The 127,639-nt window shown below is 44.4% G+C and overlaps 1 protein-coding gene across 1 annotated transcript; it reads right to left on the bottom strand.

The window, feature by feature from the left end:
* Positions 1-36,557: 36,557 nt before the first annotated feature.
* On the bottom strand, positions 36,558-87,157 carry LOC122173455 (disintegrin and metalloproteinase domain-containing protein 21-like). Its single transcript, XM_065583704.1, has 8 exons — positions 87,107-87,157; positions 74,881-74,970; positions 72,814-73,006; positions 70,216-70,321; positions 53,002-53,185; positions 41,720-41,797; positions 37,207-37,318; positions 36,558-36,619 (listed from the first exon to the last, which is right to left on the bottom strand). The coding sequence occupies exons 1-8, from the start codon at positions 87,155-87,157 to the stop codon at positions 36,558-36,560; spliced, it is 876 nt and encodes a 291-aa protein (XP_065439776.1).
* Between the last annotated feature and the right edge of the window lie 40,482 nt (positions 87,158-127,639).

Below are 127,639 nucleotides of genomic sequence, written 5' to 3'. Positions count from 1 at the left end.
TGATATTAAAGCTATGGTCAGTCAAGTTAATACAAACCAGGCACAAGAGAGGATTGATCCTAAGGTTGTGCCTATGGAGGGTTTCTCCAAAAGTTTGTCTTTGGAAAGTAGCTGTTTGGCTGTGAATGAAGTTTCTGAATGTCTATCTAATGTCTCAGAAGTAAATCTGGAATTAGATCAAGTGAAGGGAGAGGAGAACAAGGAGATTTTGGATGAGCCTAGGCAGTCTTGTGAGCTGATGGCTTTATCTAGTCAGCAGTTTGGGAAGGCAAGGAGAGTGGAAGATGGGTGCCCCTATACCTTATCTGTTTCCTGTGCGAAGAATAGTGACAGTGAAGGAAATGTGCCTGTGTCTGTCAGGGGTGTTGACTTGCCTATGGAGGAAGCTACCCCAGTCTCCAAGCAGTTGTCTGTGAACAGCCCGGTGTGCTGGGACAAGGGAAATGAAATCCCAGACAGTATGTCTAGTAAAGGAAAATGCGTCTCCAACTCTTTTTTGTCTGTGGAGCAGACAGAAGGTGCCTTTCGGCCTGTGATGGTTGAGAGTAATTTAGTTGTCTCAGAGTTGGTTCTGGATTCAACCAAAGCCCAGGAAGGAAATGGTCCTAAGTTTGCATCTGCTGGGGAGAATGGCCCCGTAACTAGGTTGCATCCAGTTAGTGGCTTAGCAAAATCCCAGAGACCAAACAGTTCTGGTGCTTGTATTTTGCCTGTTGCTCATGTGTGGTTGGAGAAGGGTGTAACAACTCTGTCTGATCAGGGTGATACCCTAGCCAGGGCACAAGGAGAGCAGAAAGGTAATTTGGTTGTGTTACCTACGGACAGTTTAACAACTTGTAGCAAAAAGGAAAAAATTCCTAAGCTTGTGTGTGGCAAAGAGAAGGGAAGTATTTCTAACCTTTTATCTAGGAAGTCTATGGGTTCGCCTGAAAGGGGATTGTGTAGAGATCTGCCTGATGGGCCAAAGGTGATCCTGAATATAAGTAAGATCCAGACAGAGTCTGTTGTTGCTCAGGAAAGTGTGCCTTTAGAGCAAGCCCTAGGTGAAGAGGGTAAGGGCAGAATTTCTGTGAGGGGTGAATTGCTGCTTAGAAAAGCTCCTGGAGAAAGGAATCCTCATGGTACTCGGTGCAAGCAGTTCCCTGCAATTGAAGGGTGTGAGAGTGATTTAATCAAGGAAGTTTCAGTTCCTAGCAGCCAAAAATTGTCTGTTGTGAAGGGATCCACTAACTTTCCTTGTAAAAGATCCAGTGTGGGTAGCTTTGAGAAGGTCTCAGAGGAAGTAAAAGTTGTTAAGGGATTGAGGCATCCCTATAACCAAGTGGCTGTGTGGGGCCAACTTGTTGGGGAGACAATGGTGTTGGAACAGGAATGTCTCCTTTCTGATTCTTTAAATGAGCAGTTTGTGCTTCAGGGTTTGAGGACAGATTTGGTTACTGATGTGTCAGAGCAGAGCAGTTTTATGGCTAAATGCTTGAGGATGCGGGGGAGAGGAAGCAAACTCTCACCCGCAGACTCTTTGGATTTGTGTGGTATCTCTTTAAGACAGAGTCTAGCCTTGGAGATGATAGCAGTTACGAATATGAAAACTGGTGGACTGGCTCTGGTCTGGGGTAGTGCAAATTACTTGCCTGGCTGGGAAAGGAAGGACTTGCTAATAGCTGTTAGCAAAGAGGGCCCACCCCATCAGCCAGTGAACTCTGTTAAGCAAGAGAAATCAGGGTTTGATCCTGCAGGACAAGGAGGAAAGAGAAAACTGAATTTTGCAAAGGGAAGGCACAGGTTGACCCTAAAATGCCCAAACTCCAATGGTATTGAGCCAAAGGGGTGGCATGACAAACATGACTGTAGATGGACACTTGCAATGAACTTGCTGTTATTGCTAAATTTTGTAATTAATGTGTTGCTATTGCCACAAACGGTAAAAATATACAATGTGCCTAAGCTTTTGGAGAATTCATTGAACATGTTAAAAGGAATACATGAAAACACACGTTATGTTAAAAGGCCTTGTTACACTGGGGTTTCACAGGCAATGCATATAAACAATATGGGAACTTTTCACAGGGGAAAGGACATTCCAGACCTAATGTGCTGTATGAAAAGGAAGACTGAGGCACACTACCATATTGCTTTCATGGCTAAGTGCCAAGATTCCTGGACTATGAAGAACATTAATATCTGCATTTATGCGATGTTAATTGGGTTCCAAACATTGGCCCGAGCTTGTATGGATAAAGTAGCAGTTTTCTTTAGCTCTTGGCAAGATCACATGGCACATACAGGAACCATGCTGCCAGAGCAGATCCAGTCCACTATTGTTCTAACTAAGTGTTACCTTGAGTTTGTAAAGAGGTTCAATCATGTTATTGAACATGACTTTGATGAACCATTTCTGTTATACACTGGTATGGCTTCTAACCCAATACTAGCTGTAGTGAGACAGAACCCAGGATGGGGAGCTCTTGGGATGCAGTCAGTGATGTTTGTGTCATCCCTTCCTGCATCAATTTTGCGTTGGGGGTGTGACGTTATTGACATAAACTGGGACCATATAGATCATTGTTGCAACCAAGGTCCTGTAGTGGCACCCAAATCTTGTATAAAGGGGGTCAAATGGGGTGTCTAGGACAAGGTTATGGTTTACTGGTTATGATTATGCTGTCTATATGTGTGTATCAGTTTTGCGTGTATCAGTTTTGTAGCTGAAGTTATGAATATTGGCTCTATACTGTCTGTATGGCAAACTTATGCTATGCTTCTGGGTGACATCCCAGACAAGCTGAGATTAGCTCTGCCTAGCCTGCTTGATGGCCCATTAAGGACCATCAGCTATACAATGGACCCATTGAGAGAAGGCAGATACGCCTTGTACCTCAGCAAAGTATGCAGGGACTGGCCCATGTGACTCCAGACTCCATGTTGCTGTACTTTTCCACAGTAAGAACAAAGAGGTGATCTTACACCTGGAAAAGACTATATAAGGCTGATGCCTGATCTCCATCTTGTCTTCAATCCTGCTTCTTACCTCTGGAGGAACTTTGCTACAAGCTGAAGCTTTGAACAAAGGACTGAGGACCCATCCCAGCGGGGGATGTATTCCAGAGACTTGATCTGAACCTGCAGTTTATTCCATCGCAGCTGCAAGCCTGAACCAAGAACTTTGCCATTACTGTATGTAATTGATTCCATTTAACCAATTCTAACTCTCATCTCTATCTTTTTCCTTTTATGAATAAACCTTTAGATTTTAGATTCTAAAGGATCGGCTACAGCGTGATCTGTGGGTAAGATCTGATTTGTATATTGACCTGGGTCTGGGGCTTGGTCCTTTGGGATCAGGAGAACCTTTTTCTTTTACTGGGGTATTGGTTTTCATAACCATTTGTCCCCATAACGAGTGGTACTGGTGGTAATACTGGGAAACTGGAGTATCTAAGGAGATTGCTTATGAGACTTGCAGTTAGCCAGTGGGGTGAGACTGAAGTCCTCTTAGTCTGGCTGGTTTGGTTTGCCTTAGAGGTGGAAAAAACCCCAGCCTTGGGCTGTAACTGCCCTATTTGAGCAATTTGTCCTGAGTTGGCACTCTCAGTTGGGTTCCGCCAGAACCGCATTGTCACAACTTTTCAGAGTGAATTTTGCTTTCCTCACACAGGGTCTTCTAGAAAGCTAACACAAGTAAAGCGTGTACTGTTTCTTTATGTTCTCACATTTCTCTTGTTCACAGTCTATCAGGATCTGGCATTTAGTGCTCAAAGTCATACTCTGTTCAAAAAATGATTCCACTTTTCCAAAGAGATAGAGTGTAACTGCACAACTGTGTCATCTTTCCCGTTTTATCTTTATATAGAGCTCTTCTTAAGTAGTGTCACTTTATAGCATGCTGACTGATTTGGCAGCATTCTTTGCTAAAACTACATATTATACTGTGTTTTCTTTATACAATTTATATTTGCTCCACCAAAAAATTCAGTACAAGAAAATTAAAGTTGTTCCATTTGTCACCTCAAAGTCAAGAAATGAAAATTGTTAGTGTTAGAAAAGCCTTACAACAGTGATCCTTAGGTTTCAGAGTTAACAGGCAGTTGAAGAATTGAGGTCATTTTCATTTCTCAGAGTGATAGTTTCAGACTGTTTTTCAAATTTAGGACAACATTCTGTTAATTTTTTTAAGTTTTCTTTTAACCATAAGGGCAAGAAACACAATTTTAATAACAGTCCATAATCTGAAACATTTTGTACAAACACCTCTGGAGTCCGCTGTCTTGAACAAGATGCATACTTCCTTCCACAGGTACAAATCCAGAAGCACTGAATTGATGTGATTTTCAAACTGTCATAACACAACCAAATTGAAATCAGTTTTCACTGGAATGCTGAAAGGACCTTCCCTTCCATACCAGCTGCCTCCATGCCCAATTTTATTTTGATCCCTCAAACTGTTTCAGTGATAAAGTTGCTCTGAAAAAGGCTGCAAAAACTTTCTTATAACATTCTGAGCTCCGAGAAGGTGAGACTATTAGAGTGATTTCATTCTGGATAAAAAAAATCCATTGGTTAATAGCTTCACAAAACAATGGTGTGGATCTGGCACCTTTGATATGAGGCAGAAATGTTTGACAAGGCTTGTGTATGGCTAGGAGCTCCAGGACACTGATATGGAGTGATGATTCTTTCTCCAACCACAGAGCCTGTGGCTGTATCTCCTCCAGATGAGCTCACCACTCTGCGGGAGACGTGTCTGTACTCAAAATCAAGATGGAAGAGAAGTGGAGTAGAGAACTCTCCTGTCAATGTTGGTTGTATCCTTTTGCCAGTTCAGCAAGGAAAGTACCGTGGCAGGAACATGAATCAGCATATCCAGAGGATGTTTGGTTGGATGATATGCAGACTTCAGCCACTCTTGTAGCATCTGAGGTAGTCTGGCATAGTGAACAATGTAAGTGACAAATTACATGAATTTTACTCATTGAATCCCAGATAATGTAATCATAGCTAGAAGTGCTTGGGGCAGGGCCGGCTCCAGGCACCAGCTTGTCAAGCAGGTGCTTGGGGCGGCCACTCCGGAGAGGGGCGGCACGTCCAGCTATTCGGCGGCAATTCGGTGGACAGTCCCTCACTCCGGCTCGGAGCGAAGGACCTCCCACCGAATTGCCGCCGCAGATCACGATCGCGGCTTTTTTTTTTTGGCTGCTTGGGGTGGCCAAAACCCTGGAGCCAGCCCTGGTTTGTGGGCAGGGGGGTAGATATGCACTTTTGTAGACTCAAGTAGAGTACACTTTTCTGCTAAATAAATCTAGCTTCTCTGTCTCTTTGTTTTGGTGTGGTGCGGAAGAATTCCTGGCGCTATCATTTGTTCATGGCCGTGACTACCGGGATGTCTGGGTGGGATGCAAATTGAACTGCTCATAACCCTTAGAGTTGACATGCTAGCTTTTTCAGTTCTTTTCGTTGTCATGAGATTGGCTGGAATCTGGCACAGTGTGGCAGGATATAATACTGTCTCGTTAATAGGCACTGCTACTGTGCCTGGTCCTGAAGTCAGTTTTCAAAATCATCTGGTAGTGGGATTGAGAATTCTGGAACAAGGGCCTCATCATGATTATTACAGACTGAGAAGAGGCAATAATTCCTCTTGTTGAGATAGATCTTGAGGTGGGCTTAGGTCTTCAGGCTGTACAGAAGCCTGCTCAGGATTGTCCAGTTATTGTGAGACCCCTGGAAGTAATAGATCCTCCAAAAGAGACAGAGGTGGAGGAGGTCTATGTCTGGAATGAATAGTCAAATCCATCTTTGTCGATTGAGGGACATCCCAGGGTGTCCTATAAGGCCAGCGTGGTGATGGCATGGATGACCAGTGAGATGAGCTCCAAGGAGCTCTCTCATGAGTGTCTTTAAGTCTTCCAAGAATGAAATCTCAAATGTCTATCAGAAGAGTAAAGCCAATAACAAGGGTCTCCTTGACCTGCTTGGTAATGATCCTCTGCTATAATCTTCAGCTTGTTCTTCACTTTCTGTTCCAATGTTTCTCCAGTTTTGGGCCAATTTTCACTTGGATTCTTATTTTCACATTCTCCATTGCCCAACTTTCCTCCAAGCTTTAGTTATCTAGTATCCACATCTTTTCTGCTGAATTTGCAGTTTCTGGATGATGTTGATCTGGGTCACCTTGTTTCTAAGTTTCCAAGAAAAAGGTTGTTTTAAATTTATCATTGCATGTTTGTATCTCTTGTTTACATCTTCCATCACTACACATAACTTATCTTACCAGCATTATCATGTTAACTAAGTCAGCAAATTATATTGAAGGAAACCAACAAAATACATTAATGCCAGGCAGAGCCTGGTGGTGTTACCTTATCTCTACTTAGTCATTATCCATAATTATAATTATTAAAAATATAACTAACAAATGTTATTGTAGTGAGTCAGTGTGGCTCCCCTCCTGTCCAGCAGAGGGAGTGCCCTTACAGACACCCAAGTGGGCGGAGCCCCCGCCGCCTATTCCCGCCCCCCAGAAGTCAAGGGGCGGGAGAGGAAGTATAAAAGCCGGCCGCCAAAGCTCAGTGAGGCCCCAGCCACCGCAGGGAGCAGACGTGCGGCCGGGAGAGCTCCAAGGCCCGAGGCCGTTGCCCTGTCTGGCCGGAGCTGCCCCGAGCCCACTACAATGAGGAGCCACCAGAGCCCACCCGCACCTGTCATTGGGAGGAGCCGTTGGAACTCCCACACACCAACCCCGAAGGCGAGACGCCACCAGAGCCCCTCCATCCCTGCTGTTACCCAGAAGAGCCGCCCGACTCCAATTGGCCGGATTTCCCCAAGGAGCTGCCGGAACTGCCACCAAGCCCCGGTTGGGAGGAACCCATGCTGATGAACTGGACTGGGCCTGGTGCCACGGACGAGGTAGGCCCTGAGGGGGAACCTGGAAGTAGTCCGGGGGTAGCCGACCCCGGTCAGGCTGCAGTCATATATGAGCCGATGTCAGTGTGTTTCGGTCAGGATACTCCACTGACCCGCAGAGGCAGCAGCCGCTGCTAGAGCCCTGGGCTGGGACGCAGTGGAGTGGGTGGGCCTGCGTCCCCCCCGTCATCCCCGCTCATGGGTGGCAGGCTTCCCCCTCTTCCAACGCTCAGGTGTAGGGCCCCGGGCCCCAGAGGGCCTGAGCCCCTTAACTGTTGTATTGTTGCTCAGCCCCTGCACCAGAGGGCCTGAGCTCCCTGACTGCTGTATTATTGCTCAGCCCCCGCACCAAAGGGCCTGAGCTCCCTAACTGTTGTGCTATTGCTCAGCCCCTGCACCTAAGGGCCTGAGCTCCCTAACTGTTGTATTGTTGCTCAGCCCCTGCATCAAAGGGCCTGAGCTCCCTAAACTGTGTGTCGCTCAGTCCGGTACCAAAGAGCCTGGGCCCTGACCCTGCGAACTATACCGCTGTCCACCCGGTAGTGAGTCGGCGTGGCTCCCCTCCTGTCCAGGAGGGTCGAGCCCCGGCGCGAACCTTCCACAGTTATCATTAGCAATCCTTCAATTTAGTGTTATAGTTCAGTATGTGTATATTATTCTCCCCCTTAATCTATTCAAAGCAGGATTTTGGAGAGCACACTATGATTCTTTAATGTCAACATTTCTTATCCTATGCAACCACAAATTTGTTAGAGGATTTTTATTTTACTCAAAGTCCAAAAACTTTGTACTTTTGTATGGCCAAGTCTTATCAACATTTGCCTTGTTACAGATTTTAGGTCCTTTGGTTTTGGAGCCTTGGTTTTCAGTTAATTTTAATGGAACCTCAACAAGTTATTATCGTCAAAGAGACTGTCAAACAAGAAGGTTATTTCACCTTTAAACACTCTCTCCAGCTAACTGGAAAGGGAATAAGCGACATTGTTAAAATGAATGCCTTATTTAATGCTTAACATTTCAAATGCTTTAAATAGTTTTCCTTCTTTTCTTTGTCTTTAATAAAACGGGGATTTTATTTGTGGGTTTGCTATATTACTAAGCAGGCTGAGGTTGCTGTATACCAAACCCCTGTTTTTTTAACACCATTTAATGTTGGACAGTGACTGGGTTACATTAGCACTTTTAGCCAATATATTCCATCAAAATTAATACAACAGTACCCATCATTAATTGGCATTTCTGCATCACAGTACAGGCAGATCTGGAATCCTAGTGATTTAACTTTGGCCATTTTGTGTATAGGGGAGTCTAGCCCTATGACAAAGGGTGGGGAAAGAAAACCTATCAATACCATGGAGTAACTAAGTACTTTAAAAAACAGTGGTGTAAATAAGCTTACCTGAATAGCTGAAAATTAACTCTAAACAAATCTTTCTATGGGTGCAAGAGATGCAGACACCACAGGGTTCCCTGTCACTGCCAAGGGTGATAGGAAAGGTACTGAACAGCAGAAATTGAATGGCAGTTAAGACCATCCTGCCCGTTATACTCCCAGCTATGATGGTTGTGAGGAATTCCAGGGTGCAGATGAGGCCCCAACAAATACTACTATTAAAAAAGAATCCAATCTTGTGAGCATGGGAGGCATGCACACACAGTGTGACATCTGTGTGGACAATCACTTCAAGAACTGGGAGACTTTTGTTTGATTCTGGAGACTAAAACCAGGAAAACAAAAAATGACTGAAGGATTACCCCAAATTAAACCAAATACTATCAAAAATACAAATGTATCAACCCCTGCCCAACCCCCCACCAAATAACCTACACTAACAACCATTCTAAAGTTAACTCTATACAAATTGATCAAAACACGACCTACACAAGTGTGCTAGAGTAAGGACCCTGCTAACCATTTCAATCCCTCTGCATCAGTGATAGAAAGGAACTTGAGAGGCAGTTGGCCCCTGTGACAGTGTAGTCTGCCCATGAGATTACAAAAAGAACATTCACAGATTGCCTGGTTAAAATGAAAATTAGAGACTACTTTGGTGAGACATTTCAGCTGAGACACTAGGGCTACATCTTCACTACGGGGGGGGGGGTCGATTTAAGATACGCAAATTCAGCTACGCGAATAGCGTAGCTGAATTCGACGTATTGCAGCCGACTTACCCCGCTGTAGGGACGGCAGCAAAATCGACCTCTGCGGCTTCCCGTCGACGGCGCTTACTCCCACCTCCGCTGGTGGAGTAAGAGTGTCGATTCGGGGATTGATTGTCGCGTCCCCTTGGGACGCGATAAATCAATCCCCGAGAGGTCAATTTCTACCCGCCGATTCAGGCGGGTAGTGTAGACCCAGCCTAGGACTCTTAACTCACCTGATCATTTGGCCAGGATAATGGCAACTAAAAATGCTACCTTTATAGAGAGGTGGAGCAGAGAGTAAAATTGTAATGGCAGTCCCATCAGCTCTGATAAAACCAAGTTCAGATCCCAAGGAGGGATAGGAACAGATTTAAAGATTTTATTAAGATGATGTTAAAAAAAAAAGTGAACGGTACAGAGTTTAAGCATAGAAATTTCTGATTATCAGGGAATAACGTACAGATTATCGTGGGTGAAAAGTCTGGTTTAAGATCAGGTGGCATAAGGAATACATAATCTGCAATATCCCCGATTGGGGGTAAAAGGTTGATGCGTCAAAGTACAGACATTGAGATATGAGGGTATGAGGTTCATAAAGTGGCTATGTTCGGGTGTGGAGTATAACGAGTGGATATGATGATGAGGACGGATTGACCCTCATTTGGTGAGATTTAATGTTCAGGGAGTTTATGGTTCCAGTTCATATGATCCAACGGAGAAAGTCTCTTGGTCTCTTTCTCGTAGTGGGAGAACGATGTCACTCTGGCTCACGCCTCCTGGTACTGTCGGTGGCTGGTGATGTGCTCGATGTAGATGTCCCTGGACAATAGGATGGTGTCTGAGACCATGAGGCACCGCATGAGCTGTGTGTAGCATCGACCGATCCCGCAGGTCCGCAGCACATGTTCGTTGCAGGGGTCCCAGGCGCCCAGGACTCCGACGATCAGGGCATCCATCTGCACCTCGTAGCCCTTCGCTCTCAGGGTGTAGGCCAGGGGGGTGTACTTTTCCAGCTTATGAGCTCTGGCTTTGCGAAATGCCAGGGTCCTGTTCTCAAAGGAGACCGTGACGTCGACGAGGATGATCTTTTTCTGGGCCTCGGCGGTGATGACGGCATCAGGTCGTAGCTGGCTGTCGGTACAGGGGATGGTGCAGTTTACAGCAACCTTCCCCAGGCGTGGTGTGATGGCTTTCACCAGGCGGTTCTGGATGGCGTTGTGGCGCATCTGCCAGGCTCTGGAGTGGGGTTTGAAGCTGCACAGGACGTGGGGCAGGGTCTTGTTGGAGTAGCCGCTCATCCTGCAACACTTGTCTCGGTTCCCGTGGCGGACTGCTCCATTGAGCGGGACGCAGTTGAGCCGGGCACGGTGGATGAACTGCCAGTCGGCGAAATGGGTGAATCCGCCCCCGGCGAGGAAGTGGTTGCTGGTGTCCCACTTGCTGGTAAACTCAAAGGCTTTACCCTGGTCCGGTTTACGCTTCAGGATTTCCATGTACAGTGAGTGGATAGTGGTCTTCAGAGTCCTCTCCAGCAAGCCCCTGGCGCTCAGGGTGACGATGGTGTTGTCGTCTGCCAATCCACTTCTCTGTCGCATCACGCAGGGCATTCACCGCAATGTTCCTTACCGTGGCGTCGGGACACGTCAGCAGGCAGAAGGCGTTGGGTGATCACTGCGACGTCGCACAGGTCACCCATGCAGGGGACGTTGGCGCCGCCGTGCCTGTGGGCGATGTAAACCAGCTCATTGCTGGCTCTCTGGGGAAGGAACAGCCACTTCTTCACCAGTTTCCAGATGATCTTGTCTGCCTTGTTGAGGGGCACCTTCGCCACGGCAGATCCCCTTAGGGTGAACAAGATGCGTGGGATCAGGAAGGTGTTCAGGGCGTTTATCTTCTGCCACGGTGCCAGAAGGGAGGCATCAATCTTGGTGGCGTCCTGCAAGATCTCCTGGATGGTGTCCTCGGGTGTCTGCCAGACACGGAAAAACTGTTGGCGTTACAATCTGACTAAGCCCTTTAGGAATTTGGTGATGATGGGGTTGGAAAAATGGGATCTATTATCCACCAAGGTGTGCAAGGCCCAAATAGCTGCAATATGTATTTGTACAGAGCTAATAGCCAAACTCTAATATTTTAGGTATAGAAGGTAGTGCAGTATGACGTTCAGGGGTGCCTGCTCCGGAGATACTTCTTTCTGATAGGACTAAATGGAGAAGCACTTCAACTTAGCCAGGTTGCAGGGAGACCCTAGTGGGAGGACAGAATCTAGAATGGCCACTGCTTTGGGCCTGGGACTTATCCTTGACCAGGCCATTGCCAGTGTTGAGATTCCTGCATAACCCATGTTTCCCATGTCTCTGATGAAGCGTGTGCCCTCGTTCTTGGATGGGACACAGACAAATGCATTTCTAAGTCTGAAGAAGAATCAAACGAATGACAGCTGGGGGGCAGAACCAGTTGGAACTGTGGACATGTAACCTGAACCTGGGGATGTTGGTGCTAGGGATATCTTCAGAGGCTTGCCTTTCAACTGCACTGGCCTTTGCATAGGCTTGGGTGGCAATCATACCACGGGTTCCTGTTGTGATGAGGTAGGAGCTGCAGGTTTCAGAACCGACCATAAGCCTTCCTACATCGCCTGGGATACTGGTACTGAGTGGATAAGCAGATCCCTTGTGGCTGCATATGCCTCTAGGGTGGTTGAGAGTGGCAATGACTGATGGCTGTACCACAGCAATTTTTCAGGGAATGCCCTTGACAGACCTGGCACAAGCTCCAGAGGTGGGGAACCCTTCTTAGCTGAAGAGTGCTCTAGCAAGAGTGCTCTAGCTGAAGAGTGCTCTGCCCCTACTTGGCTTCGGTACTAACATACCCAAGCAAGGTACCTAGCCTGAGGAGGGCCTAGGCCTTTTCTTCAGCACCAGCGAAAGGGACCGAGGAGCTGCAGACATCTCTGGTGGGTTGCTCCATACCAAAGCTGATGTACTTGGAGCGCTCTCCCTATGAGATGAATCCCATGGAGGCTAAAATGCTGCTTCCATGGGTAAACACTTGAGAGTCACCACTCTTTCTTTCATTGAATGGAGCTTAAATCTTTTATAAATGTGACATTTGTCACTGATGTGGGATTCTTCAAAACATTTTAAGCAGGCCAGATATGAAGCCTGGTACTAAAAGATAAAAACTTGTTTAAACTAAAATCTAGCAATTAAAACTAACTTAAACTTAACTAATATATATATATATATATCTCACATCATAGGATTTTAAAAATCATCAACTTCACAGTTTCAGATATTTACATCTGAAATTTCATAGTGTTATAACCTTGTGGTGCCGACCCAAAAGAGGATTGTGGGGCGGGGTCGCAAGGCTATTGTAGTGGGTCACGGTATTGTTACCCTTATTTCTGTGCTGCTGCTGACATGCACTGCCTTAGAACTGGCCAACTGGAGAGCAGCAAATAGCACAGACATGAGGGTTGCATGGTATGGGAGGGTCATCACTTTTTGGGGGGTGCAGGGCTGGCCTTACAAGTAGGCAACTGTTCTGTGATAGGGGGGCCTTGTGGTCCCCCTCCCACAGCCAGTCCAAGGCCCCTTTAAGCCCCAAGCACTGGGTCCAGAGCCAGGGAGGGGCAGCTCCGTGATTGCTCCCTATATAGTGACCCCTCCCCCTGTAGCTTGGGAGCAATGGGGAAAGGAAGTGGGATGGGAGTGCTGAGCTTCCTGTAGCCAGGGGAGGTTCCTGGAGGTGGGTCTGACCTGGCTCTGGGAATGGCCCTTGCAGGAGAAGAGGAAGTCCAGTCCCTCCCCAGACCTGCCAGGACTAGCAGCTGAAGCCCTGTGCATGGTAGGAGCCCCAGCTGGGGTGCCTCCAGCTTTGCCCTTTCTTGGCATATTTCACTGGGGAGATTTCATGGTCCATGATGTGTTTTTCATGAGCGTGAATTTGGTGGGGGGACACAAACACAGACACACACACACAAAGGCATTAGGGAAGCACTTATTCAAACACGTTTGAGATTGCTTCCAAAACCACCACTGGTGGTAAGAAGGGACTGAGTGAGGTTGGGAGCTGCTCCACCCTCTTATGCCAGCCTGCAGTGGTGTGTGGCAACAGAGGATGCTCAAGTCCCCCAGTGAGGGAAAGAGTTCTCTGAGAACTGTACTTGAGGTGTGTATACACATACAGTGGAAAGCACATGTGAATGCACTCACAGAACAGCTAAGTTTCTGCTTCCGAGGCATAGAGAGTTCTAGGGATAAGTCCTAGGGATACAGAGGACAGAACCAGCTTAGAAGCAGGATGAGATTCTATGAAGCTCTGAGAAGACACTTATGTGAATACAGAAAGAAAAGCATAAATAAGGACAAAACCTGTTTATTTAAATAAAGTGGAACAGAAGAACAAAATAAACTGACAATTTCAAAAATAGGTAATTCTCCATAAATCCCACGTAACTGGGAATTTTGACACACCACTATCTCAGCAGGGTTCCACATGTTCTTTCAGTGGCTGAACTGATAAAAACAACATTGTTTTTTCAATCTTCCAGTATCCTCTGTTTCATTAAACAAATAGCTTCCCCTCTACTTTTTAGACCGAATACTGCTTTTCTTCTTCACACTCTTCTAAAACAAAACAAAACAAAAAAACAGTACAATGATTAAAGCATGGTCTATGTAACTGGCAAACTTTATGTAACCACATTTATCCTGCCCACAGTCATTCAGGATCTGGCATTCAGAGGTCTAAGCTGCAATATTCCTTTGGAACTATTTCTGAAGAAGCAAAAGTTTGTACAACATGGAAACATTATTTGGAAAACTTACCAATTTCCGTGTGATATGTATTACTATTCCAAAACATTTCAAAAGAGACCTCAAGCTAAGCCCTCAAGTCAGGACATTTTATTTATTTCTTTAGATTTATAATAAGGGTCTCACTATTCATCCATCTTATCCCTTAGAAAACTATTGCAACATTAAAATATAAATAATCACGAAGTCCAGGATTACTTGAGATATAAATAAATAAATTGACAACAGAAAATCCTCATGCCTTCAAGCCTCAGCCAGTTGCATAAACAACCTTAACTATGAACCTTGTGAGAGTGCTTTGGGATATTGCATCACATGCTCACATGCTGGTTTTCAAATTTCATAGATCATTGCACATTTTTTCTACGACCGTGTGTGTGTGTCTGTGTATAGCATCTTGCAATGCATTTTTTCACTCTTGAGTACTTACACTGATTTAGTTGTAAAATTTCCAGTATAACTTGATTCACTTAGGTCCCAGTCCACTAAGTAGCTCCATTAGGGAGAATCCCACCCTATCCCCAGTGAAACTCGTTGCCAGGGGATGTTGTGAAGGCCAAAAGTATAACCGGGTTCAAAGAAGAACTAAATAAGTTCATGGAGGATAGGTCCATCAATGGCTATTAGACAAGATAGTCAGGGAAGCAATCCCGTGCTCGGAGTGTCCCTAGCCTCTGATTGCCAGAAGCTGGGAGTGGACGAGAAAGGATATCAATCAACGATTGCCTGTTCTGTTCATTCTGAAACATCTGCCACTGGCCACTGTCAGAAGACAGGACACTAGACTAAATGGACCATTGGTCTGATACAGTATGCCCACTCTTATGTTCTTAATTAGGTAGAATTTGAAGAGCAACTAGCAAAAGACCCAGAAGTTAACAGCAAAAAATTGCTAAGTACATCAGAAGCAGGAAGCCTGCCAAAAAATCAGTGGGGCCACTGGATGATTGAGATGCTAAAGGGCACTCAAGGAAGACAAGATTATTACAGAGCAGCTACATTCATTCTTTGCATCAGTCTCAGTGACTCCAGATTGAACATTCTCAGTCAGACTGCCAGCACCATAAACTCCCATGGTATCTGAACACCAATCTGAGATCTTTGCTCAAGTACCAGCAACGTGTCTTCAGAACTTAGTTCAAAGTTCTGCTGATGCGTGATTTCTCATAGTGATGTTGTCTCTGCTGGGCTATGAAGGGCCACAGAGTAAAAACTTAGTTTGGTCAGGAACATCTTTTGCTGTGGCTGGATATACACAGGAAGCAAGTAAGAAGGACCTGTTTTTACATAGTCAGTTTTCAGATGATCATTTCCTAACTCAAAGAGTATTGAATCCAGCATGGGGGATTTTTTTATTATACCTCATCATGAAAAAGAAAAAGGAACTGATCACAGAGCTCAAAATTAATGGTAAATTAGGTACAAGAGATCATGACTTGGTCTCACTAATAATGTGCAAACAGAATAAAGTCCAGACCAGTCACATATATATTTGATGCTTTTGTAACCCTTCTGCTGGGTGGAGCCAGGAGCAACAAGGGCCGGGTTCAATATCTAAGTGTTCCTTTTCAACAATACAACACAAAACCGGCTCGAGCCCCCACCCAGTGACCTGGGATAATTACACACCATCCCTGGGCACCTGTAGGAGGCAATACTTCCACTCTCGCAAGCACAGAGTCTGAGCGTAGCAAAACTTTTAATAAAAGGAGGTTATTAACTCAGCATTAATTTGGGAAAACACCACAACTAGGTATCATAAACACAAACCATGAGCAAAAGACCCACCCCCAAGTAAGTAGGGCAGTGTTCTTTTCTCCTCAGAGTCTTAAGGCCAGCAACCCAAAAGTCCTTTTAATGTGCCCATCCCTTCTCTGTACCCCACTCACAGTTGCTGTCCTTGGCCAGGCCAGCCGCAGAGTCCAGAGGTTCATCTGCAGAGGTCACCTCCCACCCTGTGTGGAAGGCAAGGGGGGTAAGGAGGCACCTTACACACTGCACTGCATGGGCACTTGCTCATTGCCCCAACGGCTAATTGCCACACCTCTGTAGGGCTCTTCTCTGACGCTCTCCACCAGCCGCCCTGCTGGCTGTGCCTCTCCACCAGCCACCCTGCTGGCCGCTTGCCACATCTCTCCACCAGCTGCCCGGCTGGCCACTTGCCAAGATGTCTTCAGGGGCCCCCCACACACACTTAGCACAGCTCTCAGTGATTTCAGCTGTTAGTGGGGGAGCCTCACTGCTGGTGCACACTGTGCAGTCTCTTGCAATAGAGACACTGCCCAAAAGTAGGTCTAATACTTAGACCTAGGTATCAGTGATTTCAGCTCCGCAGTATGTAACAAGACTTTCAATTGCATCTAAATTAGCTCTTATTATACCATGGAGAGAGAGAGAGAAAGGCTCAAATGGTGCCTAGGACCCTTAAACATCTCCAGAGATGTACCACCTCCCTGGGTGATGCTTGCATATATTAGTTCAAACTGGATTCTCCAGAGGTCAATGGACAAAGAAAGGACTTTTGGATAAATAGCCTGAGTTTAAACTGACTCAGGCATTTCTTTCTGATCTAGCAAATGGACAGGACCTTTTGTGTCCAGTAGGTGGGGGTAAGATTTGAAAGGACTGATACCTGCCATTGGGGTGGAGTTGCAGTGGGGTGACTGCTGGGAAGATTTTTAGCATGTGTCTGTTAGTACTTGTATTATTTTAATCTGTGTTTTTAATGCTTTCACCTTAAGAATAAATGTGCTGGCTTACCGGGGAACTCACAGTGTAGACAGGGAACAGTGTGGCCTAGAAAAACCCCGGTCAGGATTAGGAGAGATGAAGATCTCTGCCAAAGAGAGATGATGGCTGAAGAGCCAGGAGCCTACAACGGGTGCCACTGCTGGACAATGAGGGGGAAATACAGATGCAGTTGCCCTAAACAGTGACTATTTTGATTTAAAATCTAGAAAGATTAACATGGCACACATCAAATGGATTAAAAGCTGGCTAATGATTAGGTCTCAAAAAGTAATTGTAAATGGGGAATCATCAAATGGGTGTGCTTCTAGTGGGGTCCCACAGGGATCAGTTCTTGGGTCTAATTTAACATCTGTATTAATGACCTGGAAGAAAATATAAAATTACCACTGATATAGTTTACAGATGACACAAACATTGGGGGAATAGTAAATAACAAAGAGGACTGGTCACTGATACAGAATGTTCTCAGCCACTTAATAAGATGGGCACAAACAAACAGTATGCATTTTTAATATGGCTAAATGTAAATGTATATATCTAGGAACAAAGAATGTAGGCCATAATTACTGAATGGGGGATTCTATCCTGAGAAGCAATGATTCTGAAAAAGATTTGGTGATCATGGTGGATAATTAGCTAAATTCCATGTCCAAAAAGGCTAATGTGATCCTGAGATGGATAAATAGGGGAGTCTTTAGTAGGAGTAGAGTGGTTATTTTACCTCTGTATTTGGCACTAGTGCAACTGCTGCTGGAATACTGTATCAAGTAGTCAAGAAGGATGTTAATAAACTGGAGAGGGTTCAGAGAAGAGCGACAAGAAATGATTGAAGCATTAGAAAACATGTCTTATAGTGACAGACTCAAAGAGTTCAATATATTTAGTTTAACATAGAGAAGATTTAGGGGTGACTATATGTATCTACACAGGAAAGAAATATTTAATAGTAGGCTCTTTAATTGATCAGAGAAAGATATAACACAATCCAATGGCTGAAAGTTGAAACGACACAAATTCAGACTGGAAATATGGTGTAAAGTTTTAATTACTTTCGCTGTTAACTATTGGAACAACTTACCAAGGATCCCAGTGGATTCTCCATCACTGACAATTTTAAAATCAAAATTGGATGTTTTTCTACAAGATCTGCTCTAGGAATAATTTTGGGGGAAGTTCTGTGTTATACAGGAGGTCAGACTAGATGATCACAATGGTCCCTGCTGGCCTTGGAATTTATGAATCTATGATTTACTCAGAGTAGTTTTGATAGTATTTCTTAGTTATTAATTTAAAAAATAAAAATGAAATTCTATAATCTGGATCTATTTTTAAGACATTTCAAGGGTCTCCTGTCCCGAACATGGTGTAAACTCAGTGAGGCATTAGGCCTGATTCTGAACTGAATTCTACTGTTATGAATCCAGAGTTTCTGTCATGCTACACCCATATCAAAGCTTTCACTGAAAAGCACTTCTCTCCAAGGACTATTTTCCTTCCAAATATCAACTTGCTACCCCAAAATGTTTCTGTGCTACAATGTAATACTGACAGATGCCGGTTGTCAGCCGGCGGGATTGAACATGGAACCTCTAGAGCTAAACGCATGAGCCTTTATTGCATGAGCTAAAAGCCAAATGGCGCTTAGCTAACACTATAGAACAGACTCATTAATCTTTCTCTCTCTCTAAAGCTAGGTCTACACTACCCACCTGAATCGGCGGGTAGAAATCGATTTCCCGGGGATCGAATTATCACGTCTCGTCGGGATGCGACAATTGATCCCCGAATCGATGCTCTTATTCCACCACCGGAGGTGGGAGTAAGCTCCTTCGACGGGGAGCCGTGGAGGTCGATTTTGCCGCCATCCTCACAGCGGGGTAAGTCGGCTCCGATAGGTCGAATTCAGCTACGCAAATAGCGTAGCTGAATTTGCGTATCTTAAATCGACCCCCGCCCTGCAGTGAAGACCTGCCCTAAGTGGTCTCAGTGCCACTAGATAGGATGGAACTCCATACCCAGGAGGTGTGTACGTTACAATCACTGTTCAGAGAGATAGCTTGCAGTGATTTTCTGTGTTGGGAAAGTGTATTTCACTCTCATTCTCCTTGCTTGTAAAATAGCTCAATAACTTTTTTGCTTACAATTCAACAAAACAAAACAAAAACATATCAACTAAAATAAAAGCAAACTGTGAGCTTCAAAAATTTCATCCCCAAAAGTGAATGTTATGGAAAGCTAAAAGGAACTAAAAATAAAAGATTAAGGCCTTGGCTATACTGGCAATTCACAGCGCTGCACTTGCTGCGCTCAGGGGTGTGAAAAAACACCCCCCTGAGCGCAGCGACTGCAGCGCTGTAAAGTGCCAGTGTAATCAGCACCTGCAGCGCTGCCCGCTTGCTCGCAGCGCTGTAAGCTATTCCCCTCGGAGAGGTGGAGTACTTGCAGTGCTGCAAGAGAGCTCTCGTAGCGCTGGAGGTGTGAATACACTCGCGCTTCACAGCACTGCCGCGGCAGCGCTGTGAATCCACGAGTGTACCAAAGCCTAAGATGGGATGGATTTGGGAATCTTATCTGTAGTAGTTGCAATACTGGTGCTCCTCCTGTCATATTCTGGCTTTACTATTTTCAGATATGCATGATCATTTTTTCAAATTAGAAAAAAAGGAAGAGAAGTTTTGATTATCTTCCAGACTAGAAAATGCTCATATGCTCTTCACATATTTGAGAGTAACTGAAGCAATCCATATGAAAAACACTTACTTTGTCTGCAGCACCAGAATCACGTTGTGTTGCCTGTCTTTTTCTGGAGAACCTACGGTACAAACCACATACGATTTAGACAATACAGTTGGTGAACAAGCTGAAATTGTAATTATTATGCATGGTTTTGAGAAGATGCTTATTAAAATCTATCAAACCAGCTGTGTTACATGACAGCTGTGCAGAACACAATGCCATCCACAGCCTCAGGAACAACTCTGATATCATAATCAAAAAGGCTGACAAAGGAGGTGCTGTCGTCATCATGAATAGGTCGGAGTATGAACGAGAGGCTGCTAGGCAGCTCTCTAACACCACATTCTGCAGGCCATTACCCTCTGATCCCACTGAGGGTTACCAAAAGAAACTGCACCATCTGCTCAAGAAACTCCCTGAAAAAGCACAGGAACAAATCTGCACAGACACACCCCTAGAATCCCGACCAGGGGTATTCTATCTGCTACCCAAGATCCATAAATCTGGAAATCCTGGATGCCCCATCATCTCAGGCATTGGCACCCTGACAGCAGGATTGTCTGGCTATGTAGACTCTCTCCTTGCCCTATGCTACCAGCACTCCTAGCTATCTTCGAGGCACCACTGACTTCCTGAGGAAACTACAATCCATTGGTGATCTTCTAGAAAACACCATCCTGGCCACTATGGATGTAGAAGCCCTCTACACCAACATTCCACACAAAGATGGACTACAAGCCGTCAGGAACAGTATCCCTGATAATGTCACGGCAAACCTGGTGGCTGAACTTTGTGACTTTGTCCTCATCCACAACTATTTCACATTTGGGGACAATGTATACCTTCAAGTCAGCGGCACTGCTATGGATACCCGCATGGCCCCACAATATGCCAACATTTTTATGGCTGACTTAGAACAATACTTCCTCAGTTCTCATCCCCTAGTGCCCCTAGTCTACTTGCGCTACATTGATGACATCTTCATCATCTGGATCCATGGAAAAGAAGCACTTGAGGAATTCCATCATGATTTCAATAATTTCCATCCCACCATCAACCTCAGCCTGGACCAGTCCACACAAGAGATCCTCTTCCTGGACACTACAGTGCTAATAAGTGATGATCACATAAACACCATCCTATATCGGAAACCTACTGACCGCTATACTTACCTACATGCCTCCAGCTTTCATCCAGACCACATCACACGATCCATTGTCTACAGCCAAGCTCTAAGATACAACCACATTTGCTCCAATCCCTCAGACAGAGACAAACACCTACAGGATCTCTATCAAGCGTTCTTAAAACTACAATACCCATATGCTGAAGTGAAGAAACAGATTGACAGAGCCAGAAAAGTACCCAGCCGTCACCTTCAGCCCCCAACTAAAACCTCTCCAGCGCATCATTAAGGATCTACAACCTATCCTGCAGGACGATCCCTCACTCTCACAGATATTGGCAGACAGGCCAGTCCTCGCTTACAGACAGCCCCCAGTCGGAAGCAAATACTCACCAGCACCACACAACAAAAACACTAACCCAGGAACCTATCCTTGCAACAAAGCACATTGCCAACTCTGTCCACATATCTATTCAAGGGACACCATCGGAGGACCTAATCACATCAGCCACACCATCAGGGGCTTGTTCACCTGCATATCTACCAATGTGATATATGCCATAATGTGCCAGCAATGCCCTCTGCCAGGTACATTGGCCAAACCGGACAGTCTCTACGCAAAAGAATAAATGGACACAAATCAGACGTCAAGAATTATAACGTTCAAAAACCAGTCGGAGAACACTTCAGCCTCCCTGTACACTCAATTACAGACCTAAAAGTTGCAATTCTTCAACAACAAAACTTCAAAAACAGACTCCAACGAGAAACTGCATAACTGGAACTAATTTGCAAACTGGACACTATTAAATTAGGCTTGAATAAAGACTGGGAGTGGATGAGTCATTACACAAAGTAAAAACTATTTCTGCATGCTAATTTTCCCCCTACTGTTACTCACACCTTCTTGTCAACTGTTTGGAATCGGCCATCCTGATTATCACTACAAAATTTTTTTTTCTCTTGCTGATAATAGCCCACCTTAATTGATTAGTCTCATGAGAGTTGGTATGGCAACCCCCATTTTTTCATGTTCTCTGTATACATTATATATATTCCGATTTTATTTTCCACTGCATGCATTTGAAGAAGTGGGTTTTAGCCCACGAAAGCTTATGCCCAAATAAATTTGTTAGTCTCTAAGGTGCCACAAGTATGCCTCATTCTTTTTGCTGATACAGACTAACATGGCTACCACTCTGAAACCTGTCTTAATGAACCATGTAATCATGTTTCTGTATTTCAGATTAAACCAGTCTGGATGAATGGGTTGCTCTTTCATCTTCAGTAACTGGCACCAATTTGCAAATGCTGCCTTCTGCCAACCTCTATCTCTCTGGCATTTCTCACTCCAGGTTTTCCATAGCACTTCATATAAACTTTGATCCCTGAAAGGGGACTGAGGCTAAATTGAGGTTTGGCCAAAGGGAAAAATGCCAATAAACCCACCGAAGGCACCAGAGCAGCCTACCAACTGTGGAAGACTTCAGGCAGAAGGGAAACTGTGGCAGTTGAGGTACCCAGTGCTAGATCAGATAAGATGTTCCTACATCCTACAGCCAGCATGGTTAAGGACAATAAGAAGGAGTTTGGAAAATATATTTAGAATAAAAAGAATCCAGACAATTTCAGAGTAGCATCTGAAGAAGTGGGCTGTAGTCCACGAAAGCTTATGCTCTAATAAATTTGTTAGTCTCTAAGGTGCCACAAGTACTCCTGTTCTTCTTAATCCAGACAATGGTATTCGTCCATTACTAAATGGAAATTAGAGAATTATCAATAATAAAGCAGAAAAGGCAGTTATGTTCAATAAATATTTCTGTTCTATATTCACGTAAAAACAGGTATACAATATCATCATATGGTGATAGCAACACTCTTTCCATTCCACTAGTATCTCTGGAGGCTGTTAAACAGAAGCTACTAAAGTGAGCCATTTTAAAATCAGCACGTCTGACAATAGTGCCTCATTACCAAGTTCCGCACTGGATCTGGTAGCCTGGATCAAGGCACAGTGCTTAGAAAATGTATGTAATGGAGCCCATGTAGGCGCCCTAAATATCTCAGATACTGGAACATTTTTGAGTAATGCAGTGGATATTGCTTGTCATCTGGTAGAATGTGCTATTACCCTTTAGGGGAGTTGAGCACCAGCTGAATCATAGCATGTGGTGATACACCCAGAGATGCCCCTCAAGAATCTCTGAGCAGAGATTGTAGACTTTCTGGATTTGTCTCTGATAGATACAAAAAGTCTAGGTGATCTGCAAAATTGTTTGGTCCTATCTAGATAGAAGGCTAACATCTAGGGTATGAAAAGAGGTTGAGACATATTTTTGGGGGAAAACATCTGTAGATGAATGGACTGGTTAAGATGATATTCTCATAGTACCTTAGGTAAGAATTCAGAGTGTGGATGTAAAGAGATCTTGTCCTTGAAGACCACCTGAAGCCCAAAGTGATGGCTACTAAGAGGGCAGTCTTCATATAAAAGTGAAGATGCCATTGCTTCAAATACTGGTCTCATGAGATATTAAGTACCAGACTGAGGTCGCCAATTGGAGTGGGGTCCTTAACCTGGAGGTAGAGGTTCCCCAAACTTGAAGATACAGAGTGAGAAATATAGAAAACTGTGCTATTGGACGATGAAAGGCTGATACTGCAGCCAAGTGAACTTTATTTGAGCTAACTGATAATCCTGATTTCTTTAGGTCCAACAGGTAATACAGGATCACTGACAGCGACACAGATCCTGGCAGATGCCAGAGGTATTGACACTAATTGCTGAATCTATTCCACTTCTGCAGGCAAGTAATTTGGGTTGACTCACCTCTACTGTTCAGTAACACTTGTTTACTTCTGGAGAGCAGGTGGATTATAACCCGGTGACTCACAAGGAGCCATGCCCTCAGGTAGAGGATATATAAGTTAGGGTGAAGTACATGACCTGCTTCCTGGGAGAGGAAATGGGGAATGATCGAAAGTTTGGATGGACACGTAGCTGAAACTGGTAAGGACACCAAGCCTGTCTCAGCGAGGTCAGTACTATAAGTATAATACTGACATTGTCCTGCCTGATCTTGTTCAACTCCCTTAGTCTTAGCAGTGTTGGAGAAAACACATAGAATAGTCACTTCATCCATGACAGGAGAAAGGCGTCTCCCAAAGAGTGGTGGCCTAGATCGCCTCTTGAGCAGAATAGAGGACACTTATTGTTTCTTGAGGTGGCAAACAGATCCACCTCTGGAAGTCCCCACTTTAGGAGCTGTGTATTCCTTGGAGAATTCTGTGCCAAAAAATTGAAAATTCTGCAAAATTCTGCATATTTTATATGTCAAAATAACGCAATATAATCACTCCAGTTTCAATTAATTTGGTAATTTAATCTCAGAATATCTATCAATAATACACACAAGAGCAAAAAAGATTCCCCCAGGAGTAGAGAGTTAGAGAAACCCCTATAACAACCCAGTTCCAGTTGGAGTGTGCGTGTGGGTCCACGGGGCCCAGACACCTGCAGTCGCAACCCCTCAGAGCCCAGCTAAAGGGCAACCCCTGACCCAAACACGCACACCACCATCCCCCAAGAGCCGAGCCATGGGGCACATCCTGGCCCAGACACCAATCTCCCCTCCCCATAGAGCCTAGCCGCAGGTCAGCCCCTGACCCAGACACCAGCACCCCCCCCTACAGTGCCCATCCATGGGGCACCCCCCCAGACACCAGCCCTCTCCTCTCTACAGAGCCTACCTGTGGGGCAGCTCCCAGACACCAGCCTCCCGTCCCAACAGAGCCCAGTCCTGGTGCAGCCCCCAGATGTCAGCCCCCCACTCCCCACAGAGCCCAACCATGGGGCAGACCCCAGATGCCAGTCCCCCTTTCTCCACAGAGCCCAGCTGTAAGGCAGCCCCCAACCCAGACACCAGCACCCCCAGAGCCTTTATTCCCCCCCAACTTCTTTACTGAACTGCCAGGGGACATGGTGTGGTGGGGCCCTGCCCTTCCTCACCATTTGCCATAGCTGGCTGGGTCTCCGAGGTCCTCTCCCCTCCTGGGAGAATGAGGATCAAAGAGCGTGCACCCTCCAGCCCCACCAGGCTGGGTGCTCTGCTCACTGCAAGCTGGGCTCTGCAGAGTCCAGCAGCCCCTCATGGCAGCCAGAAATTCTGCAGGAAAAACAGGGAATTCTGCATTCCGCAGTAGCACAGAATTCCTCCAGGAGTAATACAATGGAGAGTTTGAGAGGCCAGATCCCATTCATAGTCCTGGGAGAAGCACCTGCTGAGAATATCTGCTGTGGTGTTTTGAACACCCAGAAGGTAGACAGCTGAAATTTGGATCTCGTGGGCTATACACCAGTTCCACAGCTTTGTTGCTTTAGCACATGGAGATGGGGACCTTATTCCTCCCTGTTTATTGATGTAGACTATGCAGGCCACATTGTCCATCATGATCTAATTGATTTGCCCCGATGAGAGGTGAGAAATGATGGCAAGCATTTCTGACTACCCAGGAGTTCAAACAGGTTGATGTGGAGACTGGTTTCCTGAGGTGACCATCTGCCCTGAGTTGTGAGAGTACTGAGGTGAGCTCCCTATCTCAAGAGAGATGTATCCGTTGTGAAGGGTGTTGTTGGACGTGGGAGAATGAAAGGAATGTCAGCACAGACATTGAGTTGATTTTTCAACCCATCTAGGATGAATAGTTTTGCATGATCAATCACGAAGGTGCAGGCTGACATATGACCCAGGAGCTGTACACAGTTCCTTACTGAGGTTCATGGACTCCCCTGAATGGTCCTGGCTACATATGCTAATGTTATGAATCCGTCTGTGAGGAGGTAGACCCTGACTGTCAATGAATCCAAGTATGCCCCTATGAATTGTATTTTCAGTACAAGGTGGTATGTTGGTACTTGGGAAAAAGCCAGTACAGAGGACGAGTGGGATACCAAAAGACCCTGCCTAACTATGAGCAGAGGAGACTTGGATTCATCTGAGACAAAGAGGTCTTTAGGGAAGCTAAACTTCTCCAGGACCAGAGGTCAACTGAAAAGAGGAGAGACCAAGCTGAGAGGGGTCAGTACCGGTGCTACTCTGGTCTTTGTGGGCTTCTGGCGATCTAGCTGCACAATAGTTTTCTGTGATCCAGAGGCCATGGATGGTGCGGAGGGTGCAGAGGTCAGTACTGAGACTTTAGAAACATCAGAGTGTCTCTTGTATTGCTACATTCACCCATCTCAGGCCAAGACCATTGAGCACTAACTGAGGGCAGATCATCTGATACCAAAAAGGCATCGCTATCCAAAATCTCCAATCAAAGGCATGTTCACACCTGAAGTAGAACACTCATAGGGTCATTACTTGAAAAGAACAAAAAAATCCCCAAACAGGACAAAGGGACAAAGGTCAGATAACAGGGCTTTAAAAAGGACTGCCAGGAGGGGAAAAAAGGAAGGCTATTGGACGGTGTAGCAGGGTGCTGGTGCAAAAGTACCTAATTAGCCCCTGCCCGGTCAGGTCCAATCAGGGGAAACAGATTGGGGCTGACAGAAAAGGCCTGATGCCAGTCTGAGGATTGGCAACACCTGCTGGCCTGACAAGCCAAGGGCTATAAAGGCTGGGAGGGAGCCAGAAGGCAGGGGACAGCCAGGGAGGGAAGTGGAGGCCTCCTAGCTGAAGGCTGTCTCTGCCTGTAAAGGAGGTGACTAATCCTGTAAAGCTTGTATATAAATAGACACTGATGGTGGGACAACCTTAAGTAAATAAAGACACAGGTGTTGCGCAACCCTGAAGACTCTCTGAGCCTTATTGGGGGCAGCAAGCAGGCCCCAAGAAGAGGGTGGGTCGTGAACCCTGTTACAGAAGAACAGAAGTTTTGGGAATGAGACAAAGAGACTCATCAGCCATATGACTGCCTTGGGGATGAGTAAGTTTTCCCCTTGTCAGGTTTTCCCTCTCCATAGCCTCACTGACCAGTCATTCAGGTTTTTAGGTGGCTCCTCTTTTTCTTGTGACTCAACCTTCTGGCCAAGTCACTCTTTAGTCTCACCCCTTTCAGGGTAAGTCAGCGTGCACTCCAGTAACAGTCTGTCAGCCTTGTTCCAGAGTTCTAGACTGACTTTAGGTCCACTAGGCCTTATGACACTTATCCAGAGCCTTTGTTAGGGTTTCCCTTGGTGATCTGTAAGGGAACTCAGTCCCACCCTCTACCCTAGGTTCCAGCCCTAAGGTCCACTTCCTCAGACCTCCTGCTTCTTCCATGGACGTCTTCCTACTGTGGCCTGCTTAAAAATATTCTTCCCAAGCCCTTTTAAGGCCTCAATGGAAAGATAACAAAGGAAAAACACAACAAAAATAGTCCTAACAAGTCCCTGGCCTCCCTCCTTTCAGGATATACCTGACAAGCCGTAGCCCAGCTCAGTATCCTCAAAGGCTACCCGGAAATGTTTGCAGAACTCCCTTGGCAGTACCATCCTCTACAGTACTCCTTTCTGTGAGCTAGTGGGGAGAGATATGTCCACCTCCTATGGCTGGGTCTTTTTAAATTGAGCTTCTCCCTTTTTAATCTCTTGCTCCAAGATTGGCATGCCTTGCAGGTTTAGCATGGTGGGGCTGCCTGAGGCCAAAACTGCATTTTAACCCCTTCCTGACTGGTGTGGAGGGTGTATACTCCATCACATGCCAGGAGACAGGGAGAGATGGGCATGCTTTCATAGCGGGGACAAGGGGGAGGAGAATCCAGTTTGTGAATCAATCAATGTCAGAAACAGCTAGCTTGGATGAAAAGGCTCCAAGAATTTGAAGAGAAGTCACGAGCTGCAGGGGAAAGATTCTAGACACCACAGAAAACTCTGCCCAACCCCAAAGTATCAGAGGGGTAGCCGTGTTAGTCTGAATCTGTAAAAAGCAACAGAGGGTCCTGTGGCACCTTTAAGACTAACAGAAGTATTGGGAGCATAAGCTTTCGTGGGTAAGAACCTCACTTCTTCAGATGCAAGGGAAGAAGTGAGGTGCATCTGAAGAAGTGAGGTTCTTACCTATGAAAGCTTATGCTCCCAATACTTCTGTTAGTCTTAAAGGTACCACAGGACCAATCCCAAAGAAAATTCACAGTGGTGAGGAACATGACACAGGGAAACACTTTTTGGAATGTCTGTTATTTTGTATAGATCTGGTTTTCTCATAGTACTAAGTAAAGAGTAGTGGTGTTTTGGAATGCTGTGCAAAGTTTGTGTATGTCTGTTGGCTTTCACTAGAGGTACCCCTGAAGAGGTAAACTGTAAACCAGACAGCTCACCCTTTCAGTGGGATTCTGAGGAATGTGCAAAAGCTGTTGGGGAGACTGCACATTTCAGCACCTCGGCATTTGGACTGCAGGGGTCATCTCTGCCAAGAAAGGTGTCAGACTTGAGATCTGCTCCAGCAGGGTTGAGCTTAGGTACTGTGCCTCTAGCCACACAAAGCTAGGAACAGTACCTAAGCTCAACCCTGTCCCAGCAAGCAAAGGGCACGTGTGAATCAATGTGTGGTTTAGAACTGGGCAAAAAGAGGAAGTGTCTGTGTGTGTGTCTGGGAGGGTCGGTCTCTTTTTGTTAAAACTGTCGTGGTTTTGAGAAAATGTAATCCCAAAGCTGGACAGAATGTCAAAACCACCAAAAAATTGCAGAAAGATTTTGAAGAAAAATTCCACTTTGGGACAACCAAAACATATTTTTTTAGCTCCCCAGCTACATTCAAGGAAGGCTCTAATCAATTTCACAAGCCCTGCTGCTGGAGAGGCAGAAAGCCCCTTCCCTCTGCTGCCCTGTCAATCCCCTCGAGTTCCCAGAGCAAGTAAGGTGCTGTCCTGGTGCTCTGCCTGTCTGTCCCCTAGAGTCAGTTGGGAAAGTGGGGAGGCAGAGCTTCCGATGCTCTGCCTGCCTGCCCCCCAGTAGCTATGGGAAAGGTGGGAAGGTAAAGCACAGCAGTCCTTCCCCATCCCTTGGCACTGTGGGGAGATGGTGATTGATGAAGGTTTAGTTGCATCTGTACTAGATTTGATGAAACATTTCATTCTGCCTAATTGACATTTTCTGACTACACTCAGTTTTGGAAGAAAATTTCCAACACGGTCTAGTTTGAATTTTCTCACAACAGTCAGGAGAGCATCCAGCAGCCGGGAGCCCAACCAGACCTGTGGCAGTACCCTAGGCTAATAATGGACCAGTTAGTAAATATAACAGAGGTGCTTTTGCAGGTGGCCAGCAATGCGTGGCAGGCTTACTGCCAAGTGTAACACTGGGGGAACTGGGATTAGAAATCTTATCATGTAGTGTAAACATGAATGAAATTTTACTTACCTACTAAAGACCCGAGCAATTTGAGCTCTTTTATGCACAGCAAAGCTGAGAACCAGAAGAAGAAGAAGGATGCTTCCTATTGCTATTCCCATAATGACAATCTCACTACTGGACACTTGGAAAGAAACAGACACAGAACATTACACTTTGTTTGCACTTAGGACTTACTCATATAACTGTAACAAACATTTCCTTAGAAACTCAGGCTTGTCCCTGTATGAAGTGTTCATGGATCACACACACATCCAGCTATCTCATATGTACATTCTCTAACAATACTAGCAACGAGGCCTCCACATTTGTTTTGTCTGCACACAAGGTTCCAGCACTGCTGCTTGTTTCTGCTGTGCATTCTCCCTAATCATGAATACCACGTGTTGTCAACAGCTGGGTAGGCAGTGTGACACAGTCACATGGTTGTCATATTGCACATGAATTTGGGATGTAATATAGCTGCCCCCATCCCCCCAAAAGGCCTTGAAGTTTCAGGCCGTATATGTACAAGCATCAGACCTTGGAGCAAGGCGGGAATACTTCTTTCTTTATGGGCCTAGAGTCACCACACCTAGAATTGTGTTCATTTTTCAGCACTACAGTGACGGAAATATATTTAAAAATTAGAGGGAGTAAAGAAAAAATAACAAAACTATCAGGGATCTAGAGGGCTTGATTCATAAGGAAAATATAACAGATAAAAACGTACAGCTTGGTTGAGCAATGACTAATGAGGGACATGATAACAGTCTACAATTATGTACACATTCTCAAATGAGAATGATCTCTTTCTACCAATCATGGTAATTCTACCAGAGTACCCCAGCTAATGCTAAGCTGCCACTGTGAGAGAGCCTGTCTCTCAAACACTTGTGTCCCGGGCTATATAGAGCTTTAAAGATCATACCCAACACCCAGAACTGCAGCCACAAATGAACAGATACCCAGTACAGATCACAAAACATTACTGTGATATGCCAATAGCTAACCCATTCAGTTCAAGAAGAGACCCACTGTACTCTACACCTACTACCTTCTGGAGGCAGATTCAGACCCACAGGAAGCATGGAAGCTACAGTGCAACTCCATGGTAAAGGAATATATGGGCCAGACAGGGTCCCCCCAGTGACCATCCCATGGACATAGAGAAGCACTTCTCTATGGCTCTGGCACTAACACTCAAGGCACCACATGGGAAAAGGATTCTGGGACATACATATACTGCAGAGCAACAGCCTTCACTCATGTATCTGGCTGCCTCCAGGTATCTCCATGATGTTAGCAGCACCAGAGTATGTGTAACTGCATATTTGTGCAGGAGAGAAGTTTCTGGAGGAGAGGCTAGGACTTGTTGTGTGGAGGGAGAAAGAACATTTATTGGCCTTAAAGTAACTGTGGTTCAGGATGTGTTGTCCCCATGTATTTCACTTCTGGTGTGCACGTGCCTCATGCACTCAAGACAAGACTCTTTTGGCCAGCACTGTCTGCTGAGGCTGTGTCTGCACCTATGCCTGTTCAGCCCATCTTGCTCAAGGGTATCAAGGGTGGACTGGCCCAAACCATCCCTCAGCTCCTTCACCAGTACAGAACGCAGCTGTTGTAGGAGTCCATAGAAGTGGAGGAGGGCAGGTCATGGAATACATGTGGACAACACATCCTGAGGAACTACAGTTAGTGTATGCAAAGTAACCGTTCTTTCCTCTTTCATGTTTGCAGTATTGTTGTAGCCATGCTGGTCCCAGGATATTAGAGAGACAAGGTGGGTGAATCATTGTCTTTTATTGGACCAACTTCTGGTGATGAAAAAGACAACTTTTTCCAGGAACTGAAGAAGAGCGCTGGATAAGCTTGGAAAGTTGTCGCTTTCAACAACAGAAGTTGGCCTCACTCACCTTACTCTTTCGAGTAATTATCCAGAAGCCGTGACCTCATAGATAGGAGGTTGGTGCTCAGAAACTACCTAAATAAAGATTGAAGGATAGCTTTGCCAAAGTGGGCATCAGATTTTGAGGCCTCAAATAGGGAATAGTCAGGGACTAGACTATCATTTCTCATCACATGGGGAGAAATGATGTGAAGGTTAAATGAATAGTTCTGAGCTCTAGCACATTTATGTGAAAGTGAGTTTCTTCAGGAGTCTAGTGGGTTTGGGTCTGAATGTGGTCCAGGTGAGCTCCCCAGCCAAGTGTGGGAGCATCCATCACCAGTTTCTTGGTAGGTAGAGGTGAAGAAAATGGTACTCCTTTGCATACCCAGAGAAGATCCTTCCACTAAGTTAATAATGAGAGAGGATTTCTCGGCAGACCTGCACTCTCGTGTCAATGTAATGTCTGTTGAGTAGATATAACAATTTCCCAATTTAACAATCCCTGCATGCAGAACAGGTAAAGGCGAGCATGCTGTGTTACATATATGCAGGGGCCATATGTCCAAGAAGTCTGAAACAGACTTTTCTCCAGTGTTTGAGGGTAAGCTGGCAGCTGGCTGAGATCTACTATGGTGTTGAATCCATCCTGCGGCAGATAAGCCTTTGCTATTGTGGAATCTACTGCTGTGTGAACTCTGTTCTCTGAGTTGAGAATAAAAATAATTTCCCACTGTTGATTCCGAAGCCTAATGTGATGAAAAGTTGCAAGATCTGATGGATGGAGTCATTTACCTACTTTGCTGATCTTCCTTGAATGAACCAATCATCAGTGTACAGGACTACCCATAGGCGTGAGAACTAGGAGTGTGGGGAGTGCTGCAGCACCCCCAGATTTTACTGCGAAAAGTTTGCTGGTGCTGTCAGAAAGAAATTAGCATTATTTTGCCATTCTTGAGAATCTCAGAGCTGTGCTGCACCGGTGTGGTGTGAGCAGTAATTGCTCTTTTTTCACATTGCTTTTGAACACAAAGGGTTCACAGTTTCCTTAGCTGGCTTTCAGCACCCCCTCTATAAAATGTGTTCCAGCACCACAGGGAATACCTGGATCCCCTGATTTCTCAGGTGAGCAGCCACTACTGCCAAGCACTTGGTGAAAACACTTGGAGTGGTTGCTAGACTGAAGGGCAGGACTCTGTACTGATAGTTTTCGCAGTTGCTCTCGTCCCCTAACGTCCCTACTCTACTTGCGCTACATTGATGCTATCTTCATCATCTGGACCCATGGAAAAGAAGCCCTTGATGAATTCCACCATGATTTTAACAATTTCCATCCCACCATCAACCTCAGCCTAGACCAATCCACACAAGCAGTCCATTTCCTAGACACTACTGTGCTAATAAACGATGGTCACATAAACACCACCCTATACCGGAAACTCTCTGACCGCTATACTTACCTACATGCCTCCAGTTTCCATCCAGGACACACCACACGATCCATTGTCTACAGCCAAGCTCTAAGATACAACTGCATTTGCTCCAATCCCTCAGACAGACATAAACACCTACAAGATCTCTATCAAGTGTTCTTAAAACTACAATACCCACCTGCTGAAGTGAAAAAGCAGATTGACAGAGCCAGAAGAGTACCCAGAAGCCACCTACTACAGGACATGCCCAACAAAGAAAGTAACAGAACGCCTCTAGCCGCCAGCTTCAGCCCCTAACTGAAACCTCTCCAGTGCATCATCAAAGAGCTACAACCTATCCTGAAAGATGATCCCTCACTCTCACAGATCTTGGGAGACAGACCAGTCCTCGCTTACAGACAGCCTCCCAACCTTAAGCAAATACTCACCAGCAACCACACACCACTGAACAAAAACACTAACTCAGGAACCTATCCTTGCAACAAAGCCCGATGCCAGCTCTGTCCACATATCTATTCAAGTGAAACCAGCATAGGACCTAACCACATCAGCCACACCATCAGAGGCTCGTTCACCTGCACATCTACTAATGTGATATATGCCATCATGTGCCAGCAATGCCCCTCTGCCATGTACATTGGCCAAACTGGACAGTCTCTACGCAAAAGAATAAATGGACACAAATCTGACATCAGGAATCATAGCATTCAAAAACCAGTGGGAGAACACTTCAACCTCTCTAATCACTCAGTGACAGACTTGAAGGTGTCAGTTTTGCAACAAAAAAACTTCAAAAACAGACTCCAAAGAGAGACTGCTGAACTCGAATTAATATGCAAATTAGACACAATTAACTTAGGTCTAAACAGAGACTGGGAATGGTTGGGTCATTACACTAATTGAATTTTTTCCCCCCATGTTAAGTTCTCCTCACACCTTCTATGGGTCATCTCGATTATCACTTCAAAGTTTTTTCTTCTGCTGCTACTGATAGCTCATCTCAATTGATTGGCCTCTTACAATTGGTATGCGTACTTCCACCTTTTCATGTTCTCTGTATGTATAAATATCTTCTGTCTGTGTGTTTCACTCTATGCATCTGAAGAAGTGAGCTGTAGCCCACGAAAGCTTATGCTGAAATAAATTTGTCTCTAAGGTGCCACAAGTACTCCTGTTCTTTGTACTGATAGTGAAAATTTCCCATTTGGAAGCTCGGTGAACCGTGAAAATATGTGCTTTGCAGGTTGAGAGCTGAAAACCAGTCATGAGGAGAGGCTAGGGTTACCATCCTGAACTTGAAATGGTAGGTGAAGGCACTGAGCCATCTAAGTCCAGGAGTGGATACCAGCCCCCTTTCTCCTCCAGGACTGGAAAATAATGTGAATGTAATCCCCAAGGAACTTAACTAGGTTCCTGAGGCTCTGTGTGCTTGTAATTCAGGGAGAGACATGCTAGCCCTGGGAGGAAGGGGAAACCCCAGGGCAGATTCACAGTCTGCTAGGCAACAAAGAGGGTTTCAGAGGTCAGAGTGTGGAGGGGAACCCTGACAAAGGTCTGACCTCCTGTATAGTACAGGACACTAACACCACTTGCCATCCCCACACCAAGCCCAGCAACCAGAATTAGACCAAAGTATTACAGGCCTCAGGAGATTAAAATATTGTGTATGTCACAGGCAGAGAAAAAGCTGTTAGAAACCTGTTCGGTAACTGTTGTTCTTTGAGATGTGTTGCACATGTCCACTCCAGTTCAGGTGTGTGTGTGTGCGTGCCAGCGTCCTGAACCCAGAGATGTTGCATGATTGAAATATGACCATCTATATCATTGATATTGCCACCGTTAGACAATTGCAACAAATCTTGTACAAAGCATGGCATGTAAGATGTCAATGGAAAAGATATGATTTGCTAAGTATGATTATCCTGTTTATATGCATGTATCATTTTTGTATATGGAGCTATGAATATTGGCTTATTTGCATGTATCATTTTGTATATGGAGTTATGAATATTGACTATGCACTGTTATCTTACATATGTGCTGTATTCCTGGGTAACACCCACAAGAGAAGATGTATATCAAGGCTAGACAGCTTTGAGTTGATGGCCCATTACAGACAGTTACCTCTCACAATAGGCCATAGAAGAAGCTCATTCTGCCCACACAGTTCTTCTGACCAATAGCCTCCAAGGGGCCAATGGCTACCCTCTGTGAGTCATCAAGCCATATAAGGACATGTGATATGTTCATGTGACCCTGGACTCCATCTTGTGCCAGTAACTTTCCACAAACTGGGTGTGAGCCTTGTTTGAAACATAAAATTTCCAGGCACATGGCAAAGCATATAAAAGACCTCTGTGATGACTCCATTTTGTCTCTTTCCTGCTCTATTCTCTGGATTTACAACTAAAAGGAGCATATTGAACTATGGACTGAGGACCTTCTAATCTTTTGAAAGTTACCAGAAAGACTTTACAAGCCAGCAGTCTATAACATCACTGCTACAAACCTGATATAACAACATTGTGATTATTTTATGTATATGATCTACTAACCCTGTAACTCTTTTTTATTAATAAACCTTTAGATTTAGTTACTAAAGGATTGGTAGCAGAGTGATTATTGGAATATTCACCTGGCTAAGTGGCTGATCTCTTGGGATTAGAAGGACCCTAAATGTGATGAAATTGGTTTTCAGTAATCACTCATCATACAGCCCAGTGTCTGTGTGGTGAGATGAACGCTAAAATGCCTAAGGAGACCGTATTTTGACTTCTTGTTAACCAATTTGGTGAGACAGAAATTTACTTTGGTCACTGGGTTAGTATGTCTAATAATAGAATAACCACCTGCTTAGGGTGATTCTGCCCTATTTCTCAGCTGTTTGTTCTGAATCTGATATTCTCAGCTGTGACCCATTGAGGCACAGTGACACCTATGTATTCCTGAACAGGAGACATAAATTAACATTGGTAACAAAGAGAAATAGTGGGATTTAATTTGGATTTAAGGTTTCATTGATTTGCCTCTTTCAACGAAGCTCATTGAATGACTTCTTTTGAGTAACCGATTGAAATAGATTTTTTGATTTCAAAGGACGTAGTTAAGATTACTCACTTTTGTCCATTTATAACCTGTTATGTTATCCGTGATAACTCAAAATGGGCTCACTTGCCCTTAAACAGAAGTATTTTGCCCATCTATAAATGGTTTTATTATCTATGATACACTAAGACAAGGCTCACTACCAATTTTGGGGAACAAGGTACTTTGGCCCCCTTCCAAGGGTAGACCAACTCTGAAAAGGTGTAATCTCTGTCAAAAGCTCTCCATAGAGAGATATATGGACAAGATTGTAACTGAAGTAACCATTGTTTATTGTTTGTGTTCTGTTTTGGTTTTAATTTTTTCCCTTTCCTTAACAATAGTCACAGTTAATAATTATGATTATTTTGCTTGTCTTTAGTTGTGGTATCTGCAAAGGCCTGGCAAAGAACCTCATATGCCTAAACAATGGGAGTCATGTCCCTGCACTGGCATTAAGAGAGACATTTATTATGATTTGGCCTATTATTTTCTATTACTCAACACTATGAAATTTTAGTCATTTTAAAGATTAAATTACTTGGTGCTCAGCAACTTGGAACAGTCCTTTCTACCCCACATGCACCCCAGAAATGGACTATATGTGGACAATCACTGGAAAAATTGGGGAGATATGGGAATTCAGTGAGTTTATAAAAACTGGAAAGTAATAACCAGTTAAAAGGAATGGGTGACTACTAGGGCTGGGGGATTTAGGGTTATGGTAAAATGGAGAAATTCTACATAAGGAAGAAGAAAAATTCAAGGGGTTTGGGTAGGAACCCCCTGGAAGGTAGGCAGGAAAAAAGTGCATCACCTTCTTCACACTATTCTTTTGCCTCTGACGTCTATTTAGGGCCAGATTTTGATACACTCATTCATTATGAATAGTACCTTATCTCCACAAGACCCCACTGATCCATTTGTAAAGTAAGGTGCTACTTGTGTAGCCTAAGGGGCTAGCTTTAGCATTTATTTTATTTGGCAGTAATGCAAGGAACCTACAGGCCTGTAACCTATAGCATAAATGGCCTAACAGTCACCCCTAAGTTTTGGAGAACTAGAAATAGTGTGTGTAAGGGGGGATTTTGTCCATAACGACACCAGCCAACGACAGGAACATGAGCTAACACTGGCTTTTGGATAGAACATCTGCAGATATCTGACCACAAGAGTGCCATAGCAACGAACTGATGTATATGATAATAAGTTGAGATCATTACTATACTAACCAATAGGAGAAGGGCACCTTAACACTAGTAGGGTGAAGGAATACAAATAAAAAAGAGGTGAGAAACCCCTATTGAATATGCATTAGATGTAGTGGCATCAGTGTAATATATTATAAAAGTTCCATTCAAGGCTGTGTGTGGGAGAAGAGAGAGGTGTAGCCCTTGGGAGGTGCCAGGATGATGGCCACTGGAGGTAATGAGGACGATGATGGTGAAGGGAAAGATAATGGCTAACATTTTCAGGTTGTTCTGCCAGGGATGGTGTGAGTATATGGATGTTCAGATGTACATTCTGTATTATCTCTATCCACTTTACTGGGTTCAAGTGTTTGTGACTTTTCTAAATGTATTAATAGACTATTGTAGAAGGGTTCTTACAGTGTGAGTGTTGCAACTGTGCACATCGGAGCTCACAGTTATAGAGTAATTTTAATAATACTAGGCCTGATCTTGGAACAAAAACTTGTCAAATCTCAGAGTGATAACTGAGAATTCTTAAGTAATCAATATAATTAATACATAATCTATGGATCGGGCTACACTTGGTATGAGTAAGGATATCAGAATCAGGCCTTTTGAGTGTTATATAAGTAATGACTTCAAGCTCCTTTCAAGGGCTGCTCCAACTGACCACATTGCTGTAGCATAGCCTGGATGTGACAAAGGTGTGGGTAACAGCTGCATGGACCACATCAGAATACAGGTTATAGGTTCCTGGCTTTAGACTAAGAAACAGGATAAAATATAAAGGTCTTAGTTTTTCACAGCACTTACTACTGGCAGTCGGAGGGGGTCCACTGTCAACACTTCCTCCAAAGCCTTTTAATTTACAATCTGGAGGGGCCCAACCAAAATCACAATGGCAGTTTTTCTTACTGTTGCACAGCTGAAATAGAATAAGGGTATAAATAACATGAACCAAATGAGCAATTTGATGAAAATACGGCCTTTCTGAGCTCTTAATACAGTCTAACTGCCCTGTACTCTATGGCATCATACTAAAATAAAAAACAGAATGGTAGTTTCTTAGCTGATACTTTAAGTTTCTCCAACTCCCTTGATAGGAGCACCAAGATAACTAGTTATCCAGAGTCTCCATTTTTGGTGGGAGGAGTCAATATACTGACTTTGGTTTATTAGTGTGCAATCTTATCTAGTGACTGACCAAAAGATCTAAAAATGGAACCAATTTCTCTAACCACTTAAATCAGTTCTCCTTTAGTTTACATTCTATAGGGCTATATTTTGGAGCTGAAAGACAAAATGTAATGGAATCACTGCATACCCACTCTGGTAGGTATCACCAAGCTTTTGAAAATAGAGTACATGATAGAGCAAACTTCTCTTCAGATGAGCAAATCCAATGTTTAGAATTATTAATTTATTATAAAAGACATTTTAATGTTATTGAAACCCTTAGTGAAATCACGTGTCAAGCCTCAAGAGGAAAGATAGGGAGCAAGAAAGCAACAGCAGATTCCATATGGCAGAGTTGGTTTCTTCCTTCTCTCTGGCCTGTACTATAAAAAGTAGAGATCTGGACATTCTTATCCTGGAGGAGTATGTTTTACCCTCAGAGCCAGGGGAAGCTGGTTGTATTAACCTGTAAGCCTTGAACACCATTTTCAGCCATGCAAATGCTATTGTTTCTATTTTTGCACTACACCATGTGGTGCTAGGAATGCAATTTGAAAAGCAGGTGTTGGCTCATTGGCTGACGTAAAGTAGAGAAGGACTCATTGGATTATAAAACAGGTTTTCTACTTCTAGGAGTAAATTGACGTCAGGACACAGTGCTCATTATTATAATTTAACATTTACTTTGCAGTATTGCCTAAAGGACAGAGGAAGGGTGGGCTCCCATTGTGTTAGTTTATGCACAAATATGTGATAAATGACAGTTTCTGCCAAAAAAGCATGGTTAGAAGTTGGTTCAGCTCAGGTTAATGCTCAGTAGTATAGTGTCCTCAGGCAGGAGCGGCACCAGGATTTTTGGTGCCCTAGGCAGGGGTCCTTCTGCGCTCCCAGTTGTCGTCGGCAATTCTGCAGCACAGGGGTCCTTCCATGCTCCCGGTCTTCGGGGCACTTCGGCGGCGGGTCCCGGAGCGAGTGCCACCCCACCAAATCCTGGCGCCCTAGGCAACCGCCTAGGTCGCCTAAATGGAAGCGCCGGCCCTGTCCTCAGGTCAGGCCAGAAATCAGCCAGATAGGTTTTTATACTGTAGAACTAGGTTTTAAGAAACATTCTTAGTAAATATTTTTTGTTTCTAGAATTTCATGCACCACATTTATTTTTTCTAAGGTTTCTCAATTAAAATCTCTCCATTCCCTTTAATCAGGACAGCTGAATAATCTGGGTCTTTTCTTCAGGGTGTTAAAGAAGAGAGTGATGGTCCCATTTTCAGGCTCCAATCCACACACAAAATCCTCTTCCCTCCATTTGGGCAGAAGCCGTGCTTCCTTTTCCCAGGAGCACCTGCTTCCTACTGAACCCCTTAATCTCTTATAGCTGCCTCTGTCAGTACCATTCAGCCAGCTAATGTGCGACAGCCCTCACATCTTCTTCTCTAGCCTGGTACTTAAGGTGATCTTTACAGGCTGGGCTCTTCCACTCAGCCTACTGAAGAGTTTAACTGCCTCACAGTCCAGCTAAGACTAGGGCACGTATATCTTGGGCTTCTTGTTCCAGCTTCCCATTTGTGTGTGTTTGATTTAAATAGTAATTGCATCTGTGGTCTGCATAGATCACCTTACAGACGGGCATCTGACTGCTAGACACCAACTCCTGAGAATGTCGGGTGCTCAGGCTGAACATTGTCTAACTGGTTGATGGGTAAGTAATGGACTGACTGTCTCATGTTGCTTTTTTAATGAGCTTCACAGTTCCATTAGTAGCTACTACAGGAGATCTCCTTTATCACAAGCTGTAGAGACTTAGATTTTTTTGGAGCCAGAGGATCAGGGTTCTAGTCCCAGCTCTCCAAGCCTTATAGTTATGTCTAGGAAGTATCCTATCTAGTCTGTGTTACGCTGGGACTTTGGACAGTTTACCAGGAATCCCAGTGACTCCACTGCCATTGAAGCGATATTTAAAACTTTGCTGCAGTGATATACATAGATATTGCATTTCACTGGAATTTGAGGGCAAGTTAAGTCATGCTGTTTCTCAGTTATTTCAAATCCTTTTGGAATGAATGACAATGTTCATCTCTTCCTGATTCCTCTCATTAATTTTGGTGTGTAAGCTAAGCTACTGCCTACAAATAACAACCCTTCATCCTGCAGAGCAAATTTCTCCTTTAAAGTTAGCACAGGATAGACTTAGGCTATGTCTACACTATGAATCTTACAGCTGTACCATTTCAACTGTGCCAATGTAAGGTCTCCCGTGTAGCTGCTCTTTGCCAGCAGGAGAGAGCTCTTCTGCCAGCATAATTAAACCACCCCTATGAGCGGCATTAGCTATGTCAGCAGGAGAGGTCTTTAGTTAACCGATATTTGCAAGCCTCACACCCCTCTGTGAGGAATATGGGTTTTACTGTATCCATTAGTAAACCAAGGAATCCCAGGGGATAATGATAGTTGTAAATGTTTTTTGTTTTTTTTTAATCACTGTCTGTGGTCCTGGAGATTATAATCTTTGCTGTCAGATGGAGACATCAGCTCAATTTTTGGCTGAGCAAAGTGAAGTGGTCCTACACTCAACTACACAGTATTTCTCTTCCTTCCTCTCTCTGTGTGTGCAGCCTCCCCAAAGTCTGTTCCATAGTTGTTGTTGGGGAAACAGATCCTTCGGGGAAAGGGGGAGAAGAAAGAGCCCCTGCCACAGGTGGAGTGGGGGGAGGAAAGGCACAGCATGGGGGGTAATACAGAGCCCCTGGTATGAGGGAAGGACAGGGGGGTTGCAGTGACTTCCTAAAATAGAAGTGGATTGGAAGGTGGCGCATAGGGAGCTTATAGAGAGAAATGGAGGACTTGAACCGGCAGATTCTTGCTTGGACCAGGAGGTTTGCCAGATAATCATTAACATACTAATACTTAAAAAGGGGTGTATGATTATTTAGTTTTTCCCCATTGGTTTTTCTTTCTTCTCGTGACAGTTTCTGGAGCTGTTTTTCCCTAGCTACTTGTAGGAATATAGACTTGGTGAACAACAGTTTTAAATTGAATTTGAATGTTAGTGCCAGTGACAGGCCAAAAGCTTGTGACCAAACACAATGAGAAGAAAAGAGGCTGAAATGAGAAGAAAGGATGTTTGTGTTAAATTTATAGTGACCCTGGAAATAACAGTATTATCTTATTTAAGGTTTTGGTTCAGATGCAGTAAATAATTCTTTAAAAATAAAGAAAACATCATTAACTGGGTACCAGGTGCAGTAAAGTATTGATTATATATACTGATTTATTAAAAAGAACTGCTTAATCCAGGAGCTGGGAAGGTATCACCCAAGTCTGATCCTATTGTGCATATTTGGGCATGCCTTATAACTATATTTTTTTGCTAAAAATATAAATGTGTATATGCTGGTATTTGTATTTTGAATGTACCAGCTGGCCTTTAGACTAATAAAGGAATACTTGAATAGAAGCTAAATTATGGTGAACGTTAGTAAATGTATTAGAAAAATTATTTCCAAAAGTACTGCTTCAGCATCTCAGTCTTCTATAGTGTCACCACACCTTTCTCTCCTTCCTTAGAATGAATTATATCTAGCTTATATAGGTCTAAAACTCTCCCATACCCATCAGGCTCTGAGGGGACTTCTTAACTGGAGACAGCTGCTTGGGTTTTTTCCCCCCTTCCCCTCTGCAGCAGTTCACTCTCTAAAAAAGGGATGCAAGATAGTGCGAGCACTGAGCTTGCTTCTGGAAGCAATGGAGTGTGCAACCCTCTACAATTTCTAAATCCTATCATGTATTATGCTCCATTAGGGCTACTGTTGAAGACTCCAAGAAACTTTAATCTTGTGCTATGAGAATGTAACACCTGAGTTTCTTGTTCTGCACTGACTCCCCAGCTGACTGTCAGTGCAACATATAGAAATAATTTATTGGCAATTAAATCCCATGATATTTTGTATCATGTGTCATATGTGGCTTTACATCAGATGGTGTATAGTTGATAAGATTCCTTCTCAAAATACTTTAATTACTGCTTTTTAAGATCTTGTCCAACTAAAATAATCTTATTAAGACTAATGTGAAGCATCACTTGTAAGAGACTAAGTTCAGTGCTCTACGTATTATACTCTGAAAATCTGAGGATGTTAAAATCTTTCCTACTTACCCCTCTGTTACTGCATTTTGTGTAATTACAATCGTAATCCAGAATTTTTATATTGACACATGTCCTGTTTATACATATCTGTAAAAGTTCACAAATAGATATAAATTAGATAATAGGATGACATTAGGAAAGCCTGTATTCTGACTGGTTATTAAATGTGGAAACCACGGTACAAGATGAAAAGAAAGGTTAATGGTAAATAACTGTTTTTTCAAAATTTCGTAGCACAGAGTCATACTCTCGAGAGTGTGTATGACCTTGGCATCACAGTCAAAACCCTCTAGAAAGCAGGAAGCAGTAAGGTCATGTATGTGCTCATTTGCAGAAGAGAGTTACTTCCACTTCTTTAGAATCCATATCAGAGACTCTGAAGAAGTGGGGAGGGTGGATCTATTTGGACAATCTACTCAATGAGTCAGTTTCAAGCAAATAGCATTTCTCCTTTAAGCATTTTTAGTGTAAAGCCTTGCACTATTGCTTTTTTGAAATAGGTATCAGCTGCCAGTCAAGACAGTAATGCTGGATGAAGGTAGGAATTAAGTTTTAAGGAGCAGCTATAGGTGGTAAAAGCTAAAAGTCATCCATAGCCTCTTGACTACTGCAATATCCTTTTTTCTAGTATCTCCACATTGCTCCCCTTGCATTGAAAATTATCGTCGTAGCTCATTTTTCTCCCCCTCCTTTGTATTCCTCTACTGCCTCCCCTTTTATTCATTGCATTGCATTTACATTTCTTATCTTCACCTGTTACCTTGTCACCTGGTCAGATTTAATCATTTTGGCCATATTTCCAGCATTACTCAATAGACAACTAGCCTGTAATTTATATCCTATGCCTTTTGCAGGATTAAGGAAAATACTTGATGGGGAGATCCCCAATGAGCAGCTGCACAAAAGAGAATCTCTTGACTATCAAATGGACATTTGGGATTAAGATTTGTGCTTTATAAATCAATCCATGGTTGAAGATTATATGGGAGATGTGAAAGCAAGGAAGTGAGTAGCTACTGAGTCAGATGGGACATCATCCTGAAATTCCTAGGATGATGGTGGTAAACTGAGATGAGATCAAAACAGGTAGGTCCTACTTCAAACTACAGATTTTCTTTGATGCTGTTGGGGAGAAAAGTTACCAGCGCCAAAGATAAAGAAGCTGTACAGAAGGAGAGATCACTCATCTTGTGCAGTAACTACAGTTCTTCAAGAGTTGCATCCCTATGGGTACTCCACTTCAGTTGTGCATGCACCCCATTTGCCTTTGATTGGAAATATTCAGTAGCTGTACCCATTCGGCCCCCTCATGTGCTCCAGACATCCTCGTGCCCTGTACCAAGGATACATCGAGCTGTGCTGGGGAACTGCCCTCAGTTCCTTCTCTACCATGAAGGCCCACAAGATGAAAATCAGAAGCATAGATGAAGGAGGGAAGGTAACGGAGCTTTGGATTTGAGTCCTATACTGAAGACACAACTTCATTGCCAATAGCAGTATGTGATCTGGTTCTGCGTGAACCAAGGCACAGTGTTGGCTGCTGCTCCACACATTTCAGCCACCAGAACATCTTTCAATAATGCTCTAGATAGAGACTGGGATCTTGCAGAATGGGCTAGCATCTCAGAAGAGATCCACCTTGAGAAACTTTTAATGGAGACTGTGGATTCCCTGGATCTGTCCATAAATGAAACAAACAGTCTGGGAGACTTTCAAAAGGGTTTAGTTTTGTCCAGACAGAAGGTTAATGCCCTTCTGACATCCAAAGCATGGAGAACAATTTCCTCCCTGGTCTGGTATGGTTTCAGGAAGGAGACTGGAAGCTGAATAATCTGGTCAATATGGAATTCAGAAGATACCTTTGGGAAAAACTTAGGATATGGTCATAATGAAACTTTATTCCTGAAGAATACTGTAATGGGAGGGACTAAATTAAAGCCCCACTGTGACAGGTTCCCTATGTACTCGCGGCACCTCCTGCTGGTCGCTCTCAGCTGCACCCTCCTCTTCTCTCTGTAGGCAGCCTCTCTTGCTCTCATTGCTGCCACTTCCAGTCCATGGCTTGGTACTCTGGACAAGTTACCAAATCCCTCCCCTCCTGGGGAAATCAAAGTCTTTCCAGGCCAGCTGTCTGGCAGGCATCTCCTGCGTCCCGAGTCACTACCCAGTGTCTGGTACGGGAACCCAGGCCCACCCTCCACATTGGGTTCCAGCCCAGAGACCCTATTATATATAGCCTAGGCCTGTCCTGCCTGTGACCTTGCTGCTGTTTCTCTGAGCTTTTTCCTACCTAACTGGCTCCCCCGTTCTCTGGGTTCGCCATCTTCCCTATTACCTCCTCTCAGGAAGTCTGAGCAGCTTGCCTTCCTGCAGCCACAAACACTCCTTCCTTCCATGGAGTGACTGCCCTTCCCTAGCTGCCATGCCCCTCTCCAGCAATCTAGCTTTCTAAAGACTGCACATGTCCTGTCCAGGTGAGCCTGTTCCTCATCAATTAACTCTCTTCCTTGCAGCCTAATTAGTAGCTTAGGACCATCTGGTCCCACCCCGCTCTCGCCGGGCCAATGTGGGGTGCATGCCCGGTAACACCCCTAGTTCCCCAACTCTTCATGCAGAAGTGGTACCACCCTGAAAGCCATCTTCATGGCCAGGTGATGGCTCAAGGGGGGGTCCATGTGACAAATTAGGACCAAGTGTAGATCACATAAAAGGGTGGGCTCTCTAATTGGTGGAGAAATGGTTCATCAGCCCCTTAATTAATCTTGCTGTTAGGGGGGTGAGGAAACACTGAGAATCCCTCAACGGAGGAACGAAAGTCAGTTATTGCCACCAAGTGAACCTTGACACAACTCATGGAGAATCTTGACTTTTTCAATTCCAAAGATTAATCAAGACCAGCATAGAGAAAAAGTGTGAACAGGGGAAAACTATCACTGGATAAACCTGTGGTGAAATCCCTTCCATTTCTGAAGCTAAGTGTTTTGTGTGGACATCTTCATACTGTTTAACTCTACTTGTTTTACCTCTGCAGAATGGGAAGCCTCTATCCCCAAGAACCATTGAATAACCAAGCTCTGAGATGAAGAATTCCCAGATTGGGTTGAAGAGTCCAAATGGGGTCTAAGACAACAGGTGGGGAATGGACAAAAAAGACAACACCAAGAAAGAGGCAAAGTGAATCAGATAAGGGTACCAGACTTGTCTTAGACACCCTTGGACAACTAAAATGGCCCTGGCATAGTCATATTTGACCGTCTTAAACACTCTCAAAATCAACAGTAGTGCAGGATATGCATTGAGAAGGCCCTTCGTCCAAGGAATGAGCAACACATCCCCCAGTGAGTGAGGACCCCTCCCTCCTCTCAAGAAGAATGTATTGCACTTCCTGTTGGTGGCTGTGGCAAAAAGGTCCATCTTTAAAAACCCTAAAGTCACAAAAATGTAAATCCAGCTCCCATTCGTAATCCTGGAATAAGCGCCTGGTGATATTGTTGGTCATGGTGTTTTGTGAATCAAAAAACCCAACAACCCCCAAAAGAAAAAAGCTGCAGGAGTAAAAAGAATGCATGCAGAAGTCCAGCAGGAGAGTGGGACTATCCAGTTTATTGCATTGAATTCAGCATGTAGGATTACCTTTTGGGCAGGTAGCATATGTGTGCATCAGGTGCAAAAAGGTCATGGCCTTCAGAGACTGAGTACTGGCTCTTGAAACCAGAGAGGCTGAACTGGAGGAGTTAAGGGAGACAGAAGTACACATATGAGCCTTTCTGGGACACAGCAGAGTGGTCCCCGCCCCAGTCTGACAGCCTCTGTGGTGTTTAGGAGGATGACAATCTTGGAAGGAGAATATCAAACTGGAACAGAGGGAAATGGTCCCATAGTGGGCACCTTCCTTCCATATCATGGCATCCTCTCACACTGAGGATACCTTTCGGGAGGGAATCCCAGTTATTAGGAAGAGACAGGTGATAATAATGGGGGATTCAAACATTAGAAACATAAATAGTTGGCTTTGTGATGACTGGGAGAATCATATGGTGAATTGCCTGCTGGGTGTGAAAGCTGTGGATTTATTGAGACATCAGGGTTAGAAGGGACCTCAGGAGGTCATTGAGTCCAACCTGCTGCTCAAAGCAAGACCAATCCCCAGACAGATTTTTACCCCAGTTCCCTAAATGGTCCCCTCAAGGATTGAACTCATAACCGTGGATTTAGCAGGCCAATGCTGAAACCACAGAGCTATCCCTCCCCCAATCTAGACAGTATTATATACAGTGCTGGGGAGGAACTGGTGGTTGTGATACATGTAGGTATTAATGACATAGGGAAAGGAGGAAGACCCTGGAGGCCACATTTAGGCTTCTAGGTAAGATATTGAAGTCCAGGATCTCCATGGTAGCATTCTCTGAAACCTTTCCAGTTCGATGTGCAGGGTCAATTAGACAGGCAAAATGGAAGGGTGTCAATGCATGGATGAGACGATGGTATAGGGAGCAGGAGTTTAGGCTTATTAGGAACTGGAGAACCTTTGGGAAAGATGCACCCGATACAGGAAAGATGGGGTCCACCTAAACCAAAATTGAACCAGATTGCTTGCATGTAAAATTAAAAAGCTTTTACAGGAGCTTTAAAACTAAGGCCTGGGAGGAAGCCAACAGATGTACAGGAGCACACAGTATGGACAGACATCCAGTAATGGAGGATGATATTTACATCCTAGAAAAGAGGAGAGTCTGGATGTTGATAAAGTATATAGAGGAACTGAAGAGAAACAGTCAAATGAAAAAAAAAAGAGACCCAGCCCATTACATTACATTACATAAAGGCAGGCAACTAAAAAGTGACAAATTTTAAAAGTGCTTGTATACAAACGCTAGAAATCTAAATACTAAGATGAGTGAATGCCTGGTATTCAATGAGGATATTGCTATAATAGCTATCACAGAAACTTGGTGGAATGATGACGACAACTAATGCTTGAATAATAAGAGTACAGCAGTAGGAATAAACTACCTGGACCAGGATAGTGATGGTGATTGTGAAATGCACCCAGAGATTACAGAGGTTATAAAAATAGAAAATGTAATAATAATGGGGGATTTCAACTATGCCCATATTAATTGGGAACATGTCACTTCAGGACAGTCTGCAGAGAGAAAACTTTCTAGACACCATTAATGACTGCTTCTTAGAACAGATACTCCTAGAACCCACCAGAGGAGAGGCAATTCTTGATTTAGTCCTAAGTGGCACATAGGATCTGGTCCAATAGATGAATATAGCTGAAACGCTTGTAAATAGCGAGCATTATATAATTAAATTTAACATCCATGTTATGTGGGGGTGGGGGAGGAGGTAATAAAAGAAACCCAACACTAATACGTAACTTCAAAAAAGGGAACTACAATAAAATGAGGAAGCAAGTTAAATGGAAATTAAAAGGAACAGTCACAAGAGTGAAATGCCTGCAAGCTGCATGGGAACTTTCTAAAAAGACTCGAATAGAGGTTCAAATTAAATGCATACCCAAATTAAAACAAAGTAGTAAGAGGATAAAAAAACATGCCACCATGACTAAAAACAAGAGAGTAAAAGAGGTGGGTTAGAGGCTAAAAGACACCCTTTAAAATTGGAAGTTAAATCCTGCTGAAGAAAATAGAGAGGAGCATAAATTCTGGCAAGTCAAGTGCAAAAAATAATTAGGCAGGTCAGAAAAGAATGTGAAGAGCAACTAGGAAAAGGCTCAAAAACTATATAGCATAAAAAAAAAGTACATCAGAAGCAGGAAGCCTGCCAAACTGTCAGTGGGGCCACTGGATGATCGAGGTGCTAAAAGAGCATTCAAGATAAGGCCATTGCAGAGAAGCTAAAGGGATTTTCTGCATCTGTTTTCACTGCACTGTTTACCCCCTTTTTTTAGATCATTTATGAATATGTTGAGCAGCACCAGTCCCAGAACAGATCCCAGAGGAACACCGCTACTAACTTCTGTCCATTCTGAAAACTGACCGTTTATTCCTAACCCTTGTTTCCTGACTTTTAACCAGTTACTGATCCATGACAGGCTCTTCCCTCTTACCCCATGACTCCTTACTTTGCTTAAATGCCTTTGGTGAGTCACCTTTTCAAAGGATTAGTGAAAGTCCAAATACACTATATCCATTCAATCACTCTTGTGCATATGTTTGTTGACCTCAAAAGAATTCTAATACATTGGTGACACAAGATTTTCCTTTACAAGAGCCGTGTTGACTCTTCCCCAACAAATTGTGTTAATCTATGTATTTGATAATTTTGTTTTTTTTCTATAGTTTCAACCAGTTTGCCGGGTACTGAATTTAGGCTTACTGAACTGTAATTGCCAGGATAGCCACTGGGACCTTTTTAAAAAATTGGTATCATATTTATCTTTCATCCAGTCATCTGTTACATGAACTGATTTGAATGACAGGTTACATAATTTCATATTTGAGTTCCTTCAGAACTCTTGGGTGAATGCCATCTGGTCCTGATGACATATTACTGTTTAATTTATCAATTTGTTCCAAAACCACCTCTACTGACACCTCAGTCCAGGACAGTTCCTCAGATTTGTCACCTAAAAAGAATGGTCAGGTGTGGGAACCTCCCTCACATCCTCTGCAGTCTCAAAGGAAAGGTCTTCCACAGTATTTTGGTGCTCAATGCAGGACAACTGCAATGGAAATTAAACAAGCTGCAGAGTCAGCTGCATCTGAGGATGCTTTAATAAAGTTCTTGCTAAGAGCTCACCCTCAGCTGTGATAGCCTGGAACTGTTCAGGATGTTCCACAGAAAGGTGTTCAATAAAGCTGTTGAAATCCATATAGTTGGTGTGGTTATACTTCACAATCACAGCTAAGTGTGTCACTATCTTAAAATTGTAGGGCTGCAGATGAATAACGCTTATGGCCAAACAGGTTGAGGTATTTTTGCTCCTGATCATATTGTGTAGATTTAGTTTGGTTTTGTCTGCCAGGTTCATTGACGGCTTTGACAACCAAGGAGTTGGGTGAAGGCTGCAGAAATAAAAATTCTGATTTTTTGGCAGAAATTTAATCCTTGTTTGTAGTTTTTACATGTAGGTGGTACCGTTGCCAAGATTTGCCAGATGGTCTTGGTGGGTTTTGGTAAAGCATCATTTACTGGTAAAGTCCCTCAAGGTGAGGCTGTCAAATTCAGAATGTCTAAAACGTATGCCGTAACTCTTGGAGGTCCTCTAATGGTATCTGTGGCAAGTCAGCGATTTGTTTCATCTGCTCTTGAAGCTGTTTAAAAAATTGTCAGCCAAAGAAGGTGGGGGAGGCATCATGGCCTCATCTGGAGAAGAGTTGATATTTGTTTGTGGAGTGACCTTTCTTGTCTGTTCATGCCTCTTTCTCATCAAAATTTCTCCTTCAATTGAGCTTGTTGAGGAAGAGGAGATGGAGCAAGAGACCATCTCCCCTGGTGGTCACCAAAAGGAAAACTTGGGACTCTTGAAAACTGTTTTCGATACCGTAGGTGGCCCAAGGGTCCCAGTGTGGCCACAGAGGGGAGTCATAAGGCACAAGAGATGGCAGCCAATGCTGCATATACCAAAAAGAAGGCACATGGGTTGTCTTGTCTCTAGGGCCTCTCTTTCCACAAAGGTGTCAGGGAGGTTGTTCCTATGTTGGCAGGTAGGGGAACATTGCTCAGAAATTTGGGAATCTGAAGAGAGGGAATCTCAACATCAGCTAGAGGAGGAGGTCTGCCTAGCTCGGAAAGTACTGGAGAAGCAGATGGTACTGTAGAAAGATCCAATCCCAGTGACCCTGTCAATCTCACTACCAACATACACTTGGGACCTATTAAGTGGGAGACTTCAGCTTGTCTGAGATCAACAAGTCTCTTGAATATCTAAACTTCTGCAGTACCAGGTGGATTTGCATAGAGAATGAATGAGTTTTCACTAGAGTGGAGCTTGCTTTGAGAGGTCCCGCCTGGTGAAAGCTGTCATTACAGAAGTTGTCAAGTGCTTTGGAGGTACTGAAGCAGCATGAGATGTCTGGTTAGACTTCGTCAGTCCCGAACGAGTCTGGGTCACTTGTCTAGCTACCGAGAGTAGCACAGGAAGCTCTGTCAATGCAGCCTTTCTGAAAACCAAATGTTTAAAATCTCTGCTGATGCGGTTATGCTTAGGTAGTACCGAGGTATGCTTGGTACCATAGCTCTTTGAAAAGCTCGGAGTACTTAGGAGCCTGGAACCTAAGCAGTACCCAGTCTAGGACATGAGATCTCTGATTTGATTTCTGAGGACACAGAGGCTTTTTTGAAACAGACTCTTTATGAGAACTCTAACTTCTCTTCTTGGGGGGCCTTCCCAGTACCCTCTGATGTCTTTTGCCATGAAACTCTGGATGAACAAGGTGTGGAGGTTAATGCTGAACTATACGTGCTCAGAGACTGATGTACGGGGCAGGTATCTTGGCCTGGATCCATAGCAAAGGAAGTGTTCCATCATAAGGGGTCTGAGACTAATTTCCCTATATTTTTCTAGCTATGCTTTTAAAAGTTGAACAAATATTGCACTTTTGTGGGATATGCATGTCCCCCAGACAACAAATGCACTGGAAATGAGTGACCACCACAGATTGGGATAGATTCCCAGCAGGTGAGGCAGTGCTTGAATCCTAGAGACCCTGCCATACCCTAGTTACAATTGCCAAAGGGAAACTCGCAGGTAGGGAGGAGGGGAAGAGAAGGGATACGGATTGGAAAAATAACCCTCAAATGAAGTAAAGAAATTAGAATATAATACTTAAAGTAGAAATCAATAACCACACTAAACTAAACACTAGAGGATGCTAAAGCTAAGCTTTGGGCAAAGCAGTGGGCATGACAGACCCTTCATTTCAGGGAGAGGCAGCTGAGAAGGAACTGGGAGTGGTTTGCTCCCGTAACTCTATATAGCCTCAGTATGGGGCTTGATGATGTCTGTAGCATATGTGAGGGCGAGACAAGTACTGCTACTGAAAATCTCTGATCAAAGGCACATGGGCCACTGGAAGTGGAGCGCGAGCAGGGTCAGTACCTGAAGGAGAAATGGTGTTATTTTTAAATTTCCTGGATTTTTCCCCCATTTTTAAGGCAGACTTTAAAAAGCTCTTTTAAATACTCAGCTACAGTGGATATTGAAGGCTTCAGAATATTCTGCTACAATGTCTGTTATCAATATTCAGACATGAAAAAATGGATTTACTTACTTAACCTGAGATGTGTGTACTATGCACCTAGGAGACTGGATTGTGCTGACAATCTCAGATATCAAAATAAAAATACATTCAGAGTGGACATATAAGTAGCTAATTAGGTGGATAAACTCCTGTATACCCACCCAATGGAAGAATAACATGGGACTCGGTCATCCCATCAGTTGTATCTTTACATGTGATGGAACAAATAGACCCCAGACCCCAACTGGGTCTATTTGTTCCAGTTGGATATCTGTCCAGTTGGAAGTCTGTCCATATTGTATGCTCTTTTGCATCCACTATTTTTAACACTTAAGGATTTTGCATCTAGATTTGTAGTTCAAACCCAGAAAGATATCCAGGCAGAGAAGACTTAATTCAAGTCTAACTATACTCATAGAATGTTGCAAGATGAACTTTTTGGTAAAAAAACATTTTTCCTAGAGAATATTGTCTTTTTCGTCATGCTCTGGCATATACTGAGCAAATGAAGATGGATTCAGACAGTTTAGAAACTTCAGGAGGGAAGAATGCTGTGATGGGTTGGATCACAGAAACCCCCTTGGGAGCTGACACCTAATGTACCAAGACTACTTCTATTTCTGTTTTCCCTGCCAGCTCAGGACTCCAGCACCCTGTCTTGCTGAGCCAGACACTCCCATCTGCTCCAACACAGACCCAGGGTCTGAATCACTTGTCCCAAAGCTGCAAGTTTACCTGAAAACAGCTCACAAAAGTGTGCTTGTCATTAGCACTCAGATGTCCAACTCCCAATGTGGTCTAAACCCAAATAAATCCGTTTTACCCTGCATAAAGCTTATGCAGGGCAAACTCATAAGTTGTTCACCCTCTGTAACACTGATAGAGAGATATGCACAGTTGTTTGCTCCCCCAGGTATTAATACATACTCTGAGTTAGTGAATAAAAAGTGATTTTATTAAATACAGAAAGTAGGATTTAAGTGGTACCAAGTAGTAACAGACAGAACAAAGTAAGTCACCAAGCAAAATAAAATAAAATACGCAAATCTATGTCTAATCAAACTGAATACAGATAATCTCACCCTCAGAGATGCTTCAGTAAGCTTTTTCTCAGACTGGACACTTCCCAGGCCTGGGCACAATTCTTTCCCCTGGTACAGCTCTTGTTCCAGCTCAGGTGGTAGGTAGGGGATTCTTCATGATGGCTCCTCCCCCCCTCTTGTTCTCTTCCACCCCTTTATATATCTTTTGCATAAGGCGGGAACCCTTTGTCCCTCTGGGTTTCTACCCCCCCCCCACTGGAAAAGCACCAGGTTAAAGATAGATTCCAGGTCAGGTGACATGATCACATGTCACTGAAAGACTTCATTATCCACTTGCCAGCACACACATATACAGGAAGACTAACAGGTAAACACAGCCATCTGCAGACAATGGTCCTGGTTAATGGGAGTCATCAAGATTCCAATCCACCATTAATGGCCCACACTTTGCATAATTACAATAGGCTCTCAGAATTATATTTCATATTTCTAGTTTTAGATACAAGAGTGGGACATTTATACAAATAGGATGATCATACTCAGTAGATTTTAAGCTTTGTAATGATACCTTACAAGAGACCTTTTGCATGAAGCATATTCCAGTTACATTATATTCACTTATTATCATATTTTATAAAACTATTCCAGTTACATTATATTCACTTATTATCATATTTTTATAAAACTATTCCAGTTACATTATATTCACTTACTATGTTTTTATAAAACCATATAGACTGCACAATGTCACAAATACAGCTAGGGACAGATTTTTAAAGGCCCTTTGGGGGAATTTTCAAAAGTGCAGTGAACCCCAGACCCCTACTTTCCATTTCTCCATCCACTGCTTAAAAAGGAATAGAACACATGCTGCTTGGGGGTGAGAACAGGGTGTCCTTGTAGGGATCTCTGAGGCTTTTCAGGTAAGGGGACAGAAAGAAACCTGAACTGGGGAGGAAGAGTTCAAGGCCTCCCTCTCCATTTAATTGCTGTTCCACCCCATTCACAAATCTAACTATACTTACTACAGTACCTTGTTATCGCCACATGGTGTGCCATCTCTCACTGAGCCAACATCCACCATGTCCCTCCCAGCATGAAATTCTGTACCCCAACACAAGATATCATCAACTGGAGTTTGAACTATGGACCCAAGACTTTTCATTTGAGGTATTTTTTTAACATTAACACACTGCAGTCTTCCACACAAGACATCTCTGAAAGAAAAAAATAACAAGAACAGTTGCTTAAAGGTTTATATGAGATTTGAAGTACTCTGTGTGAGAGTTGTGGTGCGTGATGGTATTGGTGAGGCCTCGCCTACAGTATGTGTCCAGTTTTGGGAGCCACACTTTAAAAAAGATGTAGACAAATTGGAGAGTTCAGAGGAGAACAAGAAAAACGATAAAAGGTTTTTAAAAAGCTGACCTATGAAGGATAGGTTAAAATAACTGGGTATGTTTAGCGCTAAGGAAAGCAAGCTGCAGGGAGGGGAGGGAAAAGGGGGACCTGAAAACTGTCTTCCACGATGTTAAGGGCTGTTATACACGGAGAACAGTTGATCACTGTCCTCCATGTCCACTACAAGGTAGGACAAGAAGTAATGGGCTTAATCTGCAGTGAGGGAGATTTAGGTCAGCTATTAGGAAAAACTATAGATAGAGTCCTATCAAATTTATGGTCCATTTTGGTCAATTTCACAGTCATGGATTTTAAAAATAGTAAAGTTCATTATTTCAGCTATTTAAATCTAAAATTTTACTGTGTTGTAATTGCAGGGGTCCTGACCAAAAAAGGACTTGTGGGGGAGGGGGATTACAAGGTTATTTGTAGGGAGGATTGCAGTATTGCTAGCCTTATTTCTGCACTGCTAGAGGTGGCGGTGTTGCCTTCAGAGCTGGGAAGCTGGAGAGTGGTGGCTTCTGGCCGGGAGCCTAGCTTTGAAGCCAGAGCTGTCTCCAGCAGCACTGCAGAAGTAAGGATGGCATGGCTTGTTATTGCCACTCTTACTTCTGCATTGCTGCTTGCAGAGCCAGGCCCTCAGTCAGCAACTGCCAGTCTCCGACCACCCAGCTCTGAAAGCAGCAGAGCAGAATTAAGGGTGGCATGATATACTATGCTAGTAGGGCATCACCTTCAGAGCTGGTTACACAGTGAACAGCCACTGCTCTCTGGCCACCCAGCTCTGAAGGCAGCACAGAAGTAAGGGTGGCAATACCACAACCCCCCTAAAATAACCTTGATACCCCCGTACAACTCCCTATTAGGTCAGGACCCCAACTTGAGCAACGCTGGTCTTCCCAATGAAATCTGTATAATATAGGGTAAAATCACACAGAAGACCAGATTTCATGGTCTGTGATGCATTTTTCATGGCCGTGAATTTGGTAGGGCCCTAACTATAAAGGTAGTCTAGCACTGGGACAGGCTTCCAAGGGAGGTTGTAGATTCCCTGTCATTGAAGGCTTTTAAGAACCAGTTACACAAACACCTATCAGGGATGGTCTAGGTTTAGTTGGCCCTGCATCAACACGAGTGGGTGGATTAGATGACGTCCCAAGGTCCGTTCCAGCCCAACATTTCAATGATTCTATGTGATCTTTTTGGACTGTGTGGCCAGCTGGGGAATCAGAGGTTAATGGTGTGGTAAGAAGAAGCAGAAGGGGTGGAAGCAAGTTCTCAGGGAAGAAAGGAAGGGGTTTGAAGAGTCATTTAAGAAATAGAGCCTATAGTCTTGGACAGCAGCCAACTTCTCCTGCAACCCCTATCCTGCTTGCTACAAACCAGCACTTCAGCCCTTTCTGCTCCTTATAGCTCAGAGAAGGTGCAGTGTAGTGTTTTTAGTTAGTTATGTTATGAGGTGCTCAAACTAATCAAAGAAATTCCAAGAGGCTTCTGCTTTCTGTCATCCTGAGGATAAGTCCCCCATTGTCAAGGGAGATAAGACCATATTTATGAGGCTATATACAAACTCAGTAAAGCTCCATTTTGAATTTTATTTTGCTTTAACTTTCTATGCCAATTTCTTACTATTTTTTTTTGGTTATAGATGTAAACATGGTTGTTGTGATGGGGGCTTTCTATGTAATATTTGATAGGAATTTTAATTCTGAAAACAGCAACTGGTAAACACCATTTGGTGTAAAAAGGAACTAAGTAAAAGGAATGTCTTATCAACACCAAGACACATCTGCCTGATATATGATTACCAGATTGGTATAGAAATAAATCCTTATCTCAAGAAAACAAACACTGTAAAGAAGATATTTTAGGAAAACTTGGTCATGTAACAGAATGTGATGATGTTCTTTATTCAGGATATTCCATAGAGGAATGTAGGGATGTGTTCTCTAAGCATAAAGTGAACCCTTTCCTTTCTCTTTTTTTCAAAGAAAAGCCTTTAAAAAAACATGTATAGTTAGAAAAGTTATAAACCTTTTGTTTATTTCTTACAAACAGCTTTCTGAAATGCGTGCTTGTATATATGTTATCTAAATGCAAAGCTTCTAATATAATTTCCTAATATCATTGCTATGTCAAAGGTAAAATGTTGTATGTACCAGTATGGAATCTAATAATATAAACTACTAAACTGATTAATAATACAAGAAGCCATTTAAAGTATAGAATATTTATATTAGTGGGGGATTATTTAATTATTTAACAATATATAAGCAACTCCCTCACCCAACTCAGGAAGAAAAAAGGAATCATTTCTCCATAAATTATTATGAAGAATCAACAACTTTAATAACTATTTCAGAGTAGCAGCCGTGTTAGTCTGTATCCGCAAAAAGAACAGGAGTACTTGTGGCACCTTAGAGACTAACAAATTTATTAGAGCATAAGCTTTCGTGGGCTACTGCCCACTTCTTTGGATTCATATCCGGGGCAGTAGCCCACGAAAGCTTATGCACTAATAAATTTGTTAGTCTCTAAGGTGCAACAAGTACTCCTGTTTTTTAATAACTTTATAAGCTACAGATGCTCTTTAAACATTATTGCATTTTAAAGAGACTGTTTAGAAAACTAAACTTTTAAAGAACGGGAGCATTAAGTCTTTTTGAAAAAAAAACAAACAGAATTTTATGACGTGTTGAATTCTAATAAAATTGAAGGACTAGCTCAGAAAATGGACTGGATAAAAAGAAAGAATTAAAACTCCAAAAATTATCTAGTACTCTTTTGCCACAGAAGAACAAAGCCAATTAGAAGCATATGCATTATTCATTCATTAAGCAAACTGCATATTTAGAAACTGAAGGTTTCACGAAAATCAACACTTGAAGGCACGGAGCAAGTGAAAGGATGACAAGCAGCCAACTTTAAATATAAACCAAATTGAAAGAAGTGTATCTTTTTATAGTTTCAAGAAGAGTATAAAAAACTTGGAAGTGAGCACCCATCACTCTCACAGCCTCTGCTATGACACATAATACTCATCAATTTATGTGTCTACCTCTACAAACAAGGTGCTACAGATACATAAGAAGAACAAAGAAGCTATCATCAGAGAAGCCACAAGAAAATCTCCCCAAGGACAACCTCCTGAAAGGAGAAGAGGTGAGAGGAAGTTAACGAGAATGCTGTCAATGGATTAGATTTAAAGACTCTTGTCATTGGTTTTATTGTGATATTGAAATGCTTCTGTAATTAAAGATGTTAATGGCTTCTCCTTTTAGGTACCAAATGGTATATTTGGCCCTATATTCATAGAGAACCTAGAATTCCTGGAGAGAATACCAATTATAGGTAACAGAAAAAGTAGGGATTTAATTGGATTTTAGATTCTTAAAATTCCTTAATTGGCCTGTTTTAAGACATCTCCTCAAATGACTTCTTCTAAGTAATGAATTTAAATATTTTGAGTACAAAGGATTAGTTACATAGCAGTTTACTATGCTCAGTTAGGGTACATCTACACTACAGCGGGGAGTCGATTTAAGATACACAAATTCAGCTACGTGAATAGCGTAGCTGAATTCGACATATTGCAGCCGACTTACCCCGTTGTGAGGACGGCGGCAAAATCGACTTCTGCCGCTTTTTGTCGGCGGTGCTTACTACCACCTCCGCTGGTGGAGTTAGAGCGCCGATTCGGGGATCGATTGTCGCGTCCCGACGGGACGCGATAAATCGATCCCCGAGAGGTCGATTTCTACCCGCCGATTCAGGCAGGTAGTATAGACCAGACCTTAGAAATTGTATGTTATTCCTGATAATCAACAGAACTCCCCTTTCCTGAAACAAAACTCTTTTGCCCATTGTGAGAAAGCAAAGTGAGATGGAGCAAGAGAGCTGCCCTGCAGGAGACTTGAAGCCTGGAGCAGGTTTGCTAAATGAGTCAGCCAGAGATATGTGGCACAGAGAAGGAACCTTAAGCAGCTGATTCCTTATAGGAGAACTCAAGCAGTCCTGGGGAAAGGAGGATGGACAGATTGACTCTGAGAAGCCACAAGGAAGTCAGTGTGGCCAGGGCAGGACTGGGCAGCTGCAAGCTTATGAGACTCTGGGAAGGAACCTTTTTCATTTGCTCAGGCTCTGAGGTAAGAGGCATAACCTAGCCATAACCTGGGATAGATTTTTGGGATTCTGTAAGTGACTGGGAAAATTCCTTTTTTAAATTTGTTTTTGGACTCTCACCCCAAGTGAGTTTGTTTGACTGCTTCTTTTTCTCTCTCTTTTAGATTATTTTAAGCTACAGGATCAGTTGGGATTGAGTGTTTGGGGACTGCTTGATCCTTTGTTCCCTGGATCATCCTTGATCATCTTTGATTAGCCTCAGTCAGCATTGTGATCACCCTCCCACTGTGTGATTAACAAGGGGGTAGGGCTGACCTAGGAGAGAAGGCCTTAAAAGCAAGAGGCTAAGTGACCAAGGGGAGCTAGCAAACAGGAGAATTTATAAGAGGGAATCGTAATATAATCACCACGGTTAGGAAGGGCCACATCACCAGTACCAACACTGCTCCTGTCTCCTCTATCTGCAACTGTATCCAGACAGAGAACCAAACCATGGATGCCTCTACCCAGATCCTGGTGTGTATTTGTAGAGACTGTGGACTGCATTTCCCACTCTCAGAAAGCCAGGCTGAGGGTGGAGTGCGGGGGAGACTGTCCAGTGTGAAAGGTGCCTGCTGGTGGAATCTTGCAGAAAGCAGGTGGAAGAGTTACAGGAGTAGGTGGCTAGGCTGAGGCATTCCATCCATGCCCATGAGGAATTCATTGAGAGTATTCATTTGGAGACATTCAAGGCTGAGAAAGCTATCCAGCTAGAGAGGGCTGCTGTCATGCCACCGGGGGAGGAGGATATGGCTCTGTCACAGGGAGGACACTGGATTTTGGTTACTTATGGCAACAGGCAGTGCTCCACCCCTACTCCAATCCCACCGATCACAGTGATGAAGAACCTTTATACTGCCCTGGCAACCAGTGATGAGGAATCCCCCCAAAGGTGGAGGAGGAAAAGCCATGTACCCCTAAGGCTGGGAGGATTGCAGCTACCACTCCCAGGAGGAAACAGAGAGTAGTGGTGTTTGGTAACTCTTCTCAGGGGGACAGAGGCACCAATTTGTCGCCCTGACATGGCATCCTGGGAGTTATGCTGCCTTCCAGGGGCCGGAATCATAGATTGGGATTGTCAAGGATCATCCGGGCCTCTGACTACTACCCTGTACTATTTGTTTATGTGGGCACTACTGCGAGGTATGACCCTGAGCAAATCAGACTACAGGGCTCTGGGAGTAAGGGTGAAAGAGTTGGGGGCATAGGTGGTGTTCTCTTTGATTTTTTTTTTTGGTCAAGTGTAGGGGCCCAGACAGAGACTGATGGATCCTGGATGTGAATGCCTGACTGCGAGGTTATGGTGTTGCCAAGAAGGCTTTGGCTTCCTTGACCACAGGATGCTATTCTGGGAAGAAAGACTGCTAAGCAGAAATGGGGTATCAAGGAAGGGGAGGAGTATATTTGGATACAGACTGGCTAACCTAGCGAAAAGAGCTTTAAATTAGGTTTGATGGGGCAGGTGACAAAAGCCCACAAATAAGTCAAAAACACAGAGACCTGGGAGAAGGGTCGGAATCTGGGGGCACATGGGCCATTACAGTAGGGATAAGGGGAGAGGCTGTTCTAGATTTGATTTTGATAAATAGGGAGGAACGGGTTGAGAATTTTGAAGTGGAAGGCAGCTGACATAAAAACACAAGAATGGCCATACTGGCTCAGACCAAAGGTCCATCTAGTCCAGTATCATTTCTTTCAAAAGCGGCAAATACTAGGTGCCCCAGAGGGAATGAACAGAAGAGGTAATCATCAAGTGATCCATCCCCTGTCGCAGGGATTTTTAGATGAAAGTGAACATGAAATGGTAGAGTTCATGATTCTAAGGAATGGTAGGAGGGAAAACAGCACAATAAAGGAGTTGGTAGGTAAGATCAACTGGGAATCAAGTCTAAAGGGAAAAACAATAGAAAAGTTGGCAGTTTTTCAAAGAGACATTATTAAGGGCACGAGAGCAAACTATCCCACTGCTCAGGAAAGCAAAGCAGAAGATCTTAAGCACTTTGCAAAGGGTAAACAAACCCCAGGGTCAACATCTGAAACAGCCCTCAGGCTACAAGTTTCATATGAGTCCTGAGAAGTGCAGACCAATTTTTAAACATTTCTTACCTACCCCATTTGAAGACTATCTATCATAGACATGACATAGCAGAGTACTATAATCCCGTAGTGATTATTATTAGAAATAATACACAGTAGATACCCTATCCAACTCAAATCTCTCCCTTTATCATAATCCCAATTCAGAGCCAACTGTCATGTAAGCCTGAGAACAGAAGTTCTCTCTTCAGGAAGCAGTAGTCATAGTACAGGGGAGTACAGTGTATTCCTGGTACTTCCTAATCCCGAAGGACTAAGGTCTTTGTTTTGTAATAGACGCAAAGAAAATAAATTCATTGACCTTGGCTCAATCAGGAGATCTTCAAGTGGAAACTAGGTCACATTACAAAGGGTTAATATAAACAAATGAGACGAGTATGTAGGGATAAAATTAGAAAAGCCAAGGCAAAAAATGAGATTAAAGGGTAACACGAAAACATTCTACAAATGCACTAGAAGCAAGAGAAAGACCAAGGACTGAGTAGGCCTGTTACTCAATGATAGTGGGGGGAACAATAACAGAAAATGTGGAAATGGCAGAAGTGCTAAATGACTTTTTTGTTTCAGCTTTCACCAAAAAGGCTAGTAGCGATTAGACGTCTAACATAGTTAATGCCAGTAAAAATGAGGTAGGCTCAGATGCTAAAATAGGGAAGGAAGAAGTTAAAAATTACTTAGACAAGTTAGATGTCTTCAAGTCAGCAGGGCCTGATGAAATATATCATGACATTCTCAAGGAGCTTACTGAGGAGATAGCTGAGCCAATAGTGATTATCTTTGAAAAGCCATGGAAGACGGGAGAGATACCAGAGGATTGGAAAAATGCAAATATAGTGCCCATCTATTGAAAGGAAAATAAGAACAAATTGGGAATTGCAGACCTGTCATCTTAACTTCATTACCCGGAAAGATAATGGAGCAAATAAACAAGCAATCAATTTGCAAACATGTAGAAGATAATAAGGTGATAAGTAACAGTCGACATGGATTTGTCAAGAACAAATCAAGTCAAACCAACCTAATAGCTTTCTTTGACAGGGTAACAAGCCTTGCGGATGGGGGGAAGGGGTAGATGTTGTATATCTTGACTTTAGTAAGGCTTTTGATATGGTCTCACATGACATTCTGATAAACAAACTAGGGAAATACAACTTAGATGGAGCTACTATAAGGTGGGTGCATAACTGGTTGTATAATCATTCCCAGAAAGCAGTTATCAGTGGTTCACAGACAAGCTGGAAGGGCATATCAAGTGGAGTCCTGAAGGGATCAGTTCTGGGACCAGTTCTGTTCAAGATCTTCATAAATGCTTTAGATAATGGCATGGAGAGTACACTTATAAAGTTTGTGGGTGATACCAAGCTGGGAACAGTTGAAACTGCTTTTGAGGGTAGGATTAAAATTCAAAATGATCTAGACAAACTTAAAGAAACAGTCTGAGGTAAATAGGATGAAATTGTATAAGGACAAATGCAAAGTACGCCACTTAGGAAGGAACCATTAGTTGCACACATACAAAATGGGAAATGACTTCCTAGGAAGGAGTACTGCAGAAAGGGATCTGGGGACCATAGTGGATCACAAGCAAAACATGAGCCAACAGTGTAACACTGTTGCAAAAAAACCCAATCATTCTAAGCTGTATTAGCAGGAATGTTGTAAGCAAGACATGAGATGTAATTCTTCCGCTCTACTCTGCACTGATTAGGCCTCAACTGGAGTATTGTGTCCAGTTCTGGGTGCCACATTTCAGGAAATATGTGGACTAATTGGAGAAAGTCCAGAGAAAAGCAACAAAAAGGATTACAAATCTAGAAAACATGATCCATGAGGGGAGATTGAAAAAAATGGGTTTGTTTAGTCTGGAGAAGAAAAGACTGAGGGGACATAACAGTTTTCAAGTACATAAAAGATTGTTACAAGGAGGAGGGAGAAAAATTGTTCTCCTTAACCTCTGAGAATAGGACAAGAAACATTGGGCTTAAATTGCAGCAAGGACAGTTTAGGTTGGACATTAGGAAAAACTTTCTAATTGTCAGGGTGGTTAAACACTGGAATAAATTGCCTTGGGAGGTTGTGGAATCTCCATCACTGGAGATTTTTAAGAGCAAGTTAGACAAACACTTGTTAGTTATGGCCTAGATGAGGGGTCAGTAACCTTTCAGAAGTGGGGTGCCAAGTCTTCATTTATTTACTGTAATTTAAGGTTTCACGTGCCAGTAATACATTTTAACGTTTTTAGAAGGTCTCTCTCTATAAGTCTATATTATATAACTAAACTATTATTTTATGTAAAGTAAATAATAGTGCAACAAGGTGAGAGGGGCCGGCGGCTAGTATCCCAGGCCAGCAGCGGGCTGAGCGGGGTCAGTGGCCAGGACCCTGGCTGGCACAGGGCCGGTGGCTGGAACCCCAGACCATCTACAGGCTGAGCGGGGCCGGTGGCCAGGACCCCGGCTGGCAGGGAGACAGTGGCCAGAATCCCAGACTGGCTGTGGCCTGAGCGGGGCCAACGGCTGGTATTCCAGGCTGGTGGCCAGAACCCCAGACTGGCAGTGGCTGAGCGGGGACGGTGGACAGAACCCCAGACCATCAGCAGGCTGAGCGGCTCAGCCTGCTGCTGGTCTGGGGTTCTGTCTGCCAGCTCCTGCCAGCCGGGGTCCTGGCTGCTGGTCCCACTCAGCCCGCTGCCAGGCCAAGGGTTCCATTCATCCGGGCAGGCCCTGGCTGAGCGGGGTGGACAGCCTGGACTCCGGCTGGCAGCAGAGTGCCACTAAAAATCAGCTCTTGTGCCGCCTTTGGCACGTGGGCCATAGGTTGCTGACCCCTCGTCTTGATAATACTTGGTCCTGCCATGATTGCAGGGGACTGGACTAGATGACCTCTTTAGGTCCCTTCTAGTCCTATGATTTTCAAGAATGTAACTTTTTTTAGAAGTTCTCCACAAAGAGACATACAGAAGAGATTGAAATAGAAATAAACATTTGTTAAGAAGAATAAGGTTAATATTAACTATGTCAAATTCTCCTTATTTCTTGACCAAACATCCCAGAATCTTTTCTATGTTAGCCAAAGTTTCTTGCTAAACTCTAATGTCAAAGAGGATTTTTGTTTTGACAAATGAATGTCGTTGTATTAGTAGTCCTGTACTTTATTATCAGCTCTTTACTCTCATAGACTCATAGACTTTAAGGTCAGAAGGGACCATTATGATCATCTGGTCTGACCCCCTGCATGTTGCAGGCCATAAAACCGTCCCTACCCCTTCCCTGGACTCTGCTGCTGAAGTCCCCAATCCTGTTATTAGTGACTTCAATCGGCAGAGACCCTCCTGCTAGAGATCCCTGCCCCATGCTGCGGAGGAAGGCGAAAAACCTCCAGAGGCTCAGCCAATCTGCCCTGGAGGAAAATTCCTTCCCGACCCCAAATATGGCGATCAGTAAGACCCCGAGCATATAGGCAAGAGTCTCCATCCTGACCCCTTTTAGCCATTATGCTATTTACCCACCATTGCTTGGTTTGAACTTTAGCTGATCCTAATATTGGTGTTATCAATAATGTGAATTTTAGCTGGACCTTAGCCTGTTATTAAATAATGGATTGTCTCCTTTGTTCTCAAATCTTCTGAAACTTACAGAAATGTCCAGAAAGGAGCTACTTGTAATTTATGGGGGCAAGTGTTTTCTTTAATTGAGAAGATAATCGATTGAAGTATGCTTTTAACTCATCAGGAATTACTCTAATAGATTTCTGTCATAATGACTTGGTGACAGAACTTTTTTGTATCTGATAAAATAGTATATGGTTGAATAAATGTCTATAGCTTATCAGTTATGTAAACTAAATTCCATGGTCAATAGTTCCTTTTCTTTTTCTCTTTTCTGTAAACACAGTATATAAAGAGATACCTGTTATTATAGATGTGTGCAGCAATGGATAAAATGGTTTAATTGCAAATGGATGCTCATAAATGTTCTGTAATTAATAAAATTAGTAACTGACGAAATAGAAAGGAACATGTAAGGTGTGTTCTATAATCAATATTTCAGCAAAACAGCAGTGTATGGAATCATGTATAAGCATTAAGAGGTAACTGTAGTCACAGTGCTAGCAGTGATAAATTAATTACAACTACAATTGCCTTATTGATTCAATGTAAAGATAAAACTTGAGAGAGGAGTTTTCTTTGTTCTGAACAGTATATAAGAGATGAGATTTAGGGAGTTAGTCAGACGTGGAATCAAGTAGGCTGCCTCACTTCTCCAGTCTCAGATTTGGTACATATGTTTCCTTTTCTGTATTCTGTATAGTGCTGCATTGAGTAGTGCTTCATTGTCTTACTCAAATAAAGCTCCAGAGGAGTTATTTGACGTTGACTTATTAAATCCAAACACATAACACATTGGTTTTCACCTGTGTTCTATCATTTGTTTGGTTTATCTGGTCTTTAATAAAATACCCACAGTTAACAATTTTAATTATTTTGTTTGATTTTAAATCATGGTGTGTTCTACAGTATGTAAAAGAATCCCTATGACTAAAGTAGTGAACATCACATCTCTGAGTTGGCAGTAAGAGAAACAATTAGTAAAACCTGGACTACCATTCCTTGTTTCTCTAGACTAGGGGTGGGCAAACGTTTTTGCCCGAGGGCCATATCTGGGAATAGAAATTGTATGGCGGGCCATGAATGCTCACAAAATTGGGGTTGGGGTATGGGAGGGGGTGAGGTCTCTGGTTGGGGGTGCGGGCTCTGGGGTGGGGCCAGAAATTACAAGTTCAGGGTGCGGGAGGGGGCGCCGAGCTGGGGCGGGGGATGGAGTGCGGGGTGGGTTGAGTGCTCTGGCTGAGGGTGCAGGCTCTGGGGTGGTGCTGGGGATGGGGTGCAGGAGGGTGTTCCAGGCTGTGATTGAGGGGTTTGGAGGGTGGGAGGGGGATCAGGGCTGGGGCAGGGTTTGGGGTGCAGGGAGAGGCTCGGGAGTGCAGGCTCCGGGCGGCGTTTACCTCAAGCAGCTCCTGGAAGCAGCGGCATGTCCCTTCTCTGTCTCCTATGCAGAGGCACGGCCACAGGCTTTGCATGCTGCCCCATCCACAGGCACCGCCCGTGCAGCTTCCATTCGCTGCGGTTCCTGGCCAATGGGAGCTGCAGGGGTGGTGCTTGGGGCGGTGGCAGCATGTATAGGAGTCAGAGGGGGCCATGCTTTTGCTTTCGTGAGCCAGATGGAGCGGCCTCCGACCCTGCTCCCCGGCTGGAGCACTGGAGGGGGGCCATAGTGCTGATTCCAGGAGCCACATGGAGTGGCCCCTGATCCTGCTCCTCAGCTGGAGCGCTGGAGTGGGGCAAGTCCCAGACCCTGCTCCCCAGCGGGAGCTCGAGGGGCAGATTAAAATGGCTGGGAGGCCGTATGTGGCCCATGGGCCATAGTTTGCCCACCCCTGTTCTAGATTAAATAATTTTATTTTGTTGGCAGTGTTGTTGTAGCCATATTGGTCCCTGAATATGTGAGAGATAAGGTGGGTGACATAATATCTTTTATTGGACCAATTTCTGTTGGTGAAAGAGATAAGTTTTGAGCTACACAGAGCTTTTCTTTTTGAAAGATTGTTTCTTTGACAAACAGAAGTTGGTCCAATAAAATATATGTTCCTCACCCACCTCGTCTCTAAATAAGTTTTAGTAATTTTAGGAATAAAATTAATTGGCACACAACCACCTTTCCATCCCACAGATAAAAGGAGCTGTTAGTCCTGTAACCATAACACTAACTTCCTGGCAGTTTAGAAGAAACGGAAGTCAGAGAGTGACTATGTGGCAGGGACATTCCACTCAGTCTGCAGGTGAAATAGGTCATATATTACTTGCCAGGTAAAAAATAAGCAGACAAGACACACTGCAGCTTGGGGGGCATATCTCTACCTAGTGCTGCTCTAAATGAGTGAGAAAAGGTAAAAGGGACACTTCACTGGGGAGCATCCTGACTGAACTAAACTAATCCTATAGAAAGCAACAAATTAAAGAGACGCAGTCACCAAAATGAATGAAGACAATCTAATTATTAACATTTATTGGGAAACTTGGCAGGATCAGCTATCCAGCCTCCATTAACAGAGGATGAGACGCGTGAGGCAGATAGAGCACGTTATAAAAATTGAACCCCCAAAATTATGTTTTAGGAAGAAAAGATCTGTTACTGAGGGCAGATCTACACTACCCGCCTGAATCAGCGGGTAGAAATCGATCTCTCGGGGACTGAATTATCGCGTCTCGTCGGGACGCGACAATCGATCCCCGAATCGACGCTTCTACTCCACCAGCGGAGGTAGGAGTAAGCGCCATCGACGGGGGAGCCGCGGAAGTCGATTTGCCACTGTCCTCACAGTGGGGTAAGTCGGCTCCGATATGTAGAATTCAGCTACACCATTCGCGTAGCTGAATTTGCGTATCTTAAATCGACACCCCCCCCATAGTGAGGACGTAGCCTCAGTGAATTAAAATCTAACTTTTCAGTCAGATTTTGTGTTTCAAAATGCTGCTCAAAGTTGAGACACTGAGTACCAACACATAATGGGGAAGTTGTAAGCATCGCTCTGTAGAATAAGGAACTGTGCTCTATATGCATACCTGAATGTATGTATAAGTGGCTGTGAAGTTACTGACAAACTGTGACCGCATAGATCATTGTTGCAACCACTGTTATATATCTGCAGCAAATATTGTACAAAGGTTGTCTTGTGAGGTGTCTATAGAAGAGGTTCTGATTTGCTGGTTATAATTATGCTATCTATATGTGTCGGACCATATCAGGGAATTTCTGTATTAAAACCATAAAGTGTATGTGTATAACAAGTCTGAGGCCAAGAGAGACAAGGGGTAAGATTGAATTCAGTTGAATTCCCCACAGCTTAGGCCTCTTGCTTTTCCATTTCTGTGTCTCTCCTTCTCTGTGAGAAACATGCAAGGTCAAACTGCTAATTGTGTTAACACATCCTGAGACAAAAAGTCTGTTCTCAGAAACAACTGTAATTGTTCTTCTAAACAGAACACAGACTCTAGGTATCTTTTAACTTGTCTGTTATGTATGTTAAAGTTTAAGTAGATTTGCAACATCCTGAGAGTTGCTAGAAGTTAAGAAATAGTAAAGTAATAAGTGATAAATGTATGTTAAAATAGAGGATGTATGTGAATGGATGCTTGATTTAGATAAAGGATAACTTGATTTAGATAAAGAATGAATGGTCAGGGAAGTGCCAGCCTAAGAATTACAACTTCAGTCTCAATTGGCTGAAGAATGCGCAGACTAGAGATAACTGGATGACCCCCGGAGGGCAGGCCGGAATCCACCCAAGCGTTACCCCCTCTCCCCCGCCCCCCCGGATGGAGGACTGAAGACTCCGGAAGAACAAGATAACACTCAGACATTCAGCCATCAGGGATATGCCACCTGCTAATTGATAACCACCTCAAACAAACATCAGCAGGATGAAGCAATTCCCACAGACTTGTATAAGGACAAAATCCTATAAGAACAGACTCTATAAGACTGAAAACTTTTGAGTCTGGTTCTGCAATCACCCTCCAGGAGCATCGGATGCACATCTGACAAGGACTTGGCTCCACCCTCATGTGCAGCTACCTGGCCAGTGCTCTGCCATGAGCAACCTCTAGGCTGGTAATTATAACAACTCTGCAGAACTTGTATGAATGAGTGTGTGAATGAATAAGGAATGGTAGTGAAATAATATTGAATTGCATATCCTGATTTCTCGCTCTTTCTCTATATTTACAATAAACCTGGCATTTTTGCCTCATCCCTCTTATAAGATCGTGTTGGTATTATTTTATTAGTGTAACATATGTATGTACCATTTTTGTAGTTGAAGTTATGAATATTGGCTATGTACTTGTATTTCAATGTGTTTGATTCTAAATAGCCTCAGTGAAGCATTTGGTCAGCTTCTTGAGAAAGAACTATTCTCAGTAAGTGCCCAATCAAGAAACACTTAACTGACAAAAAGAAGAACAGGAGGACTTGTGGCACCTTAGAGACTAACAAATTTATTAGAGCATAAGCTTTCGTGGACTACAGCCCACTTCTTCGGAACTGAGATCCCCACTTTGAACTTTAGGGTACAAATGTAGGGGCCTGCATAAAAACTTCTAAGCTTAATTACCAGCTTAGCTCTGGTTCGGCTGCCACCATTTTCAATGGATTCCCTCCCTGGGAAACCTTGAAAAACCTTCACCAAATCCCTGGTGAAAACAAATCCAACCCCTTGGATTTAAAACAAGGGGAAATTAACCATTCCCCTCCTTCCTCCCACCAACTTCTGGTGAATCAAGATCCAAAACCCCTTTGGATCTAAAACAAGGAAAAAATCAATCAGGTTCTTAAAAAGAAGGTTTTTAATTAAAGAAAAAGGTAAAAATCATCTCTGTAAAATCAGTATGGAAATCAACCTTACAGGGTAATCAAACTTAAAGAGCTCAGAGGACTCCCCTCTAGTCTCAGGTTCAAAGTACAGCAAACAAAGAGAAACACTCTAGTAAAAGGTACATTTACAAGTTGAGAAAACAAAGGAAAACTAACACGCCTTGCCTGGCTATTTACTTACAAGTTTGAAATAGGAGAGACTTGCTTAGAAAGATGTGGAGAACCTGGATTGATGTCTGGTCCCTCTCAGTCCCCGAGAACGAACACATCCGAAGAAGTGGGCTGTAGTCCACGAAAGCTTATGCTCTAATAAATTTGTTAGTCTCTAAGGTGCCACAAGTCCTCCTGTTCTTCTTTTTGCGGATACAGACTAACACGGCTGCTACTCTGAAACTTAACTGACAGTGGACTTTGGGAGACGCCAATCCACATCTGAGCTTTCCTGGAAACATTCAAATGAACATGTAAACAATGGTGTCTGCCTGCAAACTGAGTCATGCATAGACATGTGACCTGCCCATGTGATTCCAGACTCCATCTTGCTGCTGTGATTTTCCACAGAAGAACAAATGGGTGTCCTTCCATGGGCAGAAAATATAAAAGGCCCTAGAAACCCCTCCATCTTGTCTTCAATCCTGCTTCTAACTTCTGGAGGAATCTTGCTATAAACTGAAGCTCTGAACAAAGGACTGAATGACCCATCCCAGCTGTGGATGTACTCCAGAGACTGAATTTGAACCTGCAGTTTATTACACCACTGCTACAAGCCTGAACCAAGAACTTTGCCATTACTGTATTTAATTGATTCCATTTAACCAATTTTAGCTCTCATCTATATCTTTTTCCTTTTATGAGTAAACCTTTAGATTTTAGATTTTAAAGGATTGGCAACAGCTTTATTTGTGGGTAAAATCTAATTTGTATATTGATCTGGGTATGGGGCTTGGTCCTTTGGGATCAGGAGAACCTTTTTTCTTTTACCGGGGTATTGGTTTTCATAACCATTTGTCCCCATAATGAGTGGTACTGGAGGTGATACTGGGAAACTGGAATGTCTAAGGGAATTGCTTGTATGACTTATGGTTAGCCAGTGGGGTAAAACCAAAGTCCTCTCTGTCTGTCTGGTTTGGTGTGCCTTGAAAGTGGAGAAACCCTAGCCTATGGCTGTAACTGCCCTGCTCTAAGCAATTTTTCCAGAATTAATACTCTCAGAAGTGTCTCACCAAAAGCAGCATCGTTACAGTGGTGTTTTCCTATTACTTCAATTTCAACTTTTTTGCTTGCTTGCATCATTTTATTAATTTGACTTGGGATTTTTTAGGATGTTTGAGATAATGTCTGTGGACTAATCCCTGACTTCAAATTTCTCAAAATACCTTTGGACCTACTAACTGGATAAGTTTCTTGATCAGTGGACTTTCTGAGTCTGAAAGTACCAGAATGGGGAAGTTCTTGGCATACCCCAGAAGGAGAGGGTCCCATTCTGATTTGCCAAGGGAGTCCCAAGGAGGAATTCCAAGGGGGAGGAACCACCCAGCCACCATCTTCAAAAACTGAAGGAAAAGAAAAAGCCTTGCTGCTGGCTTGTTGGCTACAAACTATGAGTTGCTTGCCTGCCATGGCGGCTGCCCTAGTTGCTGCTGTAGCCCTTGACTGAAGGACTCTGGTTTTGCAATGTTACCATGTTTGACAAAGAATCCTGTGCTTCCTCCACCCTCCTGGCTGACCATCAAGGTCCAGCAACAAGCAACATCTACGATTCAACATCTATAAGCAAGTAATCTAGTCGCCAACAAGTCGTTCAACACAAAACAGCAGAGCTGAGTAGACCACCAGCTAATCTTTTCAACTGTGTACCAGCTTCCTGAAGCTGAATGAAACCACAAGAGTTGGGAGAATGTTTTCCACAGCCTAGGCTGCACAGAAGAATATGTAGAACTCCCTTTAAAAAAATCAAGCCTTATCAAAACACAGTGGAGCTGAAAATGAAAGGCTTAAACTGTACTGCTGGTGAAAGGCTGCTCTGCATCTCTTCTCACTTGTGTATGATTTATTTTCCTATACTACTACTTAAAATAAGAGGGTTTTATTTACAGTGGTTTATTAGTACATTTTCCAATGGTTCAGAAACATCAATATGTATATATATAACTTACTTCTCTTCACATTTATTGTAAGTAAGTCCATCCCCACCGCAGTTGCCACACCGGTCACCTTCAGTATTCACTGCTTTGAAACAACTCAGTGGGGCCAGATGTGCTGCTGCAAAGTGGGGGAAAAGCACAAGGTAAATTACAAGACAGAAATAAAGCACAGAGTGCATTGTACTAATTCCTCCAATCATTTCAAGGGGCTAAGGGGAAACTGAAGTTATTCACCTGTAACCATAGTTCTTTGGAATGGACTCTGCATATTCACACTTATGGGAGGTACCCCTGGTGCAGATGTGATGGTGGAACCTTTAGGTAGCAGTGCCTGTTGGAACTCTCACATCCTCTCCTACCCCGGTCCTCACTGTTCCTGAATTTTTTGAGGGCAAGGCTATAAAAGGGGACATGGTGCTTCACCCACCTCCATGACTTGCACTGCCTCCTCCAAGTCCCAGGTTGTACTTAGGACTCCAAGGAAGGAGGAGGGTGGGTTCCGAGTGCAAATATGCAGAATACTTCTTCAAGAATTCTGGTTACAGGTTTACTAACCTCTATTTCTTCTTCAAATGTCCTCTGCATATTCCTACCCATGGGACAGTGTGACAAGCAGTACTCCCTTTAGATAAAGGTGAATCCTATAATTAAAGGGAGATTGAAGTATTGCCCTGCCAAATTGTGCATCCAATCTGGATGCTGAATCCAAAGAATAGGGATTTGTGAAATGTTTGCGAAGAGCTCGACATTGCAGCACTAGAGATCTGTATAAAAGGAATACGTCTAAGGCATACCATTGTCTAAGGCATTCCATTGAAGCTTCCTAGTGGAGTATGTCCAAATTCTCTCCAGAATAGAGTCTGATGCTAAAGTATAAGTCTCATGAAAGCATAGACTAGCCAATATTGAGAGTGTAGGAGACTAAAGCCCTTTTTTCTTTTTGTTATCAGGATAGAAATGAATAGATTATGGCACAATCTGAATTATTTAGCCCTATCGAAATAATAAGATAAAGACCTTTGGGCACCTAAAGTAAGAAGCATGTTTTCTCCTGCACAGGTGTGGCCTTAGAAAAAATACTAGTGAGTTAATTGACAGATAGATGTAAAATTCAGTCACCAAATTAGGGATGGGGATGTAGCTCTCCTCTATCCTTATGAAAAACAGTGAATGGTGGGTCAGCCATGAGGACCTGTAATTCACACACTCTTCTAGCAGATGTGATGGATCAGCTAAGCAAGAGACTTCAACCCCCATTAGCCCTTCACACTGCATTTCCCTTTCTTGGGAAAGATCACCCGGAGCTTTCATCCTCCTGGTAGGGTCCCCCTTGGCGAGCAGGTCTGAGGCGAGGCTCCTGACTAACCAGGGTCCAAACTTCACAAGACCCCAACAGAGGATCGGGCGCATATAGAGGACCTTTTAATACTCTGTGGCTGTGAAGGCGGGTGAAACTTCACTTTCAAATTTAGCAATCTGAACAGCTTAATGGCTTTAGTTTGGTGTCTCTGGGCACTCATGGGATTTACAAAAAGAGAAGGAAGAGTTCTGGAGACTAGCTTGCCTGAAAGCAGAACTGAACTTTTAGGCCGCTATAGGTAAGGGGATCAAGTCCTACCCTCACTGACAGTTCTGGTTTTGCCTTTAGTCTGATCCTGAGAAGAAGAATGCTAAAGTAGAATATCTTGAGTTTAGTGATATTTCCTAAGGAAATGCTGGATCTAGCAAGAGCTTACAGCTAATTCCCTGTAACCAGGAGCCTCCTCACAAGACAGCATAAGAAAGAGTGTGTTCCTTTCCTGCCTCCCTGACCACAACACAGAAATGAAGTAGAACTGGTTACTCTGCCTCTGCTGCTGCTTCCTTTTATATGGTCCTTTTGGCCCCTGATTGGTCGCTCCAGCAGCCCCTCTGATTGGCTGCCGGGAGGACTTCTTCTCTGCTTTTTTCTGGGGAGGGAAGAGGCAGGGCCACAAGGCCTCCAGCAGGTGGCCTCTGAATCTAGTCTACCCTGTCACACCAAAGTAGATACTGAGAATGATTACATTCTTCCTGGGTGTCTCAGCACTCTTTCCTCTTTAAAACGTTTCCCATCTCATTAGCTCTCACGTAGCACCTTCTGTAGCCAAAGAAGACTCCCATACCACTTAAGAAAGTATCTACTACAATTTTCCAAACCAGCTGTTCCCAAAAGTCAGCTGCTTTGTGTGCGAGGAGCCACTTCAAACCTCTTCAATTGCTTCCTGGGCTGAGGAAGCATGTAGGATCCAGCAGCAGAGGAAGAAGTGTACAGTGAGACTGTTTAGATATTGCAGTGATTGGTGTTATAGAATAACCATCCTAATATATAGGTATGATATGCAAAATCCACTGATCAGACAGGGCAAGCTCAGGGAGAAGGTCAACTTCCCAGCAGAGGTGAGGCAGGATCAAACAATACTGCAGCCACTCCCAGCAGCCACACAAACTCTCCCTCCTTTGTGGCAGAGCCTCCTGCCCAAAAAAGTCTGTTACCTAGCCTCCAGACAACAATCATATAAGAACTGGCCAATTTCCTAAGAGTTAATTCATGCTGCTGTGCGTTTTTGTAAATAATAATGCAGGTCTTGCCTTTGCCAAATACAGCTTTGCACTGTCTCTCGTGGTTATGGCATTTCCCTTGGAAACAACAGTCTTTGTCACCGCATGGAGTTCCATCCTGCTTAAATACATCCTCTGGGCACCAGCTTGAAGTCCCATTGCAGTACTCAGGAAGGTCACACTCACCAATACTTTCTCTGCATATTTTCCCTTGTCTATGCAACTGTTAAAATAAGAATACAAGGATCTGGAGGGGATTTCTCTCTGGAGGCCTATTCCACAAGCCGCCATTTGCCTTCTTAAAATATGTTTGTTCTAGGAGTCCCCAAACATCTAACAGGTAAGAAAAAAAGCCACCTGCAGTTGCTTTAACATTTATTTTAACACAGATCAGGTAAGAGGAAGATGCAACATAAATACTCCTAGTGCTGTTAATTAAGGAGTGCACTCTAATTCCAATATTTAAAATATTTATGATTCTTTCCCACTCCCAAATGATAAATTCTTCATATTTTTAATCAATAACAATGAACAATGGAAAATATAGTTTTTGCCTATCTACTCTTTTTTTTTCTTTCATGTGTAGTCTGCTGAGACTATAGCTGGGGTCTCTTCACCCACAGTGTTCTGTCATTGAGGAGCGGGGGACGGGACCCACCTATCAATATCCTCTACAGAATGAATACTTAGTAGAAGTATTACTGTAGCATCTCGGAGCCGTAGCCAAGGACCTAGATCTCACTGTGCTCGGCACTATATAAATATGGAACAAGAAGACAGTCCCAACCCCAAAGAGCCAGAGCCCAAGTATAAGACAAGAGACAAATGATGGATTCAGATAGATAGGGGAGCATACAAGGAAACAATTTGACTAACTATTGTCAATTTTTGGTAGGCATTAAGGAAAAGGAGAGTTTGAGGTGGGTTTTGGAAGGTAATTGCTTAGTTTTAATCAATGTTTATGGAGAGTTCCTCACAATCATGAGGGGCAGCATGGGAGAAAGCATGAAAGTCCTTGTTTGAAAATGGCTGTCACCATGGTCTCCTACAGATGATCTGAGGAATCTCTGAGAGCTCGAGAGGGTGCAGAAGAGGAACTTATTTCTGTTTAAATAAGGATATCTTGCACTGGGAGCTGGAATAGGTTCTCTTCCTTCATGTGAGCCATCTTGACAGTGGCCAGGCTCACATGACTCTGGACATATAGGCACTCCATGCTATGGCAGGAAGCCAAGAATGACGATGAAGGAAGAGAAGGACAATAGACAAAAATTAGAAGTCCAGGTAGGAAGATAATATTGGGGAAAATATCAATTGGGGGATGTTTTGAACTCAAATACGGTATGTCTACACAGCATTTGGGAAGGAGCCTCTTAGCCAAGGTCCACAGACTTGTGCTAGGAGGGCTCGTGATAGTGCACTTTTTTAGCTGTGTAGCTGGTGCTTTGACATTTTGACTCAGGCTGGAGCTTGTGCTCTCAGACCCATTCCTTCTGCCCCAGGTTTGGAGTGTGAGCTCCCAAGCCACAACATCAAAGCACTGTCTACACAGCACACTACTAGCACAAGTCTGTTGACCTAGGCTGGGAGGCTCGCTCCCAAAAGCTGAGTAGACATTCCAATAGGGCTTGGAGCCATGCACTGCCAACGGAGGCAGAACATTCTGGAGAGGATGTTGATGGGCAGGTCCTTTCAACCTCTCACCAGTCTGTCATTGACAGCTTTAGCTGCCATCCTAGCTGAGGGCCCTAACTGCCAGGTTATAAAATCATTTTCACACTTTCCCTGGCCCAATGACTATTCAGACATGCATAATGATAATGGATTGTTATCCAAAAACATTTGATTTGGTCAAAGTCATTCAGAGAACTCTACATGAATTAGCGAATGGTTTTGGATTGACTAAAATTTCCTTTTTCAGCAAATAAACTATTTGCTAAAAACAAATTGCTCAACTTTAATCCCAACCCATCTACATGGGGTTAGCAGATGCAGCACTTGAGCAGGAAATTGTGAAAATGAATAGTATTGCCACTGGCTACTAACTTTTAAAACAAGTAATGAAACATTCAGTTTACCATAAAATACAAAACCTACCTGACAGTTTTTGCAGCAAAGTCCAGAAACACAAGCAGCACCTTGTTTTATTGTACAATTGGATAGGCAACAACCACTCCGTAGGCACACCTTCAAGTAGAAAATGAATGGCACCTCACCTTAAAAATCTGTTGTGGGACTCTCCTGGCATAACAGCACTCTTACCATTTATTGTTTGATTTCAAACAGTAACAAAGCTTAATGAATTTGAGAGACAAACTTCTGTTTCTTACCTAGTCCTAATTACGTATAATTTTTTAAAAGGTATTATTATTACTTCTATTATTTGCTATTTCTTCTACTCAAGGAATCCAAATAGAATGCTGCCTACAAGAGAGGAAGGATGGTCCAGTGGTTAGGGCAGCCACTTGGGACTATGGGTACTGGGTTCAATTGTCTGCTCTGCTGTGAGCTTAGGCAAGTCACTTAGTTTTTTATTCGTCAGTTCCCTATCTGTAAAATGGGAGCAATAGGGAAGTACGATCTCACACGGGTGTTGTGAGGATAAATACATTTAAAAAATTTAAAAGATTGTGAGGTGCTGACATTACAGTTACATAAGTACCATAGCTATATGTAATATTTCTAATGATTTTAAGATATTTGCAAACAAAATTTAATAATTTCATTTTAATGTAAACTTTTAAAGGCAGATGCACCAATATACTAGAGTAACACAAAGAAGCCATAATGTACTTTATGAATCTGTCACTCATTTTCTAATTGACTCACTGGCTTGCAGGGTTGTGTTGGTGAGACTGGTACTATGTGATATTAGGTGTGGGGATAGCATAGTCCATGAGTCCCAATGTCGCCATGCTTCAAGGGCATCCCCTGTACTCCTGCCTCAGTTCTCCTGTCTGTGTTGCCAAAATGGGAGTAGTGCCAAGACAACCTTTTAAGGTGGGGAGCCTTTTAAGCACTGATGTTTGAGCTAGTATGCAGCTATGCAATCTTTAAAGATCAGTGAGTTTAGCCACATAAGCTGCATGTTTCCAGTCTCCCCTCGAACCAGAGCCATTCTACCCAATAGAATTGTGGCATGTAAATTAGCTGCAGATGCTGGGTGGTGATTGATTGAGTTAGCAGCACTGCAGCTGTGCCACCCTGGCATTTCAAGTGTAGACAAGCCTTTAGTTATTTAGGCACCTGACTGCCACTTCTTGAAGTGATGCTATATAATAATTATTACAAGCAAGAGCGTATCTCTTGGGCTTCCAGATCCTGGGGAGAAAAGACCAAATCCTTTTAACTCTGAGTCTAAAGGAAACAAGGAGTGAATATGGGATGGTGGCAGCAACAATACCAGATAGAAAGGATATGTGTCAGCTGTTTACCAGAGAAGAAGCAGGTCCTCAAAGTAACTGAAAGTTTATATATTGTCACAATGACCTTTACATCTTTTCTTAAACAATTGCATATAAGATGGAGACAGAATTAATTAATTTAAACAAAGTGGGTTATACTGATATCACTGACCAAATCAGGCCAGAGAAAGGAACCCAGAAGAGCACTCCCACCTCCACATGCTAACTCCAGAACCCCAGCTGGGATGTGACACTTCATCTCTTTTTCTCCACACCCACCCCCAATCTTCCTCTTACTTCCTCACCTTATTTCTTCTCTTTCCTAACACGCTCCTTTTTCCTTCTGTTTAATAAATGCCTGCTTGAGCTGGATAAGACTGTATATTTTGCAACATGGCTGTAAGCCTGTGACCAGAAAGGCAGCTAAAAACAATGTCCTAAACATCCCAATGGTGGTACAAGTTTGTCATGTCAAAGAGTGACTGATAAGACCCTGTGTTGTGCCTGTGTTTCTGCGACAATAAGGTTGCAAATTAGAGTCGGCATCAGACACAGAAACTGCATTTTCTATCTTTGGTGTTCCTTTCTCTCCCCTGTTGTGTATTTGTCTTGTTTTGCCAGGATCGGACTTCAAGAAAAATGAAAAAACAACAGTTCTAATCCATCTCCATTGACCTTCCTCTCTTCTCCCCAACAAGAATAGATATTATTATGTTTGACACCATCTAAAACACTGTTAAATAGGGTTTTTTTCCTAGTAAAAACTCTGTCCAGCTAAGGAAAAGGAAAAAGGGATATTGTCAAAATAAAATCCTTATTTAATACTTTACATTTCAAATGCTTGAACTGTTTTTCCCTTTTCTTCTCCATGGTTAATAATAGGGTTCAATGGATTTGGGGTGCTTGCCTTAATACTAAGCAGGTTGTGGTGTCTGTATACCAAATCTTGTTTTACACTGGTTAATGTTGAACAATGACTGGGTTATGTTAACAACTTTGACTCTTTGGGCTCATGTATGCCATCTAAATTAGTACAACAAGCCTACTATGGAGGTGCTGGTAATGACTTCATAATGTTGGCTGAGTTCAACTTTGCACTTAAAGCCAGGATTCAACCTCTTTGCTATTGTGTCCAGCGTAGTTACAAGGAGCTGGCCATGGACTGTAATGCGAGTGTGTGAAAAACATCTCAGTTGGAAACAGGAGGATCTCTGGGTGGACAAGCATAGCAAGGGGCATTCCTGAAGTACCACGGTTTGCTGAAGTTCAGAGCAGTATAGTTGGGTTCAGAGACACCAGATCAGCAGGCAGGGGAACAAGATTCAAGATTCACAAGTGCAGAGTGGATCCCTTTTGGCTGAGGCCAGAAGCAAGATCTACAGGCCTTTCTCTTGTCAACTGATCCTCTGGGAACCACTCCACTCTGACAATGTAACTGTACTGGCTGCTCACATTCGCTGATGGAGACTCTTGGATTAAGATTTTCATTCATGATATAAGGGACCTTCTCAGTTCAGGATTGACTTTCATTGGGGGGGCCAGTGCTCTATGTTCAGGATAACAGTTCTGTTTGCAGCAGAAGTAAGGGTCCAGTACTTCTGACCAATCCTGCTGGAGTCCAGGTTTGGTGCCATTAGTGGGGTAGAGAGGAAGAAGCAGAAGAAGAAACAATCAGTTGCCTCTTTGTGCGTGGCTAAAACATCACTCTTTCTCCTGACGTGACTACTCTGTAAAAGCCTTGAGCGTTGACATTAACACAAGTGGGGGAAATCCAATTTTAAACACTAGGACCAAGCCGATATGGCATGCACTCTGAAGATGCATAAAAAGGCAGGAAGCCATCCTACCTAGTGAACTGGCCATGAATAACGTCAGGCTGGAAATTAGAAGTAACCAAAAGAGGAGTGAGATTCTGGAACAGCTTTCCAATAGGAGTAGTAGGGGGCAAACTAACTACTTTTAAGATGGAGCTTGATTGGATAATGAGACGGGGATTCCTGTGATAGCAGGGGACTGGACTCAATGACTTCCAGTTCTTTGTTCCACAGAAGCTCCAACCCAATGACTGAAATAAATGTTGCAGATGGCTTGTGCTTTGCACACCCTTTCCACAACCCCCCACATCTGTTGCACCCTCCCTTCACCAGTGGAAGCACACAGGCTTCTTGCAAAAGGACCCTCTGTGGCCATCAAGGATGGGGGCTAGCTTTGTATAAAAAGGGCTCAATCCTGTTTTAGGCAAGTAATACATACAGTAGAATTCACATAAGAAATGTACACAAAGTGATGCCTCATTATACATGATGGCCAGTTTGGGGCATACACAATTCCTGGCGGGCGTTCACTTTCTTTTTTAAACATCCTCATAAAGTTAATTGTGTACTCAAAGAGTAATTTGCTTTGTACTCAAAGCTGTAATTTTGATGTGCATAAGATGAGTTCTTCATATGTAATAACAAAATAGTCGAATCCCTGCTTTTTGTGCAAAACTCAATCCAGTCTTAACTATGGAACCATGAATAGCACTTCCATCATAAAACCATATGTCTCATGGAGTAGTTTTGAAGTTGGATAAAACCAACTTACTAATGCTTCTGTAAAATATACCTAAAACTAAAGACTTTAATTACTAACCTCATCCATACCACAGTCACATTCCTCCTCATCTTCTATTACACCATTACCGCACATCTGTGTTCCAAATATTTTCTTTTCTGGTATGTTAAGAAGGCAAGTTTTTCCTGGTTTTCTTATCATGTTGAAATAGACTGCTCTGGAGCAGTTACTGAACTCTGTGCATATGTACCGCCTGGACAGGGAGAAAATATCTAATACTAGAGAGCACTTTAATCTGTTGGTATATCAACATGCAATGACTGGAAATTGAAGCTAGACAAATTCAAACAATTGAGAACTAAATGCAAAAAGGTGTAATGGGAATCTTAAATGTGGCATTTTCCTAATTTCTAAATGCTTGACTTTGCAACCCAAACAACACTCTTGAAGTAGAAAGGTGTATTACCATCAGGCCATTCACCCAGATGAGATTTGGAGATCTGATTTAAAATTATACTAACTTCTCTAATACACAACACAGAATGAAGACAAATTGACTATGCACTTGTTACCTGGGGTTCTTTCAGACCAAAGCTCTTGGTAACTTTTACTCTGTGCGAAGTGGTGTCAGGAAATAAATCAGGGGAGACACGGTCATCCAACCGATAGATGGCTGGCACAAACAGACAACACAAGAGTGCTTTCATTTAAAGCTAAACTTTACTTAGCTTCCAGCACTTACACACGTCTGCAACAGGTTAGTAAAACAACCCCAACCCTAAATAATTACCGAAGCTGAGTGTGGCGCTCGAGTGGCACAGCAACAGCCCATCTGCCGGTGGGGAACACAAGATTCATCCAGAGGGAGAGTCCCGTCCTGAAGAGTCCCCCTACCTCATACTTTCCCCCCTTATTTTATACAATGACATGTCCCTTAAAGAAAACTTGTTACAAACAGTTTCAATGGTCCAACAAGAGGTTTTCTTCTGAGTATTGATTAACCAGGTGTGGGTTTTTTCAGAGTTTGCAGCCTTGAGGCCCCAATAGACATTCCTGGGGCACATCCTGTTTTCTAAAATGCACATATCAGCAACTTCAACACAGTTCTTATCAGGAAGGACGTGGGGTCAAGCTGCCCTTTCTGTGGCACCCCAAATTCCCTCCCCTCCTTCCGTGGTCAAGCTGAGACTGTTGAATGGCCAATTTACAGCCTGCTGACTTGGCTGCTTTTAGCAATAAGCCATAGTGGGTTTCAGGCACTTTACTGTGGTTTGCTGACATCTCCCCGGCCACCTCAGTCCCCCCCCCCCCACGTCCATTCAGGTCCCCTGGTAAGTAGGATTCCAAAGAAGTGGGGATAGAGGGGTGGGGGGTGTCCATAGGCAGGGTCAATCTCAAAGAACTCCAGTTACATGTACGTTAACTTCATTATTATTTCTTTGTGGGGCCTCTGCATACCCCCACTGATGGGATAGACTAACAAGCAGTAACTCTAACACAAGAGGGTGGGATGCAGATTCCTATAGACTCTAAGTCTAATAAGTAGTTCTTAGTGAAAGTATGCATTGAAATCCAGGTTGCTGCTCTACAAATTTCCACAAGAGGAAAGTGTTTGGAAAAAGCCATTGAAGCTGCCTTAGTCCTGGTAGAAAGTCCAACAGATCTTGTACTCTTGTCCCATTGATCTATACAGGGACCATTATTGTAATGGGTCCTGCTTCTGCTCTCCACTATCCACAACTGTCAGGGAGAGGCCCAGTTTGGAGGAAGGGTAGAATAGGTCAACCTGGGACATAGCTGGAGAAGCCTGGCTGAAGCCAGGGCAGGAGTCTCAGCTGGAGGTGGGTAGGAGGCAGAAAGGACCCAACTCAGCATGCACCTCAAGTAATGTGTGACCCTCGAGTAAGCTGCTGCCTACAGTATGTGTACACAGCAGTATAGGGCAGGAGACAGCAAGGAACAACTTCTTCTATGGTAATGGCTTCTACAGTGCCCGCTAATGGTTTATGGGATGGGAAGAAGAAGGGGAGCTAAGTATTGGCAAGGGGCTAGATGTTGCAGAGAATGGTGGGGATAAGGGATGAAGGGGTGACGTGCCAGTCTTCTATCATCTCTCCATGTCTCAGTTTCCTATCTGTAAAATAGGGATAATTATGTCAAATTGAGACCTACTAAAGAAAAAGCACTATAGAAAAGCTAGGGTTTATTATTAATTATTATTATTGTTACTACAGTAGAACCTGAGAGTTAACGGACACCTCAGGACACGTGAAATGTTTGTAATTCTGAATAAAGCACAGTTCAGGCTCCAGATCCAGCAGCTGACACTCCAGGCCAGGTTGTGAAAGTGGCACAGATCGCAGCATTGCCCTTGGTCTGCTGGCTGCGGCTGCCTTAAGCTGACAGCCCCAGCGCCTTGCTGTAAGTGGCTGCCCCACGTGTGGGGGTGAGAGTGGAACAGGCAGCCCAGATGTGCCTAACTTTTAGATGCAATACAGGCACAGTATAGTAATTGCCTTTTTTGAGTGTGTCTCTGCTGCTGCCGGATTGATTACTTCTAGTTTCACATGGGGTCCGATTGACCAGTCAGTCCGTAACTCTGGTGTTCGTATCTTTGAGGTTCTACTGTACCTAGGCTTGCCACAGTAGCATAATAACTGCAAACCTCGGTAAGTACTACAGCTATCTAAGAGTCCACTAACTTCCACTAATAAATATTTTCCTTCAGTTTTAAAAACTATTAAATTAAATGCCAAAAAATGTTTTTAATGCAGATTTAAGGTTACCAGTTGATAGCCTGTGCCCTTCCAAAAATGGCAGAATTCAGACTTCTGAAAACCAGGTAATTCTGAGTTAAGGTAAAATTCCAACCTCAACTCTGACACCTTTGAGTGATACCCCAATATGCCCATAACACATACTCCCATTCTACATTTTCACTGTAATGGAGAGGTGGTACCTACACTTCCCCTACATTCAAATACTGATTCTGCTCTCCCCAACCAATACTGTCCTTGTAAAATTTAACAACCAATTCATACTGTTTTACAGCCTCTTCACACCTGCATACTGGATACCTCCCAAACCTATATTTTCCCCTATCAATATTTAAATCCACAGACTGATCTCATAACCCACTTTACAATGAAATCTCCATATATCACAATCACAGCTCTTCCAAGCTGTTCCAATTTATTCCTCCACCATTCAATACAGCTCCACCTAACACAGTGAATGCCGCAGGAGTGAATGCAGATGATTCTCAGTGGCTATTGCCAGCTCCTGGGGAAAACAGTTATGCTTCGGTGGGATATTATTTTAACTCTGTATTTCCTGGTTTTCAGAAATTTGAGTTTTGCTGAACTCAATACTCTGGAAGGGCAGGAGCTAATACATGAATGCATTTTTTTGCCATTTAATAATTCCTTCTTTGGCACATGTATGAAGCTGAAGAAGAAGGTGGGTATCATCTCTGATACCTAAACAATGGACAGATGATGATCTTTTGATTTTTTGAAAAACAAACACCTAAAGATTTAGCTGTATTTCATGACTCATGGGTCTTAAACCTGAGAGCACAGGGTGAAGCCAAACTCCACCCTCCACCTGACAGCCTGCTGCCAACTGCTTACCTAGAACCCATGAAGCCCAGCCCCAGTTTGAGGATCTGCCCCTGAGGTCCTATTGGTGGAGTCCCAAAGCAGCTGACTGGCCTTACTGAAGCCAGCAGCAAAAAGAGGAAGGTTTCAGAACAACTGGGCCCCTGCCTGTTCTGGACTTTGCAACTTGAACTTCCTGCTTCTGCTCCCATAGCTAGATTTCCTGGCATCTGATTCATGGTTCTGATCTTCAGTTTGCCTCCTACCTCTAAGGCCAAGGTATCCTGACATGACCTGACTCATGGTTCGGATCTCAAGTTTGTCTCCTGCTTCTGACCTTCCAGGATCCTGACCCCGATGACTTTCAACTCCTGTCTTGTGAGTGTGGATTCTGGCTCTGACCAATAGGTCTGGCTGCCCACGACCTGGCCATGAGAGATTGAACAGGCCACAATAACCCTATGGGACTAAGCGTGGTATGAGAAGGGTGGACCCAGCAGCACCACCACAGCCACTGGAAGCATCAGACTGACCTGAACAGGCCTCTGCCTCCAGGTGGATAATCAGCACTGCAGGCCCAAGTTGCACAAATGGTTGGGAAAAAAGCAGTGGCTGCAGGAGCAATTGAGGCAGCTCAGTGCCCAAATACCATGCCGTGAACACAGCCTGCAGCACCTTGTCTTGAACTGCTCGCAGTTCCCGGGCTTCATGAACCAGTACTGTCTTCTGTTTCTGATACATCCCCAAATCAATGCCTATGACCAATCCAAGCCCATTCTTTTTAATCAGTCTGCTGACTGGAGATGTGTTAAACTGGGCCTCCCCTATGCTCAAAGGCCATAGACCAGTACTTTCAAACTGGGATGCCATTCTCCAGTCAGTATCAACCACCTTTGATCACTTGCACTGAGTTTGAACCAGTGAGGCCACTTTGAGGACACTCCAGCAGGGGCAGGGCACAGTAGCCTCCTCAGTGGCACATTTCCCCTGCCTCACAGTGGATATAGAGTGGAATGAAACAGCACAACTGTACAAATTGCAGTGGGGCTTGCAGGAAGAAATCAAAGATGAATTGGCCCATGTAGATATACCTATGGGCCTAGGTGCCCTTGTGGACCTTACCATCTGCATTGATGATAGGCTGTAAGAATGGAGAGAAGAGAAAAGACGGTTACTTACCTTTGTAACTGTTGTTCTTCGAGATGTGTTGCTCATATCCATTCCATATCGTCGGAAGATTTTTACCCTAGCAACACTCGGTGGGTCGGCTGAGGCGCCCCCTGGAGTGGCGCCCTTATGGTGCCGGATATATTCCCCTGCCGACCCAGCGCCCCCTCAGTTCCTTCTTGCTGGCTACTCTGACAGTGGGGAAGGAGGGCGGGTTTGGAATGGATATGAGCAACACATCTCGAAGAACAACAGTTACAAAGGTAAGTAACTGTCTTTTCTTCTTCGAGTGCTTGCTCATATCGATTCCAATTAGGTGACTCCCAAGCCTTACCTAGGCGGTGGGGTCGCAGTTAGATGTCGCGGAGTGAAGAACCGCTGAACCGAATGCCGCATCATCCCTGGACTGCTGCACTATGGCATAGTGGGAGGCGAAAGTGTGCACGGATGACCAAGTCGCTGCCCTGCAGATCTCCTGTATGGGCACATGAGCCAGAAAGGCGGAGGACGAAGCTTGAGCCCGAGTAGAATGGGCAGTGAGTCGTGGAACTGGGACACCAGCCAAGTTGTAACATGCACGGATGCATGACGTAATACGAGACGAGATTCGCTGCGATGAGACAGTGAGGCCTTTCATCCGGTCTGCCACTGCTACGAACAGCTGGGACATCTTCCTAAAAGGCTTTGTTCGTTCGATGTAAAAGGCGAGAGCCCTACGAACATCTAGGAAATGTAGCTGTTGCTCTCGTCGCGAAGCGTGTGGCTTCGGAAAGAAGAATGGGAGGAAGATGTCTTGGTTGACATGGAAGGCAGACACCACCTTAGGGAAGAAAGCGGGGTGTGGTCGCAACTGCACCTTGCCCTTATGGAACACCTTATACGGTGGGTCCGATGTAAGGGCCCTAAGTTCTGAAACTCTCCTCGCCGATGTGATAGCGATGAGGAAAACTGTTTTCCAGGACAAGTACAGAAGTGAGCAGGTGGCCATTGGCTCAAAGGGGGCACCCATGAGTCTAGATAGAACTAGATTTAGATCCCACGTCGGGGTCGGCTGACGGACTTGTGGGTAGACGTTCTAAACCCTTGAGGAACCTGCGGACCATGGGACTGGAGAAAACCGAGCGCCCATTCTAGCCAGGGTGAAATGCTGAAATCGCTGCTAGGTGGACTCTGATAGATTGGACAGCTAGGCCCTGTTGTTTCAAGGACCAGAGATAGTCTAGGATGGTAGGTTCTGGCACCTCCATCGGGACAGTGTTGTTTAGGGCACACCAGCAGGAGAAGCGCTTCCATTTGGCCAGGTATGTGGACCTAGTGGAGGGCTTTCTGCTACCCAAGAGCACTTGTTATACCGAAGTGGAGCAACGCAGCTCAGATTGAGTCAGCCATGCAGCATCCAAGCCGTGAGGTGGAGGGACTGCAGGTCTGAATGACGTAATCTGCCGTGTTCCTGGGTGATCAGGTCCGGCCACAATGGTAGAGTGATTGGTTTGGTCACCAACAGATCGAGGACTGTGGTGTACCAGTGTTGTCTGGGCCACGCTGGAGTGATCAAGATTAAGCGGGCCTTGTCTCTGCGTAACTTCAGAAGGACCTTGTGGACCAACGGAAACGGAGGGAAGGCATAGAGGAGGTGGTCTTTCCACGGCATTAGGAATGCATCTGACTGGGAGCCTGGGGAACGTCCCTGGAGAGAGCAGAACATCTAGCACTTCCGATTCTCGCGAGAGGCGAAAAGGTCTATGTGGGGAAATCCCCACCTCCGGAAAACGGAATGAATCACGTCCGGGCTTATCGACCACTCGTGAGCCAGGAAGGACCTGCTGAGGTGATCTGTCAAGGTGTTCTGGACTCCTGGGAGAAATAACGCCACCAGGTCGATTGAGTGGGCTATGCAAAATTCCCAGAGGTGTATGGCTTCCTGACAGAGGAGGGACGATCGCGCTCCGCCTTCTTTGTTGATGTAAAACATGGCCGTTGTGTTGTCTGTGAGGATTGTGACACAACGGCCCTGCAGATGTTCACAGAATACTTGACACGCCAGGCATACTGCTCTCAGTTCCCTGACATTGATGTGCAGGGTTATTTCTTGTGCGGACCAAGACCTTGTATGCGAAGGTCCGCGAGGTGAACGCCCCAGCCCAGAGCTGACGCGTCCGTGGTCAGGACTAGAGAGGGCTGTGGGGCAGGAATAGCATCCCCCCGCAAACCAGGTTGGGTTAGCCAGCAACCTAGGGAGGATAAGACCTCCTTTGGTACTGTGAGTACTGTGTCCAAACTGACCCGGCCTGGACGGTAAACTGACGAGAGCCAGGTCTGAAGTGGGCGGAGGCGTAGTCTGGCATGTCTGGTCACGAAGGTTCAGGAGGCCATGTGGCCGAGAAGAGCAAGGCACGTGCATGCCATCGAGGTGGGGAAGCCTCGGAGGCCGTGTATAATGGTCATCATGGACTGGAAGCGGGTCTGCGGTAGGCACACCCTGGCGAAATTCGAGTCCAGGACTGCCCCAATGAAGTCATACTGGCCTGGCCAGATTCACAGGGGTAGAAGCACAAGTGGTGCTGCTGGCACCATTTTTATTCTTTAGGATTTAGTTGCTGACAAGCCACATTGGCTTGTATTGATTCAGCAGGCAATACAGGTGAGGTCAGGCACTTGGGTGGAGGGATTGTAGGGATCCCTTTTTCTTCTTCAAGTGCTTGCTCATATCGATTCCAATTAGGTGTGCGCACGCCGCGTGCACGGTCGTCAGAAGATTTTCAGGGGCGGGGGGAGGGGGCTAAGGATAAAATAAAGAAATAGGGAAATTACAGCTAGAACTATAACAATGAGACTAACTAACTATAGGTATGTAGATTAAGACGATAGTCTTAACAGACTGCCAGTGGCTCCATCTCTAGCCAGTACAGTTGAGAAGGAACTGAGGAGGGTTTGCCCACGCACACTGGCTAGCCTCATGGCAGAGCACGAGGAGAGACAGCGCACGTGCGAGCCCAACAGACACTGCTACCAAAGTTCACAGCCTCTCTGATCAGCAGTGCAGGGAGGCAAGCACACTTACAGTGGAGTACCCATAGGGACTCTACTCGAAGACGACCAGGCACTGCCTGATCGGTAGGTACTGCTTCCCTTTCCAAGGTCACAAAATTGGAGGGGTTGGAATACAATCTGGAAATGGAGGGAAGCCCCATGGATTACAAAGAGGCCACTTGACAGACACAGCCCTCAGTGAACTCCTGGCCATCCACTCAGTGGTACTCCTATGAGAGGATCCATGGAAGAGTGGAAACATCTGGAGAAGGAGCAATGGCAGTGGCTCCGAGGATGAGAAATGTAGAACAGAACCTCTGATTCAGAAGACAACAGTTCTCCTTCCCTTGACCACAGAGGTGCAGTTTCAGACAATGATGCTGACTAGTGCTGAAGTGGAGAGGCCCACAGAGAAGCGAACATTGCAAGTTTTCCCTTTGACAGTATTGAAGGACAAGCAGTCAGAGGTACATCATGCTGGCACAATACCACGCGTAGCAGCAATGCTATCTGTTCTCCCGTGTCTGCTGGCACCAACAATATCGATTCTTGTACTGTTGGCGATACCAGCATCAACAGGGTCAGGATGTTCCTGGCAGCCACAAATGCCTCCGGCATGGTCAATATCGGGATAGTGTCATTGTGGTGCCACAGATGCAGAAGGAGCTCCTTCTGGCTCCCGACTCAATGGAAACTGCCTAGGAACTGGAGTCAACAATGTCTTATTCTACAGTACCAAAGCAGGAGAGAGCTTGGGCTTGGACAGCAGTCTACTCTTATCCCCCTGCCTAGCAGTGTGGTGCCAGAGATCTCCCCCTTTTGGCAGTCTGCTTCTGATGCCTCTTCTTAGACACTGGGTGTCTTAGACACAGGGTGAGCAGTATCAAGACTCAGGAATGGTAGGAGGCACACTCCTTACTGACACTGAGGCATTCAGTGATGACTCTGACTAACCTGGCTCAGATGGAGATCTCAAGGACGCTTTCATGAGTACAAACTTTAGCCTGGCTTCTGCATCATTCTTCATGTGAGGTTTTGGCAACACTCTCCAATATGAGCTTCCTGAAGGCACATCAAGCAACTTGAGCGCAGGTTGCTCATGGGCATAGCCTTATTGCAGGAAATGCAGGGTTTGAAACGGGGTGACCAAGGCATCCCTCGGTACTGGGAGTTGAGTGAAATCCTGAGATGGTAAAAAAAATCTAACTAACTAAACAAACACTAATTATTTACGAAACATGAAAACACAGTCCTCTGGGAGAACTTTCAAATACAAAAAGAGCATTTCCAGCAACCATCACAGGTGGTAAGAAGGGACTCAGGTGGCTCAAGGTTGGGTGGTCCCTTTATAGCTATACCAGCAGTGCACAGCAGCAGAAGGCATTCATGACACCATGATGGGTACTTTTTTTTAGCAACTTTGCGTGAGATGTGCACACATCAAGCGTGGAATGCACATGTGCAGTGATTTAAAGGAGAACTAACATTTAACAAATACTTAACAATCTATTTACATTAGAGACTGTCTAACTATTTGCAAGTAACAATAGATGACAAACAGAGCTGAAAGAACTAGGACTTCAAGAAACATAGGGAGCTCCAACTCCATCACAACCAGTGAGATGGAACTGAGAGGGCGTTGGAGCAGCCCAGTCCTTATACACTTCAACTGTGAGCACAAGGACATAGTGCACATATGCATTCCTAATGGTAATGATAGCAAAAATCTTCAACTCTTGTGCATTGGTGACACATACACCCACAATGGAATGTATACATCTGCAATAACTTCAAGGAGAATGTCAAGGTTTCTTCCCCACTCTGAACTTTAGGGTACAGATGTGGGGACCTGCATGAACGACCCCCGCTAAGCTTATTTACCAGCTTATGTCACAGTAAGCTGCCACCACCAAGTGTGTTTTAAATTTTAGGGGAGAGCCACTTGGCACTTTGCCTTCCCCCAAATATTTCCCCAGTCCTTATCCCGCCCCCATTCCTGGCAGAATTGAGACTAACCCCCCCTCCCCCAAGTCCTTATATCCCTTTTCCTGGGTAGACTCAAGAGAATTCCCTCACCAATTCCCTGGTGAACACCGATCCAAAACCCTTGGATCTTAAAACAAGGAAAAATCAATCAGGTTCTTAAAAGAAGAATTTAATTTAAAGAAAAAAAAAAGGTGAAAGGAATACCTCTGTGAGATTAGCATGCAAGATAATCTCCCAGACAAACAGATTCAAAACGCAGAGGGTTTCTCTCTGGGCAAAACTTTAAAGTTACACAAAAAAGCCCAATTTGATTCTCCCTCTATTTTGCAAAAGAAATTGCAAATAGAAATAAAAGTAATTTAATACATTCCTTCTCTAATTATTAGCTACCCTGGTAGGAGTGGGATGGTTCCTTCTCTCCGTCTGGCAAAAACACACACAGAACAGACAAAGACTTTTTTTTTCTCCCCCTTTTTGAAAGCATTTTGTCCCCACATTGGTCCCTCTGGTCAGGTGTCAGCTAGGTTATGTGAAATTCTTAACCCCTTACAGGTAAAAGAGAAATTAACCCTTAACAGTATGTTTATAACAGAGAACCACTGCTGCAAGGTGCTTTGGGCCATTATAAGGAGAGCAGGACCCATAATCACTTGCCATTATTGACTTCCAATCTGAACTCCAAAACTAATCCACAAAGCAATTGATATCAGGTCAAATGTGGAATAAGGAGCCAAAAAAAAAAAAAAAAAGAGAGAGAGAAAACAAGGGAAAAATATCACACATACAAGTCAGAAAAGACTCCTGAATTTAACTGATTATACAAAGGAAGGAAGCAAACCTAATAGCCCTGTCAAAAGGAAGGGCAGAGGAGTCAGTGACTGAACATGAAAACATTTTCAACTACCATTCTGTGCTTCATATACAATATACAATGCAGATGAAGGACCATCCTGTCTCATGTGCACCAGGGCCAACAAACCCATTAAAAAACATCTATTCTCCAAGATGACTATGATAGGGTGTATAGACTCCACTGATGAGGAAGGTGCCAGAGAGGTGGTGGGGGAAAGGATAGCCCCACCCCTCTGGTCTTGGCAGGGAGGAGGTCTTTTAAAGGGAGGAAACTGCAATCAGCTGGAGGGAGGAGGAGCAAGATTACCCTAAGTAGAAGGCTGCTGGAGTGACTCCTGGAGCCACAGGGGGAACTCTCATCCAGGAGGCCTTCTCCCTGACCTATGGGGCAGTGCAGCAAACTCCCATGGTAAACTGGACAGAGTAAGCCTGATTTAGCAGCCCAGCCAAAGAGATTTCTCAAAACCCATTACACAGGTGCTGTATTGTTGGCAGTGCATTAGACCTTCTTTCCACCCATGAGAGGATCGGGAAGGGGACACTCTCGAGTCACTGGGGCATTTAACTTTCCTTTTGATTGCCCCACCCACAGAGACTCAAGGAGCCCTGCAAAGGGCAGGGCCTCCTTGCAAAACTTAAGGAATTGGGGCCTGTGCTGGAGCCACCCAGTGTAAATAACGGGGTGCGGTCAGATTCTCCCACCATCTGAGAGTAAAACCTTAGTGGATTCCTTTACAATGACCCTTATCAAAAGACATAATTGTTGTATTACAAAATTTTAAAACCAAGTATTACTCACGGGCTAAATGACCACATGATACATTTTCCTCTTTTGGGGCATTTGCAAACACAACCTCTAGCTGTATTTGGCGGCTCATCATCATGAGAGAAGCCAAGAGAATGACCCATCTCATGTGCAATAATGGTTGCATCATAGAGTGCTGATTTACCTCTTGCCTGTATACAATTAAACAAAACACAAAAACGAGAAGGAGTTCTGAATTACATATGAACATAAAAAGCCAAATTTTAAGAGTTATGTGATTGCATGAACACACTGGATAATTTCATTTGCAAACATAAATCTAGAACACAGCAGAACCCTAGAAGAGAACTTTCAGATTGAAGGAATAATAATTTCTTCAAATTACCCTCTGAGATCCTTTTAAGAGGGGGGAAAATGAACCACTGACAAGTGACATGTCTAGCTCTGCCAAGGTCCTCAACCCATAGAATTTTACCCAATAATTCCTACATCAAATTCAGAACTTCTGGTGGTGCTAAAGCATTTCTTTTATAAGGATATCAATTCCTGATTTAAAGACTCCATGTGATGAAAAATCAACCATAACACGTATCAAGCTGTTCTAATGGTTAACTTTAATGTGCCTTATTTCTCATCCAAATTCATCCAGCTTCAGATTCCTCTCTTTGATAAGCTAAATAGATTGAACTTTTTAAGTCTCTCCCCTTAAAGCAGGTTTTTCAAACTGAATAATTCTTATACCTCATCTGAACCACTACCAGGGAAAGTGGAGAACCCTTGTTTGGAAGATTAGGAGGAAGAACTTAGTCATAATGGATCACTGATATCAACGTCAGATAAGATAACAGTAGGTAAATAACTTGTACCTATTGCTTCCATATCTTGATTGTAGGAAGTCCACAATCTTTTTTATACTATTTTTAAATAATTGCACAGGACACAGACCTATGGGATTCCTGAGTTCATACTGCTGAAAGTAAGGACTAAAGCAGAAAATATGGTTTAATTTCTCCTCACTTTGGACAGTGCCTGGATATTTACTTGTAAAAATTATCCAGTGTCACAGTGTCCTCTAGGGAGCTATTATAACAAAAACACTAAGTTCTGGGTGTATCAACTGGGGAAATATGTCTCCAGCTGAGTCACTTTCAGTTCAGAGTGTATCACAGTTCCAAAATTACTGACCCTCTTCGGGGTCTTCAATCTTCATTCAGAGCCCAGTTCGACTCCCTCGCTGAGGAGAAGGCCACTCCGCATGTGGCCATTGGGGGAACCTGGGCCTGCCCACTACTGTGGGTCCTGACCCAGGGACCCTATAAGGAGCAGCTGCCTGCTGCATCCATATATTAATTGCAGCATTTCTCTGGGTCACTTCCCCGCTGTCCCCCATTACCTTTCCTTCACCCTTAAGTAGGGCTGAAGTTTTGCTTAAGTCTCAGCAGCCAGCCAGGAGCTCCTTCTTGCTCCCCCAGTCCCTGCCAGCAACTGCTCTGTCCCTGGTACTGCAGTTCCTTGAACCAACCTGGTACTGCAGCTCCTTTTATATGGGCTGGCTGGGCCTGGGTTGGCTGCTTCCCAACAGCCTCTCTAGGCCACTTAGAGGACTCACCTTCCCTACTCTTTTCTGGCATGGAGTGTGGCAGGACCACAAGGACTCCAGCAGGGGGGCTCAGGACCTGCTAAACCCCATCACAATGATGATATGATATCTTGGCTGATAAAGTTTGCAGATGGCATATTGGTGGGGAAATAAATAATGAGGGAGACAGATTAGTGTTACAAAGAATCATAGACTATCAGGGTTGGAAGGGACCTCAGGAGGTCATCTAGTCCAACACCCTGCTCAAAGCAGGACCTAATCCCAACTAAATCATCCCAGCCAGAGCTTTGTCAAACCTGACCTTAAAAACCTCTAAGGAAGGAGATTCCATCACCTCCATAGGTAACCCATTCCAGGGCTTCACCACCCTCCTAGTTAAAAAGTTTTTCCTAATATCCAACCTAAACCTCCCCCACTGCAATTTGAGTCCATTACTCCTTGTTCTGTCATATGGTACCACTGAGAACAGTCTAGATCAATCCTCTTTGGAACCCCCTTTCAGGTAGTTGAAAGCAGCTATCAAATCCCCCCTCATTCTTCTCTTCTGCAGACTAAACAATCCCAGTTCCTTCAGCCTCTCCTCATAACTCATGTGCTCTAGCCCCCTAATAATTTTTGTTGTCCTCCGCTGGACTCTTTCCAATTTTTCCACATCCTTCTTGTAGTGTGGGGCCCAAAACTGGACACAGTACTCCAGGTGAGGCCTCACCAATGTTGAATAGAGGGGAATGATCACGTCCCTCAATCTGCTGGCAATACCCCTACTTATACAGCCCAAAATGCCATTAGCCTTCTTGGCAACAAGGGCACACTGTTGACTCATATCTAGCTTCTCATCCACTGTAACCCCTTGATCCTTTTCTGCAGAACTGCTGCCTAGCCACTCGGTCCCTAGTTTGTAACAGTGAATGGGATTCTTCCGTCCTAAGTGCAGGACTCTGCACTTGTCCTTGTTGAATCTCATCAAGTTTCTTTTGGCCCAATCCTCTAATTTGTCTAGGTCCCTCTGTATCCTATCCCTACCCTCCAGCGTATCTACCACTCCTCCCAGTTTAGTGTCATCTGCAAACTTGCTGAAAGTGCAGTCCACGCCATCTTCCAGATCATTAATGAAGATATTGAACAAAACCGGCCCCAGGACCGACCCTTGGGGCACTCCGCTTGAAACCGGCTGCCAACTAGACATGGAGCCGTTGATCACTACCCGTTGAGCCCGATAATCTAGCCAGCTTTCGATCCACCTTATAGTCCATTCATCCAGCCCATACACTTCTTTAACTTGCTGGCAAGAATACTATGGGAGACTGTATCAAAAGCTTTGCTAAAGTCAAGGAATAACACATCCACTGTTTTCCCCTCATCCACTGATCCAGTTATCTCCTCATAGAAGGCAATTAGATTAGTCAGGCATGACTTGCCCTTGGTGAATCCATGCTGACTGTTCCTGATCACTTGCCTCTCCTCTAAGTGCTTCAGAATTGATTCCTTGAGGACCTGGCTCCATGATTTTTCCAGGGACTGAGGTGAGGCTGACTGGCCTGTAGTTCCCCGGATCCTCCTCCTTCTTCTTCTTCTTTTTAAAGATGGGCACTACATTAACCTTTTTCCAGTCATCTGGGACCTCACCCAATCGCCACAAGTTTTCAAAGATAATGGCCAATGGCTCTGCAATCACATCCGCCAACTCCTTTAGCACTCTCGGATGCAGCGTATCCGGCCCCATGGACTTGTGCTCGTCCAGTTTTCCTAAATAGTCCCGAACCACTTCTTTCTCCACAGAGGGCTGGTCACCTTCTCCACATACTGTGCTGCCCAGTGCAGCAGTCTGGGAGCTGACCTTGTTCGTGAAGACAGAGGCAAAAAAATCATTGAGTACATTAGCTTTTTCCACATCCTCTGTCACAAGGTTGCCTCCCTCATTCAGTAAGGGGCCAACACTTTCCTTTACTTTCTTCTTGTTGCTAACATACCTGAAAAAAACCCTTCTTGTTACTCTTAACATCTCTTGCTAGCTGCAACTCCAAGTGTGATTTGGCCGTCCTGATTTCACTCCTGCATACCTGAGCAATATTTTTATACTCCTCCCTGGTCATTTGTCCAATCTTCCACTTCTTGTAAGCTTCTTTTTTGCGTTTAAGATCAGCAAGGATTTCACTGTTTAGCCAAGTTTGTCGCCTGCCATATTTACTATTCTTTCTACACATTGGGATGGTTTTTTCCTGCAACCTCAATAAGGATTCTTTAAAATACAGCCAGCTCTCCTGGACTCCTTTCCCCCTCACGTTATTCTCCCAGGGGATCCTGCCCATCAGTTCCCTGAGGGTGTCAAAGTCTGCTTTTCTGAAGTCCAGGGTCCGTATTCTGCTGCTCTCCTTTCTTCCTTGTGTCAGGATCCTGAACTTGACAATCTCATGGTCACTGCCTCCCAGGTTCCCATCCACTTTTGCTTCCTCTACTAATTCTTCCTGGTTTGTGAGCAGCAGGTCTAGAAGAGCTCTGCCCCTAGTTGGTTCCTCCAGCACTTGCACCAGGAAATTGGGAATCACCTGGGTAAACCATCACAATCCAACAAAATGTGTTTTAATATAGCCAAATGTAAGATAGCACTTCTGAGAAAGATTAACAAAATTCATGCTGTATCTACAGCAGTGGTTCGCAAACTTGTTCCGCCGCTTGTGCAGGGAAAGCCCCTGGAGGGCTGCGCCGGTTTGTGTACCTGCCGTGTCTGCAGGTTCAGCTGATTGCAGCTCCTGCCGCTTCCAGCAGCTCCCATTGGCCTGGAGCAGCGAACCGCGGCCACTGGAAGCTGCGATCGTCTGAACCTGCGGACGCGGCAGGTACACAAACCGGCCCGGCCTGCCAGGGGCTTTCCCTGCACAAGCAGCAGAACAAGTTCGGGAACCACTGATCTACAGGATGGAAGACTCTATCTTGGAAAGCAGTGATTAAGAGAAGGACTTGGGGATCATCAAGGCTAATCACCTCAATGTGAGCTGTCAGTGCAGTGCTGTGGCACCAGGGCTAATGCAGTCCTTGAATGTATGAAAAGAGATGCAGGAAAAAGAGAGAGCCTGAGACATGAGGCCTGGTATAAGAGGTTTGGTGTGAGGCCTGAGGCCTGAACTAAAGTAGTGGTCAAGCTCTGCTAATATAAAACAAAGTTAGCAAAAGTCAAGCAGTGAGCAGAAGCCAGGCTCTGCTTGTGTGTAGGCTCATAGAATCTGGCAAGAACAGGGCTGGTATTGCAAAAGCACACACATTCCTGAGAAGCACTACGTACAAGATACTCACACAAGCACAGTCCAGAAGGGTGGTACTAGAACACACCAATACCAAGTATTGTACAAACACGCTCCCCAAAGGGAACAGGAACATGTTGACCTCTCAAAAATAAGGTCAGATGACAGCATGATGGAAAAAAATGTTTTGATCAAACCAACATGTACAAAGTAAAGGATGGTAATTAACCATGTCAGAGGGGAAATACATAACTTGGTTGTATCAGGGTATAAAAAAGGAGCCTTGGAGGGAGAGTCTGTTGCCAGCAGAGGGGTGAAATGGAAAGTCCTGCCATTCACTGAGTTGAGCCCATTATAATGAGAATACATGCGTAAGTGTACCTGTAACAATTGAGCCAGGGCATTGGGACCGTGTTTCATTGACAATAAACCTGTCTGGGTGCCTTCGCTACTGAAACAGGTCTATGGTCTTATTGGGGAGTTCAGTCGAGGTCTGCTGTGTTGGCTATCTGAGCAGAGCTGGCACAGCACGCCGAAAGAACACACCCACAGCCAATGAACAACAACAAGAGGAATATCCAGCACTTTTAGAATAATGATCTTGCCTCTGAACACAACATTGGTAAGACTACTGCTAAAATATTATGGCCAGTTCTGGTTCCACACTTCAAGAAAATTGTGGAAAGACTGGAGAGACTTCAGAGGAAGGCTATAAAAATGAACCAGGGGCTGGAAAAAAAACAAGTTACTAACCTTTCTGTGATGGTTGCTCTTCGAGATGTGTTGCTCATGTCCATTCCATGTTAGGTGTGCATGCGTTGCACAGTCTCATCAGATTTTTCCCTCAGTGGTATCCACAGCTGTAGCACACTCTGGTATCTCATGCTCATGCACTAATATAAACGGCCTGGCTGGCTCTGCACCATCTCATCTTCTTCCTAACTAACTCTTAACTGGGGACAGGAAGGTGGATCGTAGAATGGACATGAGCAACACATCTAGAAAAACAACAGTTATGGAAGGTTAGAAACCATTTATTCTTCTTTGAGTGCTTGCTCATGTCCGTTCCACGTTAGATTACTCCCAAGCAGTACCTTAGCAGGTGGGTTCAGAGACATGAGGTTTACAACACTGCTCTACCAAACCCAGCATCATCTCTAGCCTGCTGGGTGATGGCATAATGGGATGAAAAAGTATGCACCAATGACCAAGTTGCTGCTCTAGAAATGTCCTGAATTGGGAGTGGGCCAGAAATGCTGCTGAGGAAGCTTGAGCTCTCAATAAGTGGGCGGTCAAGATAGGAGGAATTGGGGCACCTGTCTGTTCACCTTTCATCCTATCTGCTATTGCTACAAAGAGCTGTGTTGACTTACAGAATTGTTTAGTCCTTTCTATATAGAAGGCCAGGGCTTGTCTAACCTCCAGTGTGTTTAGAGGCTACTCCTCCCTATTCCTGTGCGGTTTCAGGAAGAATACTGACAGGAAGATAGCCTGATTACCATGGAGCTGCGGGACCACCTTCAGAAGGAACATGGCATGGGGGTGAAGTTGTATCTTGTCCTTAAAGAACACCATATCTGGGGTTCTGATGTTAGGGCCCTAGATCTCTGAGACCCTCCTGGTTGAGGTAATTGCTACCAGGACGGCGACCTTCCAGGAGAGGTACAACAAGGGAGACAATGCCAGTGACTCAAAGTGAGGGCCTGTGACCCTTGACAGGACCAGGTTTAGATCCCACGGTGGAACAGGTTCACGAATCTGGCGAAAATGCCACATCCAGCATGGCCTTGAGGGAGGCCCTGGCCACAGACTTCCCTTCCTCCACGAGAGCGGAGAACTCCTATCTGGACTCCTGGGGAAGACAGTCCTTCAATTTCATCATCAACTCTCAGACGTTAGAACTGTGTCTGCCCAGCAATGATTGTACATTGGAGATGTGGATCTGTAGACCACCTGTAAAATAAACCTTTCTACCAAAAAGGTCTAGTCTCTTTGCATCCTTTGCTTTAGGAGTCACTCCTTGCTGTCCCAGTCTGTCCCTCTCTTTGGCTACCACGATCACCAGGGATCCTGGAGCAGGGTGGGAGCACAAGTACTGATAGTCCTGGGCAGGGACAAAGTACTTCTTTTCAGCCCTTTTTGCGATGGGAGCGAGGGAGGATAGAGTTTACCACAAGGCTTTAACTGGTACCATCATGGCCTCACTGAGAGGGAGGGCCACCTTCAACAGCTGATATCTTGTCCGCTGCAGGCCCTCCACTTCCAGCCCAAGGTTCGAGGCCACTCTATTCAACAGCTACTGTTGAGCGTCAAAGTCATTGTAAGAGGGAGAAACACACGCCTCAGACACTGCCTCATCTGTGGAGGAGGAAGAAGAGGCCTGTACTGGCAGGGGGTCCTCCTCCTCTCCTTCTGCATTGACCGAGTCCCAGATATCTAGGTCCTGAGGTTCGGTACTGGGCTTGGTACCAGAGTCTGGGTTGCATTCTGGTCATAGGCATGGGAGCAATTTTCTTCCTGGGACTATGGAATAAGAGTGTCTGGAAGAGGGCCCTTACATAGTGGAAAACTCCCACGGGTTCCAAAATGGCCATTGCATCTGTATAGGCCAGTGCCTGCTCTGCCAAGGGAAAGTTACTCACCTTGCAGTAACTGAGGTTCTTCAAGATGTATGTCCCTGTGGGTGCTCCACTCTAGGTGTCAGTGCATCCCGGCGCTGTTGATCGGAGATTTTCGGTAGCAGTACCTGGTCAGGACGCAGGCGCTCAGATGGTATCTCCCGTCTCGTTGGAATCTTCCTGAGCACCTGCGTCCCGCACCCCCCTCAGTTCCTTCTCTACTGTGGAGCTATTTTACTAGTACTCCAAAGTAGAGGGGAGGTGGGTGGGGAGTGGAGCACCCACAGTGACACACATCTCGAAGAACCTCAGTTACTGCAAGGTGAGTAGCTTTCCCTTCTTCTTCAAGTGCTGTCCCTGTGGGTGCTCCATTCTAGGTGAATGTGTAGCAGTTCCCACTATGGCCGGTGGGGCTTTGGAGATGCGGCAGTGAGTACTGTAGAGAGTACTGTATGGCCTACTATGGCGTCTGCCGTGCTATCTTGTGTGATAGCATAGTGTTTGGCAAACGTGAGTTCAGATGACCATGTAGCCGCTTTACAGATGTCAGAAATGGGTACGTTATGAAGGAAGGCAATGGATGTCGACGTAGCTCGAGTGGAATGAGTTCTAATGCCTTCGGGTGGTTGAATATTTTGAATACGGTATGAGGATCTGATGCAGTCAGAGATCCACTTGGACAGACGTTGCCTAGAGATAGCGGTACCTTTCGATCTTTCGGCGGTGGTGACAAAGAGTCGTGGAGATTTGCAAAATGGGTTAGTCCTGTCTAAATAAAAAGTGATTGCTTGTCAGACGTCGAGAATGTGCAGGGTTGCTTCCTGTGGATTCTTGTGAGGTTTGGGATAGAAAGTAGGTAAGTATATAGGTTAGTTAAGGTGGAAGGTGGATATCACCTTAGGGAGAAATGTAGGATGTGGTCTCAGAGTGACTTTGTCTTTGGAGATGATTGTGTAGGGAGGATGGACCATCAGGGCGCTTATTTCACCTACTCTCCTTGCTGATGTTATTGCAACTAAAAAAGCTACCTTCATGGACATATGGAGAAGAGAGGAGGTAGCCAAGGGCTCGAATGGAGGTTTCATGAGAGCATAAAGAACAAGGTTAAGATTCTGTGTAGCTGCCATTGGGTAAATTTCAGGGTAAAGATTTTGCAGGCCCTTGAGAAAGCGTTTTATGGTGGGGTGGGTAAAGAGTGAATAACCTTCTAAGAGGCCATGGAAGGTGGTAAGTGCCGCCAGGTGCACTTTGATGGAGCTGAGCGAAAATACGTCCTTTTTTAGTTTCAGGAGGTAGTCTAGAATGTTCGGGAGGGTCACCATATTGGGCGTTAAGTGAATACATGAGCACCAGAGGGCGAAACGCTTCCACTTCTGCAGGTAGGTTTTATGAGTGGAGTCTTTTCTACTGTGCAGGAGGACGTATCGGACTTGCTCGGAACAGGCTAATTCATGGTTTGGAACCATGAAGGAACCAGGCTGTGAGGTGGAGCTTTAAGAGCTGGGGGTGAAGAACCCATCCGTTGTTATGGGAAAGGAGATCTGGCCTGTTGGGGAGAGCCCGTGGATGACGGGAGGACATGCGGAGTAGATAAGCATACCACGCCTGTCTCGGCCAACCCGAGGCAATAAGGATGACCCGGGCCTTGTCGTCCACGATCTTCCGAAGAACCCTGTGTAGCAGAGGGATTGGTGGGAAGACTGACAGGAGAGAGTTGTTCCATGGGATGAGAAACGCGTCTCCTAGGGATGCAGGCCCGAGTCCCGCTCTGGATCAAAACAGGGGACATTTTCGATTCTGGGTTGTGGCAAAGAGGTCTATTGACGGGGTGCCCCAGAGGGAGAAGAGCTGTTGAAGTATTGTGGGGTGCAGTTCCCATTCGTGTTCTGTCGAGAAGTGCCTGCTGGGTGCGTCGGCAATAGTGTTGTGGCAGCCTGGTAGGTAGGAAGCGATGATGTGTTTTTGATGTTGTATGCACCAATTCCATAGTCGGATGGCTTCCATGCAAAGGGAATGTGATCGGGCTCCCCGGGTTGTAGCCCACGAAAGCTTATGCTCTAATAAATTTGTTAGTCTCTAAGGTGCCACAAGTACTCCCTGTTCTTTTTGAGGATACAGACTAACACGGCTGCTACCCTGATACATGCTATGTTGTCTGTTAAGACCTGAATGGATTTGTTCCTAATGGGGGGAAGAAAGTAAAGGCACGCTTGTCTCACTGCTCTGAGCTCTAAGAGATTTATGTGTAGGTGCGTCTCTGATGCGGACCACTGGCCTTGTGCCCTGTGTCCCCCTTGATGCGCTCCCCAACCGATTAGGGAAGCGTCCATGGTGAGCATGAGTGTTGGGGATCGTTGCTGGAAGGAAAACACAGTGCAGAGGTTCTCTGGTCTTGTCCACCAATGTAGAGAAGCTAGAAAGTTGGGAGGAGGAGTTAACAGCATCCCTAAGGTGTGTCTGTTGGGTTTGAAATTAGAATTGAGCCAGCCCTGAAGACATCTCATGTGCAGCCTGGCGTACTGGACCACAAAGGTGGTGGCTGCCGTGTGACCAAGGAGCTGTAGACAGAGTCTTGCCTGTGTCCTGGGACAAATAGAGAGCGTGCATATGAGATGCATGATAGCGAGGAATCTGTGATATGGGAGCGAGGTTCTTCTCTGGATTGAGTCGAGATGAGCTCCGATGAACTCGATCTGTTGTGTAGGTGTCAGGGTGGATTTTTGGACATTTATTTGGAGGCCTAAGCTGTGAAAGAGGGCGATAGTGAAACGGGTAGCTTGGAGTGTCTCGCCATAGGAGTTGCCCTTGATGAGGCAATCATCCAGGTATGGGAAAAGCGTGATCCCATGTTTGTGGAGGTGAGCCACGACCACAGCTAGAGTTTTGGAAAAGACTCTCGGCGCTGTGGAGAGGCCGAAAGGAAGAACTCTGTATTGAAAATGGTCATGACCGATTGTGAAGTGTAGGAAGCATCTGTGAGCTGGATTAATTGATATATGAAAATAAGCATCTTGTAGGTCGAGGGCTGTAAACCAGTCCTCTTGATCCAGTGCAGGAATTATTGTGCCCAGTGTGACCATTTTGAATTTTTGTATCCTCACAAATTTGTTCAGTTGGCATAGGTCTAGTATAGGCCTCCATCCCCCAGTCTTTTTCTGAGTCAGGAAGTAATGGGAGTAGAAACCTTTTCCTTGATGTTGCGTCGGCACAGGCTCCACTGCGCCTGGAGAAGATGAGCTACTTCTACACGAAGTAGGTGCTCGTGAGAGGGGTCCCTGAAGAGGGACGGGGAAGGGGGAAGGGTAGGAGGATAGGATATGAATGGGATAGAGTAACCGGACTGAACTATCTTGAGGACCCAGCAGTCCTGTGTAATTCACTGCCAGGCATGTTGGAAACTCTTGAGGCAGTGGCCAAATGGGCAAGTAGGCTGTGGAATCAAGGGGTGTTCGCACAGACCCTTAACCAACATTTCAAAATTGTTGTTTATTCCCGGATGGATGGAAGGTGGTTGCTTGAGCTTGATTTTGTCTGCGCTTAGGGGGTCTAGTGCGATTCCTATTTATGTCGTATAGTGTGGGTTCAGGCCAATAATATTGTTGTGTACCCAGCCTTTGGTAGGGTTGGTATCGTTATCTCCTGGGAAGAGATGGGTGAATGCCCAGGGTGCGCAGCGTCGCTCTAGAATCTTTCATTGTGTGAAGTAGTTCATCAGTTTTTTTGGAAAACAGTTTGTCTTTATCAAAGGGGAGGTCCTCCACTTTTGTCTGCAGTTCTTTAGGAATTCCAGATGCAGATAGCCATGAAGATATGCGCATAACCACAGCCATTGCAGTCGTACGGGCTGCTGTATCTGCCGTGTCTGCCGTGTCTAAAGAGGCTTGTAGGGCAGTTCTGGAAATCAATTGGCCCTTGCTCAGAATTGATTTAAAGTCCGCTCTCCTATTCTCTGGTATGCAGGAGGCGAATTCAAAAAGTTTATTGTAGTTATCAAAGTCATAGCTGGCGAGGAGTGCAGAATAGTTTGCGATCCTGAATTGTAGGGTGGAGGATGTGTAAACCTTGCGACCAAGGACGTCAAGGCGTTTAAGATCCTTGTCTTGCGGGGTGGGCCGATATTGTGGCTGTTTCTTCCTTTGTGTGACTGCATCCATGACGAGAGAGTTCGGTTGTGGGTGAGAAAATAGAAAGTCAGCGTCCTTAGCGGGAACATAGTATTTACGTTCGGCCTTTCTGCAGGTTGGTAATAAAGAAGCTGGAGTGTGCCAGAGAGCGTCAGCTGGTTCCAGGAGTGCCTCATTTATAGGCAGCGCGATCTTTGAGGGCGCAGAGGGTTGAAGGATTCTGAGGAGTTTGTGTTGTGTCTCCTGAAGCTCTTCTTGGAGGATGTCCTGACTGAGTGCCACGCTCTTGACAAGTTCTTGAAATTGTTTACAGTCATCCATGTTCTGTGGAGGCCGGGGGGAGAGGGCTCCATCTGGAGCAGATGGAGAGTTAGGGTTTGGTGAGTGCGGATATGGTTCAAAACTCACATTCTCAGAAGGGGGTTCAGGTACTCTAGAAATGGACGGAGCTGGAGATCGAGGCACAGAAGCAGGTAGTGGTTTCATGGAAGAGGTCTGAGGGTGAGTGGTAGGAGGATGTGGCCAAGGGTACCACTGAGACGAAGGCATGGGGTAGGACAGGGGTAGGCAACCTATGGCATCCGTGCCTAAGGCGGCACATGAGCTGATTTTCAGTGGCACTCACACTGCCCAGGTCCTAGCCACCGGTCCGGGGGGCTCTGCATTTTAATTTACTTTTAAATGAAGCTTCTTAAATATTTTTAAAACCTTATTTACTTTACATACAACAAGTTTAGTTATATATTATAGACTTATAGAAAGAGACCTTCTAAAAACATTAAAATGTATTACCGGCACGCGAACCCTTAAATCAGAGTGAATAAATGAAGACTCGGCACACCATGTCTGAAAGGTTGCCGACCCCTGGGGTAGGAGAACCCAGGTGTCGCCCACAGAGGGGCAAAGTAGGGAAACTGAGGCTGGTGGCTGTGGACTGTTGCCTGAGGTGGAAAAGGCTCAGGTGGGGAAGGAGAGGGAGGTGCGGAGAGCTCTGCTTTCTGTTGTAGATCAGGTTCACTCCCAGTGAAGGAGCCAGTTCAGGTGGTGAGAGCGGGTGTTTGAAGAGTAAGCCCTGTGTATCTAGGAGCAGAGAGTTAGGCTCAGGTGGCATTGAGAGGTCGCTTTGAGTGAAGAAGTGTTTCTCCTGCTCCCTGGGCTGTGCTGCGCCTGGACTGTGCTCTAGCGTGTTAACAAGCGAAAGTGAAAGTGTGAGCGGTGCCGTGGGTTGGTTGCAGGGCCGGCTCCAGGCACCAGCTTACCAAGCAGTGCTTGGGGCGGCCACTTCGGAGAGGGGCGGCACGTCCAGCTGTTCGGCAGCAATTCGGCGGACAGTCCCTCACTCCTGCTCGGAGTGAAGGACCTCCGCCAAATTGCAGCTGCAGATCGCGATTGCGATCACGGCTCTTTTTTGTTTGTTTGTTTGGCTGATTGGGGCGCAGGGCCGGCTCCAGGCACCAGCCAAGCAAGCTGGTGCTTGGGGCGGCAGCTTGTAGGAGGCGGCATTCTGCCCAATCCTAGGGTGGCATGGCCACTTTTTTTTTTTTGGTTGTTGTTCTGCTCCGGCCGCCCTGTAGGGGGCAGCGGCGTGGAGGACGGGAGCGCCCTGCAGCAAGCCCGGCAGGACAGCTCACGTCCTTCCCTCCCAACCGACTGGAGCGGTGTAGAGCTCTCCCGGCAGGGGGCACGGCGGGAGGGGCCACGTGGCAGCACCCCGATGAAGCCCTGGCCGCCTCCCTTCTCTCTCTCCCCCAGCTCCCTCCCCCTTCCCCCGCTAGCCGGGGCACATCTGCAGGGCAGGGAGTCCCCCTGCACCCTGGCTCCGGCCGTGCCGCAGGTTTTTTGTTTTTTTTTTGCTTGGGGCGGCCAGAAAGCCAGAGCCAGCCCTGGTTGGTTGGAGGTACTCTGCAGAGGCTCCACTGCGGGTACGGGGGCGGGAGGCAGGCTCGGTGCCGAGATTTTTCCTGGCACAGGGGCAGAGCGCGCGGTTGGCACCCCAGCTATTTTTAGCCCAGAGGCGTGCGGTGCCGATGTCTTTGTCTGCACCGGGGCAGAACATGCAGCAGGCACCGCAGTTATTTTAGGCGCTGAGGCGCTCAGTGCCGCGGAATCTTTCCCTGTCCGGGAGGTTGAATTTCTGCCTCTACAGTCTGTGGGAGCCTGGTTGAGGCGTGAGCCGGGGCTGAGGTGCCTGCCTTTGGCGCTATCAGCACAGAGGGTAGGGATCTCGCATATTAGCCAGCCTGGGAAGGGATGGTGTCCCTAGCCTCTGTTTGCCAGAAGCTAGGAATGGGTGACAGAGAACGGATCACTTGACAATTACCTGTTCTATTCGTACCTTCTGGGGCACCTGGCATTGGCCACTGTTGGAAAACAGGATACTGGTGAATATGGATCTTTAATCTGACCCAGTATGGCTGTTCTTATGGGGCTTGAAGTCTTGACAGACCTGGCAGTAGTCAGTTATATGAGTCTCTCCCAGGAACTTCAGACAACGAGTGGGGTCACTCACAGGCATGGGCTTGCTGCAGGAGGTACAGGGTTTGAAACCCGAGAACCAATGCATGTCCCAGTACTGGGTGCGAACAAAACTCCGCTAACAGGGCAAGAAGTGCCACCTAACTATATATCATTAATCTACAACAGTCCAAACTGAGAAAATAAAGAACTGGGATAGCAAAAACAGTGAAAAGGACTAAACCAGTGAGTAAGAGTTTGCCAAAACAAGAGGGTTCCAGTTACTGTCACTGGCATTAAAAAGGAACTGAGAGGATGCGGAGACTGCCGGGTCCCTTATATCGGCACATGAGCATGCAGCACTAGTGGGTGCTAGAGCCGGCCCAATGGATACCACTGAGGGGAAAATCTCTGACAACTGTGCAGGTGGCATGCATACACCTAACCTGGAATGGATATGAGCAAGCAGAAGAAGAAGTAGTTTTATGATGTGAAGCTTAAGGAGCTTAACTTATTCAGCTTATTGACATTTGAGCGATGACTTGATTATTGTGTATAGCTTTTACACACTGTGACACACTGTACCTCAACATGGCACCCTGTAACCCCCATATTCATCATCCATATATGGTTGTGATCTTTCACACAAAGCATACCATGTAAGGTATCATACGAAAGGCCATGACCTGCTGAAACTTCCTGTTCTGTCCAAATAGATATATCATTAGTGCGTATAAAGTTATAAGATTTTGCTGTGTATCACTGAAATATACAAAGTACCTCCACCCAGGAGGGTGCTCCATGACCTTTAATCAGCAGGGGAGCTGTACTCAAGGGATTTACAATTCCGTGAGAGTTTCCCAAATCCACACAATGGAGGCTTACTGGATCACTGTGACTCAACAAAGCCCACTAGGCATGTGATCACTGTGACTCAACAAAGCTTGCCGGGACATGTCTGTGCAAGTGTCTTCCAGGCACATGGATTGAGAGTATAAAATACGGAACAATTGCAGCATGTCTTGGCCTTTCTCCTCCCCCACCTATGCTGGAAGGAACAAGCACACTGAGAAGATGAAAACCTCAACAGAGGAGACTGGTCCAGGCTTCATGGGGAAGCCTGTGTACTAAGGACTGTAACATTCAGTGCGGTGAGAAAATTGCTAATCTAAATACTACCTAGTGTAATGAGGTCTCAGATTTAGACTGTGCATTTATCTTGTTTTCCTTAGTAACTATCTCTGACTTTTTTATGCCTATCACTTATAATCACTTACAATCTATCTTTCCGTAGTCAATACATCTGTTTTATATTTTAACTAAAACAGTGTATTTTGCTTGAAGTGCTTGGGAAACCTCAGCTCAGGTACAAAAGCTGGTGCATGTCCTCTCCACATTGAGGGAGGGGTGGACTGGGTAATAAACTTACACTTGTCAGGCTTTTGACCAGGGTAGGACAGTATAGCTCTGGGGTGCAAGGCTCGGGAGCTGGAGGGAATTTCCTGGAACCTCTCTATTGTTAGTTCATGAGTGGCAGGGAGAAGTATTCATAAAACTCAGCTGGGTATGTCCTTGCCTTTGGATGCCTGTGTAAGTGCAGTACTTGGCAGAGGTTTGCAGTTTGTCACACATCACAGTGAGAGGAAGCCGAGTCTGGTGGGACAGAGGACTCAGGGGTACCCCAGTTCCAGGTTGCACCCTGGGGATCCTCTCTCATACATGGACCAGATATCTGATAAAGGGTTTTTTTCAGTCTTGCTGACAAAGTCATAACAAGATCCAATGGCTGAAAGTTGAAGTTAGACAAATTCAACCTTGAAATAAGATGCAATTTCCTAGCAGAAAGGGTAATTAAACATTGGAACAGTTTATCGGCACTTGGAGTCTTTAAAATCAGATTAGATATCTCTCTAAAAGATATACTTTAATAAAGATTCTGGGAGAGATTCTACAGCCTTTCTATATGGGTTGTTGGCTGGATGGTCAAAGTGCTCCGTTCTGACTCTGAAATCTGTGAATCTATGAAACCCTTGTTCATTATCTCTCTTCCTGAGCCATGGAGAGAACAGAAAGATCTGCATTGCCCTCAATGTGCTCATAACATTTGCAGTTCTGCAACAGGACAAGGAATATAATTAAATTGAATGCTTCAGGGTTTCAGTTGGTTGTTTGCATGGGTCAGGAAGGATTTCCTCCTGCTCCTGAAATGCACAATTGACCAGATGTGCTCTGGGTTTTTCCCATCTTCCTCTGAAGCACCAGAGTGTATTCAATTACCCAGAGCTGGAGTTGAGACACTGGATGGGTGGACCAGGACTTTGAGGAGGTGCAGGGAATCCTCTTTCTTAGATGACTGGCTGGTATGCCCTGTTCATATTCTCAGGGTCCAACTGAGCACCAGATTTTCAGGAAGGAATTTCCCCCCCATATATGCTTGGCAGGGACTTTGGATTTTTTCCTCCTTCTTCTGCAGCATGGGATGAGTATCACATGCTGGGATCATCTAGGTAAAACTCACCTAGTCAATTCCTTACCATTGCATGAGCCCTGGTAGCACCTTGGTCTCTCCTGTTCTCTGCCTGAGGCACATAACAGTTTAGTCACCTAAGGACTGAAAGACTTTGGTCTAACTAAAGTCATTGGGCTTTATCTTGGGATAACTGGGTGAAATTTAATGCCTTGTGATATACAGGAAGTCAGTCTAGATGATCTAATACTTCTAGGCTTAAATACTATGAAACAATCAATTATTAGCATAATCTTACTGATGAAAACATTTACATTATTTAAGATATCAATTTTTGAAGTGTACATACTATGGACTATATTTCACATACTTTGACAACAGCTACTGAGGGAATTCTAGTGCACAGATTGTCTCCATATGAAAATCCAAGACCCCCTGGATATCTTCCACCCCTATAATACAAAATACAGTAAATGATACAAAATGTTCAATTGATATTAAACTGTTCTCTATAGTTGTAAATAAATTCAGTCTAAGTAAAAGAGTGATAGATCAGATCTGTATTTAGAACGATAAGAAAACAATTTGTTCTTACTTGTAAATACTTCTTCTCATAACATAAATGTGCACCAATCCAGAGTTACTTACTAGCTAAAGTCTGCCCCATCAAAACCAACTGCAAACATCTTTGCTGAAGTGACTTTTGCTGAGAGCAGTGATCATGTTAAAAGATAAGTCACTTATGTTATGTGAGGACAAATACACATGTAAGAATTCAGTTGTCCCATTCTTACATACCTAGGGCCAGATCCTCAGCTGATTTAAATTGGCTTTCATGTAACTGTACAAATTATCATCTGATCTTCTGTCCCAAATTATTTTCCCCACTGGTTAGCTGGGTTACAGTAGTACAGCAAAAGGGGTAATGAAAATATTTACATAAACATGGCAGCTTAGACAGGCCCATCACCACCCAATGAGGTGAAGTCTACTTTGCAGTGTTTGGTAAAAGTATACAGATACACCCAGCTTGTGACCTTTTATACGCAATAACAAAATATCTATTTGATTCCAGCTGCTGATTTCATTTTGATATAGGATATCTGACAGGTGATTTAATTCTAGAAATTGCCTTCAAGAATTCTGGTACCTGAGCTTAAAATTATAGGGCTGTTGGTGGGCTCTGAGTAAGCCTACTATGACTGCCTGCACTTTCACGTTCCAATTTAGCACAGTACTTAAGCCCATGTATATCCCAATGACTTCAGTGGGATTTAGCCACATGCTTAAAGGTCAGGCATGTGCTTAAGTGCTTTCTTGAATATGGGTCTCGGAGAGCTAGAAGGGGGTTGTGAAAGAATAAAACAATTGAGGGAATGAAATCCAAAGTTTCACCAGCTTAATTTGTTTTCTGTGTCTCCAAACACAGATTCCTAACTCCGGGATCTCGATACCCAAACCTTCTCTGTTAACAAACAGCACCTTGACAGATCAAAAATATGAAATCTTTTGGTACCCTCTCCTAGGTTCTCACCCATGCTGCAGCTCCAAATCTGAATCTATAACTAGTAACACTTGTAAAATTCCTTTCAGGTGGTTGGTTAACTAGACAACAAAACTAACTAGAAAATGTCAAAAATATGTAACCTCCATTTTCTGACCTGTAACTGGAAGTTCTTTAAAATGTGTGGTCTTTATCAGTATTCCACACATGGATATTGCATGCATACCCTGTGCCTGAGTCTGGAAATTCTAATAAGCAATGTCCATCAGCCCACACGTGCACAGAACATCTCCTCATGCTCCCGACCAAAGGCATAAGAAGCAGCGTAGGCTGATGCCTTTCCAGTTCCTGTTCTTACTGCAAACCCAATAGAATTTAGAGCAGAGAGTACAGAGGGCAGGAAGTGGATTAAAGATACGGACCACACATCTCGAAGAACCTCCAGTTACAGATGAGTAACATTTCTTCTTCGAGTGCTGGTCCCTAAGTGTATTCTACAAGAGTGGTTGACAAGCAATGCTGACTGGAGTGTGAGGAAGCCAGCAGCAAAGATGCTTGCAGTACTTCAGTTTCCACTGCCCCTCTGCAGCAGAAGCCTCACTCAGCACCTCATATCTAGCAAGCGTGTGGATGGAGCTCCAGCTGGCCACCATGCATATGTCTAGTATTGGAATTTCCTGCAGAGATGCTGTAGAGGCAGCTTGTGCACTTGTGAAGCATGCCCTGACTCTGTACTAACCAGGGCATATCTGATATTGAGGGAAAGAAGTCTTTTCACTTTGGCAGAAGCATGGGGTTTCAGAAAAAAAAGATAGGTACAAGGATGCTTTGGTTGACATGGAATTCAGAAATAATCATAGGAAGGAACTTAGAATAGGGGCAATAGGGTACCTTTTCCCTGTGAAAACCCATATAAGGGGGGGTCTGCCATGAGTTCTCTCAACTCACTCACTCTCCTGGCCGAAGTGATAACAACTGAAAATGAAGCTTTTCAGGACAGGTAGGACATGGAAGGCTTCACCAAGGGTTGAAATGGAGATCTGGTGAGGGTTCACAGGACGAGATTGAGGTCCCATTGAGGTGTAGATTTGACCACTGAAGAAAAGGTACTTGGGTGAATGAAAACAGAATGCCGGTCTACTGGAGGAAGGAAGGCACTAATTGCTGTGAGATGGACATACAGTGAGCTAATGAAAAGGCCTACTTTTTTTAGAGACCAGATACAATCCAAAATGACCAGAATACCTGCAGTACCTGTAGATGGATGATTATGCTACACCCAGGCAGAGAAACATCTCCATTTAGCTAGTTAGCAGGTCCTAGTTGAATCTTCCCTACTTTGGGTATGGACAGCCTGAACAGCTGCAGAAGAGGAGCATTCTATTTCCAATGCCCGTCCGAACACCAGGCCGTGAGACGGAGTGAGTCTCGATTAAAGTGTCTGATTCTATCCCCCTCCTGAGTTAGGAGGTCTGGAAAGGGGTGGATCATGATTCAGGGACAGAATGATATTTTTAGGAGCTCTAGGAATCAAAACTGTCTAGGTCAAATGGGTGTTAGGAGAATGACTCTAGCCCTGTCATGATGGATCTTTCTCAGAACCTGTTTTAGCAGAGGAATGGAAAGAAAGGCATATCTGAGATTGTTTCTCCATCACAATAGCAGAGTGCTGCCCTAGGAGCTGTGGCCCATAGCTCCTCTGGAGAAAAACAGGGAAGTATTCTGTTAGTTTGGGACACAAAGATATCAAATTGAGGTTTACCTCACAGAGTGAATAGTTTGCTCAGGGCAGAGTTGTGAGTCTCTCACTCATGGTCTGCAGAGAAGTGCCTGCTCAGGTTTTCCGCTGGGAGGTATGCAATTTGTATGGTGATGCAGATTCTGAAGCACCAGTTTCAAACCCTGACTGCTTCCAGGTAAACAGAAAGAGATTTTGTTCTGTGCTGTTTGTTTATGTAAAAGGCCATGGTGATAATCATAGAATCATAGAATATTAGGGTTGGAAGAGACCTCAGGACGTCATTTAGTCCAATCCCCTGCTCAAAGCAGGACCAACACCAACTAAATATTGCCCAACACCACTTAGATATGGATTGAATGTATAAGTGGGAGAAAGGCTGTGCAAGCCAGGCAGACTGCTCTCAGGTCTCTCATGGAGTTCAGGTACCTTGAGCAGTGTGGCCTTTCAGGTGGGCACCCCGACCCCGAAGAGAAATGTCTGTTCTAATGGTGGCAGTAGGGATGAAAGTGTTGAAGGGAATGCTCATTCTCACTCTCTTTGGGTCTGACCACCAGATGGGGGAGGTGATGACTTTGGTGGGAACACTCACTCTGGAGTTGATGAAATCTCTATCTGGTGAGTACTCTCACCAGAGCCAGGCCTGCAGACATTGTGGATGAAGGTATTCACACAGCATTACATAAGTGCACAAGGTCATGTAGTCTAATACCGAGAGGCACATTCTCCCCATAGTTCTTGGTCTGCAAGTAATCCAAGTGATCAGGCTGCTCATTAACTAAAATCTTTTTGTGGGAAGGAACACTTTCAATGAAACAGAGTCTGATGACATTTATTGTCTCTATAGATGATAAACCAACTTTTCTCTGTTTATGCAGATGCCAAGAGCTGCTAGAATATGGAGCAGAAACTGCATCACTGAACTGACCTGTAGGCAATAGCAACCTTTCAAAGCCAACTGTCTGTTGTGATCAATTCCCAATTGTGGGTGAAGAGTGCAATATGGCCCCCCAAAATAATAGGGGAAGAGGTGAGTGATGGTGGGAGTGGGTCTCAATCAATATGTCAAAAGTAGCCCTTTGCAGGTGGTTGGGATTGGGTAGAGGTTATGGGGGTAGAGGGGGCTTTGAAGCAAGGCCTCTGAACACTCTGATGTTTTCTCAGAGGCTCAACTGGATGCTGATGGTAGAATGCTTGAGGAGGGGGTGGCCTTGCCCTGTAGGCTTGTCTCTGCTGTTTTCTCCTTGCAGCTAGAGTGTAAATCTCCAGGGAGTGAAAAGTCGATCTTGAATTCTTTAACAAGTATAGGAACTCATCCATTTTCTCAATGAAGAGATTTAACTCATCATAGGGCAGGTTCTGTATGGTATTCTGGATATCCCTGAGAAAACACAAAGACTGTAGTTAAGAATTCCTCCCTGTGACTGTGCCAGTGGCCAGGTTTCTGGATGCCATATTTGCTGCATTCACTGCAGCATGAAAGAGAGAATCTTCTTTCCCTCCTTGCCCTTTGGTCAAGTTGCGGTGGGGGAGGTCCAGGTTGGATATCAGGAAAAACTATTTCACTAGGAGGGTGGTGAAACACTGGAATGCGTTACCTAGGGAGGTGGTGGAGTCTCCTTCCTTGGAGGTTTTTAAGGCCCGGCTTGACAAAGCCCTGGCTGGGATGATTTAGCTGGGAATTGGTCCTGCTTTGAGCAGGGGGTTGGACTAGATGACCTCTTGAGGTCCCTTCCAACTCTGATATTCTATGATTCTATGATTCTATGATTCCTATATGAAGGACCAAAATTGGACTCTGTCCTCGGAGTGGTCCTTAAAGTCCACCAGCCTGGAACAGCTGTTAAAATAATATTTTGATAACAAGGCTTGATTGTTAGTAATATGGAATTCCAGGCCCATAAAGGAAAAGACCTTTTTCTCCATGTAATCCAACCTCTTTGAGTCTTTGTTAGTCTTGGTGGTAGTTCTCTGGTATTGGGACCTATCCCTCTCCATACATGCCTCTACCACCAGAGACTTGAGTGTTGGGTGGGAGAAAAGAAATTCAGCTCCCTTGGTGGGGACGAAAGAGCACCTCTCGACTCAGATTACAAAATATCCAGGAATTGTTTTTGTGTGTCTTGGACCTCCTCCAGCAGTATCTGGAGGTCATTGGCAATCCTCTGCAGTAGCTCCTGGTATTGCCTATCAATTCTCTAGCGGACATGAAGAGGAAGGAGTGACTGCTTCATCTGGAGACAAGGATGAGATTCATATTGGTACTCCCAGTACTTGTGCATATGGGTCAATATGTTCCTCCTCACAATATGCTCCTCCTCCTCACACTTCAACAGATCCGATGGGAGCTGAGAAGGAGAAGTGTGGTAAGATTCCTTCACGGGTCCCAGGCATCTGTCATAGAAATCCCACAGGCCCCAAAAAGGCCAGAAAGAGGATTCTACTAATTGTGAGGGACCCAATGTCATCGGGTACAATGTCATGCCTGGGGAAGTCATATTTGGGGGAGTAGCAATCTGATCTGCTCAACTGCTAGTCAGGATACATCTCTGTCCAAGAAGATGGAGAAGTGGCCAGAAGGTCTGATGAGTCTGAGTCAGAAAACTGCTCCCCTTCCAATGGTGGAGCCATCGGTACCAGGGTACTCCTGCCTGATGGTTGGAGAAGAGACAGCTCCTGAGATATTGAGTAGTATCATCCTCCAGTGTAGTAAAGTCCCGGAGGAGGCCTGGGCCCGAGAGGATGGGAGACTATAGATAAAGGAGGAAGATATCCTCCAGTGTCATATATGTCTCCATATATCAGTGGTTCTCAACCTGTGGCCCATGGGCCACATGTGGCCTAATTAGCACACAGCTATGGCCCAGCTGTGGGGTAAAAACATTCAAAGTTTGCAACTCCGGTCCTGGCAGGAGGCGGGGCTGGGGCCGGCTGAGGTGGAGATGACGCCACGCAGCCCTGCTGAAGCACTCCTATCAGCAAGGAGGGCGAAGCAGCCCACTGTGGTTGGGGAGGAGCTCATCCAGCAGTCAGCTGGCAGCCTGCCGCTTCCTGCCTCTCTTCTCCCCACCCTGCAGGAACACATTGCTAGGTGTCTGGTCAACACTGCTAGACTGGTTGAGAACCACTAGCTGGTGGAAACCATAAAGGCTGAACATCAGCTTGAACATCAGCCTTCCGGGACCCAAACCAAAAGGTGTCTTGTGGCTACTGTACTGGTTGCCAGTGCTTTGGAGAAAAACACAGGGGTCCAACAATACATCTGACACAGGGCCGGTCTTACCATGAGGCGAACTGAGGCGGCTGCCTCAGGTGCCAGACTGTTGGGGCGCCACTAGGACCCAGAGTGTAGAAAATCGTGTCTTCTGCTGGTGCATATGTACTCTCTCTGCTCTAGATGCACAGAGATGGTGGAGTGCTGTGCTGGAGGAAGGAGGGCACAAGAGACATAACAGGTAGGCAGGAGAAAAGGTGAGAGGGAATAACAGAAAGCAGCAAGAGCTGCAGGGAGAGAGAGGAGGAGGAGCCTCTTATGTACCTCTCTAGCACCCTCAGGAGCCTAGACTGATTAACACTAGCTTCTCAGGGAGCTTCCTGATTCCTACTGCTTCCCTGAACCCACTTGAGGAGAACAGGCAGTCAACTGAAGTAGTAGGAGCCAGTTAAGCCCTTAAGATGCTGATATCTTCCCTCACTCAGGCCCTGCTACCAGCCTGCTTATTTGTCCCCTTCAACTGAGTGTTGAGAGCCACTATAGCTGGCACAGAACAGCAGTCATGAGTGAAAGAAGAAAACACCCCTCTGGGGCAGCATTCAGAAAAAGAAAGGAAGCAAAGGAAGCTTTTCTATCTAATCAGGAAGGAGCTCTTCTGAGATACATAGACACAGAAGAGGGGAGGGATAGCTCAGCAGGTGGAGAAGAGGGGGAGGGATAGCTCAGTGGTTTGAGCATTGACCTACTCAACCCAGGGTTGTGAGTTCAATCCTTGAGGGGGCCACTTAGGGATCTGGGACAAAAATCAGTAATTGGTCCTGCTAGTGAAGGCAGGGGGCTGGACTCCATGACTGTTTGAGGTCCCTTCCAGCTCTATGAGATAGGTATAGCTCCATATATTTTAAAAAAATGTTCACGGTGAGCCTTCTGCCCCCAGTGAGAATGTGAGTGGTGAGAAGATGCCTGATCTTCCAGTTAGTCAGAGTGCAGGTGACCTGGCAGCTACTGCAGCATCCATATCTCCATCTCAAATGGACGTAACCATGCACATTTCTGAAGAAAAGTGTAGATCAGAGAAGAGTGTGGATGAGGTGCAAGAAACAGCTGCTGCTGAGCTTAGTTCAAGTTTAGATGATCCAGGACTGTGAACCCACTTGAGCAGTAGCCTGAGGGATTTCCTTGTACTGCATGGGCCACAGCAAGTGAAAAACTTCATGTTCCCCAAAGACAATGAAAATAGAAGTTTCCATCCAACACATTACTGGCGTGAAATCCCCAATGGTGACAAAATAGAGAGGCCATGGCTTATGTACTCAAAAACCCAGAATGCTGCATACTGTTTTTGTTGCAAACTCTTCCAGTCTAATGTTCCAGCCACATTGGGTTCAACAGGAACAAAGGACTGGAAAAATCTGGCTAGAAATCTGGCATGTCATGAGAAGGCAGCAAATCACCAGAAAGCATTCCATAGGTAGAAAGAGCTTGAGATGAGACTAAGGTTAAAGGCCACCATAGATGATCAGCATCAAGAGAAGATTGCATCAGAATCTCTTTACTGGCAAAATGTTTTGAAAAGGCTCATTGTCATTGTGAGAATGCTTGCTACTCAAAACCTAGCACTGTGTGGTACTTCAGATCAGCTGTATGTGCCAAACAATGTTAACTTTCTTAAAATTGTGGATCTGATGGCTGAGTTTGATGCTGTACTCCAGGAGCATCTAAGAAGAGTCACCACCCAAGAAATGTACACACATCACTACCTTGGAAAAACAATTCAAAATGAGATCAGACAGTTACTGGCAACAAAAGTCAAACAGTAGATTGTGGCAGTTCTGAAGTCAGCAAGATATTACTCTGTTATTCTGGATTGCACATCTTACATCAGCCATTCGGAACAAATGATTTTAATGGTGTGTTTTGTAACAAAAGAACCTAGTGAAAATGTCCCTGCAATGGTGACTGTCAGAGAGCATTTCTTAGAATTTATTGACATTGATGATACTACAGGAGCTGGTATGACAAATGTGCTTCTTAAAAAGCTGGAAGATACGGGAGTTGCAATAGCTGACAGGACAGGTCAGGGTTACAATAATGGTGGCAGAGGGAAATGGAATCACCAAAAACACACAACTTCAAATTTCTGTGTGGCATGACATACTGTTTGAAATAAATGTTGTAAGCAAGAGATCCAAGGTGTTCACCTTGATATATCTGGAGCAATGGAACAACTGGACAAAGCAAAGTCATACCTACAGTTTTACCAGTCAGATGAGGGATTTCAAAACTTTCTGAAGAGTGCACAGAAGTTGGCTGAGGAACTTCACACTGAAGCTATTTTCCCACCCATTCAAGAATATAAGAGTCACCGAAGAAGACATTTTCATTACGAGGCATGGGATGATCCCATAAGAGATCCCAAACAACAATTCAAGGTTGAATTCTTTAGCCGGCTGCTAGATTGTGCAATACAGTCAATTGAAGAATGTTTCATGCAGCTCAAGGAACACAACAGTATATTTGGGATGTTGTATGATATTGCAAAACTCCTCACTATACCTGAAGAAGACCTACACCAGCAATGCAGGGCACTAGAGACATTTTTGACACATGATGACATGCGTGGTATTGATGCGAGTGATTTAGGTGATGAACTGAAAGCCCTTTCAAGATACATTTCATCAGGATCAACTCCAAAGGCTGTTCTGAAATATATATGCATGAATAAGATGTCCACCCTCTTTCCAACTGCTTTTGTTGCTCTGTGCATAGTTCTAACACTTCCTGTAACAGCTGCCAGTGGAGAACGCAACTTCTCCAAGCTGAAGTTAATAAAAACACATCTACGCTCCACAATGACACAGGAGAAGCTGGTCGGCCTTGCAACCATCTCAATAGAGCATGAGCTGCCCACACTGTGCCCCTTCAGGAAGCAGTTCAAATCTTTGCAACCAAGAAGGCACGGAAAGCACCACTTTGATTATTCAAACAGATACAAATGCCAGTGTTTACTATGCAGACAAGAAAAGTTACATTTGCTGTTCAGGCATTTGAAAGTTAAGTGTTACTTAAAAATTTTGAACAAGGCATTTTAAGTTGTTAGTTCTCCTTTATTGGGGTAGGTAGTAGAGCAGTACCATGAGAGGAGTAGAACAGGAAGAAGGCAGAATTGAGACCTTTCCAAGTTTTGGCCCAAGCGAGCGGGCATGGGGGCATCATTTGAGCTCCCCGCCTTAGGTGCCAAAATGTTGTGGGCCGACCCTGATCTGACATGTCAACTGCTGTCTGAAAACTTATGGAGCATGGATGTCATATATATAAGAAAGAGGAAGTACACTTCAGGTGAAATTAATGAATCCTTTACCGGAAAAGCAAATGGCTACATTCACCTTGGGAAGTATCAGATTTGAACACAACATACAAATCCTGAGCCTTCTCATTGAACCATTTATATTTATTACAGCACTTCTGTTTTCACATTCACTTCTTCCAGGAAGGAGTACAGTGGGACACACATCTCCCTTCCTTGAAGTTCAAAGGAAATATACCTAGTCATCTCTCCCTCTTTGTTTTCTTGTTTTGTCTTTGACTCTGCAGAGGGCCCCAGATGTATATGAATGATATTAAATTCTTTCCTTATGATCAAGGAATCTTTCCTGAGTTTTTCTTCATATTCCTCCAGATCAGAGTTCATATATATCCTGTACTAGACAGAAACATAAGGGAAAGAGAAAAAGGCTGATTTACCGTCATCTGGGGCAAAGCCCTAGCACCCATAAGGGCTTCTTGGGGGCAGTTAGCTATAGTAGCTGAGGCAGGGTCTGTATAAACAGGGGGATATTGAGTAGAAGAGAGAGATTATATCAGCCCTGTATTTTGTACTGGGCCAACAGCTACTGGAATATTTTGTCCAGGTCTGGTGTCCACAATTCAAGAAGGTTGTTGAAAACTGGAGAGGATTAAGACAAGGACCTTGAGAACAATTAAAGGAATGGAAACATGCCTTATAGTGAAATACTCAAGGAGCTTAATCTGTCTAGGTTATCAAAGAGAAGGTTAAAGGGTGACTTGATCAAGGCCTGTCCATACCTACTGTGACAGACCCAGACCAGTGGGGTACAGGAGTCTGGTAGAGGGCAAATATACTGGTCACTGGATGAGTAGTTTTCTGTTCCCTGAGTGACCAGAGCAGGGGCTGTACTAGAGTAATGAGGAACCTGCTAGAACCAGTTAAGGCAGGCAGGCAGGCTAATTAGGACACCTGGAGCCAATTAAGAAGAAGCTTCTAGAATCAATTAAGGCAGGCTAATCAGGGCACCTGGGTTTTAAAAAGGAGCTCACTTCAGTTTGTGGTGCAAGTGTGAGGAGCTGGGAGCAAGAGGCACAAGGAACTGAGAGTGAGAGGGTGTGCTGCTGGAGGACTGAGGAGCACAAGTGTTCTCAGAAACCAGGAGGAAGGTCCTGTAGTAAAAATAAGGAAGGTGTTTGGAGGAGGCCATGGGGAAGTAGCCCAGGGAGTTGTAGCTGTCATGCAGCTGTTACAGGACGCACTATAGACAGCTGCAGTCCACAGGGCTCTGGGCTGGAACCCGGAGTAGAGGGCGGGCCCGGATTCCCCCCAAACCTCCCAATTGACCTGGACTGTGGGTTCTTCCAGAGAGGAAGGTCTCTGGGCTGTTCCCCAACCCACACGGTGAATCTCTGAGGCAAGAAAATCCGCCAATAAGCACAGGACCCACCAAGATAGAGGAGGAACTTTGTCACACTACATGAGGAACTGGAATCTGATAATAGAGGGCTCTTCAGTCTAGCAGACAAAGCTATAACAAGATCCAATGGTTGGAAGTTGAGGCTAGCGAAACATAGACTAGAAATAAGGAACATATTTTTACAGTGAGGGTAGTTAACCCATTGGAACACTTTACCAAAGATTGGGTGTTTTTCTAAAAGATATGCTCTTGTTCAAACACGAATTAATTCAGGCACGTTGTTTGAGCTGTGTTGTGCAGGCTAGACAAGACGATCAATGGTCACTTCTGGATTTATAATCTATGAATGTTTGAACAGTTCCTAGCACACTGGGGCCCTGGTTCCTGAATAGTGAATAAAGCAGAGTGCCGTAGAGCTGAAGCCTCAGCAAATCTGCCCCCAAAATCAATTACAAGAAACAAACTTAATAAGAAACTGTACAATTGGCCAAACATTTAGAATTTGAACTGGGTTTCTCATTTGCTTTGTCCAGTGGGGGTCAGGAGGTCTGGAAGCCATGTGTGCTGTTGCATAGGAAATAGAATGAACTGAGTACCAGAGGGGTAGCCGTGTTTGTTTTTGTGGCTACAGACTATGAGGAGTCTGTAGACTAATGGACTTATTTGGGCATAAGCTTTCATGGGTAAAAAAATCCCCCACTTCTTCAGATGCATGGAGTGAAAATCCATGCATCTGAAGAAGTGGGGGTTTTACCCACAAAAGCTTATGCCCAAATAAATCTGTTAGTCTTTAAGAATGAACTGAGGATTTTCCCAGGTAGGTGGAGACTATCAAGCTGCTTAAGCCTCTTAGGCTACAGAACCCAAAGGAAAAGCTAATGCTGCAATGGCCAGTTGGGCTATGCAGAAGAATAATGGAAGCATTTTGGGCGGGGTACTTTGTGTAGTTTCCAAACCAAATCATGCAAAATATCTTTAGGGTCTGAATTTGATATTGACAGTAATAAATATAAAGAACAGTATTACCATATATTTAAAAGATTAAAATAAAAGAACCTTACAAAATTAATTCTGTGTGGTCGAAACGTACACGGCCCATAAGGAACTTTCCAGCATAAGCTGAATAAAATCCAAGACTGTCACCCAAACGGTGTGTAATTGTAATGAGATCCCTTTCTGTCCAAAGCTCTAATCCAATAAGAACAACATGAAGACCAAATGGACGGTACATCTAAAAACATAAATATTAAAAAAGGCATCTACATGTAATGCTTTGAAGCTATCATCCTTCACATAATCCACATTCCTGGTGTCACTCCCTAGTCTGTGTTCCTGTTTACCTCTTCAGCCACAGAAGCTGCTCTGCAGCTCAGAATAAAACCATAACTTTAAAGGGATCCTGTTGCTGATCTGAATAATCTTATTTCTGGCTGGAAAAATGTTTACATATTATAGTTACAAACAAAACTCATGACTACTAAAGCGGAAAGAATTTATCAGAAAATATATATTTTTTATTTGTTTTTTGTGTGTGTGCAATTGGCTGTAGTTTGTGTACAGTCAGTTTCTCTGTTCTGGTGAAAGTCACTTCTACGTTCTGTCTCGTGAATTAACACGAAATAACCACTCTCATGCACAGCTCTGGGGGGGCCTCACGTATGCTGATACTGGAAATGAGTAGGGGGGGTTACTATTAATGACTTTAAATTATATGACAGAGAACAATCCACCAAATGTTGGCAGAATGCTAAACTGAATGAAGCTTCGTAGAAGACCTATGTATTAACTGTACTAATATGAAGTCAAACTTTTTAAAGGGACATTCAAAATTGAGATAAAAAAAAAAAACAACCGATTTCCAAAATTTAAGTTTCTGGTAGAGCATCTTTTAAATAAGTATGTCCTGACATTTAGGGGAAAAAAACATTATTTTAAAAGCTATTCATGATGGTTCTTCTTCTCCCCATTGATATTTATAGGGTCTTTTCAGCAAGGGAGAATGGACAGACCTGGAAACACCACCATAAACCAGCTAAGGCCTTTGTCTCCCACTCACCCCCTTCCCACTCCTAAAGGGGAAAGAAGCAGAGGGGGCAGATGAGCAAAGCCTGTTCATTATCATCATCCATATCCCTTAACATGGCAGGGTATCAGTGGAAACTTAGGGATACGGCAGGAGAACTCCCATATTCCCAGACACTTAGCACAGTGCTGGATAGCAATGGGAGCCCAGGGGAGAATGGGCATGCAGTGAGGGCTGTTTCTTTACTCCCTTTATTTTAAATGGAGGTTTGAAATTCAGAAGCCTTTTCAGGTATCTGACTACTGGAAGTTGGAGAGCTCCTGACCAAGCACAGGTTGCTGTGTCCCCTTATGGCTAGGCATAGCGTAGCAGCCCCTTTGTCTGGAGAGGCAGCTTGTGCTCTTGTGAAGCATGCCCTGCCTCTGTACTAACCAGGGCATGTCTGACATTGAGGGAAAGAAGTCTTTTCACTTTGGCAGAAGCATGGGGTTTTAGAAGAAAAAGGATGCTTTGGTTGACATGGAATTCAGAAATAACCATAGGAAGGAACTTAGAATAGGGGCAATAGGGTACCTTTTCCCTGTGAAAACCCATATAAGGAGGGTCTGCCGATTATTGGGATAAAAGTATCTTAATTGAAGCCCTTGATCTCATCAACAGAGTGCACTCATTGGGGGGACAAGGGACCAAAACAACTGAGAAAGAATTTGAGGACATCTTGCAGGGCATAGCAAAGGTCTCAACAGAGTACAGAGTGCACCTACCCCACGATTCATGACCCTAGGAAAGTTCTCCTGACCCTAAGGTGGAGGCTAAAATAGGATCTAGACAGGCTCGTTGCTCAGGGAATCACAGAGCAAGCAGAAGAACCAACAGAGCATGTACACTCATTGATCTTTGTAGGGGGAAAAAAAAGAGACACAGAACCCTTCACTTCTGTATAAACACAAAATAATTAAATATATAAAAAGGGAGAAATTTCTCCACTACCTATATGAGGAAATATGTTGGGGAACATGGCTGATGCCAAATATTTTTCTACAGTGGATGCAGATTTCTGGCAGGTGCTCTTCCAAAAACAGTTTGTGCACATTCCATGCACCGTTTGGGGTGGACAGTTTCTGCAGACGGCCATTCAGGTTGCGTTGGCAACTGAGATGTTTCAATGGAAAACACAAGAAATTGTTGATGTTATTATAGAGGGTATTAAAGTTTTCCTAGATGATCTGATCTGGGGGAAAATAGTAGAAGTGCATGACCAGAGGCTCTGGGCAGCTTTGGAAAGAGCAAAAGCTCCAGGGCTAAAGCTAAACAAACAAAAATTAAAATTCCATGTCATGGAAATAACATACCTGGGAGAGACGTTAACACAGCAAGATGTACATGGGTGTATAAAGTTTCAAGTCTATTTCTGGGAATCCACATAACTGACCATTAATCAACTATTGCCATTACCCACAGGAGGCTGACAACCTCTCTTTTCTCCCCCCACCCCATGAATATAGAGATAATTTTTTCAATTACAAATGTATGATTTGCCAAACAAATACAAACCCGAGAGAGATTTGGTGGCTGTAGACACACTCCCTAGAACAAAAATCCAGAGATAGACATTGTACATGTCAATTAGGATAGCTAGCTAGCTAGATAAAACAAAATAAATAAAAACACCGACTCTGTCTCAAAAGAAATGTGGATTGTGATTGCCATAGCAACACCTCAGGATGTGAACCTGCAGAAAGTGATTAAGGTTATTAGCATAGGGTGGCCAGAATAGCATGTCCTCAGCCCCTATCACCAATTCCGGGGGAAGTGCTCCATCCTAGATAGGATTTTGTTTAAAGACAGCATGGCGATCCCTCAGATGTTACAGAAAAATATGTTAAAAAGAATACATGAAGGTCATTTAGGGACTGAAAAATCTAAGAGAAGGCCTAAAGATGTTTTATACTGGCCTCAAATAAACACCAACATTGAGGAAATTGTCATGGTTTGATGCATATGCCAGAAATGCAGACCAAGTCAGGCAAAAGAGCCTGTGTTGTTTGCCCACGAAAAACTAACCTCTGGGAGAAAATTAGGCATATATTTGTTTCCATTAACTGGAAAGAACTATGTACTACTCATCCTAGAGTATTATTCTCACTTACCTGAGATAGCTTTACTAGAAGGTACTTCAGCTAAACAACCAATTGTGCTTATATTCTTCCTAAACATGACATACCCGACACTAAATGTCTGATAGTGGGCTGCAATTCAGTGGGCATGAGCTCCTATGCGTTGGTGGAAAATGATGTTAAAAATAATAAAGTGGCTACTGAAAAAAGTCTACAGACTAGGCCTTTGAGCCATACTTAGCATTGTTAAGTTACAGGATGAAACATGGATTGTCACCTACCTATACTATGTTTAAGAGAAAGCTGACAACTAAAATGTCTGCAATACCAGAAGTTGTCAGAGGAACTGGGGATTTGCAGAAATACAAAGGGACAGATTAATCTAAACAACTAATTGAACAACCAAACAACAAAAAAGTCACATGACTAGGTGTCCTGCAAGCTGCCACCACTTCATGAAAATGATGCAGTGCACATCTATGATGGAAATTAGTAGTTGTAAACAGCAGTGGTATCATATGAGATTGCCCTGAAGCTTTAGGGGGTGGTAATCTCAGACAAACATATACCAAGCAATGGGCAACACCTTCTCCTACTTGAAGAAGGTAGGGAGATAAGTGGAACTTAGTTTGCCATTTGGCCTTAGAAGGTCTCAGCTAGGCCACAACCATAACAGGTTAAACACAAACAAGCCCTGGGACATGGACCCTGCCAGAACAAATGAATATACTACATTCTGACAACAGTGGTACTGATATTGCATAGGAAACTCGCAAGTCCAAGCAACAGTGCAAAAACCACAGATATTAATTGAACATTGTTAGTAAGTTTTGATAGCAGCTTGGTTACAAGTATTTGGAATTATGTGTTATATCATTGTTGTTTGTTAAGTGCTCTCATTATTAAGTTTTGGCTGGGAAAGAAAGATGTGGTAGTGGGAACTGTACCTTGAAGTGGTTTAACCTCCTAGACAGGAAGTTTGGCAAAGGAGTTCTGCAAAAGCCTGTGTTCTGCTATGCAAAAGCAGCTGGAACTGTGTCAATGAATAAAGAGGATTTCCTTCAAGCACTTGAGCCCAGAGTGACTACTGAACACCACGGCTTCCAAGAGGCTAGGAGGATGCGAACTTTCAAAAATATTTTAAAACAGTCAAGGACCAACCATTTGCAAGAAGGTATCAGTCCTTTATTCAGGAAAAGCATATGGTGAAAGGAGTTATTTAGTTTAGGGCCCAGGAGATCCTCATAGTTCATAGCACTCTCCCTGCCTCATGGGTTGTGTTTGCTTACATGTTTACAAGGAAACGATGATTTTCACTACTTGAATCTCCAGTGAAGTTTGCCAGGACTCAACTGAACCAGTGCAAGTTTGGCAGCTTGTGTAGGACAAGAGTTCCACTTTGGGTGTTCCCCATATTAGAAGGAAGACCTCTTGCCATAACAACTCAACCAACACACCAAGAGTGGAGGAATTTAGCCAGAAGAGTTGCATTGTTTGGCTGATGCAGTCTGCATTTCCCTGAGCATCATGACTTGACAGGTGGCCTTTTTGGCTCTGTCTTGCCCTAGGGGGTCTACCCCTCTCTTGGGGTTGAGTAAAGCTCCCCAACAAACCTTTCATTGACCTGGGATGTGCTTGTTCTTGCTGTGCTTAATAAAGCACAGGCGAGACAGATTATTAGTGCTTGATGTGCACAAGACCAATTGGTGTTTCGAGGCTTTTATGAGCCAATTGCCCAGCTATGCTAAAATGGGAAAGTTCTGGTGAAGGAGTGTTAGCGACTAATCACGAAAATCTTCTAAAGACAGGAGAAAGGTCTCCTGATATTGAAAATGCTGAGGTCCTATGGTGACTCATATTGAATAAGTAGGATGATAGATGTAGGGAGGTCTGTATCCTGCAGGTTGATGGAAGCCAGAAAAATTGCTTGCCTCAACAGCAACATTGATGGACCTGTAAGTATTTCATTTTAAGTACTTTTAAGTTGGAGTAAAGTGATCATCAAGATATTAATTATATTACCCAGAGTATTAAGAAATGGAGCCATGCTTCACACCTATCAGGGCTGAGCAATGGGTAGCCTGTGTACACCAGTCAGCTGCTAAGTTGTAGTCCGGAGATGAGTAATGGGGTCAGGAGCGACCCAGGTCAGAATGCCAGTAAGTCAGAGTCAAGCAACAAGTTGCACGGGGGAAGCAGATACCAGTTAGCATCCAAACAGGTCAGGATATCAGGAAGTTGGGGTCAGGTAGCAAATAACAAGATCGAGGAGAAACCATGGTCAGAAGCTGGAGTCCAGGGTCTACAGCAACCAAGGTCTGAAGCAGAAAGAAGCAGGCAGGCAGTCTGCATTGTTGCTCAGATAGCTTCCCATAATGACTTCCTGGTTTAAATACGAGCATCAGCCAATCAATGGGCTGTAAGGGGCTGCCACTCAGGCCCTGCTGGGAAGTACTTCCTGCAGAGTCTTTCAGCAGCAACACAGCCTAAGCTTCCGCTGGTGATGCAGAAGTGCCAGCAGCACAGACCCTACCCCTCCACCCCTCGGTCCCAGGTTCTAGTCCCATAGGTTCTTACAATACAAGAGGGTTATTCACTTTGTGCAGTAATTGAAGTTCTTTGAGATGTGTGTTCCTGTGGGTGCTCCACTTTAGGTGAGTCTGTGTCCCCCCGCCTGGAGATTCATAGTAGCAGTGCCCATTTGGGCCGCACACGCGCTCCCTGTCTCGCACTGGAGGCTATATATATAGTGCTGTGCAGCCAAATCACCCTCAATTCCTTCTGCATGTCTGAACTCTGAAGAAGAGGGGAAAAAGGCAGATAGTGGAGCACCCACAGGGATACATATCTTGAAGAACCTCAATTACTGCACAAGGTAAATAACCCTCTCTTCTTCTTCAAGCTGTGTCCCTGTGGGTGCTCCGCTTTAGGTGACCGTAGAGCAGTGCCCCTTGTTGGAAGGCTGGTGCTTCAGACTTGGACCTGCAAACAATGATAAGACAGGTAGTCCTAACAGAGCATCTGAGGTTGAATCTTGCTCTATTGCATAATGCTCCCTGAAGGTGTGGGCTTACGCCCAGGTGGCTGATTCACAGATGTCTGTGATGGGTACATTGTTCAGGAAGGCTACTGAGGTAGTGATATGGTGGAGTGTGTTCAAGTTCCCAGTGGGCGTTGCAGATCATGTTGGTGGTAGCAAAGGAGAACGCACCAGGAAATCCATTTTGAGAGCTTTTGCTTGGATATGGCTGATCCTTTAGATCTTTCCATAACAGAAAGGAATAGCTTGGGTGACTTCATGAAGGGTTTCGGCATAGAATCATAGAATGATAAAAGATTAGGGTTGGAAGACACCTCATAAGATCATCTAGTTCAACCCCCTGCTCAAAGCAGGACAAACCCCAACTAAATCATCCCAGCCAGGGCTTTGTCAAGCCTGACCTTAAAAACCTCCAAGGATGGAGATTCCACCACCTCCCTAGGGAACCCATTCCAGTGCTTCACCACCTTCCTAGTGAAATAGTTTTTCCTAATATAAAAACTAGACCTCCTCCACTTCAGCTTGAGACCATTGCTTCTTCTTCTGTCATCTGCCACCACTGAGAACAGTCTATCACCAACCCCTTGGAACCCCCCTTCAGGTAGTTGAAGGCTGCTATCAAATCCCCCCTCTCTTCTCTTCTGCATACTAAATAAGCCCAGTTCCCTCAGCCTCTCTTCGTAAGTCATGTGCCCCAGCCCCCTAATCATTTTCGTTGCCCTCCACTGGATTCTCTCCAATTTGTCCACATCCTTTCTATAGTGGGGGCCCCAAAATTGGATGCAATACTCCAGATGTGGCCTCACTAGTGCCGAATAGAAGGGAATAATCACTTCCCTCGATCTGCTGGCAATGCTCCTACTAATGCAGCCCAATATGCCGGTTGTCTTCTTGGCAACAAGGGCACACTGTTGACTCATATCCGGCTTCTCAACCACTGTAATCCCTAAGTCCTTTTCTGCAGAATTGGCGCTTAGCCAGCCGGTCTCTATTCTGTAGCAGTGCATGGGATTCTTCCATCCTAAGTGCAGGACTCTGCACTAGTCCTTGTTGAATCTCATCGGATTTCTTATGACCCAATCCTCCAATTTTTCTAGGTCACTCTGGAGCCTATCCCTACCCTGTAGTGTATCTACCTCTGTCCCCATCTTAGTGTCATCCACAAATTTTCTGAGGGTGCAATCCATTCCATCATCCAGATCATTAATGAAAAATTTGAACAAAACCGGCTCCAGGACTGACCTCTGGGACACTCTGCTTGATACTGGCTGCCAACTAGACATCGAGCTGTTGATCACTACCCACTGAACCTGACGATCTAGCTAGCATTCTATCCACCTTATAGTCCAATAATCCAATCCATACTTTTTTAACTTGATGGCAAGAATACTGTGAGAGACCATATCAAAAGCTTTGCTAAAGTCAAGATATATCATGTCCATCCCTATCCAAATATCCATAGAGCCAGTTATTTCATCATAGAAGGCAATCAGTTGGTCAGGCATGACTTGCCCTTGGTGAATCCATGTTGACTGTTCCTGATCACCTTCCTCTCCTCCAAGTGCTTCAAAATATATTCCTAGGGGACCTGCTCCATGATTTTTCCAGGGACCGAGTTGAGGCTGAGTGGTCTGTAGTTCCCTGGGTTCTCCTTCTTCCCTTTTTTAAAGATGGGCACTATATTAGCCTTTTTCAGTTGTCCTTTCAATATAGAATGCTAATGCCCATCTGACATCTAGAGTGTGGAACTTTGCCTCTCATTTGTTCTCCTGAGGTTTAGGGAAGAACGATGGCAGGTGGATGGGTTGAATGCAGGTGGAATGAGAAAGATATTTTGGGTAGAAATCTAAGATGCAGTCTTAAAGTGACCTTGTCTTTGAAGAAGACTGTATATGGAGGGTATGCTGTGAGCCCCTAGTTCTCCCACTCATCATATGGATGTGATAGCAATGAGGAAGGCCACCTTCATCGATAGGTGCATGAGTAAACATATCATTATGGGTTCGAATGGGGGACCAGTGAGACACCGCAGTACTACGTTAAGGTCCCAGCGTGGGATGGGAACTTGAATTTCCAGACAGAGGTTCCAAATACCCTTAAGGAGTCATTTAGTGATAGGATGGGTAAAGACTGAGAACTAGGGCAGTCAAGTGATTAAAAAATTATCGCTATTAATTGTACAGTTAAACAATAATAGAATATCATTTACTTCAATATTTTGGATGTTTTCTACATTTTCAAATATATTGATTTCAATTAAAGACAGAATACAAAGTGTTCAGTGCTCCCTTTATATTTATTTTCATTACAAATATTTGCACTGTAAAAAAGAAACAAAAGAAAGAGTATTTTTTCAATTCACCTAATACAAGTACTGTAGTGCAATCTCTTTATCATGAAAGTTGAACTTACAAATGTAGAATTATCTATCAAAAATAACTGCTCTCAAAAATAAAACATAAAACTTTAGCGTCTACCACTCCACTCAGTCCTACTTCTTGTTCAGCCAATTGCTCAGACAAACAAGTTTGTTTACATTTATGGGAGATAATGCTGCCTGCTTCGTGTTTACAAAGTCACCTGCAAGTGAGAAAAGGCGTTCACATGGCACCGTTGTAGCCGGAGTCACAAAATATTTTTGTGCCAGATGCG

The sequence above is a fragment of the Chrysemys picta genome, chromosome 1, assembly GCF_011386835.1.
Source record: "Chrysemys picta bellii isolate R12L10 chromosome 1, ASM1138683v2, whole genome shotgun sequence".
NCBI lineage: Eukaryota > Metazoa > Chordata > Testudines > Emydidae > Chrysemys > Chrysemys picta.
This window is presented reverse-complemented; position numbering and strand designations above follow the sequence as displayed.

What these genes read in the sequence shown, in the direction of transcription:
- LOC122173455 (XM_065583704.1), bottom strand. Translation starts at nt 87,157, where the DNA reads ATGCCGGAGGCATTTGTGGCTGCCAGGAACATCCTGACCCTGTTGATG. An exon ending in TCCTGACCCTGTTGATGCTG is followed by an intron (nt 74,971 to 87,106) that starts GTATCGCCAACA and finishes TTCTACTTGAAG; the next exon opens with GTGTGCCTACGGAGTGGTTG. An exon ending in CAAAATGCAGTAACAGAGGG is followed by an intron (nt 37,319 to 41,719) that starts GTAAGTAGGAAA and finishes ATTCTATTTCAG; the next exon opens with CTGTGCAACAGTAAGAAAAA.